General features: G+C 38.8%; 6 protein-coding genes and 2 long non-coding RNA genes across 15 annotated transcripts in view; 6 read left to right on the top strand and 2 right to left on the bottom strand.

Annotated features, from left to right (window-relative positions):
- Positions 1–2,877, bottom strand: part of dnajb2 (DnaJ heat shock protein family (Hsp40) member B2) — a 9,011-nt gene extending 6,134 nt beyond the window's left edge. Inside the window, exons 1-3 of one of the 2 annotated variants that reach the window (XM_053627254.1) lie at positions 2,421–2,877; positions 1,618–1,708; positions 195–304 (exon numbers count right to left, since the gene is read on the bottom strand). In XM_053627254.1, the coding sequence (XP_053483229.1) occupies positions 195–304; positions 1,618–1,682 (175 nt within the window). In that variant the 5' untranslated portion in view covers positions 1,683–1,708; positions 2,421–2,877. The remainder of the gene's footprint in view (positions 1–194; positions 305–1,617; positions 1,709–2,420) is intronic. The other variant, XM_053627255.1, reaches the window with a different exon arrangement.
- Positions 2,878–3,543: 666 nt separating this feature from the next.
- Positions 3,544–6,845, bottom strand: tuba8l3 (tubulin, alpha 8 like 3). The gene is made up of 4 exons (XM_053627253.1): positions 6,742–6,845; positions 5,247–5,469; positions 4,977–5,125; positions 3,544–4,790 (listed from the first exon to the last, which is right to left on the bottom strand). The coding sequence occupies exons 1-4, from the start codon at positions 6,742–6,744 to the stop codon at positions 3,813–3,815; spliced, it is 1,353 nt and encodes a 450-aa protein (XP_053483228.1). The 5' UTR covers positions 6,745–6,845; the 3' UTR covers positions 3,544–3,812.
- Positions 6,846–29,426: 22,581 nt separating this feature from the next.
- mnx2a (motor neuron and pancreas homeobox 2a) lies at positions 29,427–34,643 on the top strand. Its single transcript, XM_053627251.1, has 3 exons — positions 29,427–31,316; positions 32,692–32,852; positions 33,428–34,643. Exons 1-3 carry the CDS (start codon positions 30,896–30,898, stop codon positions 33,773–33,775), a joined length of 930 nt encoding a protein of 309 aa, XP_053483226.1. The 5' UTR covers positions 29,427–30,895; the 3' UTR covers positions 33,776–34,643.
- Positions 34,644–36,395: 1,752 nt separating this feature from the next.
- LOC128608986 (uncharacterized) lies at positions 36,396–37,450 on the top strand. Its single transcript, XR_008386148.1, has 2 exons — positions 36,396–36,575; positions 37,171–37,450. It is a non-coding gene; the product is annotated as an uncharacterized LOC128608986 (long non-coding RNA).
- A 3,057-nt stretch (positions 37,451–40,507) lies between these two features.
- On the top strand, positions 40,508–64,478 carry cfap65 (cilia and flagella associated protein 65). Of its 3 annotated transcripts, XM_053627245.1 has the most exons (34): positions 40,508–40,623; positions 41,577–41,665; positions 42,626–42,711; positions 45,198–45,373; positions 45,584–45,686; positions 45,890–46,056; positions 46,303–46,502; positions 46,873–46,997; positions 47,163–47,385; positions 47,555–47,823; positions 48,637–48,834; positions 48,968–49,357; positions 49,496–49,633; positions 49,904–50,143; positions 50,232–50,456; positions 50,544–50,690; positions 53,279–53,444; positions 53,626–53,754; positions 54,569–54,782; positions 54,909–55,037; positions 55,621–55,797; positions 55,901–55,967; positions 56,093–56,203; positions 57,855–58,046; positions 59,913–60,062; positions 60,271–60,414; positions 60,973–61,089; positions 61,276–61,413; positions 61,523–61,573; positions 61,690–61,907; positions 62,070–62,195; positions 62,271–62,564; positions 63,969–64,103; positions 64,237–64,478. In XM_053627245.1, the coding sequence occupies exons 3-34, from the start codon at positions 42,637–42,639 to the stop codon at positions 64,367–64,369; spliced, it is 5,367 nt and encodes a 1,788-aa protein (XP_053483220.1). In that variant the 5' UTR covers positions 40,508–40,623; positions 41,577–41,665; positions 42,626–42,636; the 3' UTR covers positions 64,370–64,478. The 3 variants fall into 3 exon arrangements, with proteins under 3 accessions (XP_053483220.1, XP_053483221.1, XP_053483219.1); XM_053627246.1 differs by lacking the exon at positions 41,577–41,665 and having other exon boundaries at positions 40,509–40,623; positions 61,690–61,898; XM_053627244.1 differs by lacking the exon at positions 41,577–41,665 and having other exon boundaries at positions 40,509–40,623.
- A 92-nt stretch (positions 64,479–64,570) lies between these two features.
- Positions 64,571–68,823, top strand: LOC128608984 (melanoregulin-like). 4 transcript variants are annotated; one of them, XR_008386145.1, is made up of 6 exons: positions 64,571–65,173; positions 65,466–65,646; positions 66,933–67,023; positions 67,296–67,459; positions 67,623–67,685; positions 68,368–68,823. XR_008386145.1 is itself a non-coding variant. In XM_053627248.1 (5 exons), the coding sequence occupies exons 1-5, from the start codon at positions 65,109–65,111 to the stop codon at positions 68,443–68,445; spliced, it is 579 nt and encodes a 192-aa protein (XP_053483223.1). In that variant the 5' UTR covers positions 64,571–65,108; the 3' UTR covers positions 68,446–68,823. The 4 variants fall into 4 exon arrangements, 3 of the variants coding, with proteins under 3 accessions (XP_053483223.1, XP_053483225.1, XP_053483224.1); XM_053627248.1 differs by lacking the exon at positions 67,623–67,685; XM_053627250.1 differs by having other exon boundaries at positions 67,623–68,823.
- Positions 68,824–78,040: 9,217 nt separating this feature from the next.
- Positions 78,041–80,863, top strand: LOC128608985 (uncharacterized). Of its 2 annotated transcripts, none has more exons than XR_008386147.1 (3): positions 78,041–78,350; positions 79,492–79,626; positions 80,340–80,863. It is a non-coding gene; the product is annotated as an uncharacterized LOC128608985 (long non-coding RNA). The 2 variants fall into 2 exon arrangements; XR_008386146.1 differs by having other exon boundaries at positions 79,492–79,700.
- A 15,903-nt stretch (positions 80,864–96,766) lies between these two features.
- Positions 96,767–121,543, top strand: fn1a (fibronectin 1a). Its single transcript, XM_053627243.1, has 46 exons — positions 96,767–97,112; positions 98,058–98,183; positions 98,281–98,418; positions 98,506–98,637; positions 98,736–98,873; positions 99,145–99,303; positions 99,557–99,754; positions 99,884–100,066; positions 100,171–100,347; positions 101,679–101,834; positions 102,034–102,162; positions 102,725–102,868; positions 104,446–104,567; positions 104,686–104,854; positions 104,951–105,136; positions 105,786–105,914; positions 106,022–106,111; positions 106,202–106,402; positions 107,323–107,598; positions 108,137–108,400; positions 108,516–108,610; positions 109,194–109,362; positions 109,494–109,580; positions 110,032–110,223; positions 110,904–111,176; positions 111,665–111,856; positions 111,950–112,039; positions 112,149–112,415; positions 113,094–113,210; positions 113,416–113,580; positions 113,757–113,912; positions 114,310–114,423; positions 114,566–114,835; positions 114,950–115,140; positions 115,688–115,775; positions 115,887–116,066; positions 116,208–116,297; positions 116,443–116,631; positions 116,877–116,966; positions 117,207–117,658; positions 117,859–117,997; positions 118,086–118,265; positions 118,793–118,918; positions 119,201–119,307; positions 119,512–119,628; positions 120,259–121,543. The coding sequence occupies exons 1-46, from the start codon at positions 96,983–96,985 to the stop codon at positions 120,325–120,327; spliced, it is 7,452 nt and encodes a 2,483-aa protein (XP_053483218.1). The 5' UTR covers positions 96,767–96,982; the 3' UTR covers positions 120,328–121,543.
- Positions 121,544–144,179: the final 22,636 nt, after the last annotated feature.

Genomic DNA, 144,179 nt, shown 5'->3' with positions numbered 1-144,179 from the left:
ATCAATTATTACTTAAAAATGGAAAATCTAAATTGACTCATGATGTTTGTTGTTGTGTGTGATGTAATGCGGTCTTGACATGACATGACTTTAACTCAGAACGTCTGTCGGCCAAACAGAATCGAGAATTCAACAGAGTTGTGTTATAATGTAATATAATTATGAATTATACGCCACAGCTTAAGCAGTCTTACTGTCTGACAGAACTTCATAGGCCTCTGCAATTTCCTTGAATTTTCTCTCTGCCTCCTCCTTGTTGTCTGGATTCTTGTCTGGGTGCCACCGCAAGGCCTGCTTCCTGTATCTGAACATGCACATGCGTGCGCACACACACACACACACACACAAATGAACATATCAAGTTTTCTATCAATGCATTTTTAGCACACTGCTCTGTTCTCAGATTACCAACTCATGTAATACATAACTCCTAACACAAATACTGGTCATCAAATGCTGACAAATAAGGATTTAAAAGGATTTGTTCATTAGTTAGCGTACTCTATTTGAGCGCTAAGCGGGCAAGGCACAGATGCCTGATGGTGGTCCAAGACTGAGCATTATCTATTGTGCCTACATACTGCTGAGTCATGAAAGTTAAGACAGAAATGTGCTCAGTCATGCTGTGTAGCTGTGCTGTGAAAAACAACCATCAACTAGTTGTTAGAATCAACACTTATGTAGATCACTAATATTTGCATTTGTCCCAAAGTTCAATTATTGCTTAAATGCGACCTTACATGGTTGGAAATATAATCTAGGAAAATTAAGCAATGCCTCTGAGCCTTTAGTTTTGCAAGTGCCTGTGAATCTGACCCAACTAGGCCAAGATCCGGCCTGCTCTACATGAGCAAAGCAAACTGTGCAAAACTGTGGACATGGAGGAAATTTTCAATAACGATCTGATTATTTGTTTATGCAGCAGGTAGTATTGGCACCTCCAGGGGCCCCAGTTTAATCCTGAGCTCTGGTTACTGTCTATGAGGTGTTTTGCATGTTCTCCGTGTGTTCGTGTGGGTTGCTTTTACGTTCTCCAGTTTCTTCCCAACTCTCAAAAAAAATGGCAGTAAGTGAATTGGCTACACTGGCTTGTAGGTGTGAATGAGCAAGTGAATGTGTGTGCATAGTGACATGCAATGGACCGGGGGCCCCTCCAGGGTGTAGCCCTTCTCTGTGCTCAGTGCTCCCAGGATTGGCTCCAAATCCATCACAACCCTGACCAGAACAAAGCAGTTACTAAAAAATGAAGAATGACCTAGCTAGTTTGTTTCAGGGTTCTTTTTACATTTATCAGGCCTGGAAATTTACTCTGCCCCAAGCCAGAACAAAGCTGCATACCAAACATATATAGTTGGTGATGTGGTTGGTTGGGGAAATGCAAAGGCTTATCAATGTTTTCATCGTGATTTCATTTTGCTTCACAGGCAGAAGAAGGCTCTAAATTTACACACTACTCTTTGCTACTCTTACACAGTTACAAGAAAGCGAAATCTAAATCTAGACTGTCCTTCACATCCAGGGCATAAAGGGGTTAATAACCATGCTTAGCTGTGTTTCACCAAGAAAATGATGAGTCTACAGGACCCAATATTTTATCCTGGTTGTGTGGATAGTTACGCTTTTTTGATGTCATCTGGAGAGGCGCTACGTGACACTCCCAGAATGTCATAGTAATCCACCATGTCTTGCCGTCCTCACTGCACCCACTCTACCAAGGGACAAATGGAAAGTAAAATTAACTCACAAGCAATCTCAATGAACTTTGTCATGAAAATGAGTGTTATTACACATCAGTAACAGGAACGCAAATCATTACATTACATTTATATTTACATTTATTCATTTAGCAGAGGCTTTTATCCAAAGTGACTTACATCCAAATCATGCAAAGTGACAGTGTTATTTATTATTAGCCTATAATATAGTTTGAATTGAGATACACTACGGCATGAATAATGATAATGTAATGTGTTATTTGACAAACAAAATGGCTTTATTTACTGAGTTAGTAGAGGTTTTGCGTATATGTTCCACCCCTCTAGTGTTACAGCAACGTACCTTTGAAATACAGTGTTTATGCAATGCTCCCCTCAGGTCATTACATAAGTCCATTCAAACAGTTGTCTGAAATTACTATTAATTCTATTTGTTTATGTGGGCAAACACAAACTGTGGGGCTCTCTGTCTGAAAGTACAACAGTATTTTCTCTAGAATGAGACCTGTCAAAGAGTGGAGCTAACTGGAAGCCAGGAACCATGTGCTGTTAATGTCAAGCTCAAAGTTTGTAATTAGTTTGGGCCATAATGGCCGCTGACAGCTGCGCTGCTTAAATACGCGCCGGCCATAATGCTTTCAGCAGTCCAACACACACTCCGTAAGTCCACAGTAGTCCCTATACTAACCCAGAGAGGCAAATTACCTTTTTTAGAAGTGTCCACCAGGGAGGACCGGTGCTTCTCTCCTCGTCCGCTCTCTAAATAAACAAGGCTGAATTATGTTGCCTAGGCAACCGCTGGAATGCACTGGGTGACAGCTCGTGCCAAAGACACGGATCCTTTGCGAAGACCAGTGACTATAACGGATGTAACGGATGTCTCACGCGATTCTGTTATATTCTTACGCTTCGTCTCAGCTCGCTGTGTGTCATTTACTAGACCGTGCGGGTTCTTCCCGCTTCTATATCTGTCTCTCGATCGTGCCTCCCCTCCTACAGCCGTGATGCGTCACCGTCAGCTGAGCGACAGCTCTAAAAAAACAAACAAAAAAAAACAGACATGCCAGTGTTTTGACACGTCACTGACTCCGCCCACTGACACAAGGGAACGTGAGCTCTCCCAGCGCTTCTCTATTCACCCGCCCATAAATCCCGCCTCCTGTGCTATGATTGGATACGGTGCAACTTGTCGTGAGATATGATTGGCTAGTAGTTTAACACTCGACAGTTCGCAGATTGGATGGCTGAAGAGGAGTTAAAAATGGCGCCGGCAAAATTTTATATTATATAATGAGATTAAGGCTCTACGTTGGTTTAGAAAATATATTAATATTGGTATTTACCTTATGCTTTTGTGTACCCACTAAATCAAAAGTACCTATAAAACGTAGCGCTTCTTTTGACATGTCATTTGACAGGTTTTAGGACATGTAAATGTACACTACACATTCACAATCTTATATTGGAATTGTATTAGTATTAGCACATCTTTGTACTCAGATATGACAAATTCAAAGCAAAATATTAATAAGTTTGATAAATTAAGATCAGCTCTGTTCTTGGTTAAATTAATCTATCACTACTTGACAAGCTAGTGTCGAACAGATGTTAGAAGGAAAACAAAACAAAACATGAAACATTAAACTGCTCAGGTTTAACATCTGGAACATTACTACATTTTACAGCTACATTTATAACTTTTCCATAATTAATAACAACAATGTGAAATATTTTTTGAATGCTCATTATATAAAGTACTAGATTAGATTAAATTATATTTGATTCTATATGTTCAAATTTAAATGTACTGTATATTTCCACTTTAAAGGTGCATTTTAAATCTGTATATATGTCAGGGCCATAGGTAGGAATTTTGGGCCTCTTAAAGGTTAATGTATGGCATTTGGCAATTTCTGTTTCCCTTGGGTCCCCCTCCACGCCAACCCCTTCATTGTTATATTTAATTAATATTTTATTTTTAAGCCATTCAAAGAAAGATAACAATATTCTGAGATTTGTTTGATCAAAACAACTCTTTAATTATGGCATACTTTGCATTGTAGTTAAAAAAACAACATTGGTCACCAGTTGTTTTCTTTAGTATTCTTCTCCTTCTTCATCTTCATCTCCCACACTATCAGTTCCCACTTCTTCATAATCCTTCTCTAGAGCGGCCATGTCCTCTCTGGCCTCTGAGAACTCGCCCTCCTCCATGCCCTCTCCTACATACCAGTGCACAAAGGCTCTCTTGGCATACATCAGGTCAAACTTGTGGTCTAGACGGGCCCAGGCCTCAGCGATGGCTGTGGTGTTACTCAGCATGCAGACTGCTCTCTGCACCTTAGCCAGGTCTCCTCCAGGGACGACAGTAGGGGGCTGGTAGTTGATGCCCACCTTGAAGCCAGTGGGACACCAGTCCACAAACTGGATGGTGCGTTTGGTCTTGATTGCGGCTATGGCAGAGTTAACATCTTTGGGTACCACATCTCCGCGGTAGAGGAGGCAACATGCCATGTATTTACCATGACGTGGATCACACTTTACCATCTGGTTAGAGGGCTCAAAGCAGGCATTGGTGATGTCAGCAACAGAAAGCTGCTCATGGTATGCCTTCTCAGCAGAAATCACAGGAGCATAGGTGGCCAGAGGGAAGTGGATGCGAGGGTAGGGCACCAAATTTGTCTGGAACTCTGTCAGATCCACATTCAGAGCTCCATCAAATCTGAGAGAAGCAGTAATGGAGGAGACTATTTGGCCAATGAGCCTGTTAAGATTGGTGTAAGTGGGGCGCTCAATATCCAGATTCTTGCGACAGATATCATAGATGGCTTCATTGTCTACCATGAAGGCACAGTCTGAGTGCTCCAGGGTGGTGTGAGTGGTCAGGATGGAGTTGTAGGGCTCCACCACTGCTGTGGAAACCTGGGGAGCTGGGTAGATGGCGAACTCGAGCTTGGACTTCTTGCCATAGTCAACAGAGAGGCGCTCCATCAACAGGGAGGTGAAGCCAGAACCAGTACCTCCACCAAAGCTGTGGAAAATGAGAAATCCCTGAAGGCCAGTGCACTGGTCAGCCTGTAGGGGTGAGAAAATTTTTTAGACTTTTTTCTATATCACAGTTAATTAATCTGTTTATAATTTTATGATTATGTAATGTGTTAACACTAATTTTATATTATTTTATCATTTCTAATAGGGAAATTGGCACCAAAATTAGGCCTTCAGGAAAGTACAACATTCTTCTAAAATGGCAAAACTAACCAGTTTACGGGTCCGGTCCAACACCAGATCAATGATCTCCTTTCCAATGGTGTAGTGTCCACGAGCATAATTATTGGCAGCATCCTCTTTGCCAGTGATGAGTTGCTCGGGATGGAAGAGTTGGCGGTATGTGCCGGTACGTACTTCATCTGTGCACATAAAAATCTTTAATTAACTGGAGCACAAGTATGCTCAGTTGCCTTTTATATGCAAAAAAGCAAATTATTCACTCAAGTATTGTTCTCACAAGCTAAATCAGTGTCATCTTACCAATCACAGTGGGTTCCAGATCTACAAAAATGGCACGTGGAACATGTTTCCCTGCTCCCGTCTCGCTGAAGAAAGTGTTGAAGGAATCATCTCCTCCTCCGAAGGTCTTGTCACTGGGCATCTGTCCGTCTGGTTGGATCCCATGCTCCAGACAGTAGAGTTCCCAGCATGCATTTCCCATCTGGGCCCCAGCTTGACCAACATGCATCGAGATACACTCACGCTACAAGAATTCATCAGAACAGAATGTAACTTTTAAGAAAAATCTGTATTTAATCACTATGTTTTAGTTGAGCAAAATTATACATTTATGTAAAATATATTCCTTTGGTCATTTGGTGTATAGGGACATTTTTTTTCCATATATGGCATCTGTTCAAAATAGTGCCGTATCAAACACACACTTAACTATCTTAACCTACTTTCTTAACTAATAAGTTAACTTCAGTGTGGACATCAATACCTGGGGCAAGTTCTCATATTAGTACTTAACTCACTTAACTCACATTCACTTTCAAAAAAATTCACAGTCCTTTTTTTCATCTCTCATCCATGGTTCAGCCTGCCCACTGGAATATTTGTACATTTTTGCAACAGAGTCTCGACTTCACTTTCATAGCAATTTCATCATAACTTATTAAGTCATATGAAAGGATTAAAATGTTATAATTTTGATGGCATTATAAACAAAATTCAACCAAATTAATTTATTTTGCCTATGCGCGTCATGTTCAAACTAGTTTTTGGGAACTGTGTGTTAGACAGGAAATAGCCCAGTTCCTTTGCAGCTAGCCCTCACTCCACCCTCTGCTCTGTCCCACTGAGCTGCACACTCTCCTTTGTGTAACAAGCAGAGACATCTCGTCCAGGCTGCTTTAGCAGAACAGACATATCCATTATTCCCCAATACTCCAGTCTCTTCAGTCTTTGTCAATCATGACCTCATCTACTGCCAGTGAATCTCCATATCATAAGGGCACATGAATGCATCCATTCTCTTATAAATTAAGGCATTGCTGTCAAACAAGTTCTCTTTGTTGCTGATTTATTTATTTATATATTTTTTAAATTTGTAGATGTTTTGGGATTGCAAAACTACTTGAATCTACTGCATCTTGCTCATCTAGACACTGAGGATTGAGAACTAAGTATTAATTTCCAAATCTGTAGTAGTGTCTGGGATTTTGCTTTGAAGGCCTCAGCCACATCCTCTTTATTAGGACACGCATGTTCTCTGTGCCCTTGACTGTAACTCTGTAACTGTAACTGTAAACATTTTCTAGGCTATACTTTTAGCCAATACTATTCTTTAATATTTAATGGACTACACATTGAAAGTATAGAGATTGACAAAATATAATATATAGTTACACCTATGTATCTTGTTTCTTATTAGTCAACTCACTCAGTAAGAATGTAGATCGTAATGTTGGTTTTAAAAAATTTAGATTACTAAAAGGAATGCTAGTCAGAATTGATCTGCGTCAGCACTTACCATCTTGAAAGATTTTCCTTCAGGCCAACTTGAGGGTTCGGAAACAGAAGGCAGATGTGGACGAAGAAAAGAGAGGTGGGGTTTTTATAGAGAGGGAGGAGGAAAGGAGGCAGGAAGCAAGATCGCCTGTTGGTCCTACAGAGACTTTTATGCAAAAAAAGGCCGTCCTTTGTACAGAGGAAGACCTTCCTCTGGGGAATACTGGGAGTATGAAAAAAACATCTGGACATTTTACTGGGTGTGTACAACAACTTAGAAGCAAACATTAAAAATACATATTAAGTTTGTCAGTTTGTCACAGAACACAGTTTGTTTAAAAGTGGACATGATCTGTACATTAATTGTATTTAGTAGTATTTCTTCTTTAGAAGTGGTCCTCTGTTTAGTAATAAAGTATGTACACCGATCAGCCATAACATTAAAATCACTGACAAGTGATTACACTGATTATCTCGTTACAGTGGCACCAATCCAGGGGTGGGATTTGTTAGGCAGCAAGTGAACAGTCAGTTCTTGAAGATGATGTGTTGGAAGCAGAAAAAAATGGGCAAGCGTATGGATCTGAGCGACTTTGACCAAGACCAAATTGTTATGGCTAGATGACTGGGTCAGAGCATCTCTAAAATGGCAAGTCTTTTGGGGTGTTCCAGGTATGCAGTGGTTAGTACATACCAAAAGGGGTCCAAGGAAGGACAACCAGTGAACTGCTGACAGGGTCATGGGCCCCCAAGGCTCATTGCTGTGCATGGAGAGGGAAGGCTAACCAGTCTAGTCTGATCCCACACAAGAGCTACTGTAGCACAAATTGCTGGATAAGTTCATGCTGGCAATGATAGAAAGATATCAGAACATACAGTGCATCACAGCTTGATGCGTATGGATCTGTGTAGGCACAGACCGGTCAGAGTGTCCATGCTGACCCCCGGTCCACCGCCAAAAGGTGGCCTGGTCTGATGAATCACATTTTCTTTTACATCATGTGGACGGTCAGGTGCGTTTGTGTCACTTACCTGGGGAACAGATGACACCAGGTTGCACTATGGGAAGAAGGCAAGAGGCAGTGTGATGCTCTGAACAATATTCTGCTGGGAATATTGGGTCCTGGCATTCATGTAGATGTTACTAAGACATGTACCACCTACCCAAACATTGTTGCAGACCAACTATTCCCCTTCATGGCAACGTTATACCCTAATGGTAATGACCTCTTTCAGCAGGATAACGTACCCTGCCACACTACAAAAATTGTTCAGGAATGGTTTGAGGAACATGACAAAGGGTTCAAATTGTTGACCTGGCCTCCAAATTCCCAAGATCTCAATCCGATCAAGCATCTGTGGGATGTGCTGGACAAACAAGTCTGATCCATGACCTAACAACTTACAGGACTTAAGGGATCTGCTGCTAAGGTCCTGGTGCCAGATACCACTGCACAGCACCTTCAGAGGTCTTGTGGAGTCCATGCCTTGACGGGTCAGAGCTGTTTTGGCACAAGGCACAAGGTGGACCTACACAATATTAGGCAGGTGGTTTTAATGTTATGACTGATCGGTATATAGAGGATATAGAGATATCCTAGAATATAGAGGCTTTCAAATGGTGTAAAATTCTAAAGTTGACAAAAACTCTGCCCATATTGAGTGTAAATATCATGTATACTATTTTAGGAGGTGCACAGTGGCTTAGTGGTTAGCACGTTCGCCTCACACCTCCCACCGTGGCCCTGTGTGTGCGGAGTTTGCATGTTCTCCCTATTCTGCGGGGGTTTCCTCCGGGTACTCCGTTTCCCCAGTCCAAAGACATGATTGTCTTTGGTAGGCTGATTGTCATGTACAAAGTGTCCGTAGAATGAATGGGTGTGTGACTGTGTATGTGTTTGTGCCCTGCGATGGATTGGCACCCTGTCCTGGGTGTACCCCACCTTGTGCCTGATGTATAGGCTCCAGATTTCCCCGTGACCCTGAAGAAGGATAAGCAGTATAGAATATGGATGGACTATTTTAGGATAGATTTGCATACTAAATTTCTATATGCAAATGAAAAAAAAAAATTCGTTTGCATCATGCCCTATACACTGTTTACACTAACAGTTATACTTTTCTACACTTGTGTAGAAAAGAAAAAGCTCACAATAAATGCTGTATTCATTTTAAATGAGGACACAGCTGTCCTCTGTTAAAATGTAATGGATAATGCAGAGTTTCATTTGTGTGGTAGTGAGTACATGACACAAGCATTATTGATTTTGCCACAATAATAAGCACAGACCCATACAGATATCTGTCACAGGAGAAAGGAGAAAGCCACAGCAGGAGACAATTTGTAAAGAGTGGGTGCTTTTCAAAATTTGTGACATTTCTTTCTACAGGAATATCTGACAGTGTTCTCACATATACAGAACATTCTCCCATATGGTAAGTTATGGTGTGGTCATTAGTTTATACTGAAATTTAATGTCAGATCATATTGTTGAAATGAAATGCTCAGTTTTCAGTAGCGAGCTATACAATTGGTGAACTCCTGTTCATTTTTAAACTAAAAAAACACTTTAGGGTTTATAAATCAGTATGTTTTGCAAAATGTATTTATACACTGAAAAAAGTAATTCTGTGTTCAGTGTTCTGCACTAAATTAATTCATGCATACATGTGGCTAAAACCCAGAGTGTATATTTTACTTAAAGAAATAGAAAAAAAATGGCACCTCACTATTAAATACCGGATATGATGACACAGCTGTTGTGAGAATGGTCTATAAACATTTGGATGCTTGCACATGTGCAAATGAACTCAAATCAAATCACAAGAAGACCATTAGGTTGCTGTGGTGCTGGTGTGTTTTTCTATTTCATTTGCATATATTTAATATGTATGTTAAGTTGAAATTAACACAGTCATATAATATCATTATACTACATGCTATAAGTTTCATATTTGGCCAGTTGTGTCATTTAGCTACCATTGGGAGTTTAGCATTAGCAGTGGCTAACAAAATCAAACATTTTCAGATGTGTACACAAAATGGTATTTAGTTGCAGTGTACTTTTTTACAGTGTTTCCTGAGTAATAATAGTAAAAATGGTTTAAGTTAGCTTTACCTAATTTATTTAAGTTGAGGTCAGGGCTCTGTGCAGGCCACTCAAGTTGTTTCACACCAATCTTCAAATCATGCAAATCAAACAAATCATGACTTTATGGACCTGGCTTTGTGCACAGGGGTATTGTCATACTGGAACATGTTTTGGCCTCTTAGTTCCAGTGAAGAGCAATCTTAATGCTACAGTATACAAAGACATTCATCTTTGTGGCAAAAGTTTGGGGAAGGAACACATAAGAGTGTGATAGTCAGATGCCGACCAACCTTTTGCCATATAGTGTTCAAGTTCAAGTTCAAGTGGTTTTATTGTCATTTCAACCATATACAGCTGGTATAGTACATAGTGAAATGAAACAACGTTCCTCTAGGACCATGCTGCTACATAAAACAACGCACTAACCACATGAGACGACACAGAACTAAATAAGATCTACACATTCTACACAAAGTGCACGTGCAGACTTGTGCTAAAAACACAGGACAGTACAATACTACTAAAACAGGACAATAGGCACAGTAAATGACGGTGTAGCGCTGAACAGTACATAGTTTTAGTGTGGAAATGTCTGATATAACAGGTAGTGCAGAAGATAGGTGCCAAGGAGTAACAATATAATTTAAAAATGGTATAAATGTAAACATAACATGTTATGTATGACTGAGTATTCAGCAAATTAGCTTATACTAAATATGGATATAGCAGTTATTGTGGTAGCAGCCAGGTAAAGTGTATAATAGTGACAATAAATTAAATACTATATTTTTATAATACAGTAGCAGCAAAAAAAAAAAAAAAAAAAAAATCTTGTGTAATCTTGTAGCTGTATACCCTACTGAGGCTTTAATAATTCTTAATAAACCTCCAAACCTGTCATGTCTGAGGCCTTTGCAAACTCTGGGTCCTACATGCCGACACTTTATGATATGACTGAAGGGCTTGAAGCTCTGATCTCAGCAACATGGTACACCTTTTCAACAGAAATCAAAAGTACATGAATGCACTGAAAAAATAAAAAATAAAAAAAAATCTATAAATTCACAAGACAAAATAAATATGTAATTTTACATTTTTACTGTTTTTCAAAGAAATGGTTTATGGTTGTAAAATATTGTAAGTCATCTAACTAACAATTAGTATTTTTATTCAATAGTAATCAATAACTATTAAATTAAATTCTTATCTGTAATTTAATTACTTTAAAAGACATTTTAAACCTTAACAACAACCGCAACATCACAGTCAGGATATGACCTTATAATGGAGGAGTTTCTTTTACCCAACAAGCCTTTTAAAACTGGCATAAGTTGGGAGCTCAATGTCCAGATTCTTGTGACAGATATAGATGGCTTCGTTCTGCACTATTCACCACTTCTGTGGAAATCTAGGGAGCTGGGTGGATAATGAATGGAGCTTGGATTTCCTCCTGTAGCCAAGAGAGATTTTGAATGAATCATCACCACTTCCAGTGTAACACTGAAGGACTTCTCCTACTCATCAGTGACCATCTGCCCAACTGGTTGGATCCCATGTTCCAGACAGCAAATCCTCCAGCATGCACTGGCAATCTGTAGTCCAGCATGGCAACATTAACAGAAACTGATTCATACTGCAGAGGGTAATAAAGCATTTCTTCTTTTATATAAACTATGGCAAACAAAAGCAATAAGCACATCACATGTCCTAAAATGTGTTTCTTAAAATAAAAAATCTTATAATTTATCATCTCTGTCCTTGTGTGTACTGGACTGGTCTCCAAGTTGATGTGGATCCTGATCCTTTCTGAAGATGGATGAATGAATCTCAGGTATTATGGGTTTTTTTTTGTTTGTTTGTTTTTTTTTTACTTTCTTAACATCATCCGCTTTGTTATTTTCTACACTAAGATGTTCTTATAGTCAGTCAGCTGATTATCCTTACCATTTTGCATATTCTCTTCTGGCCAGATATTAAGGTGTTAAGACCCCGATTCCTCTAAGTAAATATGATATGATCTTTTGCTATGTGAAATGAAAGAAAACAACAAGTTTAGCACCACCTATGTAGACGGGTGGTTTTCATTATTATGAACTGTGTTTCTAAACAGACTAACACTGTGCTGTTTACCCTACAGAAATGCAGTGTTCTGGTAGTTTTAAAATGTTTACAAATCCACCCTGGAGAATATAAACTGCTTTAAGTTCAGAAACACTGAACCATCAAATTAATTAGAATTGATTTGGTTAATTGTAATTTCAGAAAGTTCTGAAAAGTTCAGAAAATCCTAATTTACTGTGTATTTATAAAGAATCCACATTAACAGAGTATAGTCTTTCAATCAGTCTAGTTTAGTATGATGTTTAGACTGCCTTGTATGGGGAACTTTTGCAGACTATTGTAAGAACCTACTTACAAAATAAATTAAATTATAACAGTTATTTTAAAATTATTAAAGAAAATGTACTCAAATGGTGTTTTTGTACTATATATTTTCCCATCTGACTGGGCTGAAAGCAGTTATTTTCCTTAAGGGTTTGGAAATAAAAAGAAAGAAAGAAAGAAATAGAAGCTGCAGCGGGAGATGAGTCGAAGACACTATTTGCCCTACAAATCTAAAAATGCATTAGTCACTAAAGAAAGTAGCATTCAAGTTTGAGTTATGAGAGACGTTTAAGCTTGTCTTACCAAGGCTCACAAATGCTCCTCATGGAGTAGATACTGTTACAAAGCAGGTTTACACAAACCTGACTCCTGACTGCAAAATGTGCAAGAGTGACACCACCAAAAACTCCCTGAGATCCCTGGATCTACATGAAACCATGAGAAAAGCCCAACTGTACTTACAGATAAAATTACAGCAGTAGGATTTAAACAGAAGCACTTGATTCATTCAAGGGTAAGAGTTAAGAAACCACCCAATTTCTATTCCTATTTTGGTAACACTTACAGACCATATTTATATTATACACTTTATTTAGAACTCATAAAGGGAAAGGTCTTTCTGCGGGAACCCTTATAAGTTTGATGCAGGACCCAACAAAAAATGTTTTCCTATCAGAAGGCTAACCCCTAGAGAGCCATTTCTCTCACAATGTATACAGTGTATTCATAGATCAATGCCAATAATTTGCCTTATGTGTGATTAACAGGAAGACCTGGGAATTTGAAGCCCATTAAAGTAACAGGAATTTTAAAAAATAAAAATTCCAGTTGGTGGACAATGTGAAATGCAAATGATCTGAATAAAAGCTAATACAATTGAAAGTCTTGAAAGTGTGAATAAATTCTTAGTAATATTAACGAATAGTATTAACTAGCTACTGCATGAAAATGGAGGCGCTGTTTGCCATATGCTGCCATCTAGAGGTTTTAGATTGTATCTCGTGTCTATTACTGTAGCATTCTGAGCTTTAAGTCTTTTCTAGCAGTAGAGGGCATCAGTACACTGTAATACTGTATAACTGATAATGAATTCTAAACCTTCGTAAAATGAGTGAAAATAAATTTCCTATACATTGATGATACTTTTTAATTTACTTTTTATTTTTATTTTTATTTTTATTTTTATTATGTTTTGTTTATTTTTAATTATGTACTATTTTTTTTATCTATTCCCAGTACTCCTATAAGATGTCATTTTTATATTCACATTTAAACCAACACTGCTTCTACTTTCTGTTTACCTACAGCAGTGTGAGGATCAAATGTCATAAGAGAACAAAATGCTTTTAGAGTGGCATGACCAAAATTATTTATGATATAGGGAAATATTAGTAAGAAATAGCTGAAACTCTTTATTCTTAAGTTGTTTTGGCATCCATCAAGCAGTAGGGGGCAGCAAAACCCTTTAATACTGTATTAATACTGTCTTGGCAACCAAGTGGTGGAGGGTTTATGTTTTTGGGTTGTCCATCCGTCCATCCATGATTTTCGTTAGCGTGATATCTCAAGAGCGAGTAGATGAATGTTTGTAGTATTTATATGGAAGTATCATTGTAATCAGCAGATTACTGATTAGAGAACTGCAGAACTTTCAAAACTTTTTAAATTAATCCAAACAGGATCAAGGTCACAGCAAAGCCAAATGATAGTTTTTCTGCTCACTCCACTCACTATATATATATATATATATATATATATATATATATATATATATATATATATATAGTGTGTATTCCTGGGATAGGCTCTGGATGCATTGCCACCCTGGTCAGGATAAAGCAGTTACAGAAAGTGAGTGAGTGAGTGAGTGAGTATACCCAAACGAAGAGAAATGAGTACAAAGTTCACTTTTTCAAAACTCTTCACACAATTCTCATGACAGTGATGTCTGTGTGCTATATTGTAAATGTTTTTCATTGTTTTTGCACAAAATGCTATCAGTGAACTCTGTAATTCCTTTTGTTCCAGACCGCCAGGGAGGTTTCCTTCCTATCTAGTAGGATATTCCCTTTTTCCAGTCTTCTTGAAAGAAGACAGGGCTGTCTGAATTATGACTATAGTAAGGAATTTCCAGTGGCCACACAATGCCCATATGCAGACTGTACACCTGATAGGAATACTAGACTATTATTTGAAAATCCAATAGTTTGACTGGTTATGCTGCACCACAGATCATTCATCTGCATAGGCATGCTACAGAGGCCTTGCAGATGTGAGCCAACTTTACCAACTGCACCACCTGCACATTTTGTATACGTACAGTGCCCTCCACTAATATTTGCACCCTTGGTAAATATGAGCAAAGAAGGCTGTGACAAAATGTCTTTATTGTTTAACCCTTTGATCTTTTGTTAAATATACTCTGCTCTCATGGATATCAAACAATTGCAAACACAACACAGGTTTATCAAAAAATATCTTTGTTAAATACAGGGTGCCAATATTAGTGGAGGGCACTGTACTGTGTGTATATAAGGTAGTGCACTAGGTAGAGTTGCCTCACAGCTCCAGGGTCCCTGGTTTGATCCTTTTCCTTGTTGTGTCCATGTGGGTTTCCGCCCATCTCCCAAAACACGCTCATGGATTGACTGCACTAAATTTCCCTCGGTGTATGTGCACATGCTGGTCAATGATGGACTGGTATCCCATCCAGGGTGTATTCTTGCTTCATGCCCATTATTACCAGGAGAGCTTCTCAATCCACTGTGACCATGACATGAATAAATATCACTAAAGGTGAATGAATGAACATTACATGCCACTTTTAAGCCCTAATTTTCACCTTGCTGCTGCTGCAGCCATTCAGATTTATTCAATCAGTTGGTAGAGCGGGTTATCCACTAATCGTAGGGTTGGAGGTTCGATTCCTGGTCCACATGACTCCACATACCGAAGTGTCCTTGGGCAAGACTCTGAACCCCAAGTTGATCCTGATGGCAAGTTAGTGCCTTTCATGGCAGCTCTGCTACCATTGGTGTGTGTGAATGGATGAATGAGACACAGTGTACAGCGCTTTGGATAAAAGCGCTATATAAGTGCGCCATTTACCATTTAGTTAATATGTAATACCTACAGAGGAGTTGATTTGTTTGTGAACAGACCGACAATTCAGTGTCCAGTGTAGTTCACGGACAGGGCTTAAACAAGGAGGAGACTTCGGCACATCCGACAAATTATCCACTGTTTTGCCCCATTAACTACTGTTTTGCCCTATTCTGATTTGAAGATAAAAACTAGCATGTATAATGTGTGATGTGCATTGAATAAGATCACCAGTACATATCTAATGTAGTCCTATAGGACAGAAAGATGTCAAAATGCTACTGTGGATCCAGTTTTAATAACTCAGGAGAGGTATGGTTAGAAAAAGATCTATTGAAGGCTAATAAGGAACTTTGTTTATCCAACAGGAAATGAAAGAATAATGAAGCCTTAGGGAGAGAGAAGGAGCGAGAGAGAGCAAGAGAGAGAGAGAGAGAGAGAGAGAGAGAATTCTACCTCATGGTGAATGCCAGTAGCTGGTATATAAATAGTTCCTGAACTCTGGTGTGCATTAATAGCCCACAAAGATATGAGGTCAAAGTTTAAGGTAACTACTAGACCTGTCACTGAGACAACATGTTATTTCTATTTCTATTACTGGACACTGTACTGAGTCATGATCTTGAAAATAAAAGCACTTTATATAACTACTTCATCATCAATAGCTTGTGGTTGCTCACCAACACTTCAAGTTCTCTAAACAGATGATAAATTTAATTCAGTTCAGTGCAATTAAATTTAATTTGATTTGTATATCACTTTTAATAATGGCCATTGTCACAAAGCAGTTTTACATAAATATAAAAATATAAATATAAATATAAATTCTGCATATAAACTTTAAATTTATTAATTTATCCCTAATGATTAAGCCAGAGGCGATTATGGCAAGGAAAAACTCCCTGAGATGATATGAGGAAGAAACCTTGAGAGGAACCAGACTCAAAAGGGAACCCATCCTCATCTGGGTGACAATAGGTAGTGCAATTATAAATCATTTTCCTTCTATAACTATACTATATAGTAAATTATGAAGTGCCATAGTAAATACACAGCTTGTTCCTGTCTCCACCACAAGATGTGGACCCTAAAATCATTAACTCTGTTAACTCTCAAAGAAAGCCAAATGATTCAAGCAGGTTATGGATTGGTGTCTAGCTGGCTTCATCAAGACCTGGAAAAAAGTAAATTGTCAGATGCACTGCTCATCATTCCTAAAGTGCACTAAGCTCTCTAGAGGCCTGTTTCTTTTAGTTAAACTCTCAGGTACAATTTTGACTGCCATTTTACAGAACTGTCCTTGCTCAAGATTCACCCTTGTGTCAGTGGATTATCTCACTTGGATACTGTAAAAGTATACTTCTGACAAACTCCTGCTGTAATCATCAAACAAAGACTGCCATCTTCACAATATGTTCATACCGAACACACTTTCTGTCTGCTCTTCTACACCTCTATACCATATAATGAATTATAATCACACTATCTGGAGTCACCCAGAAAAGGATGAGTTCCCTTTTGAGTCTGGTTCTTCTCAAGGTTTCTTCCTCATAGTTTTTTGTCATTTTTGTTTCCACTGTAACCTCTAGTTTCTTCATTAGGGATCTAAATCTATATCCAACTGTGTATAGTTTTAAAGCTGCTTTGTGAAAATGTATATTGTTAAAAAAGCACTGTAAAATGAATTGAATACAGTGTAAACCATTAGAAGAGCACCTAATTTAACATAAAAGTGACTTTATAATAATACACTTGTCTGCCTTTTATGCACTTTGTTTTTATAAACATTAGCAGCTTACACTTCCCAGATCCATTCATTTCAACAGCTAAGATCATGTTGTTTAGTTGCAATTACACCAATAGAGGGCAATGTAATCCTAAAATACTGTACTTATTGTCCTAAATGTACAGAGCATTCTTCTATTTAAACATTTGGAAGTGATTGAAATTGTGTATTTAGTTAGTAGCCTACCCACACAGTTAAGACAGGTGGATGATGTAGTTGAGACACTTGCTCTGTTAATAGAAATGTATAAAATTGGGTGATCTGTTGTTTTTTCCCTGCAGTTAGTGAAAAGTCGCTAATGCTGCATTAGGCAAAACAAACCTGATTAAAGATTAATTTCTTAAAATGCATCCTATTAGACATACAGTGCACTGATCTAATGCATTTATGTAGAAAGTAGAGGCACATTTAGAGTCCAGTCTGGTTAGTCTGATTAGTTCAAAGCAGTGCTTCAGGCCTAAAGGTATGTAGCCACTGTTTAATCTGTGCTGTGTTTTAACAAATTATAATAAAAAAATAAATAAAAATCCCTTATTTTGTAGAGTAGAAATATGCTACATTTCACATCACTCCTGAAATTATAAGTTCAGTCAATAATTTCTGTCAATATTGTCTTGGTCACATTTAAAAATGTGTCAAAAGGAAAATTTATCGGGCATGTACGAACAGCTCTACTTAATCAGGTTGAAAGTTGGGTGATTGTGCTAGAATTATATTATTGATTTGAAGGTATTAAACTGCCCTAATTAGGCCAAGGCCTCGCCCTATTATAGCCTGTAGACTGGAAGCAATCACTCAAACTTGGGCTGGTCTGCAGATTTAGAGTTACAAAGGTCAAGAGGATCAAAGTGATGTCGTACCTCACTCTATGTCCTAATCAATTGCGCTAGCAACCTCAAATCTGCACACAGGAAGAGGCCATAAACCCCACTACACACACATACACATACACAGTGCAATGAATTAGTCTTTGATTAAGATTTTCACCAGTCATGCCCTTTCCAGCAGCAGCCTCGCGCCGTATGCGCCTGCCATCCATCATGTTTTATTATGGTTTATTTAATGTAGTTAAAACACATCATTCTGGACCCTGCATCATTTGACTGTGCACTATCAAATGAAAATATCACCCAATTGTTTTCATAAAACTCATCATAACATTCCATAACTAAGAAATGTTCCCAAATGTGTGTGTATGTGGGGGGGATTGGGTGGGTGGGTAGGTAGACGTGTGCGTGTGTGAATTTTAATTCAGTGCTGTGTTAGTTTATTGTTTTTCCTTTAGTGCGATGAATCGAATGGAGTCCATAAACTATCCCTGCAGCATATTGATCCGGTGATGAATCAATTAGTGAGTTATTTAATTAGCCAGGCATTATGGGTCAGTGTTGAGTGCCTTTGATTGCATGGAGTTGCCAGGTCCTCCTAAATCACCCATTTGTATTTGGCGTAGTGGGAGAAATTCTCCCTCAGCAACAGTAACGGTGATGAAAATTGAAATGGATGAATATTGAAATCTCATCTCACAAACTGTTAGGAGAGGCTGTCACTGCTTCGAAAATGGAGACGTGTTTTAAATCACTGGGACTGTGTAACCTTGAAATGACAAGCAGGTGTATTGGTAGGTACTGGACATTGACTACAGAATGTTAGATGATTGTGTGCATTAATCCATTTGATGGAATGACAGACACAGTTCTGGCTGATACACTGAATAACACATTCACAGCCGGGTTTTCGTTCGTGTGTGTGTGTGTGTGTGCTCTCTTTTTAAACCCACTTGCGTTATTTACTCTGTCTGTAATCTTTAACTGTAATGCATATTTGGACGGACGGCACAGTGGAGTTGAAACGTGCCAGGTGCACTATACTTATTATGTAATCTAATTAAGCACATTCTTCATACTGCTATCAGATGGAGCCCTGGGGAGCAACTAAGGCACAAAGACTGTGACACGGCCACCAGATTGGCCATGGTGTTCAGCTGTTAGCTGATTACATTGATCTCATTGATTTGTTACAGCTTTCCAGTCATTCCATACCCAAAGGTGAGCACTTTATCTTTATATAAACACGTTGGGTGGAGAGCACTATATATTTCACTCGGTAATTAGATGAAAGTCTTCTAAGTATAAACATAAGTATTTTGAGGATAATCAATATTCATTCTTCTAATTAATTATCGTGCAGGCTTTTGTGTTTCGATGAGCTGTAATAATTCTTCAGAGGTGCTTTTACTTAAAAGGTAAGTATACATTGGCTAACTAACTAAAACATTTCCGGGTTGTTGTGTGGGGTTTGTTTTGTTTTGTTTGTTGTGTTTTGTTTTTTGTTTGTTTGTTTTTTTGGGGTTTTTTTTTTAACACTTATGGCTTCTTTTTCAGCTATTGGGGGGGAAAAAGGGTGAGTGATTTCTTTATTTGAGAACAGTGAGTAATTACACTCGTATCAAAAAACAGTTTTGGCATATCCTTACAAGAGTCTCTACAATAGGGAATCTCTACACTATCAAACACTTACAAAATTGTACCTGGCCTTGTCGTTCTCATCTTTTGTACCTTTTAATGTGTATCTTATACATGGTAATGTACTCACGTTCACATTTAACATATATAAAAATGACTTGTGGTAGAATAATTGGAACATACGGACCACTATTCAACGTGTAGCTTTTAGAGTAATACTTTAAAGGTATTTACATGCACCTTCCCAGGTAAAGGGTACGAAAAGATGCTACAGTTTAGTATGCACAGTAGAACTCCTTTAGGAAGCTAAGAACCTGTATTCTCTCCAGAGAACTCTTAAAGAACCATTTTTTAATAAGAGATTGGGAGAGAAAGACCACTCGGGATCTCTTGTAAATGGCTTGTTTTAAACAAGCAGATTTGAACATGTGTATGCAAACATTTTACCTTTGCATAGCAAAAGTATTAATCTGCAGTAACTGCATATTGTAGACAAGGGAAGAGAGGATATTTATGTCCAGTGAGCGAATAAGTACTTTGATGGGGTCTAATTGCTGGATCAAGACTTCATTAAAGCTGATTAAGAGCAAGAGCTGATGAGATTACATGGCACTGCAGAGAAACCGAGCGATGGCCCTGGCAGGGGGAATTAGCTGATGAATACAGGAAAAGCACTCGCAGTGGACAGAGGAGGAGCAATCCTGTGATTAATGTGTGGTTGTGGGTGGTGGAGTGTTTGTGTATTGTGTCACGCAGTTGTCAGAGAGTGAGTGAAATGTCTTCATCAATTTGTACCCATTATCATGTCAATAGGCAAAGAGGAGGAGTGGGGGGGTGAGGCAGACTTGTCCACGACCCATCTGCATGCTCTTGCTCTTCAAATGCTCTGCCAAACGTTCTGTGCTGTCTCTCTCTCTCTCTCTCTCTCTCTCTCTCTCTCTCTCTCTCTCTCTCTCATCACTTATCATTCACACGAAGACATTCGTAGAGTCCTCTTACCGTAAACCTCTTTAATTTCACTGAAATAGTGTGCTGACAAGGCGCTCGTGTTGATTAAATAAAAAAGCTGGCGGTGTCAGAACACCAGGACATCGCCGTGCTACTTGTTTTATTCATTAGGATGGATGGGTGGAAGTGTTACACGATGAAAGGTGTCACCAAAAGCCATCAATGCACTGAATATGCCTGTGCCCTCCACTGCATGCTGCAATGACGGATAATGAAAAAGGACCTTCTCACTGAGGATACGACCTGAGTGAGTGGTCCAGTATACAGTAGCACCTGCAAGGGGTCTCCTTTGGGGAAAACCCTTAAAGATTGTGGAACCCTATAGCTATAGGAAACAAAAAACAAAACGAAACAAAAAAAAACAAAAAACATAGCAATCCATAGACTTGTTTCTAAGAGTGTTTTGTCTTAAACTAGTTGTTGAAACTGGGTTATTTCTGCATTGTTGTGTAGCCACCTTTTGTAAATAATACTGTCACACACAAGTTATTAATTAAATGGCTCTCATCTTGACGCATTATCTGTAATAACTAGCACATCTTTGTGTCTCGCAATCCTTCAGCAGGTTGTTGCCCGTGTGTAAATTGCCTCCAGTTCAAGGGCAGGTTGAGTGTGATTGATCTGTGTGGTGTGAGGGTCTGGAGAGTTGGTTCCAGCTGGATGTGGGGAACAGTGATAACTACAGTGCTCTCCTCATCCTTATTCTCCCATTGCGAAGCTTGGTGAACACGGGCCTGTACCATGACGCTGGTTTAGGTGGCTAGCCAGGTAAGTTTCAGTTTAGTTTGTGCCAACCCTGGGTTTAAGGTACCATGTAAGAGGCTCTGCTTTGACCAGTGTTCATCGCCATAGTAACTTGCACTCCGTGGCTAACCTGCACCGGGGCAGGTTATGTTCTGGGTAAGAGAACTCGCACCCAATTTGGACCAATCAGCTGTAAGCAAAGCGACATCTAAGTGACGCAACTAATTCAACTCCCCAGCGCAAACTGTAAGAAGAGCACTTCATCGAGAAACATTTAAATAAAACAGTTTACATTTATATTAAATGAAATGACATGCTTGGGTTATAAGTTTTAAATCTGTTTATTCTCATTGAGAGCCTATAAAAGTAAATTTACGCATTCACACAATCAGTAATGTTCCCGAGCTTTGGCAGCCGCGACAGTGTTTTGCGGTTAGTGTAGGTGTAAATTCCTCATATTTCCGCAAAATAATTTCTTGCTTTGCAACCGGAAGTATGCACACATGTTTTTTCCCCCATGTTGAACGCTATTGGCTGTTCGGTGCCGATGTCACGCGTTTATGTGCACGCGCTCGTGGACTAATGAGTTGACGGTAGTTCACAGGGTATGTTACCAGTCACGGTACCAATAAAGCCCAATTGGATTGGTTTGGTTTTGTCAACTCGAAACTATCCTGTAACCCTGAGTTTGTTCAACTACCTTCATAGTACAGGTCCCAGGTGTCTTATTAGCACACGCTGATGCACAACAGCTTTTATCTGAAACCAGAGATCAGAGATGTCTGTGGCACATTTCAAGAGAATTAATGGCTAGTTTCCTGTAGCCATGCAGACATTTGAGAACCTTTTGTTTCTTTGTTTGTTTGTTTGTTTTTGCTCATGTGTTATGAAGTTCACATCAGAAATGCAGATTTCTACCTTCTCAGAGTTGTATATTTATGCTAGCTGTGACAGAGGGTTGGAAAATTATTAAACATTAATTTTTATATTTACATTTATTCATTTGGAATATACAACTGAATGAGAATACAGTATCTGGAATGCAGGCCATGCTCAAGGCCACAGTATTGGCTTTCTGACAATCCTGGGATTTGAACTCTCAAATTTCTGATCACTAGCTCAGAGACATACACATGTCTTTTTAATTGAAAGGTTTTACAAGTTTGTGATGTAAATTTAATGCTCTTTTTTCCACACAGATAATCAAACTCAGGATAAGAAAATTAGGCTAAAGTGTTTTATGAAGATGAATAAATAATAATGAATCATTTTGTGAATTTTCTTTTGTCATACTGTCTATTTTTCTATTACAGAATATTTAATTCCTTTAATTAATATCCTTAATTGTGTGTGGTATGTGATGTGATCAGTGTGTAAACAGCAATGTCTAATTAGAATGACCGTTGACAGTCCAGCCTTTGATGCACACCCATTGAGCTTGAGAAGCACTCAGCATGAACACAAAGCTTAATGAGGCATTTTACTCATCTGACACAATATTATGGCACTGCAGCAATGCAACAGTATCAAAAATACCATTTAACCATCATTCAGAAAATTATTTAAGTATCAGTTTAATTATAAATGAGCAAGTATATGCCCTGAAATTGACTGGTGTCCATATAGAACATTTTGTGAATTCTGTTGAACAAACTTGAATGAAAGTGAATCTGGACAAATTAATGCATTAACAGCCTTTAATAGAAAAAGAACAGTTAAACTATTTGCCTGTATAGTATATTGAGTGTAACAAAAGCAAATCGGTGATCTGAACTAAAGACAGCCAGTGACTTGGTTAAGCAAATGGTTAATTTATCTCTAATCGTGCCAGGTTGCCTTGAAGAAACAACAGATTTTCATTTAACAAACCACCAGATGTGCTCTCTAATAGTGCTTTAGGATTTTAATTAGTTCAATTGCACTAGGTGCCCTGTCTTTAGCCCACTCTAAGGAATTTAGAGGTTAAGCAGTCTAACAAATGGCCTTTCCATTGAATACAGGCTGTTTGGCTGGTGCTCATATTCTTCCCTTGACACGCCCCATCTCCTCCTCCCCTGTGTCTTCCCCAGGTCAGCTAGCCAAGAGATAATTGAGAGATGTCCAAACAGTAATCGCTTATCTGCCTGATTGACCTGAAGCCCTATTCACAAGGAAGCAACTCAGTGACATCTGTTAACTTGACTTGAAAAGGAAATTGCAGGCTACATTTGTTTAAGCGGCTACACCCTGTTTGTTATTGCTGTCCTTTGGGCTTCTAAAGAACCATGCAATTTTTTGTGACAAAGGAAACAAAGGATCTTTTTTTTATCAAAAGTATGCCATTTTGGTAGTTATAGAGTAGGTATATTTGCATAATGTTTATATAAAACATTTAAGGATTCATATGAATAATAATGTTCAACTCAGCTTTCCTGTAAAGCTCCATGTTTTTTGTAATTGTGACCTTCCCAGGTTGGACTGCTGCATGGGCTGGCTGTAGTTCTGTTCTTGTCTCGATAAATCATGCGTCTTAATCAAAACAGAGTCCTCCTCCATCACATCAGTGCTGCTCCCAGCGCGCCTTGCAATGTGCTTAATGGAACTATTTGTTTCCATAATGCCGCATTGTCGGCACATTGTTGCACCCCTGGGCCACACGGCACTACACGGACACCGGCCAGCCAGAACCCACTGGGTGTGTTGTGTGTTCCAGCCCAATCACACTCTAAAGCTCTCACAGTTGGGTATAAAGAGGTCCAATCTGTAACTGTGCCAGATAAACTGTATAGCACACAAGGTGTAAAGTGAAGGAAAAAAATGCATAATTAATAAAAGCAGTCCCTATAACCTAAGCCAATTTTCCAGACCAATACATATAAATGGTTCAGATGGACAGGAAAATGTGCAATCCGGTTTGAATGGAGTGGCAGTAGCTTAATCATAAATGCCCTTACTTATAAGTGTACTGCATAGAGAATGAAATAATGCCTTCTTACCCGTTACTCTATGCTTTTCATATTGGAGAAGCAACAGCCTGAGAGTAATGTGTGAGGGTTTGTGAGGTAATTTGTAATCATTAGCCAATAAAGCAGTTATTTCTTAGTCCATATTTGTTTTTTGCATTGTTATTCCAAATATAAAAGTATGAAATATTTATTCTTCCAAATATAAATTTAAGTAACATTAATTCCAAATATAAATGCATGTTTTTCAAAATATAAATATGTGAAATATTTTTTTTATTCCAGATATAAAAGTATGAAAATATTAATTCCAAACATGACTCTTTTCATTTGCTTTTGATGTACCTTGTGTTTTGGATTGTTGCCTTGTTGCAGGACACACCAAGATTTCATACTTAACTTCCTGGAATGTTTTTTATTTGTAGAGTAATTGTAATTCTTACAATTTTGAAAACATGGAGTGTAAAAATATAGATTTTTTTTTTTGTAGGTTCCCCTGTAATAATAGTTGTAGTTCCATAGACTCTATACTGTATGTATATTTTCCCCCATATGTTAAAATCTACAAGATTAATAAGGGAGATCTGAATAAGGGAGTCTGATAATGCTTTCAACGTAAATGTAGTCTTGATTAAGGCTTGTCCTCCGTGCTTCTCAGTATACAAGCTAATCCCACAGAATTGTATTCTGTTCATTCTGTACCGTTTTGGCCTGTCGGATGGTCAATTTCTTATTTAGGGTTTTATTTCAAAAGGTGGCAAAGCGCCACTTCACAAAAAGCTCTTCTAGGGCCACTAACAAATGACTTTTGCAACATGATCGGAATTAAAACACACTGCTTTGTCGCATGCTATTTGTTATGTAGGCTGGAGGATCTCATTTTCGACCTTGCAGGATCACCTGGAAAAAATGTTTTGCACTTTTTTTGTGCATTTTAAATGCATGATATAAGACTGATATACGAATGTGCATATCTGGATCTGTGACTTTGAAGAACTATAAGGCCATGGCCATGATTAATATTCTAGTATTAGTCAGTAGAGGTTTCCTTTTGGATGGCTGTCCAATGGCTTGGCTCTGAGACCTTTATTCTCCCCTTGCCCTTGACTTAAGGACCATAGATCAACATCAGCCAGATCATTTAAATACACCTGACAGCACCATTTAGACTGAGAGGCACTCCGAAAATTGCCAGGGATCTTGCGAAGTAAATATTGCTTTTTTAACGACAACTTTAGGACAGAGAAGCTCAGATTCCCAAAAGTATATAACATTAACTTGCTGAATATGTTAATGAATTCCTGATGGAAGAGGAGGTGCTGTAATTTATGGATGGCATTTTTATGGTGTAAAAGCAAACACATAATGAGAACAGCTAAAGATATACGATACATGCAAATTGCATTTGTTTAATAACTGCATTTGTCATCTTTAAGAATAGGTAGACAGAACGCATGAGTGTATCTTAAAGGTGATTTGAGCTTCATTGTATACAGGTAGAAAACCCTTTTGTTTATATTATGTTGCTAAACCAGCTCTTGAAATTCTCTCTCGTAATTTTTTTTCACGTGCTAAAGCAGCTTGCTTCAGTCATCACATGGAGCCATGAAGAGGTGAGCTATGGTTATGAATTACTTCTGTTTATTCCTTTTCATTTCAGCCACTGTGGAGACCCTCCTGATTAAAAACCACAAACTCTGTTGGTGGGTGGAGCAGGCCATCACAGAGCAGGATCAGGTGCCATAAGCAGAACAAGCATGGCTAATTGAACTGTCATGCACACACACACATATAAAACAAGGGAGAATTCCTGAACTGTCTTTGGTTTTCTTGACATGGGAGAGCACCCTGATTAGATATCGGAGTAGTAATCTTATGCATTGGTGTTCTATCACCTGCCCCCAATACATACACGGACCTACACAAAGGACATGACACACATGTTCACTGTGGCTGTGATGTGATTTTCTGTTCTGCCAATTAAATTTGGCAAGCATAGATGAAAACTCTGGCCATATTTTAGGAGGCTGTCTTATTAGACTTGGTTTCAGACATTGGTTATATCTCATGAGAACTGTAAAATGTCACTCAAGAATAGGGAGGAACATTTTGATTGCACCCAGATTTGATCTGAGCATGTTCTTCCCATGGATATTCTCTTTGTTCGCCTTTTACTAAAATTCAGCATCTTTTCCATTTGCATATAGATCATTATCACACAACCATACCACCCACAACGCTCCAGCATAAACGTCTGAACTGACTGAGAGTTTTCTAAGAGCAACAGATGCTAGCGACAGCTCTCAGTACCTAATTATCCACTCCAGCCTGGCTTTTTATACGGCATGTGCACGTGTGTCTGTTCCACTTTTCTGCTTGACTTTAACTTGTCGGCAGGAGGATTTGCCAGTAATTGTCCGGTTAACACACCCCTTCAGCCTCAGCTATTGTCTTGCCGTCTCTGCACGCTGGCTATCATTAATCAAACCATTAAGGATCGAGCTGAACTCGCTAACCTGCACCGCCCCACCCTGCTTACAGAGGAAGTTTTCAATTTCCCTGGTAAATCACAAGGACACACAGACCTGACAATAAGGCATATATGTTAAGTATGAACATTTCAGGGAAGATGCAGGTTGTTTAATACTGGTGGCTGCAGCAGTGAGATGGTCATTTTTATTTCCAACAAATCCTGTGGCATAGGAATGAAAGGTGTTGCAGTGATTCTTGATGGGGCAAACAGAATTCCAGAGCTTTAGCTATGGGGCTCGGCAAGGATCAGGGTATGACCTAGTGCAACTGGTGACATGGAGAGGTCAGACAGTCATGCAGGGGGCAGCTTGTCAAGCTGTACTACATTTGTGTATGAATAGTGGTCCACTGAATACCACTTCTGCAATTTGTTTTGTCCAAATGCTCTTGTTCCCCTCTGCACAGTCACTTATAAGGCTGAACATGTTTGTAGCACTGTGTATTTGCACTTAAACCAGTCCTTGTGTTTATTGGAGCTGTATATTTTATTTTTATTAGTATCTTGCATTTATCTAGGGTTAGTTCATTGAAATAATTTTAACAACTGTATATTTGTGATGTATTTTGTTGCACTTGTATGTTGCCATCTAGAAAAGCCAATGGATAAATATAAATTTACTTCAGGAAACAGACAAGTACTGATCTAACCCCCCACCCCCACCCCCAAAAGGTCTCTAAAAATATTACTAAACATGAAACAGACAGGCTTATACTATAAATATAAATTCTGTTCTCATCAAGATTGAGAAGACTCTGTTTAAGGGTTCAGGAAGATGATGTTTGTTTTCTCCTTGATTTTAAGAGATTTGCAGGTCAATAGTAAGACCTCATAATGCTTGCACTCTAGGTGTGACTCTCAGTTCAATTCTCTAGACTCAATTCTCTGTTGATGTCATGTATGTACACAGAAGAGGAAGCAGATTAGATGACTGGGTGAAAGTAATTATGTACCTTTTGAGTGTAAGATAACCTGTTTATTACATCTGATATCAGCACAGCTGCACACAATTGCTTTATTTTCAGTGCCTGACGTTGAGCCGTTAGCTATAAATGATCATTCGACAGTCATAAAGCACTCTGTAGTTCAGGTGCTTTTGTTAACTTTATAATGAAATAAACAGATGAGTATTACTTTGGGGAAAAGTGGCTTTGAAAGAACTGTCAGAAAATCACTAATAATGACTGTAGGTAGCGTCATCGCATTAATGATTACCTAAGTACTGCATTACTTGTTTATTTGAATTATTGCATTGTAAATTAGTCATTATTAAAAAATTAAACACCACATTAGTTAAATAAAGATGTGTGTTGAACCACAACACTCTATGGTTAAAACATTTAATTAGGTATCCTGTTTAAAATGAAAATAGCCTTTTTTTTAAATATCTGACATACATTTTCAATTCCAATTACAGTGCTATGGTAGAGCTGTACTTTAAAAATTGGTGGTGGCATTGATTCTTAGCAATGTTCTTAACATCTAACAAGTCATTTAATTAATTAGTATTCTTATTACATTTTGCCCCTTCTCAATGAAACAAACCGGTTTAATTTAGCCTCTTTGTGCTTTGTGTAAACACTGCACTGGTTAATGACTGACCAGGAATCAGTCTAATAAACTACCTTTATCTTCTTAATGAACTGAGATTAATTATGGTCTCAAGGTCTTGCCTGGGAAAAAGTCATTCTCACTTCTCTATCTCTCGCAGGTTTGTAGGTAAAAGTAGGTTTAATACACAATTTAACATATAGTGATTCTCGTATGTGTTTCATGGCAGAATGTAAAACAACTTTCTTGCTTCATATTTCAAAACATGAATTAAGCTTAGCTTGTAGATTTTTTTTGCTATTTCTTTTTCGTACAGCCGAATGTATCTGGTCCCGATGCCAGTAGCCAGTGAAATCATGGTTGGACTAAATTCTTAGCTTTTTTTCTTTATAGTACTTGGCAACATTTGAAATAATTACACTCATTACTCTGTCCCCAAATCTAATCATTATTTACTCATGCTTATAAAAAATATTTAATATAGGCCTATTTGGGCTTAACATTGACATTATTATTTTTTTCTTTTTCCTGAACTTAAGAGAGAGATGGCTTATCACTCAACAAACTTCACATCTACCAGGAAAGAAACTCTCACACTTAACAATAATTGGTGTAAAAAAAGTTGCAGTGTTTTATTACTTATGGACAGTAATGAGGAAAAATTAGACCCAAGATAAACTCTTTCTCTTAGCAAATAAATTTGGCTAACATTAAAGTTTATGGTTAAGGGACAGTATAGGATAAAAACACAATAAACTCTATGTGCATTGTTAAGTTACCTTCAAACATTGACCTGACGTGGCCTCATTAGTGTAACACCTGTTCATGAGTGTGTGTTTGCAGGAGACAAGGAAAAACTGGGTGGCCGTGTACACTCACTGAGCTGCTTTCTGTGGGAAATTGCAGTGCTGATCACACCTGGTCTCAGTGAGGGGAGGAAAAGGTCAACTTGTCCATCATTCCTTCTCATCAAGGCCAGTAACAGAAATGTTGTTCCAGTGGTATTTATAAAACTACACTGAGTGCAACTTGCCTTCTACCATGACTTCATATTTACCAGGTCATACAGTGAATGTGGTTTTTTTTTGGGGGGGGGGGGGGAGTTGTGTGGGTGTTGTTTTTTTGTTTGTTTGTTTTTTAGCAAATGGGTACTTCCCAGAGACATGCATCATTTTCATTTGGGGAAAGAAGTCTGCTTTATAGGCAAATAGATTTGCTCAATTGCCTGTGCTGTGTCCATATTTTTTCTTCCACTCTTAGTGATTTAGTGATTTTGCTATTTATTATTTCCTTGTTGTTCTGAAATAAAATATTCATAATGTATGCTCTCTTTTTTGTTTTATTTCGATTTCCTGATTTGTTTATTTTATTTTCACTTATGGGCTAATATTTAGTCTACTGTTGTAATGTATTTTTAATATATTTAGTATATTTAATAATACTTTTTTTGCTTGTATTTCCTCAACTGTAAGTCACTTTTTTGGATAAAAGCATCTGCTAAATGAATCAATGCAAAATGTATAGAAATATCTAAGTGCATATTGAGTGACAATGTCTATGAAGATTAAAATGCAAAGTGTGATCATTAGCACCATTCCTTTCATTTTCATTGGCAGGTTATTTCAATCATTCCGACATAACATTGTTTTTTCCCCCCTAAAGTTCTCCAGTTATGTGCGTTTTAAAAGACAGAGTGATGAAATGTCAGTTTAATAGGCTATGTGAATGGTATTGTGTTTCATATCATGCTTAAGCGAAATGTAACTTATAACTGAGTGCGGGTGTAATTAAGGCTCAGAATTTCTCAGCGATCTTATTACATAAAAAAAATCTTTAATTCGTCATTTAAAAATGACAAATAACAAATATATTATTTAAATAAGCAAAACCGAATGGTTAAGTCGCACAATGATGTATTCAATTAGGACCATATCTGTGCCGATATTTCTTTTCTTGATTTGCAGAATTTCTAAAATAATAAATGGATTGAATTTTTTAATCTGAGTGCAATGTTGTCTTAATTATTGTGCTGATGTATTTTGGGCATAACGTCCATAGTTTCCCACACTGAAATTACAGACTCTTTGTTTTAGTGAATAAAGTGACGGAAGGTACGGGGTGGACAGCACGTATTCCTGGACAATTATTAATTCATCTTCGCCGTATAAGTTGTGTGGGTGGTTTGGGGCTGCAGAGCTTCAGAGCACTAAATGCGCGGGTAATTAGTTAATTAGAAAGCGCGGGAGGGGCTCGGAGCTCTCAGGTCAGCTCGGTCAGCCAATCAGAGACGCTTTAGGAGCGCGAGCGCATCCAAAAGTCTGAAGCTGCACCTGCGTTTAGCACTAACGCGCGTGAGATCGCTTACATCCGGACGAATTAGGAAAGAGGAAGTAGGTCCTGGCGGAAAACACCGACATGTTTGTCAGTTTATTGCCTTAACATTTATTACAATTTCGTTCGAGATGATTAGATGAGCAGTTCTTCCGAGCAAAAAATAATATAAGTTAGAAGCAGTAAAATTAAAACAAGACCTGAAGTGCAGCACGCAGTTTTAAGTCGACAGGATTTGTCATGGATAAGTCGAAGAACTTTCGGATCGATGCTCTGCTGGCGGGAGAGTCACCGCGGAGGAGAAGTCAGGACTCTGATATACTTGATGTTGACGCCACTCTGTGCAAACGACCAGACAGCTCTCCTATCCGGAGCAGTGCCAGTGCGCTCCAGCAGCAGGCAGGAATCGTGCCCAAACCCGGTCTGCTAACCATCCCTCATCCGGGACTAAGCGCGTTATCTCAGGGCTCGATCGCAGGGATGTACCCGGGCCCGGTGTGCTCTCTGAGTGCGCTGGGAGCGCAGCATGCCGCATTCCCGTATCCCGCCTTCACTCCGCCGCATCCCGAGCAGCTGAAGGCCGCCGCCGTGGCGGGACATTTCCCCTTCGAGCAGTGGATCCGCGCCGGCATCATGGTGCCCCGACTCGCTGATTTTAACGGTGCGTGCATGATAGAGCATTAATAGAGCATTAATAGTGGGGGGTTTTGGGGAAGTTAAAATTTCATGGAGTTTATGCAGACAAATTTACATGCTTCAATCAAGAAAAAAGGTCAGTAGGTTATGGTTTTGGCTTAACTTGAAAAATTAAGTCACACAAAGTCTTATACAAAATAGCTCGCAAGTTCTCTTTTTTCTATTTACCTTTAGTTTTTCTTTTTTTCTTTTTTTTTTTTTTTTACATTTACCTCGTCCTTTTCTTCTTCTTTTACTTATTATTATTATTATTATTATTATTATTATTTAGTATGAACTTTTACCTATTATTTTGTATAGGTTTTTTGTTGAAAGAGCTTCCTGCAAGTTTCTCACGGGGGTGAAGTTTTCTTAGCAGTAGATATTTGGTAACCCGAAAGATTTTTCAGGAAAATTGAGAGTTATTAGAAAAATGACGCAATCGTGGAGCCTGTTTCCCAGAGAATTCCATTTCAGTATTGCTTTATATCTGTAACTAAAGCACTTATTAGTCTACAATAAAATATTGTACAAATCTCAACCGAACAACAACAACAATAATAATATGAATAGTAGTAGTAATAATAATAAGCTAATAACAATAATAATAATGCAATAAAAACAATCCACATTAAATTAGTAAATTTTTAATATAATGCTAATAATGAGAGGAAGAAGAATAGTATAAGTATAATGAATAATAATTATAATAATAATAAATAATAATAAGTAGAACTATGACAAAGTTCATAATTGTCAGTAATGTCCAATGAGATTACTCGTTTGTACTTTTCTGTCTGCCTCCATAAAGCATCACAATATGAAAATAAATATATCATATGAAAAATAATTGATTTTATGTGAGATATATTAAATGAAATTCAACACAGTGACCTCCTATAGCTATAAATATTCTCTACCATAATTGAATCATTGTTTACTGCTAACTGAACTATAATGTAAGCTTTTTATTTTTAGTCCTTTCATTTTGTCATAAAGGACAGCTCCATTAAAATTGCCTTTGTCTGGCAGAAAACTATAAAGAAACACTTAATCCGCTCTGTACTTTGTCAATAAAGTTTTCTGGTAGCATTTATTGAGTTTTCATTAAGTTAATGGTGCTCACTGGTGTTTTATTATCCCACTAAAGCAATATCCCTGGACCCTCTCATCAACAATAAACCGAAGTATGGCTGTTATCATTAGTGATAGAAGGAGATGAGGGGGCAGTCACTGCGTTTCCTTTTTTGTGTTTTACAATTGGTCTCTTATTCATTTTTGTTCTCTCTCTCTCTCTCTCTCTCTGTGTTCTTTCTCCCTGGCCTTTTTCTCTCTGCATTCTTTCTGTCTTTCTCTCACAGGCTCTCCTCAGTCAGGCCTGATGGGAAAGTGCCGTCGACCTCGAACTGCTTTCACTAGTCAGCAACTACTGGAGCTGGAAAACCAGTTCAAACTGAACAAGTACCTGTCACGACCCAAACGTTTTGAAGTAGCCACTTCGCTAATGCTGACTGAAACACAGGTGAATGGGGGAACTGCACTGTGGGGTATTTAATCTATTTAATCTGAAACAGATGATAAAAATATTTATTGTTCTTGTATTGTTCTTGAGTTGTTCTTGTGTATTACACTATGCATTTCAATCATGAGACAACTTCTTTTACCATACACTATACACTTTCAGAAAAAAGGGTACTAATGTGTACCTTTCCTTGGCACTGGAGTGATACCATCAAGGGTACATTATATGTAGTTTAGTATGTATCTTTTTCATGCAAAAATGCATGAAGTGTACCTTTAAATTCTGTGTGTACAATGTGCAACTCTATGTGCAACTATGTACTTTAAATAATTTTTTACAGCTAAAGTAGATTAATGTGAAGATCCATACTACAGGTACAAAAAGAGTACCACAGCCCTGTGACAAGAAAAGGTACAGGAGTAGAATGTACTATTTCTTCTGAGAGTGTAAATATAATAAATTAAAGACCACAATTGATGCTAAACCTGTTCCTTTGCCATTGAAGGCCTTTTGACTGGTGCACTGATACCGAGTCCCACATCATGACCGAAGTTGTCGCATTAAATCACATACAGGTGAAAATCTGGTTCCAAAACCGACGGATGAAATGGAAGCGCAGCCGCAAAGCCAAAGAGCAAGCAGCACAGCTGGAGGCTGATGGCAATCAGCAGGCCAAACGCTCCAGCAAACCTGGAGACCCTCGCCGCTGCAGCACACAGGACGATGATGAGGAGCTGGAAGCAGAGGAGGAAGAGGACGAAGATGAAGGCTTTGGAGGTGCTCTAAATGGCAGCGTGGTCCTGCCTCACTCCTCAGACTTTCTCCAGCACAGCTCCGAGTTGAGCTACAGCTCTCACAGCTCTTACTCAGACGACGACCTGGAAGAGATTGGAGCAGACAGGAAGATTGGAGTTGGGCTATGAATACATGGTGTAATTATGAATTATTTACCCATTGTGTAGTCCAAGAGCTTGCTGCATCTATAGCCTTCATCAGAGACTTTGTACTTGCAAAGACTGAAGCCATGCACCAAAATCTCTATCTCTTATTTATCTATGTGACAGCCTTTAACTTATAAACTGCTGTCTTGTCCCAAGTAGGAATGTTTCTCTCTGTAAAACTGTCTTTGTCCTCTGTGTTCAGGTGAGCATTTTGGGATTTGCAACCCGTGTTTGAGTAGTAGAACCAAAATGTCTACTGCATGCAATCCACATCCTTACTTTTGTACATGGATCTGTACATACACGTGAACATGTGTAGCTATGAACTACACTGCGCTCAAGGCGAATGGAGGGTTACTGTGTGATGCAAAGCTTTTGTTACACAGCATTTTTCTCAGAAACCATTGACTGAATAACACAGCAGAACTTGTAAATCCTCACCGAATATTGCGAAACAGGAGCAGAAAATGGAGCAATGTGTTATTTAGTCATTAGTCTTTGTCATGTTTGTTATTGGTGGTGTTGTCCTTAATGGTATTTAAGTACTATAGATTATATCTAATTTATTCACGGTAAACTGTACACAGTGAAAATTCACATGAAAGAAAATGTCTCTGTTAAATTAAAAGCAAAAAAAATTATAAAATAAATAAATAAACTGTAAAAATTAGACTGTATTTACACTGTGGCTATAATTTGTTCTTAGATAAACACTTCACCCTTGTGTTCATAAGTGTGTGCATTATGTATTGAAGTATAAATGTGTGTTTGGCATAAGGAGCACAGCCCTGATGATTCAGTGCTGTAAATGATCATGACTGTAAAGCAGCAGGCAAAGTTATTTGTTCCTTTTTCCACACGTCCTCCCTTTTCTCCTGTTTAACCTCCACCTGACAAAGATGGTGATTAAAGCGCTGGAGATTCTGCACTGCATTATGAGCAATCTGCTCGTTATTTATGGCCATGCCTTTCAAATATGAGTTACTCAGGCAGGTTTACTGATGGACAAATAATTAAGTTAATGAAGAGGAAGTAAAATAATAAGCTACTTGTGCTGATGTCACAGCCCAATTTAATTTGTGGAAAACAAATGCTCCTGGGGAACAAAAGAGGAACTTTATAGTGTGTGTGTGTGTGTGTGTGTGTGTGTGTGTGTGTGTGTAGTGCACAAGGCTGTTGCATAAACATGAGCCTGTCTTCGTCAAAATGAAAAGCCTTTTGTATTTACAAGGATTAAATGCATTTCACTGGAGAGGACGCCTGGCCTTGCCAAGTCAGAAGAAACAGATAGTCCGACCATAAATGCCAAGAAACAATTCTCACAGGCATTTTGTGGAATTAGTCCACACTCAAATGTGAATCGCGTTCAAAGTGAAATTGTCCCTCGTTGGTTTCCGTCGTACTGCCATAAAGTTGGCTTGACGTTGGACATTTGATATTCGCAGATATGCTGAAATTAAGGGACTGTCTCTGAAGTTACATACGACACTGTTATACATGTTTCTAACTTCAATAGCATTTGAAGGGAATGATTTACAGTCACACAACCAACTGTAAAGTGTTCATCTGGGTGTCAGGTATGACGCAAATCTTTTAGATTTTTGATATTTAACCCTACAATGCATGAACCAAAACAATTCTTCATGAATGCATAAAGGAGGTCAAAATGACCCGTACTGGATTGAATGGTTTTCTTCAAAAAAAAAAAAAAATAGATGTCCTATTAATGAAATAATTAAAAGAACTGATGATACATGAATGTTTTAATATTTCAAAAAATTTTATTTGTTTTCTTTTAATTTATTTGTGTGCATGTTTAGATTGTGGATGGGAGCCAAAGGAATTCAAAATTATTTATGTTGGAAGCACTTCCAGTCAACCTTTTGAGCCCTCAACTTCCCTGTCACAAGAATAATCCTCGTCCCTCCTTTCCTCTGTACCATTCTGCTTATTGTGCCCTGAACATGCGTCATCATGATTAGCATTATCATCCATTCATCCATCTTCTATACCACTTTATCCTTTTCAGGGTCACGGGGAAACCTGGAGCCTATCCCAGGGAGCATCGGGCACAAGGCAGGGTACACCCTGGACATGGTGCCAGTACATCGCAGGGCACAATCACATACACATTCATTCATACACTACGGACACTTTGGAAATGCCAATCAGCCTACCATGCATGTCTTTGGACTGGGGGAGGAAACCGGAGTACCCAGAGGAAACCCCCACAGCACGGGGAGAACATGCAAACTCCACACACACAGGGCCACGGTGGGAATCGAACCCCCAACCCTGGAGGTGTGAGGCGAACGTGCTAACTGGCATTATCATCTTCATTTCAACAATTGTCAGGAGTTCAAGAGGTTAATGATTTTGAATACTGTTATCTTTATATCTATCTATCGATAGATAGACAGATATGTGTGTGTGTGTGTGTGTGTGTGTGTGTGGGGGGGGGGGGGGGGGGGGGTGTAAGTGAATTAGCTATCCAATCGGCTCTGCTCGGCGTATGGCTTCAGCAGTACTCTTATTTTGGTAGACGCATATTTGGTAGACGTCTTGGTGATTCGCAGTTCCTCGCTCCCTGCCATTTCCGCTTCCCATTTCCGTTCGGTCTTAGAGCCGCGCGTGCATTGTGGCGAGTTGGCGGCGGAAATCGCGCCGGAGATCGTGTTCAGTGATCGCAACATTAGCCGGTGGCTGAATGATATGTATATGTAAGTCGAGCCGCGGTACCTGTGAGTAATCATACAACGTCTGGTGTTTGTGCAATCCAATGGTAAGAGTGGGGAGTTGAGCATCTAAATCTTCTCTAAGGCAAATCCCTAGCCGAAGACGCTACATGTGACACGGCTGCTGTTTTGCTTTATCGTTATTCTTTCTTGTTCTACTTATTGTTTTGCTCTATCGTCATTCTCTTTGTCGTTTTACTTATTGTTTTGCATTGTCTAGTATTGTTCGTTGTGCTAGTGTCTGTTTGCTGTTGTTGTTGTTTTGACTTTAGTTTTGGATGTATGTTTGGTTTATGTTCTGCAACCACAGATGGTGTGAGGCTAATTAGTAAATTAGTGTTTTCCAGCCTCAAACCTGTTCTTTCAGGGTTGTTTCTCCACGTAACCACCTTACTATTGAGGGAGTGTATGTTAAGTCTTATTGTTTCCATGCTATAGTTGCTATATTTTTCATTTTATTTACTGTTTACCATAATTCTGGTTCTGCTTGGGTGCTGTTAACTGGCTCTATTTCATGTGGTGGTGTCAGTGGGCCTGAGTGTTATAGCCACCACACCACAGTGTCTGTAATATTTGTTTTTCTTTGTTTCTTGTTTGGTGTTTGTGTAACTTTGGGTTAACCGGTGTTTTCTTTCTCTCCAGGAGCCAGTGAGTCTTGGTGGGACAGGGGAAGCTAGCTGCATTTATTCGGTGCGCTCAGTGTGCCAACACAACAATTTCCCTCTGGTGTAGGTGGTGTTTGATTTTTGGTGTGACTTGAGGTGGGTTTAGATGACCTCCCGAGCTGTAGCTGGCCTGCCTTGTTCCTGCCAAGCCTGGGCCTGGAGAAGTGCAGTTTTAAAATCCTTATTGTACTTCATGGGAGAGTGACTTTTTATATTTATGTTAAGTGTCATAATAAAATGTAATTTTTATATTTGTACTCATGTCTCACACTCATGTTCTTTGCCCCGATAGGTAAAAATTCTGTGTGCCTTTATTTGGGAGTATTTCCCTGGTTCTCCCCCAGGGTTGCGTAGTTGGATTGACTAAATTTGGATAAACGTTTCCCTCCACTTAGGAATGCTATATAATACGTATACCTCTTGAACTCCTGCCAATTTTTGTAATGCGTTTTGGTGGACTAGATATACTATGCTGCTGAGCATGTACTAAGATTTACTCAGCTAAAAATAATCAACATACTGAAATAATGAAATGCTGCTGCTGCAAAGATAGATTAAAAGGGAACCCTGTGGGCTAAATAGAGAGCTCTCGTGTGTGTCTACAGAAATATACATATAATCTCATAGATATGTACATGTAAAATGTACACAATACATATTCACACTGTCTCTGCTACTACCAAAACACTAAGCATTATTCCTGTGGAAATATTCTGTTTTAAGGCCTGGTTTAGAAAATGCAGTTAGGTATTGACCCAAACTTTTTTTTTTTTTTGGTTAATTCAAAGAGGGGAAATGTTGAGAAAGATGAGAATTGATTAGGTGAGTGAGGGGCACAATAAACTCAATGAAACAAAGGAAAGAAGAGATGAAGACTATCCTTGTGATTGGGAAGATGACGGGAACAGCACTGGTGATCAAGATGATCATGCTAGTAATGATGACGCATGTTCAGGGCACAATAAACAGAATGGTACAGAGGAAAGGATGAACGAGGATTATTCTTGTGGCAGGGAAGTTGAGGGCTCAAAAAGTTACATATGGCTTAATAGTTTGATTTAATAAATATAAAAAATCTAAAAGGTGTGCGTCATACCTGACGCCTAGATGAACACTTTACAGTTGGTTGTGTGACTGTAAGCCATTCCCTTCAAATGCTATTGTAGTTAGAAACGTGTTTAACAATGTTGTATGTAACTTTAGAGACAGTCCCTTAACCCGGACCCATTTCTCCTTACAGGAAAAATATGGGGAATATGAAACTGACCAAATGGACCACACGGAACACATTTCTAAAGTTGTTTTTGAAATACAACCTCTCCTTGTGAGAGATCTGTAATGTTACATGTATGTCACATTGGGTGTTTATAGTAAATTTTGTTACATGTTACATTGGGTGTTTATTCCTCAACTGGAAAAAAAAAATTGTATATTTTTTTGCGTAATAACAGATTTTCCTGTTTATTTGCTTTTCCACAACATATCAAAATGATTACTTTGCTGGGTAGGTATAACAAAAAAAAAATTTTTTTCAGAAATAATAGTTTTAGCATTTTATTTGCTTTACCACAACATATTTTAAAAGTACATAACTGTGACCATTAGGTTTTAAAAAAAATTTCAGAGATCTCAAAACTATAACTTTGATGGTTATAGTTATGTAGTTATACAACAACTTAATTTGAAAAGAAAAGAAAAAAAACCAGCCTTTTTACTTGCATTTCCATAACATATCAAAATGATACCTTTTCGGGAAAGGTTTAACCACAAATTAAAACATGAAAATGTGCAAACTGAATAAAATAAATAACTACCTCACACTGGAGGTCTTCTCAACAAGCTAAACATGTAAATAGTGCAACAACATTGTAAAAACATGTCCCTTGCTTGGCAAAACTTCTCATTTTCAAGCTGACAACCAGCTAAGTGATTGCAATGGAGTGTTCCTACAAAGTAGATCTGTCGCTGAAGAAGCTGGAGAACCAGTGCTGGAGAGGAAAAAAAATTGTCCACAAATCCTTTGTAGTTTTGGTTTGATGGGAGAGTTTCACACAGTTCAACCACAATGTCACCTCCTATGCCAAGTGCTGTTTTTTCCCCAGTGCCACCTTGATAGACCACAAAATCACATAGGATTGCTCATTAATAGAGTTGTGCTCTTCTGGGGTGATATCCAGGCATTGTTTGCGAACATATCAAGCCATGGATGGATCTTCCAACACTTGCCTGTTTGACAAATCAGTCTTGTCAGTGAAATGTAGAGATGATAGCAGGGTCTGAAAACAGTTGTGAGACATGTCAGCCACCATGGGACACCTTGTGTCATTGTCCCAGTATGCACGATTTCCCTGCATTTGTTGCAGACCCATGTGCAGATAGGGGCCAATCAATATTTCCAATTCTTTAACAGTGGTGTTAACATTTCTTTGAGCTTCAGGTTTTTGCATATTGTACAAATTAGATTGTTCCTTCAGGAACTCAAGCACTTCTACAGTTATAAATGTTCTGAAATATTCCAGGGGTGTGTGAAAATTGTCTGAAGGTGTGACATTCAAGATGAAATGACCTCAAAATAGGACCAACATACGATATTAAACTCTTTTTTGTTTGTTTTAGTTACAGATATGCAAAATAGTTTTATAATACATTTCTTTAACAATTTAATTAATTTGACATTATTTTTATGTTTACATTTGTTTAAATATGTTTTGAAATGAACTGCAGAAAATATATCCCTTCAAAATAATTGAATCAGCTAAATTAACTGAGCAGCTCATTACCATTTTTCTTAATGTGACAAAAAAATCACATGACAGTTTCACCTACCTTTTTAAGGTTAACAGCCCCATGTGACATATGTTACGATATTTTCACAACTTGTTTTATATAAATTTGTTCAAGAAATGTGAACAAAACAGGTTAAATGTAATATAGGACATGTTATTAAAACATTGCAATTGTTCAATGGGTTGAAACATACCTTTAGTAACAAAAACAAGCCCTTTTTTAAAAAAAAATGCTGACACTGCAACATGTACCAACCAGGCAGACCACCATTTTGGAAATGATGTCATGGTAACACAAAACTCACATATTGTCACATGACCTAACCTGGCTGTTCAGTTGATGTTACTTAGGGATTTCCTGAGTTAAAAGTCAGGGATAAAGCTTTAAAAGGACCTTTCCAGCACACCCCAGTATTTGTGACACCTGTGTCACCGTGGGTTCTTACGGGTTAATTTCAAACACCGAACATTCGAATATGGGGCGTCCAACGTCAAGCCACCTTTATGCCACCGTCTTTCGTTGCCATGGAGATATCATGGCATACACAAGGTTGTACTGCTCGCGTGTGTCAAACAAACTAGCAAAAGCTGTAACGTTGCAGCATAATTACTGCACTGTTGACCGAATAAAACCAGTGAATGAGGTAAGATGAAAGAAATTTCTCAATTTATCGCGAGATATGTGAAAACAGTTTGTGTTAGTAGTCGCTAGATAGGAATTCTGGTTTATCAAGACGCATAACTTATAATTCGCTAACTAGTTGACTGTAGATAACTACCTACAACTTATAAATACAGCGCTTTAAGAATACTAATAAACTATACAACTAACTAATGTCCCTTAATAACGTCCTTTTCTCTTTTACCTTTGTGTGTGTGTGAGAGAGAGAGAGAGAGAGAGAGAGAGAGAGGGGGGGGGGGGGGGGGAGAGAGAGAGAGAACATAAAATCACTAGGCATTTTTGCAATAAAATATCTATCTATCACATGTAGATAAACCCACCATACAGATCATTTATCTGAAAGTGCAAGTAACACTGAGTGGACAGTTACATCTACACTTACACTTACACTCCCATCAAGCAAATCTACAATATATGTCAACTTGTAGGAGTATCATTAAATAAATAAACCCAATAAATAAATAAACTCTGTAAGTGTACAATAGGGGTGTAAACCTTGAGTTTCCACATGATACGATACAATGTGCTTCGTAATGAAATGATTTGATATTTGATGATACCAGTGAATCTGCTACGATTCAATATATTATTATTTAGTAGCCTCTGATTGATATCAAGAGGGATGGTGGTGTAATGAAGGATTCTTTTAAACATCAGAATTATTGGCAAATCACCTTGCTAGTCTATTTCCACACCAGTTTAAAATATGCACTGACTTTTTACAAGCCAGTCTGTCCTTTTTTTTAAACAATAATAATAATAGGGTTTGCCTCATTTCAGTTTAAACGTTGCCAGGTAAAATGATACATCGATCCATGTCGTACGATCTTTATACCCCTAGGAAACAGTTAATGATGTAGCTCATCTGTCACAAGCACTATGCATTATGTCAGTCTCCCTCTACACCATCTATAGATATGATTTGATAAGGACCACCACAGGAGCACCGACCAGATATTATGTGTGTGCTGGATTGTTCTCCGTACAGCAGCAACACTGACATGGTAGTATTTATGAAGACCGTACAAGTGCATCAGACACAAAAGCATTGCTGAGCTTGAAAACTCTACACACTCACTGACCAATTGTCCACAAAGTTGGAGTCTGTAGCTTGTTTTATCTAGTGTTTACCAGCATCGGTTCAATCCACCGCACTGCTTCTGCTGAATGAAAATATTTTTGGTTCTCAACTCATCTAATACACTCATACAGTACACACACACACACACACACACACACACACACACTGCTGTATATAAAAGGTGCTGTAATTACTAAACCATTCACCTAATTTAAATGTAAATGCCCTCAAATTAACTCTGAAAGGCTTCATTTTGAGCTAATATATTAAGTACATAATTTATGTCTGTGTGTATATACGATGTCTAATCTGGCTCCCTTTGAAAAACATTTGGACACCCCTGGTATACAATTATACATCTACAAGTTACCGTCTATTGTAGATTTTCTTGATGGAATGAAATTGCCATTGAGTTTTGCTAGTAGATGTAACTGACTACTTAGTATAAGATTCAGTTTCAGCATTGCTTCATTCTCTTTTCACCAAAGATTCTTGTTAAATAATGCCAAAAAACAACACTTTATTATTAGCTTCATTTAGCAAAACAAATGTAAAACAATTGTCTTGGAGTGAGTGCATTTGATTTATTATCTTTTATCTCATACCTCTGCATTTAGAAAGTATTCAGATCTCATCAAATGTTCATCCTTTTATTGCAGCCTTTCTTGAATCTAAATAAAATGAATCTAAACATCCATTTTTTGGCCATCAATCTGCAAAAGCACTCTAAGAAAAGCATTAACAGCTGTGAGTCACTGTTCAGAAGAAATGAATTGGGTCTATTTACTCTACTTAGATCTGTCTATAAATGTCAACTCTGTTTAGATTTGTGAGAGACACCCATGAAAAGATAGATCTGCATGTGTTAAACATTTTCATTCAGAACGTGTTGCAATGCTGGCTAATATTTCAAGGACCCCTGTGAACACTGGGATTCCATTGGAAAACAGACGTGGCACGCAGGGAACGGTAAGAAGCTCATATTGTAATCTGCTCAGATAACACATTTATGTAAATATATAACCAGTTAACTACTGTAGAGTCTATTCAGTGTCAAGATAATGAGTTATGAATTATGAAACATATACTAAACATATATCACAATGTTTATCTGCCGACCAAACACAAACAAAACAGCATAGTCACATTTTGAAAAAGTAGAAAGTTCAGAGATCTTTTTTATTCTTCATTTAAAAATGAAAATATTTCATGAAATAAAAGGCCACACAGTAAAATCCCTAGTGTTGAATTAACACCCAGAGTGTTCATTTGTGTCCAATGGACTTGTATAAACACTGTGGGTGTTAAATCAACACTGGCGATTTTGCTGTGTATGCTTGGTACAAAAAAATAGATTTTAACACCCAGTTAGTTACTCATTACAGAAAATAATAGTAGAGTTATAAAAACATGCATGATATGCTCAGAAAAGTGTTTCATGATTTTAATAGAGTATATTGTAATATCCATATTATATAATCACATCACCCTTGCCTTACATTATTATAAAACATAAGATACTATAAGCTATAAATAATAAGAATGTGGTAGTGTTAAATTTGCATATATCTGGTATTATGATAATTGTCTCATAATTTTTTTATTGTGGTTTAAAATATCGGCACAATACAGTGTCTCAAAAATTGCTTCATTACTGAAAAGGCATTCAACAGTTGGAGCAGTCAGAGTGGCAATTCTGTCCGCTGATTTTTTTTTTTTTTAGAAATTTATGGAACATATGGCTGTCTAAATGCTATATTTAGATATCATACAGTCCCCTCTAAAAGTATTGGAACAGCAAGGAATTTCGATTGTTTTTGCTATACATTGAAGATATTTGGGTGTGTGAGATCAAAAGATGAATGAGACGATAGGTCGGAATTTCAGCTTTTATTTCCTCATATTTACGTCTAGATGTGTTAAACAACTTAAAACATGGCACCTATTGTTTGAACACGCCCATTTTTCAAACAATCAAAAATATAGGAACATGTGTCTGAAGACTTCAATTGCAGAAATATAGAGGCCATACCCCGAGATGCAAACCACTGATCAGCAGTAAGAATCAGAAAGCCAGATTGGAATTCCCAAAGAAATACAGAGACGAACCACAAATGTTCTGGAACCAAGATTAACCTCTACCTAAGTGATGAAAAGGCCAAAGTGTAGAGAAAGAAGGAATCTGCTCATGATCCAAAACATACAAGCTCATCTGTGAAACATGGTGGAGGTAGTGTTATGGCTTGGACTTGTATGTCTGCTTCTGGAACAGGCTCACTAATCTTTATTGATTAGGTAGCTCATGATGGTAGCAGCAGAATGAGTTCAGAAGTCTGCAGAAACAATATGTCTTCCAATTTATAGAGAAATGCATCCAGTCTAATTGGGAGGAACTTCATCATCCAGCAAGACAATGACCAAAAACACACTGCCAACTCACCAAAGGACTTCATCAGGGGGAAAAAGTGGAAGGTTTTAGACTGGCCAAGTCAGTCACCACACCTTAATCCAGTTTAACAGCATTTCACCTAAAGAGGAGAGTGAAGGGGGAAACCCCCTTAAACAAACAACAACTGAAAGAAGCTGCAGTACAAGCCTGAAAAAGCAACACAAAAGAAAAAATGCAACAGTTTGGTGATGTCAGTGTGTCACAGGCTTGATGCAGTTATCGCAAGCAAGGGATATGCAACCAAATAATAAGTGTTATTTACTTTCATTTACTTTAAGACTATCTGTTCCTATACTTTTGCTCACCTAAGTTGTTTAAAACATCTAGAAGTGAATATAAGGAAATGAAAGATGAAATTCTGTTCTATCGTCTCATATTCACCTTTGATCTCAATCCCAAATGTCTTCAATGTATAGCGATATATAGTGAATACAACAATAAAATATGCCTTGCTGTTCCATTAATTCAGGCTGGATTGCATATAGAGTCATTGAGAGAATGGAGCCCTCATCCAGTTAACTGAATTATGGGATTGATTTTATTCAAAATGGTTCATGTGGTGCTGTTGTTAAAAATAGAAACCTTAAAAGACTTATGCTGCCTATAGAATAAGTTTGAAATGGCAATAACATGCTTCATTATATTGTTTATACCATTTAATAGATGTCTCATGGTGGTGATCACATTATTTTAGTAGTAGTTCAATGCTCATCCAGAATATCTATCTGTTATTACAACTCCCTGATTAAGATAAACAGCAGATCTGATCTGATAACACAAATTAGAATTTGTTTGCATCACTTTATTTGGGATATACTGACCTCTAGTGACCTTAGTGACAATGTGCTCACTAAACACCTACAGAATGGACAGTGTGTGCCCTACTTTTAAATGGACAGGCTGATATTTAGGTTATGGTTAGCACTGCTGTTTCTAGCCTGATGTATATGTCAGCTGTAATTACAGTCACGTAAACTGCGGTGTTTAGAGTTGCTCAATGTTGCAGGTTTCTGGTCTGCGACGATCCAGGGGGTCTCCAAAAAAAGCATCCAGGCACAGCTGTTTCTTAGGAGTGGAGACCTTGGCTGAGCTAGTCTGGGAGGGCTGGGAGCTGGGAAGAGAATATACCAAGTCACTTATTCTGAAAAATGTGAATGGAAAACTTAAGAAACTCAGTTTCAGGTAAGATTCTGGGTAACACAGAAGACACAGTTCTTTTACTAGGTGATTTCAGATTAGTGAAAGATGTTTATATGTGAAGTGGATATATAAATTGTCTATTGTAGACCCAAAAGTTCTGGTGAAAAAGATTTTGTGTAGTGTTTTCATATATCACATTGGTTTTTTAAAATTTTTTTTTTGTATTTACATTTTCCTTGTTTCTTTTTTTAGACCTCCTGTGTCCAAAGTCTTTACCACGCTATTTCGCCAGACCATCATTCTTAGTCCTGGGACATCTTTTTCTCTGCCAATCACTTTCCATCCCCTTCAGCAGGTATTATATCCAAACTGATTATAGTCTGTTTGCCTTTCTTATGTTTTGTAATATAGTTTCCTTGTACAGACAGATGTATTTAAAAAATAATTTGGAATTATTGCATATATTGCATATCTATTTTATGTAGCCTATTCATTTGTAAGAAATTGTGTACTGTTGTCCATTAATTTCTCCTGTGCCCTTTTACATTTCTTCTACAGTGTGAGCATGTGGACAGTATTGAGTTCCAGTGTAAGGAGGGAACATTTCTAGTGAACCTGCGTGCAGTGATGCTATATCATGCATTGGAGCTTCCTGATTCAGTGCTGCTTCCATCGTGTGCCGTCCAACACAGCACAAACACCAGCTTTCTCTTCCGCAATGCCAGGTATGTAGACCTCAGATTGAATTTTTAGAATAAAAAATTCTTGGCATGTCATGGTAATTTCATATCATCATACCGTCAGCAATATGTGATAGGGTAGATATGAAGTTGAGTATTTCTAAATCTCCAAATAACAGGGTTAGAACTCCTACTTTATTTATTTTTTTTAAATAAGCAGTTCAATATTCGAAGCAAAAAAAAATTAAATAAATCAATAATCAATGTGGCTTACCTGTTTTTGTCTGTTAGTAAGCTGCAGACCCGCTTCCAGTGGGTGGTGGAGCCACCATTTGAGCTCTCCCCGCTGAGTGGGGTTCTGGAGCCAGGAGAGCAATGCAGCGTCTCAGTAACTTTCAAACCTCAGCAAGCACTGGTGTACCAAACAGAGGCCTCCTGCACATTCGGGAAGGAAGGAGAGAACAACTGCACAATGTTACTAAAAGGACTGGGTGAGTTTATCAAATATACTAGTTACATATATACTTACAGCTGAGACAGGATACAACTGAGCAATTGAGAGTTAAAAGGTTTGTTCAGGGACCCAACAGTGGCAGCTTAGTACTGGCATTTGTGCTCACAAATCACTGAACCACCACTGCTCAATTCTATATAGGGCTAAAACTGTTCAGGATTTTGTCAAACCCCAGATATACGTATGTATGTACTAAATCCTACATCAGGTTGTAAATGAAAAACTGTCAAGCATTTTAGCACTCAATAAATGGTCCCTCAATACTAGCTACTGGTGATTTACTTTTTTAAGAGTTTGCGGGGTAAAAGAATTTCCTTATAATCCAGTTTCCATGTTTGTTTTTTTAGCCAAGTATCCTCACCTACAGATCAGTTCCCTTGGACAGGACAAAGGAGGTAGGATGCTTGAATTTGGCAATGTAGCAATTGGAAGCTGTTTGGAAAAACACTTTGAGATCTACAACCCTACTTCAGTGAGTCAGTGTGATATCACAGGCCAATGTCACTATATGTAATCATATCTAATGCTTTTACTACATATACCCTTATATTTTACTTCTTATTGTCGTGATTTGTACAATTTTGTTTAATCTCTGATTGATTGGAGCATGATCACTGGAGACCTATCCCTCTTTCAGGTGTTGACCTCCTTCTCTCTTACTCGTGTGAAAAGGCCAGCTCTTATGGAGTCTGTATTTGAGTGTGATGTGCAGGATGGGCAGGTCTCGCCGTGCTCAGTACTGAGAGTGCCTGTCCGTTTCACTCCACTTACCGTGGACAGCACCAGCGTGGACTACTTCCGCCTCACCTTCCCTGGAGGAATCAGCACAGTCATGCTCAAAGTCACTGGCACATGCATAGGTGTGATAAATCAGTAACTCTCAATTTATTAACTTCCGTACCTATGTGCATTTTCTGGTTCTCTCTAGGTCTTTATATCTGCAACAATTATTTTATGGCATAATACAAGTAAAGCAATAAGGTAGCAATGAATGACTTCAGAATGTATCTATCTCCCTGATCCCTGCAGGTCCAGTAGTTTCTTTAAGTTCCTCTTTGGTGGATTTTGGCTGTGTGGAAGAGGGAGAAGAAACCATGCGTATTATTCATATCAAAAACTCCTCTACTATCAAAGCTCATTACCAGTTTGACATGGACCCCAGCAACCATAGTGTGTTTACACTTGACCAGCCAATTGGCACTCTGCCAGCCAAGGGCAGACTTACTCTGCATTTAAGGTTCCGCCCTTATCATCCCATTGCCTATCACAAGAGAGCAGCGTGCCTTATTCTGCACAGGGTATGTCAGTGTGGCAGGGTTACAGGCTAGAGTTATATACTGTAATAGCTTTAGTTATACGTACACTAGGAGTCATTGTAGGACCCAATATAATAACATATATTTAATTTTAATTTAATGTAATAAGATGATTTTCTTTACCCTTGATATGGACACTTAATTACCCTTCATATTTTACTTCACCCCTAAATCTCTTCTCCATAAAATTACAGAATTTTCAGTAGATATTTATGGAATCATTGTTAAACCTTCTACAAATAGGTATAATATTTGATAACATATTTTCTTTTGAACCCCATATTACCTCAAATTTCTTGTGTTTAACCCTACTTAGTTTAAAAGATGCTGAAACACTTTTATAACCTCGTGTTTAGACAGTTATAATTCCCTGTCCTTTGGCATTTCTAGTCAAACCCTAAATAGACTCCAACATATTCATACTCGGCTGTCAGAGTCCTTAATCATATCAAGCATTCAGCACACCTTACCACTGTACTCCAACATTTACACTGGTTACCCATCTCACAAAATTATATTCAACCATATTCCTCACCTCCTTTAGCTCTCAGAGTTCCTACAGCCCTACGCACCTGCGTAGTCTCTTGGGTCCACCAAAATTAGGCTACTTGTGGTGCCTAAGAGCAGCCTAACATCAGTGGGGGCAGATCTTTTAGTGGCATAACCCCCAAACTTGGGAATGTCATCCCAAAGGCCTTCGTTTAAGTCAAGTGTCTTCAGAACATCTTAGCATATATAGTCCACAATTACATTTAGGCCATTAACTTTACAAATGCCTTGTCTTTTTTTTTTAAGGAGCCGCTTTTATTGGACTTGATTGGCACTTGTCACTCAGAACATTTTAAGCCAGACATCTTGCAACCCAGACACCTGCATGTGTACAGACAAAACCTTCTCCGTGGTCTAACCTGCTACCCTCCTGATATACTCCAGGCTATGCTGGCTGATCATAAACTCCAACTGGATGAAAGTGGGGCATTATTATTTCAAAAGGTCAGTGTTGGTCTGTATTTATGGGTTGTGTTTGCATGTGGGTGAATTCTCAAATCTAATCAACAATACAAAAAACCAACAAGCAAAAAAAAAACATCAATTACTATAACAAAGGATATAATTTGCCTTTTAGGACTCACCAGAAGAGACAGCTTTGTCAAGGTCTCCTGTCTCCCTGAGGAGCATGATGGAAGAATATTTCCACATGAACTCGGCAGATAAGGCAGGAGAACATCTTGATGAGAGTGGAGATCCTGAATGTTTCCCCCTGCCTCATGTCACGGTGGAGCCCTCTGAACTGCTTTTTTACTCAGGGCCATCATCTCAATCAGTCACCATCACCAACCACACCAAAGGCAAACTCAGCTTACTGTGGACCCCTGCTGCTGACTCGCCCTTCTCCATCACTCCTCTCACCTCTGACCTGAGTCCTTTAAAGTCCAATGTCTTCATAGTGACATACGCACCCATACAGCACAATGTCTTCTATACAGCACAGCTCGAGTGTTTCACTCTCTACAAGGTGAAGTAGTCGCATAATGAGAAAATATTTTTGTGGTGGGTTTTAGTGCTTGAGAAATTGTTTTATATCCTTTAAGAAGCAGGTGGTTTGTTATTTTGTAAGAATTGTGTGTGTATAACTACATGGATCCCTGAACAGATTTTACAGGATCCTCGGCAGACCGAAGACCGAACTCTGTGCCCTCCCTGGTGTCTCACAGTTAGAGTGACTGCTCACTCATTTCAGCTTGGAAATGAGCACTTCATCCCTTGCTTCTGTTTGCAGCCAACTCAAGTGGTGAGTCATCTGCACTGAAAAGGTCAAAAGTTAAAAGCTTCTTAATAAAGCAACATTTGGTATTATTAACCATGCTTCGAATTTTAGAAGATGCAATATCATTTTGATTATTATTGTTGTTGTTGTTGTTGTTGTTATTAATCTATCATTTATAAGGTTGACATCGGACCATGTGAAAATCTTGAAAAAAAAATGGCATGTAATATGAGAATTCTCACAGAGATCAAACATATTATTAGCTTTTTTCTGTGTATTCATTGTGTTCTCCAGATGTTTCCAGCTTTGCGTCAGCTCTCCTATAGGAGTATTCTCCTGAGGAACACAGGAGACCTTCCTCTTATCTTTAAATTGACCACAAAGGACTGTCCTGATGTATCTGTGCTGCCCTCTAGTGGCTTGGTACGACCAGGCAGCCACCAGATCCTCATTCTCCGATCTACTCCTACTGAAGAAAACCAAGGCAGTTTACCTCTGACCCTGCAGCTCAATGCCAGCCCCAAACACACACAGGTACATTGAAAAGTGCAGCTTATCTTTCACCACTGAGAGTTTTGATCCTGGAGAGTGATTGGTTCACTTGGTTTTCCTCTCTGTTTAGGAACTAAGCGTAGTGTGTGTGGCAGAGAGGCCATGCATCACTTTGGAGGGTGACGGGAGCTTGTTTTTGAGGCCCACAGCAGTGGACTCCTGCTCCAAGACAACTCTGAGCATCAGGAACTTTAGCAGAGTAGCGTTACACTTCCACTGGAGGGTCTGTGACTCCGATCGCAAAGTTATCTCTGTTCAACCAGACTCTGGTGTACTGCAGCCCAATGAATCCCAGGTAAGTGATTGTGTGATCATATAACAATGTGAATCTTGTACATGTGGCTGTGTTTTTAAGTTAATAAGGGGTTTTGTTGCTGTTTAGGTTCAGACATGGTGTTTCACCCCACTGGAGGAGATCACATACAATATGAAGCCTAGTCTAATTTTCTGGCCTGTTCATAAACCAGAGTGTAAAAGGTTCAGACTCTTTCTTAAAGTTGTGGGATTGTCTGCCAAAGTTTCCGTCCAGGTTTGTATGAAGCAGATATTGTATTAATTCAGGAATATTTTACATATGTTCATTTGGCATAGACAATTTAACTAAAATGAGCAGTTAAGTCATATCTACCAGTGTACTTGTTTCTCTATGAAGCCAGTGTGTGCTAAACAACCCTATAATTTCAAAGATAGAAAAAAATAGAGAAAATGTGATTCATTTCCCAAATTCAAACTTTTGTTTACATTTTTTGATCCAGAAATTCACCTAGGAAGCAGCAGAGGTTTAAACAAATATCTTGTTTATATATATAAATATTTTGCTTATTCTTTTGAAAGGACCAATAATTCTATATGTCAATATATATAGTCATGTAAAAAAAACAACAACAAGAAGTACACCCTTCGGAAATTGTTGATTTTTTTTTTTTTTTTTATACATATTTGGACAAGCAAACATTTGATCCTATTTGAAACAATGCCTATTAATAAAGGTGATATACTCTATCAAATAACACATAAAAATGTCATTTTGTAGTAATTTTTACAATTTAAATTAAAAAAAAAAAACCCAGATCAGTCACATGGAAAAAGTAAGTACACCCCTACATTTATACCACCTTCAAATCCATAAAATTAGAATCTGGTGTTCAAGATTGGGTGCCAGTGATTAGAACCTGCTTAGGGAATTCAGGTGGAACCTGTCTTCTTGATACCCCTCTCATATCTAGTGTCTGGTGTTCCCTTGTTATTGGTGTGCGTGGTGTCATCATGCCGAGATCTAAAGAGATCTGTAAGGCCTTCAGAAAAAAGGTTGTGGATGCCTATGAGTCTGGCAAGGAATGTAAAAAGATCTCCAAATTATTTGAAATACATCATTCCACTGTAAGGAAAATCATCTACAAATGGCACAGATTGCAAACGACTGCCACTGTGTCCTGTACTGGCCGTCCCAGCAAATTCAGCCCAAGCGCAGACCGACTAATGTAAAAAGAAGTCTTCAAGAAACCCAAAATTTAATCACAGGATCTGCTAGTGGGTCTTGCAACTGTTGGTGTCAAAGTGCATGCTTCTGCAATCAGAAAGAAATTGCACAAATTTGACCTGCATGGTAGACGTGCCAGGAAAAAGCCTTTGCAAGACTATAGTTTGCCAATGAGCATATAGGCAAAGACCAGGCCTTTTGGAATAATGTCCTCTGGACAGATGAATCAACGATAGAGTTGTTTGGCCACAGTAACAGCAGACATGTTTGGCACTAACCAAAGACAACTTTTCAGGAGAAGCACCTCATACCAACTGTGAAGCACCGTGGTCAAAATGTTATGGTTTGGGGTTGCTTCACTGCCTCAGGGACTGGACAGCTTACATTCCTTGATTCAGCTATGAATTCTGCATCATTTCAAAGAGTGAGTGAAGATGATTTGAGGCCATCCGTCCAAAAGTTGATGTTGAACCCAAAGTGGACCTTTCAACAGGATAATGATACTAAGCACACTAGCACATCCAACAAAGAATGGCTCAAAAAGAAGAAATGGAGGGTTATGGAATGGCCTAGTCAAAGCCCGGATTTGAACCCCATTGAAATGTTGTGGGGGGATTTGAAACGGGCAGTACATGCAAGAAAACCCTCAAACATCCTGCAACTGAAAGAATATTGCATGGACGACTGGTGAAAATTTTCAGCAAACCTGGGGGACTATTATGGAAAATGCCTACAGAAGTTATTTCTGCTAAAGGGGGAAATACTAGCTTCTGAAGCCAAGGGTGTACTTACTTTTTCCACAGAAGAATATCATATCTATTGATTTCTGTTGAATAAATACTTGAAAAAAGCTGGTTTTGTGGTTTTGTTCAAGTATGTCAACTTTATTAATAGGCACTTCTTAGAGTGCCTATTATTGCTTGTCCAAATATGCCAAAAAAGCTAACAATTTCCATTGGATTTCCATTATTTTTTCACATGACTGTATATATTTATCTGTAGAATTATTGGTCCTTTCAATAGAATAAGCAAAATTATTCTATAAAATTTCCATTACTTACAGTGTTTTAACAATTTTGCTAAACAATTTGGAAAACAAAGTACTTACTTTTTATGTTTTTAAATTCTTATATGTACTCTCAAACACCAGTTTGGGAAAATGATAATACATCCCTAAAATATTAAAAACACCAGCTGTAAATTATGGCTTATAAATAAATCATGCTTTGAGGCCTTTTTGTAGCTGCCGATTGATTGCATTATGAAATCTGCCAGGATATTTACCAGGATATTTTGGCCTAAAATTGGTTACCTCTGCCAGGAGCTTAGGGCTTGACTGCATCTTTCAGTGACATAATGCCCCTAAGCTAATCAACACAGAAATGTTAAAGGAATATAAAACCAGTGTTTTTTCAATTTCTCTGGAATTTTACACTGTGTAAAAGGAGAGTCCACAAGTGCTGAATAGAAAAAATAGAATAGAAAAAAGATTAAAATATTCTGGATGAAGGAGTGATTCAAGATCCTGCTGCAAGTGTTCCTCCTCATACATTTAGTCAGTTAGTTCATGGACTGTGCCATGAAGAGGTGATGTGAGGAGGTGAATTTCTGCATGTATGGTCGTCTTCTGATTCCAGGCTGGTCGCTCGTTTCTGGATCTGGGTGAGGTGTTGGTTGGAAGTTGTAAGTCATTTGAGGTTCCTCTGCTGAACACCAGCCCATGTTTCGTTAGCTTTTCTCTGAGTGTGCTACAGAGCATCAGTGCTCCAGGCATTCCTGAGGACTCACTCGAAGACCCTCTCGGTAAGAGACCACTGTAAACATATTGTGCTACAGAGAGCATAAGTCACAAAGGAGAAATGTCTCTATAAATGCAAATGTATTTGTTAGCAGATTTACATGAACTACAACTCGTATATGATGTTCTACACTGCTAGTTGTTTTTGACATGTTGCCTGTAATTACCTTTCTTCCCTTTCTGCAGTTTTGGACATGGAAGTTATGAAGGGCACCATTCCAGCTCACGGTCAGCTGCTAATTCACTCCACAGTGAGACCGACTCGCAGGGCCCGATATCGCTGGACCATCTGCTATAAAACCCTTAATGCCTCTGGTACCAAAATCAATACTTTTTCAGATTTTTTAAAATGTGGTTAGGTTTTTTAATAGAGAAAATTAAATTTAACTTCATATATAATAGAGGTATAAACCTTATGCTTCCACGTGATACGATACGATTTCACTTCTTAAAGCGAAGATTTGATATTTGACATCAACTGCTATGATATAATATGATACGATTTGATTTAGTAGCCTTTGATCAACATGTGACCGACCGAATTTGGCCAATTGATTATGTTGTGGAGAAGGACTATTTTGAGTACCAGAGCTATGGCCCAATCACCTTGCTAGCCTATAAAATTATTTATATGTCAGTATTAAAAATTTATAATATAATATCATTTTTACACATCAGTTATCTGTCCTTTTGGATATTAATCAATTATAATAATTAATAATTGATTTATTATAAATTAAAATGAATAATAATCAATTTACGATGCTTTATGCCATCTCAAATGTTGCCTTTTAAATCAGTGCATCAATCCAAATTGTCTAATTGTTACATCCCTAATAAATAATAACATACAGTACCATGTACTGTACACATGTCTCATTCATAAAACTGTGCATACATTCCATATCAATTCCATTCATATTTTATATGAAATATATCAAGTGTATGACCCACAGGTAACCCTAACCCCTAACCCTCTCTTTTCAATTCTTTTTTTTAATATATTTCCAATTTTGTGAAATACATCTCTAGATACCTAAAAGCTTTTGCACTTTTGTCTTTCTACTTTATATTTCCCTTTTCCTGTTTGCGATCTCTAATTCCATTTGTATGTTTCTGCACTCCTCAGGCTTGATGGTGGGAGAGTCCTTCTCTCTGTGCCAAGTTGAAGCACAAGGAGTGTATCCCACTCTGGAGGTGACGGATGCCCATAGCAGTGGCAGTGTGGAGGGTTTAAGTAAGCTGTATCTCTGGGAGCTCTTCTGTCTTGACGCACTTAATACTTACCTGCTCAGTGATCCAGGTCCACCTGAGCTTATCTACAGAATGCCTACTAGACACAGGTAACATATCCTGTTCCTTATCCAGGAACTAAAACAAACCTCATGGGTAATAAAGAGGATCCAATATAATCCATGTGAAATCATGTGAAGTATGTTTTACCTGCTTGTTCTTGATGTGTCTTACAGTTTTCACTACTGTCCACCCATCTTAACTTCAGCCATGTTGGATTTTAACTTCAGCGCTGCTCCTCTGGGTGCAGATCCTGCGAATGTCCTGCTCATGTTTGAGAACACTGGAAATATCCTTGTAGAATGGTAGGTGCTACCAATTACTACCTGTCTGTCATTTAGTGAGATTTGGTCCTGTACTTGTTTGATTACGTGATCAATTATTGTTATTTTTAAGAGCATTGAATTAAGATCACTTCATTAGATTAGACAGACGAATATGCTAGATCAAGGGGTTTCATGGTTGATTGGACAGAATGATAGTCATTGTATACCACAGTGCTGTTAAATTCTTGGTCAGAATTTGTTGATTAAGTTTCACTTATATCATGGTTTCTACAGTAACAATTAATTCTCAAGTATCTGATATGGCAGCTTTTATTCGAGGTTGTTTGTCTTTTGTGTTAGGTTTTTTTGTACATTTTTCATACTTTTCTGATTTGCAGTGTAAAAAGTACACAGCATGAATACTTTTGCAGAAGTTTTTTGAATAAATGTGACTGCATTTTTGCATTTTAACTTTTGGAAAATTATTACGCAGTCCATATATTACATTCCATTTTTCTTCATGTTATCTTGGAAAATAAATTAACAACCTTTTTTTTTTTTTTTTAAACATTGTTGTGATGACGTATATTTTGACTAGCACATTCGTTTATCTCTCTGACAGGTCGTTTCTGTTCCCAGAGGATCTGAAGATTGAGCTGGAATGCTGGGCAGAGAATGCAGAGTTAAGCCCCAATGAGCTTCTTCAGATGAAGGTTCAGGATAACAGGATGTTCTCAGTTTCCCCACGCTCTGGCAAACTGCAACCTGGCCAGCAGAGGGCAGTGCAGTTCACATACAGGTAAAACAGTGACTGTCTTTCTTATCTAAAATATGGCTTCATTTGGTAGACTTTCACACACTAGGTTCATGTAGTCCACTGAGACAGCATTCTTCTGTCACAGACATGACTTCACTGGGACGTATCGTCTTCCTGTCCTGCTGAAGCTCTCTCACGGCAGAGAGATTCTGGTAAGACAGAGCGCTGATGTTGAATATGACTTGCATGTTGTTTGCATACTGTCAGTGCACGTGGACATGGATATAGAAGTTAATGAAATGTTTGCTTTGTTCTGGTTTTTGTTTTATTTCTGCAGCTGAATTTTATAGGTGTAACCGTGGAGAAGGACAGACACTACCTTCACTTCCCCTCTACTCGACATGTTTTTGCACCTGTGGCTATCGGAGGGTTTCATCCCCCTAAACAGGTCTGACTCATTTACATTTATGTAGTTCCCTTTGGCAGTCTCACCCCCTGATTCTGATAATGACATGCAGAAAACGGTTAAGGTTAACAGAATTTCATTCATTACTGATTTCATTTGATGTTTCAAAATAGGTTTCAAGTCATTATTATGCACAGAAATGTAGTTAACAATTTGTTACAGTTTTTGTATTAAATGAGAGAGAAAAAAATGAACAAATATTCATACATACAGTACAGTGGAAAAGTCTGGAAAAGCACATGAAATGAAATGCTGTAAAGCAAAGATGCCTTTAAAAATAATTCAATAAAAAATTTTCTACATAAATACTACAAAGAGTGTAGGTACAGTTTGTGCAATTGTATAATGAAATTGTCTAGTACATTTTTCTGAGCTTCTTGGAGAATCTGTTCTGGAGACTCACTTTCACACTTGCCTCTGTTTTTGCAATATCCATCCATCCATCCATGATGTTTAATTTTCTGTTAGAAAAGTAATATTTCGAACTTTAAAATGTTTTCCTACTGATTACAGAAGTCATAAAATTTGTATGAATTTTTTCGCACAGTACTGTATATAAATATTCAAGTATTTTCAAAATGAGTGAATCACAATTACATTCATACAACTCATAAAAGAAACTAATTTTATTTAGAAATAATTCTTTGTTGGCTCCGCCCAGCTGGAGTCTAGTGAAAAGCTTCACGAGTTGATAGTCAAACGTAAACAGAAGAAACAGACCCATATAGACAGTATTTATAAATAGTGGAAGAGGACGCGAGTGCAATCAACAATTTACAACAGAAACGATGTTTGTCTTGAAGAGCTACACAGAAAAGATGGGAATATGTTGACCTTGACTAGTGTTGAATTGGCTAATTAATGCCTGGCATGGTACGGTAGTGTAGTATAACATTGCTGTCGCATAACTTCTTAGGTTCAATCCCGAGCTGGTGTGGCAAAATGGGGAAAATGACGACGTATTGAACTGTGCTGTGGGGTTTTTTTGTCACCTGAGGTTCAAATTAAAATTTTATTGGTCACACACACAACCATACATGTAGTGAAAAGCTTTTTTCAACTGTCTGTGACATAAAATAGAATTGACATAAATCAGAATTTACTTGTATACAGGTAGAAAAAGAAAAATATAAAAACATAATTTTTATAGGAGGTGATTTGTTTGTTTATAGAAGTTGGTACATTGTTATTTAGGTCCTGATAAATAAAAATACAGAATTGAAGGAGGGTGTACTTTCTTTTTCCCATGACTGTAAATTCATCTCTTATACTGTATGACTCGATTTACATGAACACAGTTTTAAATGCAGTTTGCTTCCTCAATGAATAACAAATTGGTCAGGTTACTCGTTTATGTACTTTGTCAGTTACGTACTATGTTAGTATGTGAGTTTACATACTATGTTAGTTGCAAAGGGTTTCAGGAAACACTTGTTGATTTAAAAAAAGTTCTTGCGAACGATATAACAAAGTACTTAGCATTACGAATAAAATCCAAAATGGATTTATGATTTATTTTCCTTCAAAGTAGGGTACTAATGTATAAATAAACGAGAACACATCAATTTTTATAACACATTTGTGAGTTTAATGCTGTGTGTGTGTGTGTGTGTGTGTGTGTGTGTGTGTGTAGGTGTATGAGCTGTATAATGGAGGAGCTCAGCCAGTGAGGTACCGTGTGGACACTGTGCCGCTGCAGTTACTACAGGAGGAGAATTTTAATCATCCTGTCCTGCAATGCCTGAACCCAGAGGGAGACGTGCAGCCTGGATGCACCGCCACGCTGGAGTGGATCTTCTCTCCTCTGGAGGCTAAAACATACAGTGTAAGTTCCTTCAGTAATTCCTATATACTTACAGATGCATGACCCAGACTGTTTTGCCACCAATAAGCAGCTCAATGCCTGATGACGTTTCTTCATTCTAATGTTTGATAAGATTAGTTATGGCCAGTTGATGTTGTGTTAAATTGATGAAATGCATTACATTTATGCTAGTTATTCTCTATATATACTGTATAATGGCATGCATATTCATATCCAAGGTTGGACAATGTACTGAGAAATTATGCTTAAGTGAATGTATAGATTTGTGTCTTAGAAGAAGAACTTACTCAGTTAAAAGTGGAAATAGTAAAAGGGATAGTAAAAACATTGCTACTTTTCAATGTACTCAAGTGTTTTAAAAGTAAAAAGTAAATGCTGAAAGTAAGTTAGTCGTGTTTTCATGTTGAAATGTTAGCAACTGCACTGATTTGCTGTTTAAGTTTTCAATATTTACTTTTAGCTTGAATTTGACTTACTACCTAGGCAATTGTGTTAGCTACTGGAGTTAATGCTAACCTGCCATTTTATTGTGTAGCATGAGAGGGTCACAGCCCAACACAAATTTGCACGATTCCTGATCTTTTTTTTTTCTACGTTGATGAACCCATTTGAATGCTAAACAGAACTGTTTGGACGCTAAACTGAGCCCATTCGATTGATATACAATAGTTTATGGTCACTGATGAGACACGAATAGATCTTTGAGATTTGTAACAGGTAATTTTAAGGTTTGAATGTAATGTAAGGAGTAAAAAGTATGGAGTTTCTTTTGGTTTCCTTGTAAATGTAATTAAGAGTACTCAATTATTCAATTTCAGTAATATTGAAGTAAAGAATAAATACCCCCAAAGTAATACTTAACTATAGTAACAAAGTACAATTACTCAAGTATTTTGCACCCGTTTGTGTCACAACTTCTTTTCCTATGGAATGTGCACTTTACTGCAGCTTATAAAACAGTATAGCTCTTATTGCATGAACAGTGGCAAAGAACCATACTACACACACAGTTTACTCTCACAGTCTACTGTTATTGACCATATGAGTCTCCTGATATTTTTAATGTTGCTGTTGTTTTGTGTGGATTACAGCATAATAAACAAAACAGTCAGAGCAAAAACTAATATCTAAATGAAAAGATCATCAGCGGGTTTATGAACGTGTATGCATTTAATAGGACGCGACAATTAAGAAAGTTTTAACAAAGGTTTAAGTTCTAACCTAAAACTTATACCCACATTAGTGGGTGTTAAGTAAAAAACAAAAACAAAACATGTTACGTTATCATTTTCTGTCATTCACAGTATTCAGATGCAGATAAAGTTTGCTGTCGCTTCACTGTTGTAGCTATTGTTTGTTGCTAATTTGTTGTTAAATTTGTCGAACAAAAACCACCAGCAGCAGAACAGAACAAAAACGTATCAAAGTGCAAATATCACCCATTAAGAACATCTTATGAAACTCATTGTGACTACTACTTGGCAGATTGAGCTTACTTAAACATAAATATGTAATGCTAAAAGGAAGGATTGTTAGCTACCCAACTGCATCTTGAGTGTTTCTGGATGAAAAGCATCACTCAGAGAAGCAGGTTTTAATCTATGATCAATATGTACACTACTAGTTATGATGTACTTTAAGTGTCTGTGGTGTAACTGGAAAAAAAAAAAAAAAAAACAGGTACACTGCGTTTATAAAACTTACTGTTCATGTATAATTTAAGGCAGAGTTTACACCCGGACTTATAATCAACTGATACAATTAAAAGAAGAAAAAAACAATGGAAGAAAACAAGGAATTTCAGAACACAGTAATGCATAATACGTCCCATCTTTTAAAGTCCCTGTTTTTCCCACATGTATTCAGGTGGACATCTCTATTTACGTTCTGGAGGGAGACAGTGTGATGGTGACGTTTGAGGGCTGTGGCTTTGACAAGAGAGACTCTGTACCCCTTCAAGTTCATGATGGACATCTCACTGTGCCCTGCACTCAGAAAGTTCCCTTACCTGGACAGGTAGGTGATAGAGAAACCTCCAGAATAGTAAAATTGTGCCATAAATAGTTACAGCATATGTAGTGGTTTGTGTTGTCCCTGTACAGTGTCATGCTTTTGAAATTCTGTTGTGTCTGTATGGTTGTGTTTGGACTTCCCATTCTATTTGTAGATTTAAATATTCTATAACTATTTAAAACGCAATATTTTTCCCCACTTGTGTGTGAAGATGGTGTTCCTGTCAGAGGAAAGAGTGTCTTTTGGTGACATTCCAGTCTGCTCTCAAAGCACACGTATCCTGTTTTTGACCAATGTCTCTCACACTGGCCGAGTTCTCTACTCATGGAAACTGAAAGAGGAAGATGGCAGGCAGGTGTGTGAAATTGGAACGACATATATTTGCGATTTACATTCACTACATTGAGCTGACCCTCTTATCCAGAGCAATTAACAGAAATACAGTACAAGTACATAGGTATATACTGTATGTTTGTATTTGTTACCTGCACAAGTGAAGGCTTATTTCGTATTAGGTGTGTATGCACACTACCAGTCATATGTTTGTATACCTCTGCTCATCTTCATTTTTACTATTTTCTACTATTTTAGAGGGATAATGAACACAGTAACACCATGAATAACATGTACGAAATTATACAGTAAGCAGGAAAAGTGTTAAACAAATCCAAACTATTTTATATTTAATAGTGTTCCTGATGAAGCTTTGCATTTTCTCAACCAGCTTCAGGAGGGATCTTAATCCAGGAGGCTTTTCTTGTTTACATGGTTATTAACATCCATGGCATTATTTACATGTCTAGGAAACTAATGTCAGCCATAAGCCTTTATCAAAATGCATTTAAGACAGAGAAAAACCTGTTTATTCAATTTAGTGTGACTGATGCATTTATTTCCTGTATTTACTCTGTAGACAGTGCAGATTCATCCAGTTAGTGGATCTCTGTCTCCAGAGGAGAGTGTTCTCTGCATCCTCACTGTTTACACCTCAAGCAGCCCCATGTTCTACCAGCAAGATCTCATCTGTGAAGTGAGTTTTGTCTCTCTCTCTCACTCACTCTCTCACACACACACACACACAATTTATTGCATATATACTCTATTTTCATGTTTGTATAAATGTAAATATATCAAATGCTGCCAGCCCCCACCACCACCATTATTTTTAATCAAAGATAGTCATGCTAATAAAATCTTTCATTCCTGTGTTTGCCAGATCACTCCAGAGGCAGCTTTAGCTCGTTACCAGATAGACCTACAGCAATGGGAGGAGAATAAAGAGAGAGAAAAACATGAGTTCACCATAACTGAGAAAGACCTGAGACAGACAAAACCTCAGAATAAACCCACTCAGGTCCTGCTCCAAGCCTCAATACATCAAATACATTAACACATTCACAGAATAGTTGTGTTCCCTCCTTATTGTTTACTTCATGAAATGAAATGTTCCCTTTGTCACTCAGGGAGGAACAGCAGCCCAACAGAAATCTTCCACTGAATCCCGGAAATTCAAGGTAAAGCAGTACTTCTATGCTTCATGTGGTTCTTGTATATTACAAAGCTTTAAATTTTGATACATGCATGTTGCTGGAACACAATAACTAATAATCTATATACCAATACGTTACAGGCACTGCCACCCATCCGCAGTAGCAGTGGTGCTGCACTTGGAGAGCCTACTGTCAGGGTAGAGAAGAAAGCTCAGGAAGAAGTGGGGATGAGACGACCAGAGCCACCTCGCCCAAAACTGCTCCACCTGGGAGTCACAGCACGCTCACACTCCCTGCTAGAGTACCAGGCACAATTCCCTTCTCAGTTCAGCAAGTACCACATCTACAGGTGTGCACTGTATGTGTAAAGCATGTGTTCAATGTAGTCAAATATATCACTTTCTATGACTTCTTAAATAAGATTAGTTAGTGAGTACTAATGAATGTTAAATAAATAAATAAATAAATAAATAAATAAATAAATGGTGCCGCATGTATGACTTTCTAAATGTCTCTCCAGATCTGTACCATCAAAACTTCCTCAGTCTGGATCAACTGAGAATAAGCTCTTTTCAACAAACATGCCTCCTCTCACCCATGGCCCAGAGAGAGACATTCTCACACACATCCTCACCTCTTTGCTCAGGTACACACCACCTCATCAAGTTATTTATCTCCTTAGACGAACAAAATATTTAACAAAGCACGATTTCTTTCACAGAAGTCTCTTGGATGACCTTGAGTTCCACCAGCAGCTACAGAACACCTTGATTGAACCAGCACCCTACTTCACCCAGCTTCGACCTGCTTCCCCTCTTCAGCCCACAACTCCCTCTGAGACACCATACACAGACGACATAGATTGTTTCACTGAGTTGAGACTTTCTACACATCACACGGAGAGTACAAACACTGTAGCACAGACTCACACACAGTCTGGGGGTGAGTGTGAACCACAGCCATGTCAGGAGCTGAACCCCAAGATCAGGGAGCAGGTGCAGGAATCCATTCGAAAGTGAGTTTTGTTAAAAACATTCACGGTCATATTTGCCCACATTCTGTCCCTTTGTTTGCTTTCCATATTGTAGTGGCCAACAAATTGCTGCCTACCTAGCACATTTATCGTTATGTGATGTATTGTGTAACCTAACAAGCTTTATTAGGGATGTATTTACAGTTGAGGTCAAAAGTTTACATACATCTTGCAGAATCTGCAAAATGTTAAATTTTTTTTTTTTTTTTTAAATAAGAGGTATTATAAAAACTGCATTTAGTTTTTTTATGTAGTCCTGCCCTGTATCAGCTATTTCACATAACAGATGTTTACATATAGTCCACAAGACACAATAATAACTGAATTTACACAAGTAAACCAGTTCAAGAATTTACATACACTTGATTCTTAATACTGTGTGGTGTAATCTGGATGATAAACGACTGTATTTATGTTTTGTGATAGTTGTTCATGAGTCCCTTGTTTGTCCTGAGCCGTTAAAATTCAAAATTGCAATATGCATTTCATTGCATATTTCTGCAACCATATAGAAATGCTGTGGGAAAAGTAGTTAAGGACATGCTTGAATGCAAGGCAAACCTTCCCAATGTCATGGCAAACAGTTGCTTTAATGAGGTGCTGTGTGTCTGCAACCCTATAAAGAAATGTGGAAATGGCAATGTAGCACACAGTGATGCAGTTACAGACACAGTAGAGATGATTGTGTTGAGTTAATGTGCTGAGTAGTGTTCGTAATGTAATTTATACAGTTTTGCACAACTGTGCTGGATGAATCAATAGCACTATTAAATTCATATCTCATCAAAGCATCTGTTTGCCATGAAACTGGTGAGGCTTGCCTTGCATTCAAGTATGTCCTTAAGTACTTTTCCCCACAGCATTTCTATATGGTTGCTGAAATATGCAACGAAATTGGTTTCTTCATTTTTCTCTGTATAAATGTATTCATGTATGTTTGCACTTACCAATGTGAATTATAGTCAGGTCCATAATGGACATTGACAAAATAATCGTTATTTTAGCTGTCTAGCACAGTGTATTGGAGTTGACATTAAATAATATGGGGGGATAATTTGAGGGTGTTTACATCCAAATTGGGTGAATGGTGGAGGAATTACAGCACTTTTTATATGTTCTAGGCTTAGGGCTAACCCTAAACCCTAACACTAATCCATTGAGCAGGAGTCACCTGTCTCACTGGTTTAACTATTTCAAATAGTGAAATACCCCCAAAATCAGAATCGAGAAACACTGCTCTATATGATTGCAGTAACTACACCCTGTGTAGTTCTGCATTACTATATATCCAAACCCTGTGAGATTCTGTCTCTAAATATTTTATATATTGTCATTTTTATTTGTATCTCATTCCCCACCTCCCTTTCTCCATCTCTCGTTCCACAGGAGTGCAGAATTTGGTGATCTGATGGAGGAGATTCTGCTCAATACTCTGCAAAACCTAATGATGGAGGCTTTTCTGGGGGAGCTGGTTCTGACGGCCCGGCCGCGCATCATTGCCCTGCCACCATGCTCAGCCAGGTCACACACTTCCTCACACTCACTGGATGCCCTTTAACTCATCTTCTCACTGTATACTCAACACATCATCAGTTAGAATTCACTGTGTTCGCTGTTTTGAAGATGAGTTAAATGTCACTCTGCTCCTACACAGGAGAAACTCCAGGAGACAGTCCGGAGGCCATCTGGTGTGTAAGAGTGGTACGGATCGACAGCACACTCTGGGGATCAATCCCTACATGCCTAGCATTGCTCTGCTCTCAAACCTGGAGTTTCAGCACTACTGATTTTCTCCATATAGAAACAATTTCAATCCACGATCAGCATAATTGTATTTTCTAAATCTTGTCTTTTTTTTCTACATCATATTCTTAATAAATTCTAAGTAAAAAATGATGCTTTGTTTACTGAAACTGGTGCCAATACACACATTCAGGCTTGACTGAAATCAGGGTATGTATGTTTGTCTCAAGAGTTACTCGCTGTGTTTTTGTTTTGTTTAGGCTCATAAAGCAGAGAACATTCTTTCTAGCCTAACATTTACAGCAGCAGTTGTGGTTCCTCAAAAATTATGTGGTGAGCTATTAAATCTCAGTAATTCCACTGAATGACTATGCTTGTATGCAAGACATCTCTAAATTAATAGTCATCTCAAATAACTTAATCCAGTAATGTCCTCATGGGGTGTAAACAAATACAGTATAAACAGCTTTGAATGTTCTTGGGAAATTTTTTTTTTTTTTTTTTTTTAAAGACCTTCCTGTTTGCTATTGGTCTAGTAAGTGTTTAAACTGTGCAGTCACATGGAAAGAGACACTCATTATCAAGTTAAGGATCGTACCACTGAAAGATAACAGCTAGATCCGATGCTTGTTTGGATTGTACAGACACTATTTTTTTAAGGGAATGTAGATGTGGGTCAGTACTGGAAGAACTATTTGTTTTGAGAAGCTGAGCAAAGATAACTATAATGTGCTGATTGTTTAATGGAATAACTGCTCTGTACTGGAAATCCTTTGAGCACAAATGGGTGCATTTTATACTTCCTGTTGTCTGACGGATCAAAAAGAAGAGCAGAATGCTATATTATGGTAAGTGAGAATAATTTGAATCACTTTTGAGTGAATTATGCTTTTTTAAATTAATTAAATTGTGAATGATTTTAGTAATAACGTGTTTTCAGTTACATTAACTTATATGATTGGACAGTTGTACAACACACTTACAGTAAATAGGTTTGCTCAAATTTTAAGTTCATTCAAAGTCTTTCATTAACAACAAAAATGCAAATCTCTGGTTTTCTTGTTCAAAACCATCAGAATTGTGTCATTAGTAATAGAGGTCTCCTCACCTCAATTTAGGAACTTGTTGTTGCCTTGTCAGTTCCCAGTCCTGGAGTAAGGCCAGTGTGTCAAGTAAGAGTGAAGTGTGCATGTCAGAAGTGGGGCAGGAGTGGAAGCTGTGGAAACTTCCTCAAACCTCCAGTTACATCACTGAAGGGGAGTCGGACCAGGAGCTGCAGACTTTCATCATGATGAGGAACCAAGTGGATAAATACACTGAGGTGCAGGACATGCATGCTCATACACTTTGTCTAAAAATGTGATTTTTTTGTTTGTTTGTTTTGAAAGGTTATGAATATCATCATTGTGTCTGAATATTGCATTGCTAATAAACAGAAACCCTCCTATACATCATCAGTTAAGGTGATAGGAATCATGTGAATTTTCTGGCAAATGGAGCTAAATGATTGTATGTAACATGTAGCACAAAGGACCAAGCTAATATATTCAGTTCCACAGAGCTTGCTCAGTTCCACTCAGCTTGCTCCCTAATGCAATCATCAAATCAGCCAGGATAATGGTCTCTTTCATACCTTACATTTTACACTAACACACTTTGTGGCATGCATTTTACTCGATCAGTGCTGGCTGATCGAGACGAATAGCTTGCATTTTGCCAACGCTATGCTTGTACATTTCTTTTATTACACTATACGGTCAAAGGTATGTGGACACCCGATTATCACATTCATATGTGTTTTTTGAACATCCAGTTCCTGGTTTAGTGGCCTCTTTGCTGTTATAATAACCTCCACTCTTCTGTGAGGGATTTCCACTAGATTTTGCAGTGTAGATGTGGGGATTTGTGCTCATTCAGCCATTAGTGATGTCAGGCTCTGATGTCTGGTGAGGACGCCTGGGGTGCAGTCAGCATTCCAACTCATCCCAAAAGTGTTCAGTGGGGTTGAGGTCAAAGCTCTGTGCAGGCCATTCAAATTCTTCTACATCAATCTTGGCAAGCCATGTCTTCATGGTGCTTGCTTTGTGCACCAAGACATTGTCATGCTGGAACAGGTTGGGGCCTCTTAGTTCCAGTGAAGGGAAAGTGAAAAGCTACAGCATACAAAGACATCAGATACAATTTTGTGCTTCCAAACTTGTGCCAACAGTTTAGGGAAGAACCACATATGGGTGTGATGGTCAAGTGTCCACATACTTTTGACGATACAGTCTATCAACTAACATATTTTTGCTAATATATTTTTATGCATTTGCTTAACTGTTTTAAGTGGTTAATTAGAAGTAAGTCTCTAGTGCAAGCTGCAGCTGGCTTGCTTTTCATTCACAAGTTGAAGAGCGCATGAATCATTATTCATTTATATTTAATAAAATCTCATTTAAGTTAAGCTAATAGTGCTGCAGTAAAACTACAGCACATGCCTTAAATGTCTGGATTAACTCCCTTTCTCTCTCTTTGAGAATTTATTTATTTTAAAGATAAACAAGCTAGCTTGTGGTACTATTCTGTTACCTCTGTTTGTATATTTGTGCATTCTGTGTGTGTTAGGAGTGGGAGAAGCTGAACTATGATATACACACGTTGAGGTATGCCCATCGGGAAGTGTGTATGCGCTGGAAGAAGATTCTGCTTCTGCTGGGCAAGTCTACCTTAACATCCTTCCATCCCACCCTCCTCCCCCTGTATTTGCTCTTTCCATGCCACAACATTCCTGGCACTTGGTACCATTTGCAAATCTTGTGAAATTGTTCCTACTTAGTTTCTGTTCAACTCATAAGCTTGTTGTTTCAGACCTGTGTATGAGCTTTATATTGCAATCCAGGCCATATGTTACAAATCAAGGGAAATTAGCAATTCCTATGAAATGTGTTTGATTGTGTAAGAATGGGCTTTTTGTGGGTGTTACACCAGGTTACCAGAGGGAGGTGGATTCACTGTTAGCAGTGAATAAGCAGAGTGTAATGAGTGATGGAGAGAATCTGGAGACAGCCCAAGAGCTGCTGCACACAGTGTGTGAGGAGTCCAGCCTCTTCCCCAGCGGCATAGAGCCCAACGACAGATACCTCTTCGTCATGGTAACATACATGTTTAACAGTTACTGCAATCACAGAGAGTGTGCCCATGGACTGTTTTATTCAAAGAAAATGTAGAAAGTAATTATATCTGTGGCCAACTTGCAAAAATATTTGGCATCCATCTAGATAATGAGCAAAAATAAATTCATTATTTCATCCTCAGTAACTACTTTATCCTGGTCAGGGATATGGATCCAGAGCCTATGCCTGTAACACTGGGCATGAGGTGTGAATACACTCTAAATGTGACACCAGTCCATCACAGGGCACCATGCATACACACACACACACACACACTTCATCACACCTAGGGGCAATTTAGAGTGGCTAATCCACCTACCAGTATGTTTCTGGGAGGATAGTAACCCAAACTCCGTATCGACCCTAAAACTGTCAGGTAGCAATGCTACTTGCTACACCACCATGGAAAAGGACCCAAAATGAAGAAACTACATAAATTTCCTTAATTTGTGTAGTTTCAATTCATTGTTCATATTCTTATTTTCACAATATTTTATTTTTCTCAAAATCATATACTATGTATAAATCAATGGTAACCCTAAAATATACCAGCAAATGAATGCAAGCAAATTGTCAATTTTTAAAAATGTTGTTTATTGCCACCTTCCATGGGGTGTAAATATGAGTGTGCACACATGTAAAATCTCTTTGCCATGCATTACCATGGGAAAACCCAGTAAGCTTTCAACACAGAACATACAGATGTGTTTGACCAGCATATGACCGTCAAATAATGGATATAAAATTACACAAGCAGTTTAAAAAATATTTATACATGATTTGGGCCATCATAAAAACTCAATTCAAAAGTTTGGAACATGAGAGATGAGACTATATAATATGTTGTTTTGGTTTTTTTTTTAAACTAATGTTTGTGCCTTTTGCAGGATCGCTTGGTCTCTTTGGACAGTGCTGAGGACTTTGTTAGATTGGCCAAGGAGAAATATCCCAGAACCAAGCTATGAGAGTGACACTGAGACTCAATAGGTTTTTGAGTGAAAGTGCATGTGTGTACTTGTATGTGAGGTGAGGTAAGGCAGGATTTCTATCTGACTGAAGGTGAAATGCAGAAATGTTCACTGGGACTTAACAGGTCTTGGGCAAAGCTAGAATACACAGATTTGATGCTAAATAGCAGGGGTTTTTTCTGCAACTGTCTGAAGCCTGCACATATTGCATCAATCAGACATTGGACTTCTGATTGGAAGGTTATGAGTTCAAACACAGCACCACCAAGCTGCCACTGCTGGGCCCTTGGACAAGACCCTTAACCCTCAACTGCTGAGTTAGATTAAAAAGAAAGAGACATACATGTATGTTATTTTGGATAAGGTTGCCTGCCAAATGGCATACGTGTGTAAAAAAAAATAATAAATAAAATAAAAAAAAATAATTATATTTGATATATAATTTACGAATAATAATATATTAGTTGTATTGAATATGTTTGAATAATTTGTATAGGTTTATTCTCTTGCATTTGCAATGCTGGACATTTATTGCCAAAATTGTCTATGGTTAAAAGTTTATCAGCTGATGTGCAGTGTAGAGAAAATCAAATACTGAAAAGGGTTTGACTAAAATTCCTCTCATTTTACACAATCATACTAGCGTTCCAGCAGAATTTTAACACACTTTTTTGCAATGTTATTAGGAAAACTTTGCCATTTACACAGCTGTACGTAGTACGTATGTACTCATGCAATATACCGTTGGAAAGCTAAGAATCTTGTGATTCGAGTGATATAAACTGTTTAAAGATACAATCACAACTACAAATACAAAATGGAGGCAACATATTCTTTAAGTCTCATAGCAGTCCTACTGCTCCATAACATCCCAACAAAAACAGTCTTGTTACACTGGAAAAGGTCCAAACAATCCAATTATTTAAAAATATTTAGTCACATTTTAAATCAGTAATGAACTGCTGCTGAATCATTCCAAATTATCTCAGAAGACCATGTTTTTCTCATTATCTATTCAATGCGCGAGTGAAAATCCTTTATCGGCAGATTCCAAAATGGCCCCCGGGCTGTGACCTATCGAATGACACCTCATTTGAACCAACAGGAGTTTCCACGTCCTGTCTATATGCTTCAAAATCCAATCAGAGTCTGTGCTGAAGAGAAGCTCCTTCCCCCATTCCTACCTGAAAACGCAAGCTGTATGCCCCCAGTTGTGGAGATGACTTGCTATCATAGCGCCACTGAACTGCTGAAAAGAATGATATCTTGCTTCACAGGTGGGTTTCAACACTTCAATTTAAAAGTCTCTGCGTAACGCTCTGTAAACAATGGCACAGAAGCACATAAAAGTGCAAAAGGTTTCAATTATGAATATACAGTTTATGAATGTATTAATTTTTTATGAATGAATATACATTTTGTGGATTGCTAGATATGTGATATGATAATTATAAGAAAAAAAATCAAGAGTAGCAGCCTTTTTATCCTAGTTATGTGTACATGGTTACCAAGGGCCCTTTGGAGTCTCCAAAAGGTTTTGGTAAAAATAAATAAATAAATAAAAATGCATGGACATACCCTTAGAAATACATGTGTAAAATATTATTTTTATTTGCTAGTGTTATCAAATTTGAACTTGGACTAGGAAAGGCTTCAAGCTGTGGTCCAATTGTATATTCCAGCTAATAGCTCCTAGCTGTAGTCACCTGTAGGCATCTAAATGCAAAAAAAAAAAATAAATAAGGTGGAAAAAACCTTCTGTTTCATTGTGTTCAAACTTCTATTACTCAACACCAGTAGCACTTATAGTGATTCTCCAGTTATGTGATGTACTCCAAATGGTTCCAGAGCAGCTTTCAATTTAATTCGGGTATGTCTTGGATGGACGTTTTAGGCTAATTTTACTGAAACTCTATGAGGTTAAAAAAAAAAAAAAAAAACCCCAATTTTGATTGTTTCATCAAACTTGTGTATAACTGAAGAGAAAGATTGTATTTTTTTGCATTTGTCAATTTCACCACCAGGTGTCAGTATGAGCTATTTTACTACATTCTAGCCTATGTATCTTTTGGTACAGTCCTGACAAAGGTCACTCAGTATTAGGAGACCTTGAAGAACTCCCTTTAATGCAGAGGCGTGTTCTGTGTTTTTCTCTCTCTCTCTCTCTCTCTCTCTCTCTCTCTCTCTCTTTAATGGTCTCTTTCTAGATATATCAGTGTGGTCATGATTTCAGTTGTGTGTAGTGACCTACATACTGTTTTCTCCAAGGCCTTCTCTAAGAAGCTAGAAACAGATGTGCAGAAGGAAAAAAGAAAGGGGAAAAAGGGGGGGGGAAGGAGTTTAGTCACTTGCAGGCTCTGTGAGCTTGGCTCTCCTCTCTCTGTAGAAGGCAAAAGGCTGCATCTTGTTCTCATTATGCTTAGAGTGGGTGAGTGTGCACTATGAGTGTGTGTTGGGGGAAACGACTGACTGGACTGTCACAACCTTCCAGAAGTTGCTGGAAATATATGCCTTTGACTGATGGAGAATGAGCACAAGTGTGCGAGTCTGACATCATCTCTTGGAAATGCTAGTCGTCATCCTTCACCTCGTCTGTGCAGTACTGATAGAAGCTGGATTGTGCTATTACTGCACAGGATTATAGTCTTGCTGAACTGGGTTAGGGTGCTGCCAGGGAAAACTGAGCCCCCCTTTGTTTATTTATCCGTCTCTTTTCCTTCATCACCATTTTCTTTTTAATTCCTTACAGCCCCTTCTGGATTTTATTTGCTGTTTATACTAAAATGCATTAGGTCTAAACTGACATAGGTGTTACAGGCTGAGTTTATCTCTGGTGCTGCTTTTGTCAGAGGAGATTGACGAAAAAGCTCTCAGAAATCCTCTAAGCTGCACAGTCTCAGCTCCTGAATCAGTGACTTCAGCTGAGCCATGTCTGTCACCATGGCATCAATTCTGCTAGAAAGTCTCTCAGACTGGTTTCTGTTAGGTTTTTTTAATTATTATTATACTTATCAGTAGACAACAAGCTGTCTAGGCTTGTGAGGCTTGAGATTCATCTTCGAATGAGTCTTTAAATCTCAGACAAGTGTGCTGTGTCTGCATCTGCATCACTGTACAGTCAGCATAGAGGGTGTTTGAATCAGACACTGCATCCTTTAGATGGTCAATGTCCATCTTTAGCTTCCAAACGATTCAGACACCAGCTGTAAGAACATGAGATTTACAGCATGGCGTTTTTGGTGTATACTGAATAAAATACAAAATGGGGAAATCTCAACATTGCTAGTGTTTCATGCCGTAGCCACAGGTCTGCTAGTCAGGTATATAGTGGATGATGTGGAACCAGCTAACTTAGCAGACTCGTACCAATAAACAGCACATGATATGGTGAGGGAAAACCACTCAAAAATGCTAGTTGCTACTGGTAATGAGGAAAAGCTGAGTTGAAACCAGTGGACCACCTGGAGTTCTGTAATGTTTGGGGGTCCTAGTAGTCAGACTAGATGAGAGGGGACTACACCCAACTTTGGATGACAGGATACCTGTTCCGCTGCTATAGTAGATATATAATGTTCGTAGTATGTATGTCAGGAAGGCGGTCTGTCAACTTGTTGCTTTGAGCTTTTACTGTCAACAATCAGTCATGGGGATGTATGTATGTATGCATATATGACATATTGTATGTTGCTCTCCTGATTCATGTTGAGTCCAAGAAAGATATCCCTGAGGGGACAATAAAGTATACCTTATCTTCATGTGGTCTGACTTGTATGAGGCAAGAAGAAGAAAGGGAAAGATTGTTGTATGACAGTGGTATTTACGGCAAATACTATGTTATACATCATTTCATGACTTTCTTGGAATATCTCAGCATGCATGAACACAAGATGGTATCCAGGTGATTCTCTCAAACCCTGGTGGTTAGGATGGGTGAAATAGAATAATTACATAGTGAAATTAAAGTGTACAATCTGTCATCGGATGCCTCTCCAAGCATTCGAAAAGTTATTGGGTTTTTTTCCCCAAAGTTATTGTTTATACTACTAATAAATATGATAAAGATCTATTGTGTGGTTTAGATTTTATGAATGTGAGTGAGAAATCCAGACATACATTACGTTGGTGAAATAGTATAACCTCTGTTAGCAGCTTGGTGCTGCAATTGCACTAGTAGTTTTGGTGGGCACTGGACTTAAAAATGAAAATGTCTTTTATCAATGGAGGTTAGTCCCTGGTAATAAAAAAGCAGTATAATAAAATGGCAGTATAATTTAAATGCCCCATATTCTCTATGTTTGAACAAATATTTTTCCACAAGTCTGAAGGAAAGTAGGTGGGACCAAGACAGACCCAGCAGACATGCACTTAGACACTACCACAGGAGGTTGTAACAACAGATCTCAGTCTACCATACAGTGTGTTTCCCAATCCCTGTCCTGGGGCTCTCATGATTTGCATGTCTATTACAGTTTTTCCTAATCTAAGATTGGGATCGTGTTGATGAGCTTGACAAGCACATAATGGTCAAGCGCAATTACCAAGAATAATTGAATGTTGACGTTTTCCTGTGCTGAGAACAGAATATAAACCTGTAAATTCAGAATTGAAGTGTAATGGCGATTTTGAAGCATCATTAAACACTTGTATGTATGTAAATACAGATGTATGTGAATACTTCTGTCAATGTTATTAGGAAGAATTTATTGTTATATTGTACCAATATATGTTTGTGTTTACTGTATTGCTCCAGTGTTGGAAAGATAAAAGTACATTAGAAGAGCTTTGGTAAGACTCGCATCAGTCTTATCTTTCACGGTTACAACACCTACTATATATAATGTACAATTTAATTTGTGATTTGATACAGTTTCACATTTTTAACATTTATTATATTCAGCACTGCCCTTTGACCTCCATCATAAGTGTTTTCTGTTTCTCTTCAATATATCTGTTCTCTTTATATGGAGAAATTAGTCAAAATTCGCATTCACTGTAGTCATACATTTGTAACAGATATGGAATGTTAGGTCGAAAAAGTATGAAATATTAATTTATTACTGGTCTGACACTATTAGGGCTTGATGGGACTAATCAGGTGTGTTATATCAGGAAAAACACTAAGCAAGGTGGAAATGGGAAAGAGGAACTTTACATTCTTTTTAGATTTAAAGGTGTTGGTAAATAGCTTCAACCTTGGTATCAGGAAAATCATGTGTAATGCTTACAGATAGTTTTGTTCTAAAACCTTAAGCTTTTTTCTCAAATCTTTCAGTGTCATTCTTTTCAGTATTCCTACATTTGGACTTTGCAAGCATGTTGAATAAAGGCAGTAAGGACATTAGGATGGATTTCTCATCATAGGGACACTTGGCAAGAAGTACTTAAGCTGTCTGGAAGAGGCTGAACTCTGTCTCTGCTCTCTGTCCCAGTGCCCAGTGGATTGAGACAAACCTGGAGCCAGACACTTCCATGTCTCCATCCCTCCCACAGTCAGTAATATGTACAGGACTTTATAAAGATATAGTGCTCTGGAGTTTGTTCAGAGTTCAACTTTATGCATGTAATACCAGGTCTGAAGACTCACGAAGGCTTAATATGGCGGTTATGTTTAATTTGAGTGCAATATATTCATAATATATTAATGGTTTAGAAATATATGTGTACACCCTATATTCAGACAGTCTATCATAAAATGCAATCATGATATACAGAATAGTAATATATTTGATTACTTATTCATCTTCAGTAACGTCTTTATCCTGTTCTGGGTCAAGAGTGAATTTCAAGCCTTGTCTGAGGAACACTGATGTTGGCTTACACCCTAGATGAGACGCCATCATAATATATTTGTCACTGATATGCTAACTCAAGTTTGTAAAGGAGGACCAGAGTTATCTCGTGGTCTTCCAGATCAGATAGAAAACAGCGTCAGGCTCCCTCACCGTCATCAGTTTAGCATCCAGTGTAACATGAGCTCAGACACTGTAACTCTGTAAGCTTTTTGCCCAAGGCTTTCCACCTAGTGTAAAGAGATTACTGTCAAAAAAGACACTTAATTGAATAATGACAGTGTACTATATTTACAAAGCAGTTAAACTCACTGGTCATTATGTGGAGGATTAAAGAGCAAAGATTAAAGCTGTTATATATTTATTTCCAAGTTCACGTTATCCAAAAGTCTACGTTGCCTATGTTTATGAACTGAGGTATTGGTTTTCATGAGAATAAAAATGGGTAAAAGATTGTTGCAGTGTTGTGTTTGGCCTTAAGGGAGAATAAGAGAGTAATAGACGACCCCTGCTCTCCTTTTCAGAGGCCTGCTTTGTTTCTGTGTTGAGAGAAATGGGGATCTCAGGGTCTGAGCCAGTACTGATTTCAGTTTGGCAATTCATAGACTCAGACTTGTGTTGTAAATATGTAATTGGATTCAGAATTGTTTTGATATGAACGTGCTTTTTCTTGATTTGCATGAGCACCTAGCCAAGATGAGACAAAACCCAGTCTCAGGCTTTGGTTCTTAACAGTACACCACAGTCCTTTATGGTCCTTAATGTGTACCTTAATTGAGTTTTAAAGGTAAAAACATCTCAGTGATGAGTGTTTGTAGCTTTAAATATATTTCTAAAGTGTACAGTAATTTTATATTGTTGCTTTATTAGGTTGCTATAAATAATCCTATGTGAGAACCATACATGCCATAGTGTATATTATAATATTGATGTTATGTTTGTTAAAACCTTGGCTAGGATACAGAATGTTGTAGAAATACCTTCTGCATAGTACATTGCGGCAGGATGCACTTGTATAAAATCAGTGTTGGGGTTTATTAAGAGTAATCCAATAATCATTGTTAATATTCAATGCAGGGGTCAAAGAGCAACGGGGGATAGCCATCATCAAAACCATGCAAACACTACTGAGGGTCAAAACCTGGAACTAAAGCAAACAAGGTTTGGACTTACAGAGAATGAGACTTCAACATAAAATAAGACATAACAAGGTTTAAATTAAGCATTTAAAAGAATCAAGGGCTGAACACAGAATAGGTGAGCACAACCAGGAAAATACCAATCACTGGACAGGGGTGAAAGGAAATGAAATGGCGTAGGAATGAAAACCTACACCTACAACGGCCCTTTGCAGATAGCTATATTCCCATTTTGCTAGGGCTACAGTATGACATCAATTGTCAGTAGTTCTCTAATGAGCCAAGAATGGTTAGTTAAAAGCACAAGTCTTATCTCTTAAAACAGATAAGACACTCCAGCTTGAGTTTATCCCGAGAGAAAAAGAAAGAAGAATTTTTTTTTTATCACAATAATTGGTTAACAAAAGCTTGTTAGATTGCACACAGTGATTTATATTCTATATGAGTACAAGAGACAGTAGGTCAGTATGGGTCAATGAAAATATGCTACGTAAAATCTGAAAACTGCTCTTTTTTTTTGGTTGTGGGCGCATGGTGGCTTAGTGGTTAGCACATTCACCTCACACCTGTAGGGTTTCCTGCCACGGCCTTGTGTGTGCGGAGTTTGCATGTTCTCCCCGTGCTGCGGGGGTTTCCTCTGGGTACTCCAGTTTCCTCCCCCAGTCCAAAGACATGCATGGTATTCTGATTGGCATGTCCAAAGTTTCCATAGTGTCTGAATGTGTATGTGATTGTGCCTTGCGATGGATTGGCACCCCGTCCAAGGTGTACCTCACCTTGTGTCCCATGTTCCCTGGGATAGGCTCCAGGTTCCCCACGACCCAGTAGGATAACCCGTATCGAAAATGGATTTATGGATGGATTTTTGGTTGATTTGATGAATTCTTTGTACATATCGAACAGCATATAGGCCAAATTTGAATGATTATCCATATTTTCAGAGAACAAAAATTTAAAACAATCCTACTTGATTCCATCTCTCTCACCATCTCACCAGTCTGTTAACTGAGGAATTAGCTGCAAGTATTTTTTTAACCACTGTAAACGTTCTGATCTAGCCTGATTTTTTTTTTATTGTATAATCTGCTGTATGAGCATTCTGCCTATAGACAGCGTACATAGCACATTATTTACACAAATACCTTGATTGATGAAGCTCTGCATGTTATAAATGCAAATGTAGAAATGTACCAAAAGTGTATACAATAGCCAACTTTATGTTACAGGAAGATTTCATGTCATTCTCTTTGAAATCACTTCGCAATCATTTGTACACTTAAACCTCCTGTTTATTAATATTCATCTTAAAGCAATTGTTTCAATAACTACTATAAGATTATTAAATAGGAAAGGTATGTAGTCACAAGAATGAGAAATGTATGAACATCTGGACCCACTGATGGATTCTAGAAATTTAAGAGGTTAACCAGGTTAATTATATCTCTTAAAAGCATGTAATTAATGTCTTTCTTCTGTTACTGTGATTCATTAAAGCATCATGTGGAGTCCACTGTAAACAACTGCTAGTTTTTTGTGTTGTTTTACTTTTTAAACAAGGGAGTATTACTTGGATGATTTTAGAAATCCCCAAAAAGTTTTCTCTCTGTAAGCATTTAATTTTTTAATAATTCACTTTTGCTTTCAGAGATCGTTGTAGGCTATGTAATTAATGCTATGAATACACACATAAGCAAACACACTCACACACACGCACACACACACGCGTCTTGGGTAAACGCCCTGTCCCAGCTGGATGATGTAAGTTACAGTTAAGGATTTGCTTAGTGTGGTGAAGATGAGCTGTAATTAAGAAGGAATCTCCCATTTTATATGATGATTTATTCATTCACATTAAAGTGTCTGCTCACTGCACACATATAATAATTATAGCTCACAGCAAAGATGTGCCCATTTGTCTTTAGAGTCACAGCCTAAACCCGCCAAGTTCTCAGCTCACTGCTATTCCCTGTTTACAAAGGAGTTCAAACATGAAGAGGTGTGTGTGATGATTTCTTTACCTGCCTTCTTATAAAAGCATGTGTAGATTGACAGTGAGTTGTCGGGATGATGCTGGTCTTACATACTGTATTACTATTTGGATGGTAGGCTTGATCATGTAGAGACCTAACATCTTTTTGCTTTACTGTCTGTGTGTGTGTTTAGGAGTCACACTGGCATGTGTGTACGTGTGCACACCTGTTGAGGCAGACAGGAGTATATCCAGCCACATGTGTCATAGCCCGTACCTGCAAAGGGGGCTGCAGACCATGGAGACTGTTATATCAGATGTTTGCCTTACCACACAATGACTCACACAATACCATCCCCTTCCTCAGGCTATCAAAACATGGGGAGATTTTGTCAAAGATATCTTTTTGCCCCTAGAAAAAAAAGACACAACATTCCTAAGTTTATCTATCTAACCTACACACATATACTCCACCCTAAATACTCATAGCACCAGCAATTGTCCACTTTCATGCATTTTAAAACACATTCTCACTTTATCCATTACAGAAAACTTCCTTCCTCTATGCACATTACTGCTGACCATAGCTAAAAGTGCTCATAACTTTGGTCATGATGACATCAGAGGTTTGCGCATCACATGCCTGTCTGTGTCATGTCTCCATGGCTGCAGGTTTTTGTTGACAGTCTGTGATATTAATGGCAGCAGATGTAATGCGTAGCACTCAGAGTAAAGCGGTATGAAGCTGTCCTTCTCTTCAGATGCTCTGCTCTATGTTTTTAAGCCTTGCCGCAAGCCACAGCTCAGTTACATTCAGACTATAAATACATATTAAAATGGACAAATATGCTGAAGCACTAGGACCAACTGTCAGCCTGCTGTGCATGTGTGTTTGTGTGTGTGAGGGGAAAATGAACACACCCTTGTTGCTCAGGCAGCAGTGCTGGTTGTAATAACCAAGCGGAACAGAAGGGGAGGGGAAAAAAGAGGAACCTCATTGCATGGGTACTAGTTTCATAAAGTCATGACCCCCACGGTCAGTGCCGTTTTCTCAGAGATCATGCATAGGTCACAGCTGTTTTCTATCTTGTAGCCAAGGATACCATAGTGTATAGTTAGATATTGTGCAGGCTATAACTATTATATTGACTAATTGAGATGAGGATCTCAATGTAAACAAAAAATCTAACTATACACTCTTAGATAGAACGTGTTCCAGTGCCACAAGACACTCTTTGGTTCGTTACATAAATTTCAAGAAAATTTGTAGGACCTTACAGAGTGGGCTGCCTCCTTTAAACACTCTTCAAGAATCCTCTTATATAAGAGTTATTTTATAAATTAGGGACAAATTTCCAAAAGCATATGATCATTATAAAAAAAAAAAAAACTGTGTGTGTGTGGCTGTGAGCAAAGTAAAGCAGGTAATAGCTTGAATTAAAAGCTCCCATATGACCTTACCTTGGGTCTGCTGCATTTCTGAAGGATGTACTGCTAACTTCATTACAGTACAATATCTGCAGCGTATATGCAATTACCACAAACAGCAATCTTATGTTACTGGGGGAAAAAGTTCCTGAAACACAATTACAATGGAAGTCTAAGGGCAGTTACTGAGGTAGTCATTATAGTGTAATGGTTATAGTTTTAAATTTGCATTACATAGTCATTTTATATCTGCATGTTATACTGTTTTGGTTTATGAAAATCCAGCAACTTAGACTTCCAGTAAGACAGTTTCAGTGAAAACTGATTTTCACTTTTTAGCTGTGGTGATTAATATAGGGATTGAGTACTCTGTTATCTTTTTGAATAGATTACACTCTGTGGTTAATAATGCCTCTGGTATGTAGGTACCCAAGGTATTATTTAGCTTCATCCTATCCTGAGATTTAAGGTCACTGTGCTGTCTGCACATGATGCAAAAACTGGAGCCAGAAATTTGTTTTGTTTCAAACAGAAGTGATTCATTTTCTATTAGAGAATCGATAGATTTGGCCACGACTTTCTCTCTTTCCTGTTTTATATGCCTATTTGATATGTGGGGTTTTTTTTCTGGTATAATTCATATATGCTTGTGATTAATATACTGTGGGTAGACGTTCTATATTTTGAGAAGTATCCATTTTTATGCCTCTGCCACTAGGTGGTGGAGGAATTATATTTTCAGGGTGTCTGTGCATCCATCCGTGTGTCCATCCATCTGTCTGTCCATTTGTCTGTGCTTCCATCTGAAGAATGAGTGACCTAACGTTTGTAGGACGTCTATGGAATTATCATTGTAACCAGCAGTTACAGAACTAATTAGATTTTAGAAGTGATGCAAACAGGGTCAAGGTCACAGCAAGGTCAAATGTCTGAAATTGTTTCTCTTCAAGCGCTTCCAAGAAAGACCAAAAAGACAAGACAGTCTAGGCTTTATGGCCCTGTCAATGGCACTGGGACTGGTTGTAAAAGAGAGTTTCTGTTAGTCTCTTCTATAATAAGCATTAGGTGTTGCCTAAAAGATGACATGTTTACACAATGTCTGGACCAAAGTGCTAAAACTTGTCAATTTCAGCCACACTGACAGTCAGCAGCAAGACATTTAATATCAATCAAACACATTAAGATATTAACAAATCTAGTCTGAAAAAGTTGAAAGCTATAGGAGCCCAATGATAGCTGGAAATGCAATCATAAATAGATAAGTAATAGAATCTCTTTCTAGTGAAAGCTAGTGACACAGGTGAAAAAAAATTGATAAAACAGGTTTAGAGTCTGCGAGTCTCATCTGGAGAGATACTGTACCAAAAAAATACAAGGGCCTCAGAATCCCTCTGACCTGAAAGGGATTTTGTCGTGTTCTTTTTTTTTTTAAGCCACTTTCATGTGTATATTTTGCCCTTTTCCTTCGATATTAATTTATTTTTAATCTATGCCTATAAGTTTTGTCTTGACCTGTTTCTTTCTTTAAAATCCGTATAAAGACCATTGTTGCCCTGTTATTTTTAGAAATCCTGATGCCCTACCTCTGGATGGAGTGCTCATCAACTGAAGGCTACATTCTGCCACTGAGGACGACCCCAAGCAGTGCAGCCTGGAGACTGCTGAGGATGGTACCGCTTGAAGTACCATGGAAATGGTTTTGGACCTCAATTCCACATGGACATTCTCGCCGTGGTTACTGCTATGGCCTTAGGTCTAAAATTACCACATGCAGTTTTGCACTCCGGTCTCCTTTGGTGAACAGTGGATTAGTTCAACAAAGACTTCATGTAAAAACCATAATGAACTTTCTTTTACTTTCACACTATCCGTTGTTACCCAGATGAGGATGGGTTCCCTTCTGAGTCTGGTTCCTCTCAAGGTTTCTTCTTCATATCATCTTAGGGAGTTTTTCCTCGCCACCGTCGCCACTGGCTCGCTCAATAGGGATAAATTCACACACTTAAAATCTGTATACTGTGTTTATATGTTTCTGTAAAGCTGCTTTGAGACAATGTCCATTGTTAAAAGGACTGTACAAATAAAATTGAATTGAATTGAAATACATAAGCATTCTTACCAGAGAAAAACTTGCAATTACTAATGTAATTAAATGCTAAATGCCACCAGTGAGACACGTACAACTCTGTTGTGAAATTGCACATGCACTTGTGGGACTTGATTTGACACCAAGCCGAACCTATTGTGATCAGTTTCATTTCCCCTCCCCTACTGAGGCAATGGAATATCAGCCTGAAGAAACCATTATTTATGGTAAGTCTGACTGACTCACACAGAGAGAGATTTACACAAACAGGAGGCACCATGGATGGCCAAATATCTGTCTTTTGACGTTTTTCAGTCAGTTTGTTTTCCCTGAGTCTGCAGAATATCCATGACTAAACAAAGTAATCCACGCCCTGAGAGGTCTCTCTCTCTCTCTCTCTCTCTCTCTCTCTCTCTCTCTCTCATAGTCAAATCTGGATATGAAAAACTGTCATAGTCAGATTGGAGGCCCAGTTGGAATAAATTACACTTCATTAGATATTTTGTAACTTTCTGCTTTTCATTCTTTGTTTTTTTTTCCCCCCTAACTCTTCTCCTCTTTTCCTTCTTTCTCTGTCAGATACAGGCCCTGATCTCATTTCATTCTTCATGCAGCTGATGTGTAATCCATCAGTGAAGCTCGTTCACTTTCCTCCTGTGCCAGTAATCAGGCTTGCACGCTTATATTTCATTATTAATGCAGGAACCCTACAGCTGCTTTTTTTCTCGGAAGGCAGACTACACTAATAAACTGAAAATATTTATTTGCATGACATCAGCCTGGTCTATTAACACTAAAACACACCTTCTGTCCTCCCTGTGTGGAAGTAACGCATTGAGGGGTTTAAGTCTGGAATGTCTACATATATAAATACACACACACACACACACACACACGCAGGCAGGCACGCAGGCAGGCAGGCAGGCAGGCAGGCAATGCAGGGGGAATGGGCCATCACCCGATGTGGTGTGGGAAACAACAGAGACAATGATTTGACTGTGACGTGTTCGTGCAGGGGTTCCCATGAGTACCAAATTCTCTTTCACGTGGCCCATCTTGTATTCCTACATCTATGTACATGTCTGAATGTGTGTGTGTCTGTGTGTGTGTGTTTGTGTGTGTGGGCTTGTTTTTATATCCTGCTGAGGGAGCAAATATTCTCAAAAGGACAGAAATTATGAGAGAGAGAGAGTGGGTGTGGGTATGTGTGTGTGTGTGTGTGTGTGTCGGTGTGGGTGTATTTGCATGCCTGGGTGTTTGTGTGTTGTAGACATGCTCTGCACAGCATGTCTACATACTGATGCCTGCTATTTTCTGCCGGCTTTAAGACTCTCAGCAACTCCTCAATTTCACCTCGTAAATATGGAATAAGGAATAAAGGAAATAAGGAATAACACACCGAGGTACAACATGTCTGATTCAGGCTCTGTCTGGTGCCTTGACTAATAAGGCATTATTGTTGCAGTGTACTAGGAACTGCAAAAATGTGCTTGAACTCCAAAGTTACCTTTTAAGGTGAATCAGCTCATGTACAAGACACACATCTGTTGTTCCATGAGTTGTGACTTATGCTTTTAAAATGAAGATATCAAAGGTCAAAATGAAGTCAAGTTCTTCCTCCTGTAATTTTCCTTGCTTCCTTCATACAGTATGTCAAAGACCATTTTCATACACACTTAGTAATGGCTTTTTTTCTCCCTATGAAGTGATTAGTACTGTTTTGAAACAACTGAACTTCTCACACTAGAGATTTTCTTAGCTGGGAAGTCCAGAAATGTCCCCAGTCCTTATTTACTCATGTAGTCACATGCAGACTTATCTCTCAGTCGTCCTGACCTCAGGGGTTGAACCTCTGGCCTACACACATCTACATCGACTACGTGCAGCTTAATTCGAAATTGGCAATACATTAGTACAAACGTGTGTGTGGGTGTATTATTCTGTCTGATTCACATGTTTTTGTAGTGATTGCTGAAATTTGGGAAATTTTGGAAAAGTCACAAGGGTTATAACTTTTATTTTAAGGGTTTCCTGCCTCTTTATCCCAAGGGATAAGTCAGTTTGAAGTCTAGTTTTAGACTGCAGTGTATTAACCTTCATTTTATTTTCCATGGGGTCCTGAACTGTCATTGTGACAACATTCAAAATACTACATGCAACTGGACTTTAAAAAAATATATATATATATTTATTAACCTGCTCTCAATGGACAGTTTGTGTAGTGTATGAGAAATTACCATGTACATGAACATGTGCAATGCGATGGATTGGCACCCTGTCCAGGGTGTACCCCGCCTTGTGCCCGATGCTCCCTGGGATAGGCTCCAGGTTTCCCTGTGACCCTGAAAAAAGGATGAAGCGGAATAGAAGATGGATGGATGGATGAACTATGACATGTTTCCTTATGTTGAGAAAATAAAATAAATCGTGTTGTTCAAAGCTAGGATTTTATTTTATTTTATTTTATTTTATTTGGTAACATGCCAATTCCCACGAACTTTCCAGCTCTCCCCTATCACACGACTGCTACAAACTGGTGAGGGTCCTGATTAGCATGTGTTTCCTCATAGATACATGAAGCCAGCTACCAGATCTATTCAATCTGCTGCTCATGCTACTGTATGTCACAGGGCGACTGAACACTCTAGAAGGAAAGTACTAACTTCCCTCTTCTGCATACCCAAGCTTACAGACATCAATGTTTGTCTAGTGTTACTCTGAATCACAATGGGAGAAAGTAATACACCTTCAATCCAAAGAGAAGGGTCAGGTATGCTCTTTTTGGCATCACGATCTCCCAACAATAGGGTAAACACTTCTGTTGGGCCTCTCAGGATCCTCTCAAATCTCACTTATACTGGACGTTTAAGGTAAATCTTACTTATACTATACAATTATTTGGGACATCAATAAATATTACAACAAAACATTTTTGTAAAATGCTTTCATTAATTCTTCTTAGCCAATGATATTTGTAAATTGAGCTATAAATCTGTATCATTTGTCCTATATGACTACTTTTTCATGTCTTACACAGAGACTACTTTTTAATGCCTTACACAATGTGTATGCAAATGGAATTATTTTTTATAATTGTATTTAAAAGTTTGATTTTAAAAATCTGTCTGTCATGTGCATTACATTCTAAGATCTTTATTGGCAATGGTTATAGTTTTTAATTTATGACATAGAGTTGCTTTATTTAAAAAGTTTATTGATGTAACTACTGCCCCTAGATTTCCACTATAAGGCAGTGTCAAACTAAAGTTGTATGGTGTTTTCTCAGTAGAGAAAAATATGTTGAAATTATTGTCTGTAGCAGATATAGTAGATGTTATTAAGCTGAAAAAATGTGAGAAATTCTCTCTCACTCTGTTGTACATCTACCGAAAACAGCACTCATTTCATAACTACAATGTGTGACAAGGAAAGGATTTACAGTGTAAAAGGCTAAAAATGTTTTAGTGTGTCAATCAATGAGCCATTCCGCTCAAATGCTAAAACATAAGATACACACTCCCTCATCTGCCGTCCGCTGAAAAGAGCAGACATGCATTATCCTAGAAAGCTCCCTGGGGCTCTATAGAGAGCTTGCATTTGATGTCACATTAATAATGCTTAATATATAGCACTACTCTAACAAAGGGTCCTTTGACTAGAAGAGGGTCCATGTGGGAGTCCTAAATGCTGGTGCATTAACATGTTGGCTTTGAGGGAGCATCCAGGCGCTAATTTGTCACATCAGTGTGCTGACCCTTTGCTCTCTGCACACTGAGGACTGGCTAATTCTCTCAACCAACCAGGGAACACAGAAAGAAATGGAAAACATGAATTATCATATTTTGAATGTCACTTTTATAGTTCAGTGATAATATGCAGTTAAGTTAAGTTCTTCTAATGTGGCGTGGCAATTAGATAAGCGCAATCATATCTATTACATTTCATGCGGCTTCCTGTGCAGGATATGGGGTTAGTGTGCAAATATTTCTCTTAGCCGCTGCCCTGAGAAGTCCCCTCCTCCACCACGCTACCGCAGACACTGGGGAACTGAGAGAGCATGCTCCGTTGGGCTTAAGCCAGCTAAAAGTGTTCAAGCATTACCTTATTAGCTGTAAAGCTGTATGATAATAAGCACATAAAGCAGCAATCTTGGCAAGAGATCGCCTACTGATTCATGGATAGTCTGATGATATTTGAAGATTTCTTTAATCAGAAAATGCTGTTACTAGTCTAGTCTGTAAAGCCCTTTTGTGATTTTCTACTCTTTAAATTTCCGTTGGACTACAAAAGCATAAAAACATAAACAAAATAAACCGTTGTCACAATCCTTTTAAGAGTAGAAGGAGGACTACAGCCTAAGAACAGCATATAAATCTGATTTAAATGGGTCCTTTCTCAAGTTGAAGGTTAACTTTCTGGTCAAGTAGTGATCAGACTGAGATTAGACTGTAAATCAGCTGGGTTTGTTTATGACTACAGAAATTGCTCCAGCAGATAAATTGGGACAGGAAATCCCCACTGCCTTTGATGAAGCAGATTCCCCCTCCAGAGTTTTCTCACTGCTATCGAGCACTATAGAGCAGTCATGGAGGCAACATTATCTAAGTGGTGGTGAATGTGGATGTGCCAAAAAAACGGCCGTCAAGCCCCAGGGGTTGGGTTTCAGACAGTGCTTCCTGTTCTTATCAACAACCACAAAAAAGATATACATGTAAGAACAAGAAGGATTCTACACAACCACTAACCCGGACACACACCATCAACATTAAGAGCATGACATGCTAGTTCAAGTGTTTATAACAGACTGCAGTACACTCACTCTGTTCAGCAGAAGTCATACACAAATCTGATAAAAGGCCAAATATATGCGTGCATCATGTAGGATTGGGCATAAATATTAAGACCTGTTAACATTCAATTCATGGACATACTGTTGATCAACGAAATGTAGATTTCCTTTTTAAAGCTATAGCTTCCACAAAATTTATACTCTGCCTGCTACTCAGATCCTAAGAAATTATGTAAAAGACTTAACAGAAAACATATTGTTATAGCTTGCTAATCTAAAAAGGCCTTGCCCATATTAACACAGTGGCCAATCAGACTTATTTTCAGTCCAAATTTATCCAATGAACCATCTTTACTGCTGGCATGAGTTGGCTCCAGTGATCACTGATCATCCATATGATGAAACATTTCTATCCTGATTGGTGTGGTGACTCCCAGAATGGCTCTGCCCATTGAATGGCTAATTGAATGGTTTCATAACGAGGAAAATGTATGAGGATGTAATTTTAATGCTATGGCCTTCACAGTAATCAGGTCTCAACAGCACTCCACAACAACATCATCAAAACACCAACAAACTAAATATCTTTTGGAAAAATGGTGTTCATCCTTCCATTACAGTGCCAGAGACTTGTAGAATATGTGCTAAGGTGCACTGAAGCTATTCTGGCAGCTCTTGGTGGCCAACACTGAGCTAATAAACAAATAAATAAATTGCATAGTCTTCAAGAATATTGCCTACAATAATAATAAGAAGAAGAAGAAGAAGAAGAAGAAGAAAAAGAAGAAGAACATGAAAAATAAGAAAATAATAATAAATATAATAGGCTTAGTAATGCTTAAAAATAACTAAGAATGCTGTAGTGTGTCCACACCACCCAGAAATTGATTTCGGCATAGCAACACTGCAATGTAAAAATAATAATAATAATATTAATAATAATAAAAATAAAAATACTGTATATGTTTAAGAGAAACTTTTTTTTCAGGGATTGCCAAGTCTTGATTGAATTGGTAGGAAGCCACACCATTTGCACTCTTTATCTTGGTGTTTCTCTGAAACAAACCTTTTAAAAATAACTTCCCCAACAATACCATCCATCCAAGAAGTGTAGTAAATACTTATGACACATTCCATCACACATTGCTGCCTGAACGTTTGCTTTCTATCTGCTCACTGTTGTTATTTACACACATACACACATCTGATTAGTTAAGGTGTGCAATATGTAAACTGTATAAACTGCATAAACATGTTCCTTCAATGTAGTCCAGACTGGGAAGTATAAAAAATGCTGTAAGTAAAGAGATGGTTTGAATTGTTATTTTTTTTTATTATTATTATTATTTTTTACAATAAAATGCCCATGTTTATCATTAGTCTGGGTTTTTGTCCGATATATGTCCCCTGAATGTTTAAAAGTTTTCCTGAAGTAATATTTTAAACTATATTAAAAGTGCCTCTCAGCAGCAACAATAATTCGAAGGCATTACTGTGAATTTCATCTCTTTCACTGAGATTCCTCTTCAACAATAGTGTGCATTGTCACAGAACTGATCTGTATAAATGGAACGGCTGCTTTAATGTCTAGATTACAGTCCTTAGTGGATTAGTGTGATGTGGCAGGAATGCAGAGACACAGAGTCTTCTTCAGTTTCTTCATCAAACCTGCTATAGTCCCATACTTAATGACTCTATGGTATAATAGGAGGTTATTTGATCTGTTATGGTTTATTCAAAGTACTATAATCACCCATTAAGTCTTTGCAGTGCTCAAATTGTAACAAATGTAGGAAGAGTTGCCTGTAAATGGCACATGACACATGCTTGCCTTTTAAAGGAACAAAAATGGTCATTTCCACAAACATGCCATTTTTCCAGTTTAAGATATTACTGGACAGGGGACACACAGGGGTCAGGCCATAAACTTACACCACAGCTCTCTTGAAAGTTTGAATGCTCTCTTGAATAATGCTGGCTGCAAATGTCTAATATGTTATGATTTTGTTTGGTTTGAAATGTGGATAGAATATGTCAACATAACAAGTTTTAAACTTTTAAGACTCTGTCGGATCGAGTGGTTCAATTGGAGAGCAGTTCTCCACCTTTATTAGTCATTATGTGAATAATAACACATGAAAGACTAGCATGCCTCACCTCCTAAATCTCAATTTAACCCCTGATTGGATCCCTTTAAGTGTGTGGTGATAAAAACTCAAACGCACTGCATGGTGCGAAATATAAAACACTTGTTTCTGCTGACATCCAATGAAGGTTCCACATTAAAGAGGAATGGGGTTTTAATAGAGCCTATCATGCAGGCACGTGTGTAGAAGCTTTGTAGTCATGTTGGATCTGGTCCTGATGCTCTCAGACAAACACAGTGGAGGAAATCTGGCTAAGGGCTTGCCTATTTTACCCAGAATCATCGTGATTATAATATAGCCACTGCCAAATAACTCACTGACGATCCATTCACATAAACCTGAGCTCTGTGCACTTACAACCCACTTGTTATATAAATAAGCATTAGTCGTATATGTTTCCAAACTAGTGAGATGCTTTCGAGCTTATACAAACCATAGAAGAACATTCTGTGGCATTATTTGTCATTTTCTTGACATCTTTTACACACTAATCCTTCTTAGAGGATTTAGAGTATTGAAAATAGAATGGCCCAAACCAGAATAAATCCTTACGGCCGTAACTCAGCCAGTGTCTCAGGCTTTTCATCAGTTAGTCCATCAAATTGTCTGTCCATGTTGCAGAGGGGGGTCAGCAGTTATGTTCCATGTTGGTGAAGGGGGTCAGCGGTGATGGAAAAATGGACCAGTGTGAATATTTAGAAGCAGGGTGGGAACACAAAAATGTATTTCCCTGTTTTCATTTGTGCCTAGTCATGGTAGTGTGCACTGGTGTGACCACAAACATAAGCCACAAACATTCTGTGAAAGCACAGTTTTTGCTCATGGAAAAGCAGTGGAATGGAGACAGTGTCCACTGGTGTGGTTGTAAGAGTACATTTATTGTGCTCTTTTTAGCTGCTGTTTTGAGGTTGCTGGAGCAGTTTAGAATGAAGTAGTGAGTGTTTTCTCATACTTTATGCCTTGGAGGTTTATTTACAGAGAAAATTAAATGTCTGAGTAGAATATAACTGCACTCTCAAAGCAATATGGGAACTTAATTAAAAAAAAAAAAAAAAAAAGGCTTGCTTCTGGTGTAAAAAAGATAAACACCACCAGGGCTTGATTTGATATCCAATGGATAAAAATGACAAAAAAATGTATCTCCCTTTGTTATATGATACTACATTTGATATCTATTATTGATCATCTTCAAAAATGGTAAAGCACTACAAGAAGATCTGCTGACTGTCCCTACAAAAAATAATCAATTTAATCAGGAAAAGTATTCATTCATCATTTATATTCAGTAACCACTTTATCCTGGTTAGGGTCATGGTGGATTTGGAGTTTATCCTGAGAACACTAGGTAGGAGAAAGGAATGCAAGTTGTTTGGTATGCTACTGCTTCACAAGGCAGCATGTGCACACACACAAAAAAAGCCACATACACATTAAAGTACAGCGAGTACAGCACACCTAGGGGCCATTTCACATAGCCAGTCCACATCCCAGCATGTTTTTGCTTGTGAGGAAACTGGAGAACCCGGAGAAAACCCACATGGACACAAGGAGAACATGAAAAATTCCACGCACCCAGTAATCCAAACTCAATATTAAACTGGGGACCGTGCACCACCAATCTAGCTAACAGTGTAGTTGATTTTGATTTATTTCTGTGGTTTATTTGATGCCTGCCAGGTAACTTTTTCTCCAGAGCAATTTACTTTACTATTTGGGAGGGTGGAAAATCAAAATATATGCATTTAAGTAAATATACTGTAGCTCCAACCTTTCAGTCATTTGAATCCGCCATTGACCCTAAATTCTTGTTACAAATCGACCACTGCATACGACTTTAACAATAACACAAATCTCTGGTATAATTGGTGAATGTGTATCAAGGCCTGAATCAGCACTGCTCAGAGTGTTCCATACACATACTTCTGAACTTTACCAACCTAAACTAATTCTCAGTCTTTAAATAAATTGGATGATCTTTTTTGATCCTTAAATGAGGTATACACTATATTCCAATAGTATGTGAACACCTGACCATGACACCCATATGTGCTTGTTGAACATCCTATTCCACAAGCATGGCATTATTATGGAGTCGTGTCTACCACCCCCCCCCCCCCCCCCTTGCATTCAGCCGAAAGAGCACTAGTGAGGTTGAGAATCGTTGTTGAGCAAGGAGGCCAGGGGTGCCACCAGTGTTCAAATTAATTCCAAAGGTGTTCAGTGGGGTTGAGGTCAGGGCCACTCGAGTGCTTCCAAACCAACCTTGGCAAACCATGTCTTCATGGACCTTGTTTTGTGCACAGGGGCATTGTCATCTTGGAACAGGTCTGGTCCTTTTAGTTCATGTGAAGGGAAATCATAATGCAAAAGCATACAAAGACATTCTAGACAGTTTTGAGGCTCCAACTTAAGGCCCACATATGGTTGTGATGATCAGGCATTCCCATACTTATAGACATATCATGTATTTATATGACTGCAAAAAAGGATTTGTTTAGTTATCCTGGCACATATCTCCAGAATCATCCTTGGAAAGTTTACATTATTGTTTGGAACAAAAATTGGATGAAGCTAATTTACATGGCCCCCCCAAATAAAGTAGGATCAGTACAGTTTGACCATGCAGATCTAACTCTGATACCATGCAGTGTTTATCATTAGTAGCTTAGGAGCACATCTTATTTTAATTTATCTATTCTTGTGGATTTGATATATTTCTGAAGTAAAAACCAAAAAAGTCACTGTCGGAACACCATCTGGAAAAATGTGTGATGTATCTGTATCAGGTTTCCAAAGCCTCACTCTTACTCACAAGATTCAAAACTATAGTCTAACAGCAGCTCTGTAGTCAGTCTTTGTCATAATGCTGGTACCACTGCTGTGTTTGTTTTTATGTGTCCGATGCATATACACTTCATTTTCACAAGAACACTGTGTATGTGGTTTGTACGTTTGTTCAGCTCAAATGTGTCTTAGTCATCCAGTCATTAAAGAGAAGGAACAAGCAGCATGTATTTAAAATGTCTAAGAAAAAATTAAGAAAATCTCCAGAGAAAATTCCAGGAAACAACAAGACGTCACCACGGAGATGCCATTTTGCTTTCTAAAGATGAATCAAACATGTACTTATTCTACTTTTAGAATTCAAAAGACTATTGTATTTCATTCTGATTTATTCCACAATGGAAACAGTATGGACAGCTGTTCTCTGTATAGGACATAGGCTTTTCATTTATACACCAGAGTTATTGCATTAGTCATAGCAAAGACTGGAAAAAATGGCTCTGAAAACTCTGAAGACTAAAAGATAAAACTCAGAATAAAAAAAGATTTGAAAGTTAGATATCGCATTACTCACAGGAATGAGTTTAATACCTTTTTCCTTGTTGCTCTTACTTTCAGAATGGATTTACTCTGGTTAAGACAGAGATATTACCCTTGTACTCAAAGAGACTATTTGTATAATATGATAAACAGAAAATTGTATTCAGGGAAGCTAAAGAGAAACAAACGGTTTAAATGGATTAGCTTATTTCTGATATCATGTGAGTCATATTTAGTTATAGAACCAAAAAATCACTGATCTTTGCATAGTTTCATGAATGCAATGTTATGATGTATCTTGTAATGTCATTATCTAATGACGTATCGGGCTAATCTGAGGAATCTAATTTTTTTTTTTTTAAACGAGGAAAGAACTGACATCAGTCCTGTATCAAATGAATGAAATCAGATTTAAATCAGAATTTATACATTCTGAATTTTGCATTTTGTATTTTCAATTTTTAATTTCATTTTGCAGTCACTGAGGATATCTAGTAATAACATTTAACTAATGGAAAAGAGAGAAGAGACATCCACCCGAACTTCTCTCAGGGACGGATGTGGAGTGGATGGGTGTTGGGGGCATTATGGAGATAGAGATCAGCAGTGAGAGCCCCTCTCTCCACAGTGATAAGTGCTCCTCTTATCACCTCATGGGGGGATTGGCTGGATTAACTTAGCCTGCAGCTGGACTGTTTTTTTTTTTTTTTTTTTGCCTCCACCCAGTCCCTGTCCTCAGCACACATTTCCACTGTTGCAACATGCATTTTGTAGTGTGTCCACACCACCCAGAAATTGATTTTGGCATAGCAACACTGTAATGACATGTTGAAGCTTAAGATATGCACATCACTTCATGATGAGGAACAAGAAGACCGTATGAGTTCTCAGGAAGCAACTCCTTCTCTGAAAAGCTTTGAAATGTAGACTGTTCCATAAGTTCCTTGTTCTATACACTAGACAGTAAAAATACAGTGCTGCAAAACATCACTCGTGGTTCCTGAGGAGTGTTGCCTGTGCTTGTGAGTGTGTGCATTAGGGGAAACTTGCATGCCATGCTAAGTCTCTCCTGCAAGTGATTTCTCGCACACAATTCCTCAACCAAAAATGAAAAACTACTTTTGTGACTCAACACTTTCATATTGGCTGCTAAACACTCACATCCCAGGAATTCTCTCCATGTGTTTTGGTGTAACCATGGACACAATCCTCCCCCATTCAAAGCAGTCATCACATGGAAATAGTAATTCTCAGGGATAATTTATAGCACTGCCAAAGGGAATGAAGGCAGAATGGATTACCATACTGATGATGTTCAGAGCCCCAGTTAGAACGCTTTGACTGCTGAGCATGGACCTGGGATTGATTATTGATATTGATAAGGTTACCTGTTGCTGACTTTTAATGCATCTGAACTGAGATTGCTGGAGATATATTAGAGAATGTGTAAAGATCAGGGTTCCATCTTATTCTGGATGTACTGGGAAAGAAAAGCCTGTGGTTTTGACTTCCTTGATATACTGCAGATCTTCTGCAGTGTTTAGTGTTCCCCCCACCTTCTGACCTCTCTCTCTCTCTCTCTCTCTCTCTCTCTCTCTCTCTTACACACACACACACACACACACACACACACACACACGCACACACACATACACACACACATACAATCTGTCTCTCTCTCACACAAGCACACAGTTACACATACAAATAAATAATGCATTAAAAGCAGATGTCAGAGTGGCTTTTTGGATGATTTGTTTACACAAACTCACTCCAAACACCAAAACTGACCTTGACTAAACGTTGCTATAATCTCCAAACCCAGGGCGGAGCTCTCAAAAATCTAAAGGCTTTAGATAAACACAATAGCAAAGGCAGCTGCCCTGAATCTGAGACCATTACACTAAAGGTTTGCAAGTTGTGGCCCACACATCTGACCACAACCAACATTTTAATAATGAGGTTGCAGTTATAACACAGAAAACAATGTTTGTAATCGGGCTATAATAATGGTTCACCAAGACATTACAATGATTACACTCACTCATTCACTTTAAGTAATCGCGTTATCTTGTTCAGGGTTGGAATGGATCCGGAGCCTATCTTGAGAATGATGTGTGTGAGGTAGGAGGTGAGAAGAAACTGGAGAAACTGGAGGAAACCTATGTGAAGAAGAGGAGAACTCTGCACAGTCAGTAACCCAAGCTCAGGAAGAAAATGGGGACCCTGGGAGCACTGTGCCATCCATTTAAATATTTCAGTCTCACCACTTAAAACTTTTGGATTCAGAGCCCTAGTGCTGGTGTTTTATATCCTGTCAATAAGACATTTCACACAAAATTGTGTTACATAGCAGAGCTAAAATGGCATTCGTGTTATGTAACCTAACCGGCTTAGGGGAAAAAATTAGTTTTCCCTACACATTTTCCATGATTCAGGATGTATTCCCACCTCTTGCCCAGTGTTCCTCCAAGGATAGGTTCCAAATCCACCACGAACCTGATAAAGCTGTTAGTGAAGATGAATTAATGAATTTTGGCCAATAATATATTCTTTAGAAGTTAGTCTACAGTAAAAACAATCATCAACGGAAATCATATCAAAGCATTCATTTTCCTTCAGACACACAAAACTACTCTAGTGAGTGAGGCAGAGAAACAATTACAATGTGAGGACACTGGTCTAAGGTTGAGTTCCAGGACGGATGACTGCAAGATGATTTCGTGCTGAGTTTTGAAATTCAGTACAGTCTGATTTAAAACTGATGGGGGTTGCAGCTGCACCCCTCCCCTATCCTCTGGGATGATGATGTCATGGTCTGGAACAGTGGAGAGATTACTACAGACTGTGGCCAAAAGTCATTCACTTTTTTGTATTGCACCGCATTTATAAGATATATATATTAAATATATATCTGAAAGTAATATGTTTTACAGAAGAATTTTGAATTATGGCTTCTTGAATAGTTCCAACACAGTTTATAAACTACCAAATAAAATTTGCTGTAATTCTTTCACTACTCTGTTTAAGAAAAGAAAAAATACACAGGTGATTATCTCTATCAGTCTGACTCATAGTGAGTTTGAGCACCAGACTCCATATGGAGCTCTCTGCCACAAAGCCCAGTTTTTTTTTTTTTCTATTTCCAGGAATCACTCAGAGCTTCGGCTTCTACTTCTCTGACTAAGTAGACCATACTGAGCATAGTTCTTCAATTTCTTTCCTTCTACCACCAAATTTCCCCCTATGGGAAAAGTGACAGAGTGTTAATGCCACCCACTTCCTTTGGTGATTTAGGCAAAGACTGATGACTGAGACATGGTCAGCTTAGCTCTAACCAAGTGCTTTAGACAACCCACTCTGGGTTAGGAAAAACAAAACTGATTCATTAAGGGAACATAGCTTGTGGCAGGAATAACATGCTGAAAACCCACTAAGATACACATGAATCATTACATCTCAAAAGGATAGCCAATATTGGATGAGAGGATGGATGAATTAATCATTGGGTTAATTATATTGCTTAGAAACAAGACCAAATGTTGGGTTCATTTAAATCGGCATGAATTGTAAACATGCCTAAGCTAAAAATTACCCTGAAGAACCAATAACAAAGCAACAGGACTTCTTGCATATTCGCACCTAAGTGGATTAACCCACTCCTTAGAAAGGGTGTGGGAGTGTGTGTTTCTGTGTGTGTGTGTGTGTGTGTGTGTGTGTTGGGGGTGAAGGATAGGGGTCTGACTCAAATTCAACAGCTGGTCGTGAGACAGAGGGTTTCTGAATCATGTGTTGTAGAAAGATCAATGTGATGTCATCGTGTACGCCATGTCTAGGGCTAGCGTGGGCTGTGATGTATGCTTTCACGTCTCTTGCTTGCAAATATGTCAGATTGTAAATGGTAAAAAGTTCCATGTCATTTTAATCAAATACAAGGTGAATCTCTGAGTGCAGTCATCCTCATTAAGAGACAGAGCGACTCAGTTTTCAAATGAAAGGGTGCTGATATCAGGAGTGGCCTCTACTGGCTGCCCTGTAGATAAACTCAGAGATAAGAGACAGACACAGACAGAGACGCCAAGCTGCACCCAGCTGAGAGGCTCTGCAGGAATTCTCTTTCCCCCAATCCAGCAAAGGACAGTTTTAAAGAAGAAAGACATTTCAAGTTTAAGTTTAACTGCACACAATATTCTTCACTTCTGCTGAATTTGCCACTTGGGGAATGCTAATACTTCTTCATATCTATTGATCTCTCTCTCTCTCTCTCTCTCTCTGTCTCTTTCAAAAAGTGATAATTATGTCAGATTGAGTTTATCTAGCCACTTCCAGATGCAATTTCAAGTTTTGGTTTACCTAATTGGTTTCAGATGAGTGTAAGAAACAGAGGCCTCACCATCAAGGAGCAGGCTATAACAAATCTATATACACATTCTCATAAAGTGCCTTCTATTCAGATTCAGTTTTGCCCAAGGCTACAACTTTTACAGTTTCAGGACTTAATAATAATCAGAAAGCTCTTCCAAGGAGCCACATTTCAACCATTGCACAATGAATGACACTTATAATAAGTGAAGTCCATTTAGCATGAAAGGGGCTGATTATTTCCTGTTTCAGGTTTCATTCATTTTAACATTAGGAGATACAATGTACAAATGTTGCAGCCGTAAGCATTGTGTCAATCAGTATTAATCTTGTATAAGTTATTGCTTAAATGATTTTTTTTGTAAGAGTTGATAGAGTGTATGCTGGAAAGGATAATGGATCTTAACATCTGTTAAGATACCTCAAAGGAGAAGAAATTAATGATTGAGGTCACTTCTTGAGACTGTGAGATATATGGTTCCGTTCTCAAGAACACTCTTTCGTCCCACCTTTCTTTTCTAAAGAAATTATCCTTGATTTAAAAAAAAAATCCAATCTAAGTCAAGGATAGATTCCATAAATGGGCTTTCGTACTGTTTCAGCACTCATCTTAAACCCATCTACTCTTATTACTTTTTACCTGTTAGCGGTGTGCTGTTAGGACAATGCAGCTGGCACTAATCATAGCATGTCTAACTGCAGTATAGTCACAATGGTTTAACACAATTAAACGGCAGTTTAAACAGAAGTTTAACATTACAATGCTGTGAAGCTCAGTTACTTTCAAAGTTCTATATATCATTTTAATAATAAATCAGTTCAGCTTAGGAGCACTTGCATGCCCAGTGCAAGCCACCATCCTTGAACTTTTGCCAGCCAAATGACCTCAAATCACATTGAAATCACAGAAAGGTATATCACTTCAGAATTATATCATCTTATTTCAATTATCATAACAGTGCTGTAGGTCTTTTGACTAAACATCTTGAGTGTTAAGAAGATGATAGCAATGTGATCATTGGTTCAGCCCTGCCCTGTACACCCCTTGGTGGGCTCTTGCCCCTGTCTGCCACCCCTTGTCAAAAAACCTGGACTTGCCACTAGCCTTCTATTAGCTGAGCGTGATTCATCTTTTAGATTCATGAGAATTGCTCTGCATGAATCGGTGAAGCTGTTTATAAACCAAGTTTTTATTTGGAAGGTGTAACTCAAAAGCATGACTGGTTGACATCCACCCTAAAGTAAGTGTGTGTGTGTGTGTGTGTGTGTGTGTGTGTGTGTGTGTGTGTTAGCTCCTCCCGCGGAATGTGGAGCGCAAATAAAACCTCTCTAAGCTGAAAGTTCTCCGCAGAGGTGCGCCAGCAGGACGAGAGGGATACTTGAACGGCATTTTGGAGTCAGCTGCAGCTCTCTACCTCTCTCCATTCTCCTCTACAACAAAGAAAAGTTTTTTGTTTTTTTTTTGTTTTTTTGCTGGTGTGTTTCAATCTTCCCCGTGAATATGTCCGGTGGCTGTCTGGCCACGGTGCTGATGGTGTTGCTGTTCTCCGGCGCTGTGCTCTGCATGCCCAAAAGCGCACGGAAAAGCAGGAGGCAGGCGCACGAGCGCTCCAGATCATCCGTTTCTCAAGGTGGGACGACCTGCGAACTAGCTCTCTGCTCGATTTGCTGGTTTTGATTAGGCCACTCATGAATCTTAGTGTTTGTTTGTTTGTTTGTTTTTAAATAATGTTTTGGTTCCAGTGGAACAATTGGCTCATGCCGTTTTAACAGTTACCTTTGCTAAATAAGAGCTATATGTATCTCAGACTCACTCTCCCCGGGTTTAGATGAGTCCTGTACATGGATTTCGGGACGGTGGGGGTGTGGGGGTGGGTGGGGCCGGGGGGGGGGGTTGGTGTTCAGGTTATTCCCTCGTACACAAAGTAGGGTGGGGAAAAAAATATGCTGTTGTGAGATATTAAAGCTTTCTTTGTGTTTAAGCGTCATGGTCATCATCTTTCAAGAAATTAATTTAACGTTATATTTTTAACGTTATATATTTTTGCGCACCTCCACCGTTATTTATATATTTATATATATTTATAAGACTTATTTATAAGATTTGTAAGTGTTGACGCGTAGCCAGCTTGTGAATGGGTGCTAGGAGTGAAAATTAAGAGCTTCCTTGATCATTGGAAAGACGCTCTAACAAGACTATCTTTTGATTAAGATTTAGATTTGAAGAGGCTTTGATGTCTCAACTTCCTTTTCTAAGCTACTATTAGCTACTGTAAATTGCTATCCAGATGAACTCTCATTTTACCATGCAGCTTTCATGGAGAGAGTGAGAGAGAGAGAGAGAGAGACTTTGACTTGACTGTTTAGTTGTAAAAGGTAGGTAGTTACACTGTTGTTAAAGCCACAAAAATGTTTTGCACTGGCATTAACCCTTAACCATAAACTCCATCAGACCTGATATGGAAGAGCAGGGCTTTGTTTCCAGTCAGTGTGTGTGTGTGTGTGTGTGTGTGTGTGTGTGTGTTTTTGAAGTAAAAAAAATTGTGCTTAATTTTCCCCCGTCATTTTCCACCCAGATGGCTGTGTGGAGTATGGTCAGTTTTATGGAGTTGGTGAGCAGTGGGAACGCACCTATCTGGGCACTGTGCTCCTCTGCACTTGCCATGGAGTGGCTGGTATTAAGTGTAAAACGAAGCCTGAGGGTAAGTTCACTTATATTTTACAATAGCATGCTGCAACGAATTTCTGTGCACCACGTCAATGCTTATTACCTGATGATGTGGTTTATTTTTACTTTAGCTGAGGAGACTTGTTATGACAAAGTAAATGCTCAATCATACCGGGTGGGAGAGACCTACGAAAGGCCAAAGGATGGGATGATCTGGGACTGCACGTGCATTGGCTCTGGAAGAGGGAAAATCAGCTGCACTATTGCAAGTGGGTAGAACCTTTAAAAAAAAAAAACACTTTTAATATCCATCTGCCTCAGTGCCTTATATTTTACTTCCTTTTATTCCCTTGTAGACCGCTGCCATGAAGGGGGACATTCTTATAAGATTGGAGACACTTGGATGAGACCTCATGACACTGGAGATTACATGCTGGAGTGTGTCTGTTTGGGCAATGGGAAAGGGGAATGGACCTGCAAACCTATCGGTAAGATATCCCAAAAAAAAGTCTGATTTAGGCACGTGTTGGATGTTGGTGTAGCGGGACGAATGTTAAATCCATCTCTTCCTTTCCTTCCCTGTTAGCGGAGCGCTGTTATGATAATGCAGCTGGCACCTCTTACACGGTGGGGGAAACCTGGGAGAAACCTTACCAAGGCTGGATGATTGTCGACTGCACCTGTTTAGGGGAGGGAAGTGGACGCATCACTTGCACATCTAGAAGTAAGAAAACCTCTGCATTATGAAACACTCCACTAAAATTGGTCCAACACTCCACACCATGCATACCTTTCCCTCCATCTCACTGCCTCTCAATTTAATTACCTAATTAAAGCCATTACAGCTAAACCCACTGGCATTAGGGGGTAGCAACTTAATGACGAAGGGAAAACATTAACCTTGATTTGCTAGAAAAGTGCTGCTTTTTATTTTGTTATTGGATGTTTTAGTCTGAATGATGTAAAACCTCTGAGTGTATGTTTGGTATTTTCAGACCGCTGCAATGACCAGGACCTACGCATGTCTTACCGCATTGGGGATACTTGGACTAAGACAGATGCCCATGGACACATCTTGCAGTGTTTGTGCACTGGTAATGGCCGTGGAGAGTGGAAATGCGAGAGGCATGCTTCTTTGCACACTACTGGCCTTGGTAAGATCTTGAAAATTAGACTGGCTTCCTAAAATGAGCTGATTATTTCTGGTGTAATCAGGATATATAGTGGTCTGTCTGGTTATCAAGACAGTTTCCTTTTATATATTATCAGTTCATCTGCACATTTTTGAATTCACAAAGCTATAAAAATCTGTCAGAACTGAAACTTTTGTACTCTTTTTGTAGTAAGGAAAACAATTGACAACACGTTAATCACATGTGCTCATTTTCTGTGTTATGGCTATTGCAGGCACTGGTTCTCGTGTGATCACCAACTTACAGCCGGCTGTGTTCCAACCTGTGCCCCTTCCTGTGGCCCCTATTGAGGGCACCTGTGTAACGGACTCAGGAATCTCCTACACTTTGGGCATGCGCTGGATCAAGACTCAGGGAAGCAAGCAGATGTTATGTACCTGCCTGGGAAATGGCGTCAGCTGTAAAGAGTGGGGTCAGTTTCATCACTTAATATGCCCTCTCAAGAGTGCCACCGGGTGCTGTTGCATAATTTTGGACAAATAACAGTATGATTGATGAATTTGTTCTCATTTGGTGATCATTTTTGTCTTTTTGTGCATAGAGGGCCATTCTCAAGTTTATGGTGGCAATTCAAACGGCCAGCCGTGTGTTTTCCCATTTGTGTCCATGGGCAAGACCTTCTACTCATGCACCTCAGAGGGACGTGATGATGGGCAGCTTTGGTGTAGTACCACTTCTGACTTTGAAAAAGATCACCAGTACTCCTTCTGCACAGAAAAGAACGGTGAATGAAAATACATAATGAACCTCCAAAGCCATCAGTTAGACTTTAGCTTTAACTGCACAATCATCAGGTACTCATCTTGTGGTCTGTTACTTGTTTTGCAGTTTTGGTTACAACCAGAGGAGGAAACTCCAATGGCGCACTGTGCCACTTCCCTTTCCTTTATAATGGCCATAACTACACAGACTGCACAGCTGATGGACGCAGGGATGGCATGAAGTGGTGCGGCACCACATACAATTTTGATGGAGAGAAGCAGTATGGTTTCTGCCCCATGGCTGGTGAGTGCAAATTAAATATCATTTAGAGCACCCCAGTGGTGATAATATGAAGAAGTTGGCAGTTTCACCTAAGGGAAATATAGTCAGAATCTGGTTACTGTCTTAAAGTAATATCTGCTTACACTTTCTTAAAATCCTGATCTGATTGATCTGATCTTAAAAGGGTATGGATATGCTCGTCAAAACTAAACTTTGTCTTTGGAAGATGGTTAACGTATTTAGTAAGAGATTGAAGAGATAAGGTAAATCGCATAAAGTGTATTATCTGATAATGAAAACCTTAATCCCTAATGTTGGGAGGAGGCCAAATAAGAGATAAGAGGGTCCCACCGGTGGGGAACAAAGGCTCGGTCAACACCTATCCAGTCACATTTACATACACACTCTGCTCTGAGTTGGGACTTTGATGGGTGTCTACGACTTCTAAGGGCTAATTAAGAGGAGCCAGGCAGGATCTCACAGACCTTTGCTAATAGCTAGATTTATTGATAGGGTTTGGTGCTTTGGGTCCTTATGCATTTTAAAGGGTACAGGGTAAAGTGGATTTTCTCGTTATAGGTACAGTGCAGACTTTTGTGAGCATTGTTTGCAAAACACTGAAAACTAAATTACATCTGTCTTTTATGTTCTTTTTTTTCCAATCCTTAATACTTCTGTTTTGTACCTCTGTGCACCATCTGAGAACATTTAAAAGGGGTGGCCAGTTAACAAGGCACTCATGTCACCTTTAAGAATGCACAAGTCACTTTAAAAGTAATTAAGCCAGTGAATAAATGAGCACGATTCTCTGGCTGGAGTATCTTTAAGAGTACATCTACGATAGCGGTGGCCCTGTAGTTGCCCTGGTGTGCAGATGGAGGAGGTCTGGCTGTCAGTGAAGCATTAAGGAGCTGGCTGGGGTCCAGAGCAGCTGCTTTCAGATCTGTGAGCTCCTCCTTATACTCCCTTTCCCTCTCAACCTTGGTGTTCTTATCCAACTCACATACCCCCCCCCTTTCATTTCCCTAACAGGTCAATCAGCCCTATTCTCTCAACAGTGAGACTATTCTGTAACGCTGCACCAGGGCATTTTTCAAAGCAATCAGAATTGTTTGTGGTAGTAGATTATAGGTAGTAGTTCACTCATGATAATGGGTATTTGATGCTTTAGACATTTTGTGAACAAAGGGTTATCCTTGGTCAAAGATTGTATGCTTCACAATGCATGTCCTTCAAATGTGCTGAGGGTTAATGATCCCTCTTTCATGTCCTATCTAGACCTAAATATTAAGTCTCTGTATAGGTCATTATCTGGAGAATAGAATCACCCAAATAATCTCTTGCCTTTTTAGCCCATGAGGAGGTCTGCACCACCAGCGAAGGAGTAATGTACCGTGTGGGAGATCAGTGGGATAAACGGCATGACGTTTTGGGTCACATGATGCGCTGCACTTGTGTAGGAAACGGACGTGGGGAGTGGAGTTGCATTGCCTACTCACAGCTCAAAGGTGAGGTCTCCACTGGGAAGTCAAAATCGAGGCTTGTTATTTTTTTGTATTGAGCCATTGTTTGCTCATCTGTACTGGGAGCAGTGCAAAAATGATTGTAGTATTGTTTTTTCATTGATGCAGGCATTATATTTAAATGCTAATTTTTTAAAAAATCTTTTGAGTAGCAGAATACTACTAATGCTAATGTCGCTTTCAGACCAGTGCATTGTGGATGGCCTGACTTATGAGGTGAACCAAACCTTCACTAAACGTCATGATGAGGGCTACATGATGAACTGCACCTGCTTCGGCCAGGGCCGTGGACGCTGGAAGTGTGACGCCATTGGTGAGTTTACATCAACAATACAATGACCTGGAGCTCTTTTTACCAATCACCAGAGATAACACAGTTGCCCCAAATGTTATTAAACATGTAAATGTTTTGCTGCATTCTTTCAAGAAACTGAAAAGATGAAAATGTTGCTGGAAAATCATAGGTTGAACATGATTGGCTGGCTGTTATTGCATCATCAATTATAAGAGCCAATCACATTTTAATATGTAAATGTCTTCTGCTACATATTACATATTACCTGGGAAGGGGCAGGCATGAGAAAGTTTGAGGACAATCTGGATGTTTTGTGATGGTAAATGTTTTAGCTCTTCTCTGCTGTTACGTTGAATTATCGCACCGTTCAATTTGTTATGGAAAAAATTCCAGTAAGTTGGTGATGTGTAAGAAAAATGGAGTGAGACAATGACACTGCAGTTTTACCCTTAATCTTCTGCATTTCTTTTTCTTTTAACTGTTAGACTTACATTCTAGGTTTACACAAACTTAGCTAAGAATTTCGTAAGTGGTTACTTTAATAACGGGGTAATGACCCAACACACATATCCTCTTACAGACCAGTGCCAGGAGCCAGACACCAAAGTTTTCTATCAGATCGGAGAGTCATGGGACAAGGTCATCCATGGACTTCGCTACAAGTGTTACTGCAATGGCAATGGGCTTGGAGAGGTGAGCTGTGAGCCCCAGCACTCATTCCATGGTGAGTCAAGCACATCTCTATGCGGGATACTTAATAAAGCATATGTATCTATACACACAGACATGGCTCATGCTGAGCAGTTCTGTGAGTGATCCTTTGAACTTGGGTTGAGGGTGCTCCAGATGTTTACAGACATAGAGGAGGCACTGCTGTTTACTTCCCCTTTCAGGTGTTTGAGAGATCTTCTGCATGTGTTAGATGGCACAATTGCTCTGCTTTGAACAAATGCTTGTCCTTTTTAAAAGGTGTTGTTTGAAACCAATGCTTTGCGCTTTAATTTGTTTCATGGCTTTGAAGTTGGTAGATGGAGAAGGCCAGCCATGCAATCAACTTTTTACTCTTTTGCCCCCATTGCTCTTCTAGTCTTACTTATTCTTATTTTTACTCTTTTATTTAATATTTATTTTGTTTGACTGGCAGTGCTACAGCCTTTATGAAGTCCTTGTCATGTTTTTGTTGAGAAAGTGGCAGAACTAATTTACATTTGTCTGCCAGTTGCACCACTACAGCATCTGCAAAGTCGTTCACTGGTTGACTTACCAGTGACTTACTTCAATTTTAGAAATTTTATAGGTGAAATAGTTGCAAAATGAAAACTATTATTCTTAACCTTAATCTCTTCAGACACATTTTTTTGCTTATACCACGGATTCATCTATAGATCTAGTGTAAAGAAATATACATATATACATTGAAGGCTTGGCAAAAAAAAATGTTTTAGTTATGACAGGAATGTTCCCTCTCTGTGTGGCTTGGATGGGGTCAGGCGAGAGCTTTCAGTGTTGGGGACCCGAGAACAATAGTTCTGTATAATGACATACAGCTGTGAGAATGCTGGGAACACTACAGACTGGCTTGCTGGTGGAACATAACACAGACTAAATGTTGCTGTATACACACAAGCTAGTTATTGGCCTTTCATAGCAGTAATTGGGAGAAATGGAAACCAGATTCCCCAAACTGCAATGAGGCAACGTCGCCACGTGTAGCCTATGTATTTTATGCTTTATTGGAAGGTGAGTTTGTTAAACAGTGCATCAGGGAATTACTGCATCAAAAGGAACAAGGTTTGGGAAGTGGAAAGAAAATTGCAACATGCGTGTAAAAGTAAATAACTATGTCGTTGAATAAAGAAGGTTGTGTATTTATTTTTAGTCCTTTTGGTTGAGTAAATATGACAGATTCTTTTTGTTTTATTGGGTTTGGAAACCTCAGAAAGAAATGGTAGTTTTACACCAACATCAACTCTGTGTGAGTGCTGAAACCTAAGGAAGAATCTAGCAGAGCTGTGTCAAATTTCCAAATTCGGTTTCTCACTACAACCGGGTAGCAGAAGTGCACAAACATGTGGTTCATCTCCTTTAAAATAAACTTTCTTGTGTTTTTACTGCCAAATGTGTGTTTTTTGTACACTTTTGATATAACATTGAAAAAACAATATACAGTACATGACCTGGTGAATGACCTTCATTTCATATGGAGTTATAAATAAATACTTTCTATTAACTATAGATTTTAAAAAAATGATTTGTGTGTCTGAAATGATCTTAAAACTGATGTCTTGGCTTCTTTGTCAGGTGGTACTCGTCCAGTACAGGTGATTATTACAGAAGCTGGCAACCAGCCCAATTCTCACCCAATCCAGTGGAATGCTGCCCCCTCTGCTCATATCGTCCAGTATGTCCTCAAGTGGCGAGAGGTCAGTCTTTTATCCATTTAGATATTTCACCACCATTTCTGGAGGGTTAGCATGATCATTATGATACGTCTCTCTTATTAGGGGTTTGTGTGTTTAATGGGTGTATTTTGTTTATTAGAAAAACACTCGTATTCCATGGAGGGAAGTTACCCTTCCAGGCCATCTCACTTCTTATACCATTGCTGGACTGAAGCCTGGCATCACCTATGAGGGTCAGCTCATCAGTATTTTAAGACTTGGTCGCAGAGAGGTCACTCGCTTTGACTTCACTACCAACTACGGCTCCTGTGAGTATCCTGTGTGTCAGCCAAATATAAAATTGCATTCCTCCATGCATTCTTTAACCTCATACTAGTTCCTCCATGTGTCCCATCTTCTCCCAGTGGCTACAACTGAAGGAGACACGAATCCTCCACCTCCAGTTGTGGACACCTCAGAGTCTGTGACTGAGATCACTTCCAGCAGCTTTGTCATCTCCTGGGTTTCTGCCTCTGACACCGTGTCCGGTTTCAGAGTGGAATACGAGCTCACTGAAGAGGGAGGACAGCAAGGAGAACCCATGGTTTTGGGTCAGTTACACGTTCTTATTAACGGATTCAAGCAATTAAAGCAATCCCTGTAACTTGTCTTAATGTTAGTAGGCCAAGACTGCAAAATAGTTTAAACATGTTTAAGATGCAGGAGTTAAGTGATATAAATATCCAGCAAAGTTTTAATATGAACTAACTTGGAAAATATGAAAATGCTGTCTAGACACGGCCTAACATTATAACGAGCAGGCTTGATTGACCGCCTGCATATGCCACTTAAATATGACTAAACATAATAGTTCAAGCTGGGACAATTGGGATTTGTAGCCTTTTCACTTTCTCTAGCTATATTGCTTATGTATTGAATGCATCATTTTGAGAAAACGATATGGAAAAGACAATCAGTTTTGTGATTGATCAGAGTAAAGTTACTGCAAGTTTTAACCATGATTAGTACTTCCTAGCTTAAACTGATAACATTATAAAGGGAAAATTTCTGTTGGAGTACATGTTAGCTTTGTAAGATTACATACTTTGTACTGCATACTGTGAATGTAAAACTAGATAGCAAAATAAGTAGAGCAAAATTAGAAGGTGGTTGCTGATTTGAGGTCCCTGAGACTTTAATTGTGATGTTTATTGTATAAAAAATAAACAATGTTTCAGATGTCTTGTTAACTGTTTACAGATCTTCCACGTACGGCTACCTCTGTGAATCTCAGTGAGCTCCTGCCAGGCAGAAAGTACACTGTTAATGTGTATGAAATTACTGATGAGGGAAACTCCAGTCTAATCCTCACCACATCCCAGACTACAGGTAAACATGTGGAGAAAAGGTTTTCTCCCTATAGTATTTTTAAAATTCTTATTATTAAAATCTACTGTAGTATCTCCAGGCTAATCTTGTCTCCTCTTCCTCCGCAGCTCCTGATGCTCCTACAGATCACGAGGTGGGGGATGTAGATGAGACTTCCATCACGGTCAGATGGTCTAAACCTCTGGCTCCAATCACAGGTCTGCTCAGTCTGTCTTTAATGTAAACCATGTTTAATGTCCTACATGTGAAGGTGGGAAAATGTTCTGACCTTAATTCTATGCCCATAGGCTACCGTGTGGTTTATACTCCATCTGTTGAAGGGAGCTCTGGCAGCACTGAGCTGACCCTGCCCAACACGGAGACCTCTGTGACTCTTAGTGACCTTCAACCTGGCCAGCTATATAACATCAGTATCTATGCTGTAGAAGAGAATCTGGAGAGTGAGCCCGTGTTTGTGCAGGTCAACACTGCTGGAGAACCAGTGCTAGGTACGCAGACACTAAAAGATAATAAAATACTTTCAACAGACATTTTAGAGAAGTGAAGTATGACGTGAAGAACAGGGTAAAGAGCATCTGTTTGTAGACAAGATCTGGATCCTGTTCCAAGCAGAAATGCTATTTCTGTAAAAACTCCAGGGTGTCAGTGCTTGTGAATCCTCCCTAACATGCAATTACTCGAAGATCTTTAAAAAAAATTTTTTTTAATCTTCGACATTTTAACTGTAGCCTGGATTTTAATTTGATTTTACGTTCAAAATATTTAAATTGTACTTTAATTTATTACCTATTTTCATTTGAAAGAATTTGATATTTTAACTGTCAATCTTAGTTTAGATGTTGCTTTGCCCTGACCTTGTGAAGATTCTCACTGTTGTAGATTTGATTAATGTTATGGGCAAAACAAAGTTTGCTCAGGTGCTAGTACTAACTATAAGAGTCTCTCCTTTGGAATACCGTCATATGGCAATGGAGGTCTGCTCAAACATTAAGCTGGACTAAAACAAACCATCTGTGGTCTCTCCATTGCAAGACTGTTTTTCTTTCTCTTGGGGCAAGCTGTACGCCAATAGGGTGTCTGAATTCTTCTCTTCAGATGGAAGAGTTTTATTGGATGGTAAATACAGCTTGTCGTGTCTCAGTGAATGGAAATTACAGGTTGAAATGATTTAAGACCATGTTTGGATGAAGTGTAATGTAGGTTAAAATTGGGGCAGAGAAGAACGTCCGGGAAGGGTCAAAGCAATGTTTAAAAGATGAAGATTTGCTTTTGGAAATCCTCCATTATAATTTGTTTTAAAAGGAAATTCTTGTTTGGTTCTGTTTTGTTGCTGGAAAATGTATCTTTGAGGCATGAGCTCAGTGTTATTTAGTGTTTCTAATCCAAAGCCACTGTGTTTATCCCACAGAGGAAATCCCATCTCCGACTGACCTGCAGTTCTTCGAGGTGTCTGACTCGAAGATCACCATCACTTGGACTGCTTCTCCTGATGTCTCTGGGTACCGTGTGTCAGTAGGACAAGTTGGTGCTGATGGACTAATCGAGCAACAGACAATGCTACCCATCATGCACAATACTTACGCAGAGGTCACGCCGCTAGAGCCTGGAACCCTCTACCGCTTCTTTATTTTTGCCATCAAGGCCGGAGAAGAGAGCGAGCCACTGGTTGGAGAGTATGCCACTAGTAAGTACTTGCAAAATAGCAGGGAGGCAAAGTGGATTTATTTCTGGAGTCACCATTATAGAAAAAAGCAAGCACACAGTGGTGGTTTTGACACCACCAGACAAAGAAGTGTGAAGTCTGGTGGTGAAACTGATTCATAATTGGTCTAACTAGTTGTGACCACTGAGCTTCTTTGTATATTGAAATTGCCACACATACTTAATGTATGCATCACTTGTTCCATTTTAGGTAGTAATTATGTTGCTGTAGATGGTCACACATTGATGCCCTAAAGATTTGCATTTCCCAAAAACAGTTTATGCCCAAAGTACAACTTTTATTCAGTAGATAATCTCACATGGATACTGTAGATTAGTACCTAAGAACTGCTACTGTAATCATAAAGACTATCCTGTGCTCATTCCAGGACTCATATTCACAATATGCTCATACTGAACATCCTTTCAACATCTACAGTTCTGTTAAGTCCATCATTAAAAGCACTATACGATTAAAATGTAATTGAAAATATTCTGTTTCTTGTTTTTTTTCTGAATAGAGCCTGATGCCCCCACCAACTTCCACTTGGCCAATGTGACTGAGGACAGTGCTCTGATCATCTGGTCAGCTCCCAGAGCTCAGATCACTCGTTACAGACTCTTCCTGACTGTAGAAGGATCGAACCCTAAACAGTTGCACCTCCCAAGCCGCCTGACACAGTACACACTTCTGAACCTTCAGCCAGACACGCAATACACGGCCACACTGCATTCTGAGAAGGGCAATGTGCTCAGCGAGGGCGCTACACTGACCTTCAGCACCTGTGAGTTTCAGCCGATGCACCACTGATCGTTAGTAGTGATTTGAAGGACATTAATGTCCTGGGGAGGATGATTTGTTTTTATCCTTACTATTTCTACTCTCTGTTTGCCTTGTAGCCTTGCCAATGAGAAATGCCCCTCGTTTCACAACTGATGTCACAGACACCTCCATTGTAATTTCCTGGAATCCTGTTCCCAGAATTGGATATAAGGTACATTTCAGGCTGTTTGCCGTATCTTTCACCATACACCAAGTATGAATGTACTGAATGTACATACTAACCTGGCATGTACTAAATAATCAATTAAGTGCATGTGAACAACTGTGTGTGAATTATTTGCCAAAATTGCAGTTTATTAATATTGAGTCAGACTGTAATAGTGTTTTATCCATATGAATGCATAACATTCATGAAGTTTAATGGCAGTTTACAAAGCAGCTGCAGATGTGCATGAGGAACACATGTACAATTCAATTTACTGTTAAATAATTACCTGGGAGCTTTTATGTTTGCAAATTGCATACAATGTCCAAAGTGTAGTGTTAAATTAAGCCTGTGTTTAGCTCAAATGTTTGCATACACATATAGATGTCAAATGAAAGATTAGAATAATGCCTTATTCAGTGAATATATACTGATTATGGGGCAAAAATCCAAGCGTTATTAAAATTCTGCTGAAATCCTGTAATGATCAGATCGCACGCAATGTATTTCAGTTTTTTTTGTACATCTGTGTTAAGCCCATAGATATTCACCCTTCCTCCCACTCACACACCCTACTTCCTTTCTTCAGTTAACTGTGAAGCCCAGTCAAGGCGGAGAAGCCCCCAGGGAGGTGACTTCTGAATCAGGAAGCATTTACATCTCTGGCCTGACCCCTGGAGTGGAGTACACTTACAGCGTGCAGCCGGTCATCAACGGCCACGGGCAAGGCAACCCCATCACACGTCGGGTTGTCACACGTAAGACCAAAAAGCCTGTTCTGCATTTGTTCACTGTGAAAAGGTTTTGCAGCATATTGACGCCAGCGGAAGTGAAGCTATTTCCCATGACTCTGATGCAGTCATATCTTACTGATTATCTCTGTCTTCAGCTCTGTCTCCACCCACTGATCTCAGCTTGGTAACCAACCCAAACACTGGAGAGCTAACGGTCCAGTGGAACGAAGCCAGCACTCCAGGTCAGCACTCGAAACTCATCATATCTACATGAATGCTTACAAATCATTTGCAAGAGAATCACATCAAATAGCACAATCTGTTAGCAAATGTAGGAACAAATATTATGCTGTCATTTTAAACTGGAAGTAAATAAGGGTTTGTTTTACAACTGTATAAATGTTTGAATGTAAATTTACATAAAAAAAATAATGTTAGCTATAAACACAGGTAGAATCTAAACAAATAATAAATTATTATGGAACCAAATTGGTTTAATGTGACAGATTCACTTAAAATGGTTCTCTCACAACAATCATAATAATATTCCTGCAGTCACCAGTATTAAAGTGTAGTGTAGAACTGAAGACGGCAAAAGTCGTAGGCATGATAAAAACACAATTAATTATGCAATCATATTGCCTGTGAATGACAAACATTTACATGCTTCATTTTTCTATACTTGCTTCATAGATATCACAGGCTACAGAGTGACTTGCAGTCCAACTAATGGCCAGCAGGGTAACTCTCTGGAGGAGTTTGTGAAGGCGGGCCAGACCTCGTGCACTCTGGATAACCTGAGCCCTGGAGTGGAGTACAACGTCAGCGTGTTTACAGTGAAGGACGACATGGAGAGCGTGCCCATCTCCAGCACAATCACTCCAGGTTTGTATTACACCTGCCTCTGTACACACAAGCCGTTCTTTCCAAATCTAATATGGCCACTTTCACATACTGGAATGGTTGCTCCATTCCATAATTGTAATCTGGCCTCAGATTAATCGCACTTGTATAAACAAAACTGCTTTGTCTAAATAAATCACATCCTTAGTACATTCAAGTTTGCTTGGTTATTCTCTTGGAAGTGGTTAACCAAAGATTTGTAAATATTTATGGCAAAGATGAACATTTTGCTGGTAACTTTCCTTTCGGTTAATCAAACCACTAGAAGGTGAAACCACTGCCTTTTTTTTCTAAGACAAAGCTCCATTAATACAAGAGTTTACTTTTTTACTCTAAAATAAGTGATATGATGTTACCACAATATTATGTATCTGATCATGTATGAATGGCATTCCTGTAGTGATCACTGCATTTTTAGTCTTGGATTAAAAAAAAAATCTGTCAAATCACAGATAATAATTTGAGAATGTCTTGCAACAGATAACAGTTTTAAACACGTCGTCATATCACTTAATATTCTATTGTACCATGGTTCACTGTTATTATGCACATGCTGAACCATGACGGCTGTGTGTGTTTTAACTCTATACTCTCGCCTCTCTGTTTTGTGGGATGTTCTTCTTTCTTTTGGCTTCCTGCTCCTTCTCTATTTAACCTCATAGATGTGCCCCAGCTAACAGACCTCCACTTTGTCAATATCACTGATTCCACGATTGGCCTCACATGGAGTCCCATTGACTCCACTGCTATAACTGGTTACCGCATCACGGTGGTGGCTGCGGGTGATAGTGTACCCATTTTTGAGGACTTTGTGGAGTCTACCAGGGATACCTACACCGTGTATGGCCTGGAGCCTGGCATCGACTACGACATCAGCATCATCACAGTGACTGAGAAAGGCGAGAGCAAGCCCACCACCATCACACAGCAAACAGGTATGCATGCAAAACTGCACTTAAGGACATATATTACATTCCTGTCACACTTAGTTGATTGAATGTACTGTATGGACACTAATATCACACTTCCTTACATGTTAAACATCCTGTTCATGTGTACAGTATGTGTTGGCTACATGTGGCTGCCACATTTTCTTAGGGGTCTGGAGAATAGTGTGTTAAAGAGCAGGCAAGCATCTGTTTTGACTGCATTTCTCACTCTTGCTCTGTCTCATTCTATCTCAGTATAAAATTACTGAGATCCATGTGGCAGCAGTCTGTGTACAGGTTTTTCCTCAGTCACTCTCAAGCTGGTGCTCATTTTCTGACCCCTTTTTCCATTAGTGGCTTGAGCTCCTTAACTTTTAAAAGATGTAATAAGTCTAGACAGACTGTCTGCCCTGATCTAGTAGCACAGAGCATTGTGGGTACGTTCCACATTATTTGTTTTTTAATTATTTTCTTTCCTCACTCCTTTTCCACAGCTGTGCCAGCCCCGACAGGCTTAAAGTTCAGTGATATCACTGCTGACAACATGACTGTGAGCTGGACTGCCCCCACTGTCCCCAAGCCTAACGAGATTGACCGCTACATCATCCACTATCACCCAGTCGATGATGAGAATGACAACACCGAGCAGGTTGTGGATGGAAACGTCCACAGGGTCGTTCTTCGCCGTATGTGAACCATTTCTTCCAGATTCAACTGAGTTGTTTTAAGGCTGTCTGGGATCACCAATTAAGCTTTCTGTTTGTGTTATGTGTCTGTAGATCTTATACCCAACACTGAATACATGGTGAGTGTGTTCTCTGTTTATGAAGAAAGGCAGAGCTCACCTGTAATCAGTACTCAAAGAACCAGTGAGTTAATTTGCCTCTCATTTATTAAAAATCTATAGAATTATTTTCCTTGCATATCTCTTTATATTGAATCAAAAGATTTGATTTCACTCTCTTTTCTGCACTGCAGTCCTGGATTCCCCTATTAAACTGGTTTTCTCTGACATTGGTACAAACTCCTTCACCATACACTGGCTGCCTCCTAAAGCCAGCATCTCTGGCTACCGTATTCGTTATCAGATGACCAGTGGAGGACGCTCCAAGGAGGAGAGACTGCCACCTTCCAGGAGCCACTTCACACTGACAGGCCTAACTCCTGAGACTGAGTACACCATCAGCATATTTGCTGTGAGCGGCACCCGTGAGAGTCAGCCCCTCATCGGAACCCAGGCCACCAGTAAGCTATAGTTCTGTTTTACTGACGCAATAATCCTCTCAGCCTCTGCTGAGACATTTTAATTAAATTGATGTCAGATAACATGTCACGGATTTTGCTCAAGTGTTTAGAATTGACATTCATTTTCAGACCTGGTTTGGTATGGAAAGTATGGACCTTCTGTTGAGACTAAGCTTATAAATCTTTTATGTGTAGGCATTCTCTTATTTTCTGCACTATCACAACCTCCCTAATGCTCAGCTCATGTTTTTGGTTTTGATTCAGTTTGGAAAATGTAAATCTGGAAAAAATAGAATGTTCTGGAACACAGGGAAAGGAAAAGAACACTGCATCGTATGCCTTTTTCTGAAGACCATTTATGCAGTTCAGATCCCTGCATAACAAATATAATTCATGCAAAAACTATAGAACAGTGTCATGTTTCAAGTACCGATAGCTGTAGATTTAGACATATTAATATTAGTATTAATATTAGTGTGCATTTATTCATTTGGACGATACCTGTATGCCCATGTGCACATAGTTATAAACATCCACACACTATGCAGCATTTAGTTGGTCTAGTATATGAATTTTTTATGTTTACATGCACACATTCTATTTTTATTTATATAAACAATACAACTGCATACTATATGAATAGTTCTAATATGATGTGGTGATTTTTCTTTTTGCTAGTCTCTGATGCCCCTACTGACCTGGAGGTCACTTCTTCAACACCGACCAGCATCACTGTTCGCTGGGACGCCCCCTCTGTCAGCGTGAGGTACTACCGGATCACACATGGAGAGTCAGGTAGATGATTCCTAAAACCAAAAAAATGCAATGTAATTTTTTTTTTTTTATCATTGCTATATTGTGTATACTTTTGGTCTATTATGTGCTAACAGTTAAAATTGTGTCATGTAACTGTAGCATACACTACTTATACTATACTTTAATTTAATGGATATAGCTCATTGTTGCCATAGTGTAATAACTCAGTGTTGTACTTTCTCAGGTGGTCACAGCTCTCCTAAAGAGTTCACTGTCCCTGGCTCTCAGACCACTGCCACTATAGAGGGTCTGCGCCCAGGCACCGACTACACCATCACCGTGTATGCTGTGACAGGCAGAGGAGACAGCCCCGCCTCCAGCACACCCATCTATGTCACTCACAAAACAGGTACACCTACTATTGTGTGTCATATGATGTAGAGATTGTTCTGATGTGATGGTAGAGCATAGATGATTAAGTAGAGAGAGAGAGAGAGAGAGAGAGAAGAACTATATTGTGAGCTAACGTGATCTGGTGGAGACCAAGATAATGATGATGAAATGATGTGGCTCATTTTTCTATAGATATTGAGTCTCCATCTGAGATGGAGGTGACTGATGTAAAGGACAGCACCATCACTGTACGCTGGACACCAGCTGCCGGTCCCGTCACTGGATATCGCATCACTGGAACTCCCCGAAATGGCAGCGGACCCTCCTTCTCTGAAGTGGTTGCTCCAGGTAATAAACTGGAATGTCTAAAACATATAGTTTTTACTCAATTTTAAGCATTAAATAAAGTCAAATAGCTTTCTTCACACTGCTCGCTCTCTCTCTCTCTCTCTCTCTCTCTCGCTCTCTCTCTCTCTCTCTCTCTCTCTCTATATATATATATATATATATATATATGTGTGTGTGTGTGTGTGTGTGTATATATGTATAGAGAGAGAGAGAGAGAGAGAGAGAGAGATCATATATCTGCAATGAAACATTATATATATATATATATATATATATATATATATATATATAGAGAGAGAGAGAGAGTTCTCTTTGTTGACTTTAATATTGATTCATTAATGTGTTTTTCACTAATGTTTAATCTTTGTATGTAACAAGGAGTTTTGGTATTTTGCAGACCAGACAGAGATGACATTCTCCGGGTTGATGCCTACAGCAGAGTACACACTCAGTGTTTATGCTCTGGGACAAGATGGAGAGAGCCCTCCTCTGGTAGAGACTGTAATTACCAGTAAGTCAATGCAATTACATATATACAATATATTTATAACTAATCTTAAGATTTGAACTTGCGATGATTAAATATTATAATATGTCCATATGTTGACATGTATGTACTCGTATTCACTATATTCATCTCTGATTTCTCTCAGCTGTGGACAAGCCAAAGGACTTGGCCTTCTCTGAAGTGGACTCGACATCCTTGCGGATTTCTTGGGAGAGTCCTGATGGGGAGGTGACCTCATACAGAGTGCTGTACTCCAGCTCAGAAGAGGGCGAGAGAGAGCTGTTCCCTGCTCCTCGTGGTGCAGACGAATCTGCAGTGCTGCATGGGCTCCGGCCTGGCACTGAGTATACTGTTAAAGTCATCGCCCTTCATGACCGCACTCCCAGTCCTCCACTTGTTGGCATCCAGACCACAGGTTCACATGTTTTATATTTCAGATGTGACATATGTACACATAACTGTGTTTCCAATAAGCATGCTGAATATTCCAAATGGCCTGAATAATTTTTTCTGTGCTTTATCTCTGTAGCTATTCCTGGCCCTACCAATCTCCAGTTCTCTCAGGTTGGTGCCACTTCCTTTACTGTGTCCTGGTATTCAGGACCTAATATCCAGCTGACTGGCTACCGTGTGGCCATCACTCCCAAGAACAAGAATGGGCCTACTAAAGAGGTCAACATTGCACCTGACTCCACACAGTACCATGCCACTGGACTCATGGTAACTATCTTGGAATTTGGGTTGTATTCTAAAACACTAAGAATAATGACACATCTGTGTAATCTTTGGAAAGTCAATAATTGATCAAATTGATCAAAAGTATGTGCATTGTGTGTCATGTGATTTATGACATGAAGGTGGGGCTTTGTACATTCGTGGGTAGCTATTTTCTGCTAAAATCTGGTTTTGTAAGTTTTGAGAAATCCACAGTATTGACCTGAATTGTAATGAGAGCCTTGGTGCTCACAGTGGTTGTGGCCCGCATTTGGTTTTAGACCAGCAATGTGCTCATCTATTCTAACCACATACACACTGCCATCCTTGTTATTTAAGGCTGTGGGTACATCAAAGATGGAGACCTAAGACAGATTGCAGTTTGTATAGATTATGTCAGAAAAAGCAAAGTGCAAAATGCATTAGGGTCCGTAGGGTGTGTTTGTGTGTGTGTTTGTGTGTGTATACATATATGCATTCATTCACACAAAAATGTACACGTATATATATATATATATATATATGTATTTTTTCTCTCTGTTTTTCTCTGTAGCCTGCCACTGAGTATGAAGTGGAGCTTTATGCTGTGAAGAATTCTCTTACCAGCCGTCCAGTCAAGGGAGACATCACGACTCCTGACAGTAAGCTATAACCCTATGAACCTTTCACATTGTACCTTTACTTTAAAGATGCCAGCTGTGCATATATCATATATATCATATAACAGTCTTGTTTCTGCCACTGTTTTGCAGATATCAGTCCCCCTCGTCGTGTTCGGATCTCTAACTTGAAGGATAGCTCCATCACATTGACCTGGCGCTCTAAGACTGATGCCATCTCTGGCTTCCTAGTGGAGGCCACACCCACTATCGGAGGTCACAACCCCATCCTGAAGACCATCCCCCCTGAATCCCGCACCTACACCATCACTGGTACTTAAACAAGTCAAACTACCTTAATCTGTAATTATAAATAGTAGCCTCTGCAGAGGTCTGTCTGTTTAGCAAAAAAAGTGTTTCTTGTTCAGTCATCAAAAGCATTAGATTTAATGTTTTATTTCCTATTATGAATAGGTCTACAGCCAGGTACCTCCTACAAGATCAACATTTACACTCTGAATGGGAATGCCCGCAGTGAACCGTTCACCATCGCAGCCACCACAGGTAACCGTTCTGCAATAAAAAATGGTTTATGCTTTTATGTGACTTTTTGAAAACTGCTATCTGCTATGATTTTGTAAGTGGTGGATTTTCTTCAGGTCTTGTGTTAGAAAATGACCTAATTTTTGAAGGGTTTGTCTATCCTCAGCTAAGCCAGTGATCAGCCCACCAGCAAATATCCGCTTTACCTCCCTGACCCCCAACACCATCTCCTTCTCTTGGGAACCTCCCCAAAGCATCATCACAGGATATTACATCACCTACGAGGAAGTTGAAGGCATCCCAAGAGAGCTTGTCCCAAGACCACTCGCTGGCCGAACATCCGCCACTATCTCCGGTATTTGTCTTGTATGAACTTGTTGCTAGCACTAACTGCTTATTTGCTATTTTATTCTTTTCTTTTCACACTTTTGTATTTTTCAGTTTTATCTACCCATGTATCTATCTGGTTGTATTTTTAATTTTGCTTATGGCATAAGTACTTGTTTCTGCTTTGGATGTTGCCCATCTTTTTTCAATCTTTCACAGCTGTTTTCCATCACCTCTAAACTAAAGGGCTTTTTGTTTGTTTTTTGTATACAGGTTTGAAGCCAAGTACTGAATACATCATTAAAATTGTTGCACTAAACAATGCACAAAGAAGCACTGTACTCGTGGGCAAGGCCAGAACCCGTAAGAATCTATACTGTTTAAATCATTCTCCAAGAGTTATAATGTGCAGCTAACAGACATACATGTCTGTCATGTATCTTTAATTCTAGCTTTGACGTTTGAAGTACATTGTAAATACATGACTACAACAAGCCTCATGCTTGCATAGTTTGGTTTCTATACAGTTCAAAAGATTCTAAAGTTTCTCTGCAGCAATACTATAATATATAGTGAGCTCACGCCTATCTATTCTCCTGCTAGAAGTGGAAGAGTTGTCCCCTCAGCTTCCAGTGTCTCACCGGCCCAGACCTGGCATGCTGGATGTTCCCAATGAAGAAAACTTGAACAGCAATCATGTGCACCTGGTGGGCCCAAACAGACATGACACACTTGGGCAGCAGGGTCAACACATCTACACTGAGTATCAGAGCCTGGGTCTGGCCAACCGTGGACAGCATCAGCCCCTGGCTCCACACCACGGTGAGCCGCTGGTCTACATTCCTCTGCCAGGGCCAGATGGCCACAGAATTCCGGTGGTGAGGTTGAATGAAGGCACTTTGCCTGGGTTGTCCTTTGAGAACCCTTTCAATGAGACAGAGCTGCCTCAGGAAGCCCGGACACAGACCACTATCACATGGCCAGGAGTGCCACACAGCTCAGAGTATGTGGTGTCCTGTAGTCCCATTACAGAGATCGACGAGCAGAGCTTCCAGGTGAGCATAAAATATAAAATATATAATTAGTTTCACAGGAAACTCAATCTGTGAAACTCAATGAACTGAGAAGCTGCAATGATCTAGAAACAATGGGAACTTTCCAAAGTTAAAATATTGTAGTTCTTTTATGTAACACACGAAAATTCTGTTGGGTGTATGTGGCCATAAAGTGTTTCTTGTGTGTTTGTCTTATTCAGATGCATCTTCCTGGCTCCTCCACCAGTGCTACATTGATTGGTCTTACTTCAGGAGCCTCCTATAAAATCATTGTGGAGTCTGTCAATGGAGAGAACAAGGAGAAAGTTCTGGAAGATGTTGTGACCGTTGGCAACACAGGTAAAGCCCGCCTTGTTAAACATCCTATTACAAAGATCATGGCTCTATTTCTAAATGTGTCTTTCTCTAAATATGTTACATTTTCAAGTTCCAGGACAAGGCCCAGGAGCTGGAGTGGTGCCTATAGGCAGGGATGTATGCTATGACACATTCACTGCCACCTACCATGAGGTGGGGGCTGAGTGGGAGCGCATGTCCGAGACAGGCTTTAAGCTCTGGTGCAGGTGTCTCGGCCTTGGCAGTGGCCATTTCAGATGTGATTCATCCAGTGAGTGACTGAGCCAGTGTTACTACATGCTAAACCCTACACTTCACACTAGCATGCGCAGCTGAAAACCAGTGGTTAAGCCATATCTATTTCTGTCCATCAAAGCACACTAATGCAATGTATTTTTTGACAGACAAAAAAAGATATGACTTAACCACATCTAAACCATATAAAGCATGCCCAAAAATGGTTCACTTTGCCCATGCTAGCCCTTTCTGTCATGTTTGTATCTATACTTAAACATGACGGTCAATGAGTAGGTGACTTCTGTCTCAGCTTTGTATTGTCAACCTGTAACCAGATGATGCGAAACTCTGAGACCAGCTTACTGCTCCAACAATGTGTGAATGCCAAGATCATGGATTGATCAATCTTATGACCGTGTGTGTGTGTTTGATGGATGAATTCACTCTAAAAGGAATCCAAAAGCTAATACAGTCACTGAACTTAAGGGTTTTGTGTATTGTGAAGCACAATGTAATATGACCCACTGCTCTTTTCTTACATACGCTCTATCCATCAAACAGAGTGGTGTCATGATAATGGCCATAACTATCGGATCGGGGAGAAATGGGACCGCCAAGCTGAGAACGGCCAAATGATGAGCTGCACCTGCCTGGGCAACGGGAAAGGAGAGTTCAAGTGCGAGCCACGTAAGTGGGTTTAACTCAGGCAGTGGTTTCTCACCATCCTGACAATACAATTCATTATGCAGCTACATTGGGATTGTGGTGAGAAGTCAGAGTGCCAGCTGTTCACTTCTCTACAGAGTCTTTTGTTTCTCTGTCCTTTCATTTGTTTACCTTAGCAATGCAATCTGTTGTCCACAAATACCAGTAACATGTAAATTTCTTTTGGTGGTGATGTAATTAGCAGTTTTGGGGTTTTGAATTTATCTGTAAATTGATCAAAATGGTCCTGAATTGTGTTTGTAGATGAAGCTACATGTTATGATGAAGGAAAGATGTACAAGGTTGGAGATAAGTGGCAGAAAGAGTACCTTGGCAGCATCTGCACCTGCACATGCTATGGTGGACAGCAGGTGAGATATGCCTCCCCTTGCTTGGGCATTATTTTCATGTCAGTGTGCTTGTAAGATTAAACAAAAACTTTTGTATTATTTAGATGGATGTGAAGTAGTATTGTCTCTTTCCTGGTACAGAGCTGAATGCATTGTCCTTTATTTAGTTCTATCTTTGAGTAGTAGAATGTAGATATATTTTGTAACTAAATGCTGTCCCCTCAGGGCTGGCGTTGCGAGAACTGTCGTCGGCCAGGTACTGAGGTAAATGTTGACCTCATCCAGCCTCCAGTGCACACAGACGTTTATGACCGCTACAGAGAGAATGCCCTACGCAAACTGGTAGGACTTACTAAATCACTGCTTGATAACCACAAATTATCCAAATCGATATTCCTTAGACAATGGTTTTGCAAGGAGATTTTCCGTGACTGGTAAACATGGCAGCTGCTGCACATGGAAGGTTATTTTAGAATGGCTCACATTTGCTGCCATCCTTAACATTCATCACTGTTGGACCTGGTCTGTTGTATTTCAATTAGTTTTGAGCTAGATCATTAAAAAACATACCTGTAGAACAAAACAGAACATGACCCAAGTTCAGATTTCAAGGATCATATATAAATTACAAACACTAACGCTTAAGTCCTTAAAATATGACAGATCTAGTTGAGATCAGATTTCTGAGATCAGATCTGTTTTTGCCAAAGTGATGGTATTTCAGTAGGATTCTCTTGGTAGAAATACAATAAATGTGTAGAACAATGTCATATAATAATAATAATAATAATAATAATAATAATAATAATGATAATAATAATAATAATAATGGAAAAATAAAATTAATTGGCGAATTTCATTCTCATCACACCGTTCAATAAAGCCTGAAGCCCTGTGGATGGTCGTTCTCTGGTTTGAGTTTAGTCTTATATTCTGAATTAATCACTCCCACTTTTTGTTTCTGTTCTACAGAACATCCAGTGTCCCATCGAGTGCCTCAGACCTGACCTGCTAGCAGATGCCCAGAGCCCTTTGAAATAATTTTCATCTGTAGTGTTTGAGAGGAGCGCACGCTAGAGACTGTCCTTACTGTAGTACACCTCAGTGCCTTATTTTTCTCCCCTGTCCTGCTACCTCCACACTGCGCTCTCAGTCCTGATATGCCTCACTGTTCCCTCACTAACCAGGACGGGCCGTACTCATCCTCCTCCTGTTACACACACAGTAGAGATGTGTTCGCATCTCTTAGGGGGACTCCTTCAGTCTGGACAGAACCCTTTCAGTCCTGGAGAGATGTGGAGTTCTTCTAGAGTCTGCCCTGTTTTTCTGTTTATATTCTTCTCACCAACTGAATCAGCCAAGACCAAAGACTGTATGACTTAACCTTTTTTTTTTTTTGCTATTGTTGCCATTTGTCGGTAAGACACCAATTTTATTGTTTACCAACTTTATGGCCTACATCAATTTTTTCTACAAAAAAAAGAGAGACCAATCATTTATTAAAAATAAATAAATAAATAGAAACAAGCACTGTCTTACAATGGAAGTCTCTGTGCCTTGTAGGCATTTTAATAATGTAGTATTGACCCTGTTTTGAATTGGTTGGTTTGAATCTGTGTCCTCTGCTTCCATAAGGAAAGCACCGTATTCATGTTAACATACACATTTTAATGTTTTTCTTTGTTTTTTTTTATTTATCCCTTTTATCAGTGCATTTTTGTAGAATGCGATTTTGGATGTACACTTTTTTATTTTTTTGTGATTTAGGTGCCAGTCTTAACTACTGTGGACAAAATCCCTTTTTAATAAACTTTTTATATAAATAAATGTTTGTCGTGTATTTTACACAATGTTTCTCTTGTTCAACAGTGCTGCTGATAGAATTACACTTTAGATTTTTGGTACACTATTCTCTTTTCCTTCATAATAAATTATATCCAGGTCTCCTCTGTGATAACTCTTGCATCTGGGTGGCATTGAATTCAAACAGAGCATGCAAGTTCCCAAAAGTTTTCTTTTCATGATCCACTTCCAGGCTTGTAGGAATTAATGAATAGAACACTGTGATATTGTGGCATGTAACTGTAAGTCCCACCTGTAGCGCTGTCTTTAACAGCAATTTTAAAAAATCTTCCCGTGTTCTGATTGACTATTTGGTGGGACGCCATTGTGCCGAAATCATTCTTTGAAAATCTTCTTTCATAAAACGTTATAAATAATCCAAAGCTTATTTGTTTAAAAAAATAATGAAAGGAAACATTTTATTTTTTTTAGTATTTTAAATGAGTTCAAAAATGTATTTTATTATATCAAGTGATTGCATATTAATCGCTCACCCTCCAACAGTACTCTTAAGTCACAGACACAGTCACATGACCAAAATGGATCGAGGAGGGAAGCGTCTGGGGCGCAGAACAGAAAAAGAAAAAGGGAAAATGAAAAACAGTGCATTAACATGAGGACAGCAGTGTCCAAGTGGATAAGCAGAGATTGGTAAGCTTAACCTATCATTTTTATCACTGTAAGTCTTGAAGTTAATCAACATTTAACGTTGTTGAGAGGGAAAAGTGATTAACATTAATATCAGTTCATTTCCAAGCATCTCCGTCATGGGCGTAACCACGCATTCTTTGGGGGGGTAGTGTCTTTTTATATTATATATAATTATATAATTATATGTAGATACGGTTAACTAGCTAATGAAGTCTAAGTACATGTAAGTGTTAGCTACCTTGGTGCTAAGCGGTCATGCGCTCGTGTCCTGTTTATGTTTCATGCCTTGAATCTCGCTTCATGTTTAAGACCACGTATCTCTGCTCATGTTTACTGACCTTGTGTTGGAGCAATAAAGACTGTAATCTGCACTTGCTTCCGCTATAGTCTCGTTCCGTGACATCATCCAGATGTAATTGAATAATTCCAGAGGTTAAGTCATTGACTTGTTTGTGATGGAGAGGTTGCTTAGAACCCACTGTTTGGAACAATTCGGCATTTTTTCTGTTCTGTTTCTATTGAAAATAATGGTGAAGATAAAATTAAATTAATAAATTATTGCTCTGTACATGGCTGTTCATAAAAAAGATGTGTCTTAAAGACCTGAACTACCGTATCTTTTAGTTTTTAATAGTTTTAAGAAATAAAAATATATATTTTTGGTAGTTCAGATGAATCTGAAAATCATAAGTCACTGTTGGAAAGGGGTCAAATATGCAGAAGATGCTGGAAAACCAAAAGAATGTGCAGGACCTGGAGGATTCTTCTGAAGAATGGTGGGTAGTTTAACTGCTCAGGACAAACAAGGGACTCATGAATAACTATCACAAAACTAAAAAAATTACAGTTGTGGATCGTCCAGGTAACAACAAGGTAGTCACTTACAAAGTTCAGTTACTTTTTGTACAGCACTGTGAATGTTTAATGGGATGTGTTCAATAAAGACATGAAGGATTATAATTGTTTGTGTGTTGTTAGCTGAAGCACATTGTGTTTCTCTATACTTGTGACTTTGATGAAGATCAGATGACATCCATCCCATCCATTTTCTATACAGCTTATCCCAATGGGTCGCAGGGAACCTGAATCCGATCCCAGGGAGCATCGGGCACAAGGCTGGGTACACCCTGGACAGGGTGCCAATCCATCACAGGGCACACTCACATACACATTCACACGCCCATTCATACATTATGGACACTTAGGTCATACCAATCAGCCTACCATGCATGTCTTGGACTGGGGGAGAAAACCGGAGTACTGGGAGGAAACCCCCGCAGCATGGGGAAAACATGAGATCATTATACCTGGGATAACTTTCTTTAAAATAAATGCCACTGGATTTTATGATGATGTTTTCTAACATAGGGACAAACATTTGTAAGTGTGACTTAAGTGTCCAAATACTTTTTGGGGCTACCATATGAGGTGTGTGGCACAACATTAAGATCCAAGAAGAATGATAAAAAATGCTGTGTGTGTGTGTGTGTGTGTGTGTGTTATTGAGGCATTATGAGAGTCTGACTGCATACAATGCATTTGGGAGGTATGTGTATTTCTCTGATTTTATTGAGCAGGCCCAGGGCTGGACTGGGATATAATCTCAGGCCAGGCTTTTCACACTCATCTCGGCCATCCCATACAACAATTTTGAAACCACTGACAACCCTTTTCTTTCCTAAATTCAATTTATTACACAGTGTGGCCATTACATGAAAACATAAACAAGCAATCTAGAGGTAGTGAAGCAGTCCTAATTTATATCAGCTTACACGTGTATACCAAGCATTTAACAAACACCAAAAGTGCAAAGCTGCCAGTAAAAATCTCTACTTTTCACTCACAAAAGTACATTAAATGCAGAAGAGAGGTAAACAAAAGACACTTTTTTTTTTGGTGCCATTTTTCATGTACCTGTCACTTTTTAACCAGGTCCACTGTTATGAACAGAACTGTCCCCACATTCACTGTAAAAAATATTTCTCGACTTTAGTAAGTTTAAATTATTTTTATTCAGTTGAGCCAATTAATAGCCGATTTAGTTGTATTGACATATACTTTGAATAGTGTCGGTCACCCGTTCCATCAGGTGAGGTTCCGAAGCACAGGTCAACTGGCAGTCTGGCTTCTCTGCCGAACATCAGTAAGTACGGTGAGTATCCTGTTACATCGCATTTCGTACTGTTGAACACATGGACTACATACGGCACGTGTTGACTCCAAGAACATTTCTTATCCTGCCCCATGTAACAAAACAGGACAGTTGGCAAGAAGTAGGCGCAGGACAGCTGTCTTTATTAATAAATCAATAAAACAAACAAGCAAACAAGGGAACACGGTCTATACGGAGTTAGCGAGAAAACATGGGACTAGAGTCGAGGCAGAAAACAGGACAAGAAAACAAAGACCGCTTAGCACGCTAAACTTGGATGCTACACCGTTAATACTGATGCTTCTCACACAGGTATCTAAGCTACAAATAATACTAATATTGCGCGAAGTGCGCAGCCACACTAGGGTTTTAAATAGCCAACCTAATCAAAACTAAACATGGACACCTGGGGCAAATCAAAGACATCCTTTAACATAGACCAATACTCAAACAGGAAGGAACAAACCAAAACGAGTCACGTGTCCACTTCACCCAGTTCAGTCTCTACTAAGCAGCGCCGCAGTGCCATCTGCTGGCCATGGCGTAACATAACCCTCCTCCAAAGGCGCTCCTCCCGGAGCGTCAACAACCCCACTCCAACGGGGGTCCTGGGCCCCTGGGAAAGCTGTCTCTCGCTGACACAGAAAACGAGGCGGCCTCTGCCGGGCAGCAGACTGGCGGAGCACCACCCCCGGCAGCATGAGAACGCTGGGCGCCGCTCCCGGTGGGGCTGGAAAGCTGGATGACGTCCCTGGCGGGGTTGGAAGGCTGGGCGGTGTCCCCAGCGGGACTGGAAGGCTGGGCGGCGTCCCCAGCGGGACTGGAACTCTGAGGGGCGTCCTCAGCAGGGCTGGAGCTCAGGGTAGCCTCCTCGGCCGGGCAGGGCAGCGGGATGAGCTCCTCGGCCGGGCAGGGCAGCGGGACGGGCTCCTCGGCCAGGCAGGGCAGCGGGGTGGCTTCTTCGGCGGGCAGGAGCTCCACCGCCGAGACCTCCCCGTAGGCCTCAAGCTGTAGCTCTGAGGTCACCATGTTGACCTCAGGAGGGTCCCGGCTGATCAATGCATCTTGGTGGCATACCAGATGACTGAGTAGTGCAGACCCGTTGACAGATGGACTTTACTCCACTCCGATAGATAATCGTGGAATTTATCCACGACCACCCACTTTAGTGCTAAAAATTCAAGTTGGTGAATTGTGTAGCGGTGTTCAGTGTCACTCACTTTTCTGATGGCAAACGCCACCGGCCTTAGTCCTTCTAGTTGTTCTTGATAAAGTACAGCACCGAGCCCTTTTAAGCTTGCATCGGTGTGGAGAAAGTAAGACTTGTTGGCATCTGCAAAAGCTAACACTGGCGCACTGGTGAGGCACTGGATGATCTGGTGAAATGCGTCAATACAAGCCTGGTCCCACCGGTCACCAAATGGCTCAGACTCTTTCAGATAGGTCTTTGTCTTCTCTTTAGCTTGCTTCTTTCCTTATTGCATAGGTGCATACCCTTATTGAGTTCTGTGAGGGGTCTGACAATAGCTGAATAGTTGGCTATAAACCTTCAATAATATCCACAGAATCCCAGGAAAGACCTCAAAGACTTCAGATCAGTGGGCCAAGGCCAGTGGGTGACAGCCTCAACTTTTCCGGGATCTGTACCAAAGCCCTCTGCTGATATTATATGCCCCACATGTTTCACCTTGGGTTGGCAAAACTGACATTTGTCCAGAGAGAGCTTTAGTCCTACCTCCTCCAGTCAGTCCAGCACCTTGAGAAGCCTCTCTTCATGTTCCTCCAATGACTTTCCAAAGACTATTAGGTCATCTAGGTAAACCAGTACCTGGAGAAGGTTCATGTCACCCACTACTCGCTCCATCAGTCACTGGAACATCGCAGGGGCTCCAGTGATGCCCTGCGGCATTCTTTCAAACTGATAAAACCCTAGTGGGCAGATGAAGGCCGTTTTCTCCTTATCAGCTTCTGACATTGCAATTTGGTAATATCCACTTCGAAAGTCTAAGACTGAAAACCACTTGCTCCCTGACAAGCAGTCAAGCCCATCATCAGTGCGGGGAGTGGTATACTGATCTGGAACGGTTCGACTATTCAGTGTTTTGTAGTCTATGCACATTCTGACACATCCATTCTTATTTATAGCTACGACTATTGGAGAAGCATATGGGCTTCGAGACTCCTTGATAATACCAGCTTTCAGAAGATCTTGTAACTGTCTTCATACATCTTCAATATCCGCTGGCTCTAATCGCCGTGACCGCTCTCGGAAAGGTCTAGTGTCTGACAGTCAGATATGATGCTCTACACCTTTCGCTAGTCCCACATCCCACTCATGTAGAGAGAACATACTGGCTCGTTTTGACAGCTTTTGTCTTGTTTTCCACTGTTCGGGGATAGGTGAATCCTCAAAGTTGATGCATTGGGGGTCAAACTCTGGTAAAGTCACATCTACTTTGTTTGCAGGTTTTGGCTGAAAAGCTGGCATCACTAAATCAGCAGAGCACAGGTTACCCATGATTGTCCCAACTGGGAGGACTGTATCTCTCATTGACTCATTGTGCACCAACACAGTGAAGTGCTCTCCATTTACTTCTGAACTAGGCACTACCATGGGTTGTACCCCATGGTAACATTGAACCCCAGCCGGCAGTGGGACCGTTTGTGAAGCTTCCACTATCAGCACTTCTTTGTCCAAGGGCTTCTCTAACTCTACCCTACATACGGCATGGCGGTTACCACCAGCAGGTAAGGCCAAAGGGCCAGGCCCCATGCACTTGACCCATCCTACTTCCTCTTCTCTCTCCCAGGCCACTGACGCCACCCTCTGGGCTAGGTCTTCAGCTTAGATACCTAAGGTTTGCGCAATATCCAGCCCGGCTGCCTCTTTACACAGTTTAGCTAACCACTTGAAGAGACTGGTATTGGTGCCGAGGATAACTGGAATCTGGTCTGGAGTTCTAGGGCCAGGACACATAAGGACGAGGACTGAGATGGACTCTTTGGACCCAGTAACACTCTCTGGAAACTCTATGTCTACTACTACATAGCCAAGATAGAGATAGCTAGTTTCACTTAGACCCCATATAGCCAGGCCAGATGCAGGATGAATCATGACATTTGACAAGTACTGCTTATACCAGTCCTCAAAGATGATCGTTACTTGTGAGCCATTATACAACAAGGCACTACACTGTTGGCTATTCACTCTCAAGTGCACTGCGGAGGATGGACCTATTAACCCTGGGGGAATGTCTTTACCTCCTACTGAAGTCACTTCACTTTTCTTGACTGAGCATATGGTACCAGTACTGTCATCTTCTTGGTTTTGTGATTGTCCCTCTTTGGCTTTCTTGAGAGAGCAAATTAGTTTCTTAATGACTGTTTTCTGATTTTCTGCATTCTGACACTTGTTGGCAAAATGTCCATTTTCACCACACCGGTAGCAGATGCGTTGTTCTGAGTCTCTAAAAGGCTTATATGGCTTTTGGTTGTTTTGAGCAGGTTTTAATGGTTCTACCCTCAATGTATTGGTCGGCGTACCAGCAGCGTTGGCCCCCATTTTGGCTACTGGACTAGTCCCGTTATCGTTTGCCACTTCTTGACGGGGGCTTTGATGTCATTGAGGCGAACCTCAACTTCAGCTCTTTAATCTCTGTTTTCAAAGTCTGTAAGTCAGTCCATGTCTGGGTTAGCATGAACTCTATGTGCAGACAGATTAACCTTCACTCTAGCCGCGAAGAACTCCTCTTCAGCCCGAATATCGGCCAACAGCTCTAAAAACGTTGGAGGATTCTGCTTTCTTTCCCTTAGTTTTAACTGAACTAGCATCAGATCCGAATGTATGGCACCCAGAAGTAGCTGTTCTACTCTGGCTGTATCCACATGAGTGGCAGGAACACCCCTTTTTATAACCACCTCTGTCAGAGACTGCTCTAATCGCCTCAGGAAGTCTGACAGTTTCTCATATTGTCCTTGCTGCAATAGCCTAAAATCAAATTAGAGGTCTTCACCTGATTCAGCTGTTGCGAATTCACTCTTAATAGCATCCAAGCATTTATGAGGTGTAACGTCGGCATCAGCTGTCCGCACAGCTTTTACTACAGCTAGAGCTGGCCCTCTAAGGCTTTCCATAATCCTCCATCGCTTTTCTTTGGCAGAGCAGTCACTCTCTTCCACCATCAAGTGAGCCTGTTCAATCCAATGCTCCAACACTTCTTCCCCTGCAGGAGCTGGTAAGGTGCCAGAGAACATACTCAAGCGACGATAACTACTATTCTCTCCTTCTCTATTTTGGACAACAGGTCACCAACAGCCCGAATGATGGACTCAACAGAGCCACTAGATGTTGATGCTTCACGCAGGACTTTCGATGGAGTCTGTGCATCTTCATCTAAAGCTGGAGCTTCAGTTGCCATGACGATAGGCCAAGCCTCATCGGTATGGGTGTGCATTACTTCATACGGGACCTTGGTTGGATCAATCTTCTCTTTACATTCACACAGTACTGTTAGTCGGTCAAGTGTTGTATTAAACTTTCTTCCTCTAACTCGCACTCGTCCCAAAGCCTTGATAGTTTCCAGAGTTTCTTCTTCAAACTTCAAACTCTTTGGGGACAACTGCTAGCAATGTGTGGGTTGGATCGAGAGACTCCCCTTGACACCACTCTCTAAGCTCTTTCACCAGCTCTAATTTCACTGACTGAATTTCCATGGTAATCTACTTTTGCCTATTAGTTTTACAGAATGGTGGTTGGGAACTCAATATATATATATATATATATATATATATCCCAGCGGTGCCTCCAATTTATGTAGCGCCCCTTTGGTGTATTACCTTTTACTTGGGGAGATACCCTGAGTTCTTTTCTTTTTATGTTTAACCTTTAAGTCAATAATCGAACTAATGTTTAAACCTTTAACCTTTTTTACTAATGTAGACAAAGCATTCAACATAAAATTCAGTCATCAAATATTCAGCCTCAGTTTTATATTATCTACAGTTCTCAAAGTCCCTTAATAAGTTTTAAACGTCCCAGATTAAACAACAAAAAACCCACATTACCCCATAAACAAACAAAATACTAGTACCAAGTTCCCCGTTGCAGGCCTAAATGTAGCTGGCGTATGTAGAAGCCTCAAACAAAATGGCTGCTTCACCACGACGGCGAGAACAAATAAATGGTACCTTGATCAAGAATAGGGTCACACTCAAGCAGGGTCGTTGCAAGATAAGAAGAAAAGAAGATTCACACACAGGTAGTCATCCGCGAAGTCCACAGCTTCTTTCTCTGTGATAAACACAGTCTCTGCTCCTCCCGTCGGCTGTTCGTTAACTTATTAGCAATGTCCATGTGTGCACTAGTATCCAAGTTTTAACAGCTAGCGTAGCTATTATACGCTTTATGCGGTAATATAACATCTCTCTGAGGTTATACTCTCCACAGATAGCTTATTCCACCACTAAAGTCACATATAGTGCTCTGGTCGACCACTTAACTCGCAGTGATGGTACTTGAAAGAAAGAAAAAACCTGCAGCTAGCGAATTCACACTACTTCCACACACACGCGCTTCTCCCCCCTCTCGCTCGCGTTGTTTTTTTCCTCGACCTTCCGGTGACTTGTAACTCCCTCCTGATTGGTCCATTAACACAACAAATCAAACTGACCCTTTTTTACATCCACTCCCAAATACACAGGTAGTATAGCATCACACATAATATAGCCAACCCTTCAACTCTATTTAATAACTTATTCCATGAATGAATCAGTTTAAATAATGACACTATTTTCCACCTCGCTACATCTTTGTATGTGTAAGAATCATTTCATTTTCACTTCAGTTTCTTATTAAACTATAAAATATTATTTCTATCAGATTGCCTAAAAAAAAATACTGAAGAAGCCAAACTGATGTATAGGAGCCTATTTCAAATAATCCTTGCCATAACATCCTCAAATTTGTGTGGGAAGTGCAAGCACTGTAATTTTACAACAGGGGGCAGAATTACCTTATACTTTATGATTTCTGCAGGTTATTTGAAGCAGATTGCTTTCATGTGCTTTTATGTTTTATACAATTGTCTTCATGCAGACCTTCACATTTGTATTTATACCATCAGGTAGAATGAATTGCAGTATTATAAAAATGAAATATAACATACATATTACCATAAAATTGGCTCGTATTATTTATGATGTAAGAGCCAAAGAAACATTTTTAAACTGATCTTCTGACATACTTATTTGATTCTCAAAATGAAATGCATATATTCTATTAAACTCTCAAAAATCATTTCAGTACATTAATTCATAATGTTGCATAAATTTTAGCTTGTAAAAATGAGCTGACAAGAGGCAGAAAAGTAGTACAAACTGCATATGCACAAAGATGTTATATACAGTGCTGTGAAAAAGTATTTGCCCCATCCTGATTTCTTCTGTTTTTGTGTATATCTCATACTAAATTTTCTCAGAAATTAAACCAACGTCTAAGATAAAAACAAAGGCAACCTGGGTAAACACAAAATACAGTTTTTAAATGATAATGTTATTTATTGAAACTGAAAAAGTTATCCAATACCAATTGGGTCTGTGTGAAAATATATTTGCCCCTGTAGTTAGTTATTCCTCAAGTCCATGAAACTGCATTCATAATGGGGTTCAACTGGACTAGATACATCCAGGCCTGATTACTGCAAACCCTGTTCAATCAAATCAACACTTAAATAGAACTTTTTCAACAGGTTGGTTAAAAGGTCTTATCCAGTAACACACTATGCCAAAGTTGAAAGAAATTCTAGAAATGATGAGGAAGAAGGGGATTGAAATACATCAGTCTGGGAAGAGTTACAAAGCTATTTCAAAGGCTCTGGGACTCCAACGAACCACAGTGGGAGCCATTATCTCCAAATGGAAAAACTCGGCACAGTAGTGAACATTCCCGGAAGTGGCGGACCTTCCAAAATTCCTCCAAAAGCACAGCAACTACACATCCAGTAAGTCGCAAAAGAGCAGTGTTGGGTAAGTTACTCAAAAATGACTCCACTACAGATTACTAATTACTACTTTAAAATTGTAATCTGATAACTTTTAAAAATTGTAATCTGATAATTACTGATTACTGCATGTAAAAAGTATTCAGATTACTAATTATTTTACTTTCACGTTACTTCCAAAACCTATCAAACCTACAAAAATACATTACAAAGTGAAACTCATAGTTCTTTCAGTACTTTTATAGCGCGTCAATGTATAACATGATCAGAAAAGGCCGGATTTATCATAAAACTTGCCTCGGGTGTTGTCACTGTTTGTAGAACTACCGATAAAATATCAAACTTTTTAACTAGTTTTTTTAGCTAGTTTGCTGTTGCTAGCCAAGAGGTTATCATTGTATGGGTTTAGCCGCTACAGTGCCATGTAAAGTATATTATCTTTCCTTATGCTCTGCTCATATCATGTTCATGTAAACTGGAACTCATATAAACATTTACACATGCCGTTTTCCTGCTCAGCATCACAGGATGTTACTATTTCAGTTTCAACCCCATTACTGGTTTAAAATAAATCGGCATATATTCATTTTTCCCCTGACACTGACTGTGAGCTAGCGTTTGGCATAACTGAGAAACTGTCAGTCAATAAGACACAAGTATTTCCACGTAGTTTCCTGTAAACCTGTCTGATTGGTCTCGCCTCAATTTGCTGAAGATATAAAATTACAGGCGGTTTTCTTTTAATGATGTTCAGTTACATAGTGACAAACCGCTCCAAATGGAGAATTATTCAGGGCTAAAGAAAAAAGCTTCAGGGCAAAACGTGATTTATTTTAAAATGCATTTTACTTAATATTGTTTTCTTAACAATAAATTTGTAACGCAAGTAACGTAATTTTATGGACATCAGTAACTGTAATCAAATTAGGCTACATAAATTTAAAATGTAATGCATTACATTACTACGTTATCATAAAAAGTCATTAGATCACAGTAACGTGTTACATTGTAACTCTGCAAAAGTGCCGAGGACAACATCAAAGGACCTTCAGGCCTCTCTTCATCAATAAAGGTCACTGTTCATGACTCCACTATCAGAAAGACACTGGGCAAAAATGGCATCCATGGAAGAGTGGCGAGGTGAAAACCACTGCTAACCCAGAAGAACATTAAGACTCGTCTGAATTTTGTGAATACACACCTTGATGATTCTCAAACCTTTTGAGAGAAGGTTCCATGGACTGATGAGTCAAAAGTGGAACTGTTTAGAAGACAGGGGTCCTGTTACATCTGGTATAAACCCCATGGTGTGGGGATACTTTGCTGCTTCAGGAAAACATGAATTCTGCTTTCTACCAGAAAATTCAAAGGAGCAAATCATAGTCCTAGAAGTAAGTGAAAGACTGATCTCCAGTTATAGGAAGCATTTGGTTGCAGTTATTGCTGCTAAAGGTGGCACAACCAGATTTTAATTTTAAGGGACAATTAGTTTTTTACATGGGTGACAGGTGGATAAGTTTTTTGCTTCAATAAAAAAATTAAAATAAATATAAACTGTATTGTGTGTTTACTCAGGTTGCCTTTGTTTTATGTAGTATTTCGTTTGAAGATCTAAAACGATCTAAAAAGTCTAAAAGATCTATTTAGTATGAGATATACATAAAAACAGAAGAAATCAGGATGGGGCATATACTTTTTCACTGCACTGTATGCGTAGATCATATAGATTTACAAATGGTAAATAATTTTTTTTAATTTTTGTTTTTTTTTAAAGGCTCATTATCCTATGCGTCAATATTTGATGTATGAGTCACAAATTATTTACATTTTTGTCAAAAACAGCAACATTTATTCTATAGTATTTCTAGTATTTATTCAAGTCAAAATATCATATTTAACAGCAATTGTGCATTTGTCTATGTAAATTATGACTGTAACAGTGTAGTAACACTAACCCTCAAAAGACAATAGAAAGAGAAAAAGTAACTTTTTGTCATAAATCATTTACCATGTTATACATGTGCTTTCTTCCATCATTTTTCCTAGTATGTACTTGCACATAGTTTTGAGACACTCTTGATGTCTGGGGTTTATAAATGAAATATATTATTACTGAAACACTTTTTTGCCCAGTAAAATCAATTTTCTCTTTTTTTTTACTCCTATAGGTTCTGAAGTATTTAACTTCTCTTATTACCTCTCTTTGCTTTAATTTGTTTCCTTTTATATTACGGTGCTGCAATATTAACCCTGCAAGAAACAAGCCAACATTTAAGGATGCACATGATGAAGTACAAAACATCATCATCTTCATCCATGCCAAGTCCTTCAGTGATGGTGATTCAGAGTCAGGAGTGGTGATAGTAAGTACAGCCTTCAGGATCACCATACTGACCTCTGATCACCAATATAGTCAGAATGTCATCATCATCTTTCATCTGTCAATAGGACTACAGATGGTTAATGTGTTTGTCAGATATTTTGTAAGCTATTTCTCATTTTGTACACTTTCAAAATAATAGTACTGAACTATACATTTCATTTCATAGTCACATAGCCACATCCTTTAGACCTCCAATATATATATATATATATATATATATATATATATATATATATATATATATATATATATATATTACCTGGAAACATGGATATAATGCACCTTTAAAGAAATAATATCCTAGTATACATGCCCTATTAGTTTCACTGTAGTTTGTGAATTTACCTGAAGACAGATACCTGAATATTAAGCTGGGACATTAAGGCATTAACTCAACAATCCTTAAAATGTAGAGAAGAAAAATAACTGTGCATTTTCTGGAAAAAAAAAAATAGATTTTTTTAATGGCTCTGCAAGCATCTTGGTCATGAACCCTTTTATTTATTTCTATGGCAAATAATCAGCAGACTAATACTAGCATTCTTGTTGTATTGTTTTTCTCACCTCGACAGCACATAATTGCCTCATTCAGAAAACACTTCAAATACACACTCCCCACTGTGCATGACTGGAACATTTCTCTTTTAACTCCTATAATTTCCTGTGTTTTGCTGAGATTCAGGCTTTGTAGAGGAATTATGGTTTAGGGTTTGGGTCTGCTATGTGTTACTGGACCTGGTCCAGTTTATCTAGTTAGCCCAAATTCACCTTGGCTGGCTCGACTGAAGTGCAGTCACTGATAATCACTATTCCCTTATTCACATCTGAATTTGTATCACAACAGGTAGAGAACTTATTAGAAAAAGTGCTATTTCAGATATTAATAGGGGAAAGTTATTTCTGTGGCAAGTGCTGATTTAACTATATTCCATTTGTTCCCTGCAGTTATAAAACTCTCATAAAAGTGGTATAGGAAATTCTCTGATTATAATTACAGATAGATTATTGCTCTCATTCTGTTATATGTTGATTGTGAGTTTAATTGTAGGCTGTGTTGTATGATATTTAATTTTTAAAAACATAATATAAAAAGCCTACGTTGTGTTATGTTGAGAGATTGAGTTATCACCTATCTATGGGATGACACAAAGGCTAAGGGAGTTTTATGTTGCAAAGCTTGTACTTGCAGTAGGGTGTTGTTGTGTCAGACACACACGACAAAACATTTAAAGTCTTGCCACTTCTACTCCGCAATATAATCATGCAGGCTATATTAGCCAATACTATATAAACATAATATTTTGCCATACACTTGTGCATTTGTCTTATGTTATAATTTACCCTGTTGTTGTAGATTTTAGTCAAACTGAATCCTGCTCTCTCACAAAAGAGGTTGTAATGCGCTCTGCTCCCTGCAGTGTCTCACTGTAACAGAGTTCTAATAAATTACACATGGAGCAGTCTGGAGGTTGGCAGGTTCTCTCCCTTGGCTGGCGATTTAGTGCCTTCTGCCTGTGTAAATCAATCTGTGTAGCATCAGCAGGAACCACACTCTCCCCCACTGTGACACTCACAGCTACTTACTGTCACAGGCGCTGTGATGTATAGAAGACCGAATATTTAATTTGGCAAAGCATAAAACCAGAAAAGATTTTATATATATATATATATATATATATATATATATATATATATATATATATATATATATATATATATATATATATATATATATATAGATAGATAGATAGATAGATAGATAGATATTCAAATAAAACACAAAAGTGATCTTCTAGTGGGTAATGCTTTTGTTGAGTGGATAAGAATAATTTAGAATCCATCCATTCATTTTCTGCTTATCCTACACAGGGTTGCGGGGAGCCTGGAGTTTACGGGGGACACCCTGGACGGGGTGCCAACCCATCGCAGGGCATGATTTAGAATATAATTTTAAAATATAAATAATTTGTATTGTTAAATAATGGCAGTATTGTTTTAGTAGAAAGCACTTTATAACATAGTTTCGGTTTGATGTACTGAACTGAAAAATAATTTTTGTGTATTTTTGTATTTTTCTTATACCACCACTAGAGGGTAATGTGTGTGTGTGTGTGTGTGTGTGTGAGAGAGAGAGAGAGAGAGAGAGAGAGAGAGAGAGAGAGAGAGAGAGAGAGAGTGTTTTTATATCTTGGTTTGGACCAAATGTCCCCACATCGATAAGAATATCTGACAATATCTTGTGAGGACATTTGTTGGTCCCCTTGAGGATTTTTTTTTGACACTTTAATTAGAATTAGGTGTAGCATAGAACTAGTATGTTAGAATATGAAAAGTTATGTCAATGGGAGGTCCTTACAAAGATATTAAGACAAACTTTTGTGTGTGTGTGTGTGTGTGTGTGTGTGTGTGTAGACACACGCCTGCTCACTACAAAATGACATACAGTTTCACACATCTTACAGATATCATAGCTACAATGTTGAAACAACCACACTGTGTCAACACTACAAGTTATACATCAAGACAATTATAAACACATTTTTATATATATAAACACATCGAACTGTTTCAAACATACGTATTTCAGTACTTACCCGTGATGTCACGCGGCAAAAGACTGAAGCCCTGCGTGTTGTTTTTAAAGTGGCTTTAATTGCTTTCATCCATCTTCTGTGCTGAGAGGAAAGGTTCAGTATGGACTCCATTTCACACTGCGTGCACTTCTTGTAATAAGCGAGAGCCAGCAGGTGTGAAATATTTCTGTTTGACCATGTTTTATTTTATGATTATTGCTTTGTGCATTCATTCAGCCATCCCTCCATGCTGTGGATGAAACTTATAAGTGAATTCATTTGTACTCCTTTTTCTTTTAGAGGCCAAATGGACTTTTATGCTAAGCCAGACTTATGTGACATTTCTTACATCAAGAATTATATGAGATCATCTGGTTTATACAGAAGGTTAACAACTCAAATAAGCTCTGGTAGAAGATGGACATTTTTTTTTTCTTTCATGAAAGCTGTAGAACAGAAAGGCTCCATTACATTACCCTGCTCATGCAGCACTGCCCATCTGCACAAGATTGTTCCACAGGAAACTCTTATTCACTTTTAAATTTCTTTTTTTCCCCCTAGCCTAGCCGTATACTGAGATTTATGCTGTAGAATATGGACTGCTAAAGTTTCATCTGCCATGGTGTGAATTTATTCAGTGCGCTTTGCTATCTTTCTCACCATGTGCAATGCACAGACACGACTCATATAGTCACATAATAAAGCAAGGAAGGCATTTCTTCCACAACATCATGGATGTCAGCTAAGTGTGTGCGTATGCGTGTGTGTGTGTGTGTGTGTGTGTGTGTGTGTGTGTGTGTGTATGCACACGTTCTGGCCATCTGAGAAATGTATCAGTTGGACTCTCTTGACTCTTTCTCCTGTCTCCCCAGATTGCAGCACAGACTGTTAGACATTAACATATTCATGCAACATTTCTATTCCTCTTCACAAAGTCATAATGAAACATGGTACTATGCTATTATCTGAAGGAATCTCCCCTATAATGAAAAGCAACACTATGAAAATTGGATCTTTTTTTTTACTTCCAACATTTGTTTGGATCCATCTCTTTCTAGATTCTGCTTTTGTGTAGGACAATGAGCGATGTGCTGATCTCGTGGCTGTAGCCTCTGCTTCAGTCTCTCGTCAGCATGCAGACGGGCCGACAGGAAATAAAGGAAGAGCTTCGACTCTCACACAAACTCTTTCTGACCTCATTCAGATGGATCTCTGTCTTTATTTTGCTGTGAGGAAGGGAGGTGGTGTATCAATACAGACTGAGAAAACTCTCAACCCATTAAGCTTTTAATAGGTTAATGGGTTGAGAGAGAGAGAGAAAAGCAAGCACAGACATCCTCTGGACAAATATCCAACCAAAACAGAGCTTCATCAATCAAACTCCAAAGATAAGCAGCACAGAAAGCTACAGCCTGAAGACTAAAATGAAATGGCTGCACTTTGCTGATGGAATCTTGATGAGCTTTCAGTACAGCTATTTAAACATGAAAACCTTTTAACCTCCTGAACAGGCCATTGAAGTTGAAGAACTATGTTGACAAAGGACCTTAAAGAAATGTTTAAATAATGCTGGTGTGGGCTTTAGGGTTTATGAATTTGCATTGTGTTACAGGAATAAACACCAGTTCCTTGCACATGGAACTACTGTCAGAGGTGCTATTTGAATTAATCAACACCTTCTGACCAATAAGAATGAACAATTCAGCAACGCAGTGGAAACTTGTATAATTATCTATATAACTACATAAAGATGTCATACCCACCCCATCTTACCATTCTATTGTTCTAGATAATCCCTGGATATGGATTATATGCACATCTATTAACCCTGTGATGGGTAGGTACCCTGTCCAGGGTATCCTCCACCTTGTGCCCCAAGTTCCCTGAGATAGGCTCCAGGCTCCCTGCGACCCTGTGTAGGATAAGCGGTACAGAAAATGGATGGATGTATGGATGCATATCTAATATCCAACATTAGTGTGATGGATCAGTTTTTGATGATAAAAAAACCCATAAAACCCAATAACACATGTACCATGTGTCATAAGACTAGCATAACCATATCGTAACATGTTGTGGCAGATGACGTATGCTGTCATGATTTGTTATGATATTGTATGTCCAGTTGTATAGCAAGCAGTGTCATTTTATTATTACTTGTAATTGTCATCATAGCTGACGTGATAATTTGTGTCATGACATCTCATTTTTTGATGTGTTCCCTAGTTAGCATTATTATATTACATTTATTACATGAGTATTTACTATTGCTATTAACTATTGTGTCCTTTATGTACCTTATGATAATGACAAAATGTCCTAACCTCATTAATTGCATGTTACTTGACTTATCTTTTGTATATAAGGTTAAGTCTATGGCAGTATCATAAACAGTTATCTTGCTCTGCTCTTGTCACACTTAATTAAAACATTTCCATACTGTCGCCTATAAATAGTTCCTTTCTTTATAAATACATGTCATTTAGGCCTCTTATTTTCATCTAGCAGTGACTAAACTGTCTTTTGTTCTCGTTGTCATGGTTACAATCCAACGTGTCATGTTTCTGTCAGTCTTATGCTGCAAGGTTCGAGTAAAGTGTTACCAAAAGCTCTCCAATGATGTGGTACTAAAGATACTGCAATACCAGGTGAAAATAATTTTAGATAAAAATACCTGCAGAACATCATAAACACTATAAAAAGAGTTCAGTCTAGAATCATTAAGGCTTCTTTTGCTATCACTTTCATTTATTTTTAAGTTAAGCTAGAAACCTGTAAATATCCAATTATTACTTAAAGAACATCCATCCATGCATTCATCTACCGCTTAATCCTTTTCAGGGTCATGGGGAAACCTGGAGCCTATCCCAGGGAGCATCGGGCACCAGGCGGGTTACAACCTGGACAGGGTGCCAATCCATCGCAGGGCACAATCACATACACAATCATTCATACACTACAGACACTTTGGACATGCCAGTCAGCCAACCATGCATGTCTTTGGACTAGGGGAGGAAACCGGAGTACACGGAGGAAACCCCCACATGCAAACTCCGCACACACAGTGCCATGGTGGGACGGTGGGACTCGAACCCCTGACCCTGGAGGTGTGAGGCGAACGAGCTAAGCACTAAGCACATACTCAACATTCTTGTTACATCTGAAAGTGGCTCATGAGAGTGATACTAGACCTTATTTTGTATTTCTGTTCCACATTTACAGTGTTTACAATGACCTTATTATGACATTTGCAGAGAACATTTTCCCAAAAAGTGTCAAATAAATTCTTATTAATTACACACATATCCCATAATGTTATTACCGACACATTCAGACCTTGAGCGTGGGTGTAATGGACAATATAAGATTTTATTATTTATATTAAAATCTAATCTCACTTTCACCTTAGGGGGAAAAAACAAACCCAAATCTGTGCACTCTGACACAGAGAGAGCAGCTTGATCGCTCCTATACCATCAGGCCCTTAAACTACTGATGAGTTCTAACTGCTTTTGAACATAAATTAGCATTTAGACAAACCAGTGGCCCCAGACAGAGCTGTCTCAGTCGTTAACCTGCATCTAAATAGCTGTTTGGCTCCTGTGTGGACTCGCTATAAAGCAGACCGTTGGCGTGATGGATTTTGATATAATTTGGTGTGGGGGACAGTGCAGCATCTTTAGCCCTTTCTCTTCTCTAACAGTTCCTCTCCATCTGACATTCATCTCCCTCCTGTGCCTGAATACAAATACAGAAATCAGTCTACTTTATGGATGAGGCTTCTGACATTCCAAACACCATGTATAATTTTAATAAACAGTTTCGCTCCGTGCCGAGAAACTGAGCTGGGTTAAACAAATGGTCACGTTGTTGCAGCTCCACTGCCAAATTATTAATCCAAAGCCGCTGTGTAAGGCAGAACCTGGCTGTGATGCTAATGATAGTTACTAAGAATGATCTCTCACCATGTCACTCAGTATTACAGGGATAAATGGTTATTACCATGTTTTACAGCCCCTTTCCCTTCACCCTGCCCACACCACTAGGAGAGTGAGAAGTACACCGGCTGTCTGCTGTTAGGATAACATCTCGTTACGCATTTTTAATTTAGTTCTGCTCATTCATTAAAACCAGAGAAGAGCGAACAAAGACAGGCAATTAAAAACCAGCATGGTGGATGTAGTCACTATTCCGTTCATCTTTAATTCACCTGAAACAAAAATAATTAGAATGTGATATTAAAAAATGAAAAGATAAAAAATGAAAATGTCTATCATTTGCACACAGATAGGCAGGGACGTTCTTTTTCCTCTCTCCAGGGAGAAAAAAACTTTCACTGATACTGGTGTTACTGCAGGAGCACTGGCGTCTGAACAATTTGTGTAATCTGAAGGTTATAGATAAACACAACCTTCTTTATAGAAATGGCCATAACCCTCTCCCTGTCTTTTCAACTGAGGTCAAAGAGGCCTTATACAGGTTTAATTCATTTTGGATTTTTATGGAGAGAAAGCAAGCACAACAGCACCATAAATGGTTGTAAGAAACACACAGAATGGTATGAAGAAGCGAGGCCAAGGCTGATTTCTTTCTAGCTCAGACTGTAGATTCATGCAGCTTATCAGTGAAAGTCAGGTCAAATGATGACAGCATGAAACACCACCTATATTTGATCTCCATTTGGGCTGATCTTTTTTTTTGGCTCACATATCCGTAACACATCATCAGCAGTGACTGAGAAGGCACATCCTGGATGTAATGAACATAAATGAGGTTATTTACTCATCCTTTTTTTTTCTCAAAACTTTCTTTTGAGGAGAAACTAAACCTAAGTTTTAATTGTCTAATCAAAGTACAATTTCAAACAAAACAAATGTTTAGTGTTGTTGTTTTTTTAATGAAATGGTCAGAACAGCATAAAGACCAGCAAACTATTTTTAATGTTTAAATAATAGAATGGAAACAAAATGTCATTAGACCAGTATTTGGTATTGGCTGATACTTAGAGCTCTGGCATCAGTATCATATCCAAAATGATGCAATAGGATTGGTGCATCCCTAAGAGAAACAGTTTAAATGCTCAAGCTAGGCTGATATTTTATTATGAGTGACCAATAGGTGGACACAGTGGGATGTTTTGGTTTAATCCACTCCCTTTGGGGTTTGCTTGTTTGTCCCTGATCATCTTTTCATCCTTTTCTCAAGGATTTAATAGGTTGTGTGTGTACTTTCTGATCTCTAGGGTAAAAGACTTCCATTGGTGAATTAAAGCAAAGAGTGGATTTCTTCATAAAACCCACAGAAGCCCTCAAAACAGGTTTCTTCAGTAGAATCAAGCTTGTCTTCAATAAGCCATACACAGTGTTTGTCAGTCCTCGCAAATGCTCTCTCAAACACAGTGAAAACAAGATGGGGTAGTTTATTCTGCACATCATACTCCTATTTTCTCTGTTTTTCTCACTATGCTATAAGGTAGTTGTCGTTAAAAGTCTAAAATCCATTTGAGCACAGCATTTTGTGTGTGCTGTTAATAGTACGGCTCCTCACATCTGGAAGTGATTTTTTTATGCATTGTGCAAAAAGCCCAGTTTTATCTGTAGCACTCAGCACAAAAGCACAACGTTTGTTCAAAAACAGACCCAGAAATCTGCAGACATTTTCTTTGTATACACTGATTCGAGTTTGCTTTACGATTTTACCATTAACAAATTTTTACTTGTCATAATGGTCTAAGAGAGCTTTCTGCAACAGTACAGCTGAGTTTTTCATTTCCATGAAATTACTCCATAAACTGCATCAACACCAGTACAGTCTTTGACAGTGTGAGTGTCAGAACCCACTCTAGCGTGAGCAACATGTGGCAGGCTGTCTTTTCCGAGAAATGCGCCAACCATCTAACTGCACGGTCGTCACTCAGTCCCATCTGTAGAGCAACAGCGAACGTTCATCCCATAGTTCTACAGTCACTATTTTAGTATGTGCCCTGAAACTGTCTCTCTATAGCACGCCTCAGTGGACAGTGAGTATAGTGTTCAAGTGCTACTAATGGAGCAGAGAAATGGACAACATTTTCTCTTGAACTCGGGGCCAGAGTGGAAATACAGTAGGGTTTTGACATCTCTGCGGAGGCCTGGCTGTGTGACAAGGCCGTGGAGGAGCAAAGAATTCACACAGTGGGCACTGAGACCCGGCGGCCCAGCCTGTCAATCACACTGATGCCTCAGAAAGCCAATAATTACTTTTTCAGTCCCACAGGGAGACTGTCTTCCTGCCACTGCCACACACACACACACACATACATTATAGTGGGCACATTATAAAATACACACACCTTATTGCTGCACTTTGTAGGTATACAATTATTCACCGTGGCCCATCTGTTGACATGTACCATTTGCCAGTCCCCTCTATCTCATTCATCAATATAAAGTGGCCACTGTAGGACTGCTGACCAGATATTATTTGCTTGGAGGACCATTCTCAGTACAGCAGTGACAATGACATTGTAGTGTGTGTTATGGTAGTATGAGTGTGTTATAAGCAGTAGCATTACTGAGGTTTTTAAAAAACCTTAGTGTTTAAGTTTATGGGTTCAGAAGCTTAATAGTACCAATATTTTCAATAGTGCTGTAGTCAGAAACTGACACCTAGGATGGGCTAAAGAACAATTAACATACATTGTGCATGAACAAATAAGCTACAGTCTCTATCTTTACACCTACAAGATGGACCAACAAGATACGTGCTGTTCCTGATATATATATACTGGCACCACACACACTATCATGTAAGTGTCATTACTGTGCTAAAAATAGTCCTACACCCAAACAATATGTGGTCAGCACTGGTCCTATGGTGGTGACTTTCTGTTAATGATTTGTTGACAAAATGTGCAGAGCATGGACTACAATATGATGGTCCCCTATTTCGTTCTTTCTCACTTACATGTTGTTTTTTTCTATTTCTGTCTCTCTTGCACATATGCATTCTCTATTACACCTTCATACACAAATACAGCCTCTTCATCACTCATACATGCTTTTTGACTTTGCTGAAATCATCTTACTAAATCTTTCACAGTTCTAATTCAGACCATATTTCAGCACATTTGTACATGATGCTGAAAGACTGTTGTAACTCATGATCCTGATGATGACTGGTGAAGATTGTTTAATTATAGAGTGTTAAACGGAAAATTCTGTTTGGACCACGTTAGCATTTTTGTGAGACTTTGAAGGGCCATAATTTAAGACTATTCATTTTTTGTAGAATATACATATATGCTCTGAAAGTAAGAATATACACTACAACCACTGGCAAAAATGATGTCACCACACTTATTTCGTAGCAAATAAACAAATCACAGATATTTCATAGCTGGACATTCTGGCTTCGTGAAACATACCTAAAACAAATTCAATTAAATTATTTTCATTAATGGCATATTTTTTCCAGATAAAGGAGAGGTAAAAAAAAAAATGTAATCACTTAATGTTGAGGAATAAATTAGATTTTAAAAAATCACAATACTTTGTTGCAATACTTTGAGGCATGGACTTTACTAATGAAAAACAATATTCTCCATCAAGCTGGTTCCAACTTTCTCGAATAGCATTTACAGATAATAATAATAAGAAGAAGAAGAAGTAGAAGAAGAAGAAGAAGAAGTTTATTTTATATAGTATCTTTCTCAGACCCAAGGTCGCTTTACATAGTATATATACACATATACACATTTATACCCATAAACACAAACATCCATGTGAGTAAACATATATACACAAATACCCATAGACATACATACATACATATATACACACATACACATGCATACACAAGTACATGAACACATAAATACATACACATACAAATATAGACATATAGCAGAGTCGAACAGGGAACTACTGAGAGCTACCAGTGTGATAATGTAGTGAATAGGTGCATCTTAAGCCTTGTCATGAACCAATTTTTTAAATTTCCACCAGAATTTCCAGACCCAGACTGTTTGCTGACCATGTCATTGTGTTGATCTGCCTTTCCTGAAGAAAAGATTTAACACTCTTTGCTCTGTGGTAAGATGCATTTATCATCCTGAAAAATGACTTCATCATAACCAAACCAAACCAACGATTTACTATCGATGGAATGAGAAAAGTGTCTAAAATTTCAGTGTACACCTGTGCATTGACTGTTGAAGTCAGTGGTCCTTTACCTGACATAAAACCCCATATCACAAATGAGTGGGGAAATGTGATTGTTTTCTTCAGGCAGACATCTTTACATGTTTCATTAGA

The sequence above is a fragment of the Ictalurus furcatus genome, chromosome 6 (genome assembly GCF_023375685.1).
Source record: "Ictalurus furcatus strain D&B chromosome 6, Billie_1.0, whole genome shotgun sequence".
NCBI lineage: Eukaryota > Metazoa > Chordata > Actinopteri > Siluriformes > Ictaluridae > Ictalurus > Ictalurus furcatus.
Note: the sequence above shows the minus strand (reverse complement) of the source record. Positions and strands in the feature narration are given on the sequence as shown.

Excerpts from the sequence above, each read along its gene's own strand:
- tuba8l3 (XM_053627253.1), bottom strand. Across the intron at positions 5,126-5,246 it reads TCTGGAACCCACTGTGATTG|ATGAAGTACGTACCGGCACA; the intron begins GTAAGATGACAC and ends TTATGTGCACAG. Across the intron at positions 4,791-4,976 it reads TGGACCGGACCCGTAAACTG|GCTGACCAGTGCACTGGCCT; the intron begins GTTAGTTTTGCC and ends TCACCCCTACAG.
- mnx2a (XM_053627251.1), top strand. The coding sequence starts at position 30,896 with ATGGATAAGTCGAAGAACTTTCGGATCGATGCTCTGCTGGCGGGAGAG. Across the intron at positions 31,317-32,691 it reads CCGACTCGCTGATTTTAACG|GCTCTCCTCAGTCAGGCCTG; the intron begins GTGCGTGCATGA and ends TTTCTCTCACAG. Across the intron at positions 32,853-33,427 it reads TAATGCTGACTGAAACACAG|GTGAAAATCTGGTTCCAAAA; the intron begins GTGAATGGGGGA and ends AATCACATACAG.
- cfap65 (XM_053627245.1), top strand. The coding sequence starts at position 42,637 with ATGCTGGCTAATATTTCAAGGACCCCTGTGAACACTGGGATTCCATTG. Across the intron at positions 46,057-46,302 it reads TTTCTCTTCCGCAATGCCAG|TAAGCTGCAGACCCGCTTCC; the intron begins GTATGTAGACCT and ends TTTGTCTGTTAG. Across the intron at positions 60,063-60,270 it reads AAGTTCCCTTACCTGGACAG|ATGGTGTTCCTGTCAGAGGA; the intron begins GTAGGTGATAGA and ends TTGTGTGTGAAG.
- LOC128608984 (XM_053627248.1), top strand. The coding sequence starts at position 65,109 with ATGGGTGCATTTTATACTTCCTGTTGTCTGACGGATCAAAAAGAAGAG. Across the intron at positions 65,174-65,465 it reads GAGCAGAATGCTATATTATG|TTCCCAGTCCTGGAGTAAGG; the intron begins GTAAGTGAGAAT and ends TTGCCTTGTCAG. Across the intron at positions 67,024-67,295 it reads GAAGATTCTGCTTCTGCTGG|GTTACCAGAGGGAGGTGGAT; the intron begins GCAAGTCTACCT and ends GTGTTACACCAG.
- fn1a (XM_053627243.1), top strand. The coding sequence starts at position 96,983 with ATGTCCGGTGGCTGTCTGGCCACGGTGCTGATGGTGTTGCTGTTCTCC. Across the intron at positions 100,348-101,678 it reads TGGTTTCTGCCCCATGGCTG|CCCATGAGGAGGTCTGCACC; the intron begins GTGAGTGCAAAT and ends TTGCCTTTTTAG. Across the intron at positions 102,869-104,445 it reads GCCCCAGCACTCATTCCATG|GTGGTACTCGTCCAGTACAG; the intron begins GTGAGTCAAGCA and ends CTTCTTTGTCAG.